The following is a 123,635-nucleotide window of genomic DNA, read 5'->3' as shown; positions in this document are numbered from 1 at the left end:
AGTTAAACATACTGAATTGAGGAGAATTCTTCTGACCCAGCTTGAAAGAAAACTTTATTCCACAAAATTGTGGAATGGGTTTGAAAGAAAAATTTATTTAAAAACAAAAAAGAAAGGCTTGCCTGTTTAATAGTGTAACCCAAGAAAGTTCGAATCGGTTTGACAAATACTCAAAGCTTTTGACATTGTATAAAAAACATAGATCAGAAGTATATATGGAGTGAGATTATGAAACTTGGATTAATGTATAGCAAGGGTGTTAAGAGTTTTAAGTGTTGTCTAGTGGTTTATCTTATAAGGAAGTCTATCAGTGAAATCATATTATAACATGTTGAGACACTACTTAATCCAAAGCTTAAATTTATGGGTTTGAGTCTAACTATACTATATTAACCACTCACACTAAATATTTTTACATTCACACATGTATATTCAACATATCTTAAAAGCAACAGATCTTTAAAATGCACATTAATTCTTCTTGTTGGACACTTAAAAAGAATAATGCTACACGCATTCTCACTCCCACACTCATTGACGTAACTTTTAAAATTATCATTAGATTTATGATAGAGCATTATTGAATTTTGATCAAATAGTAATTTTAAAAGTCACGTCAAAGAGTGTGAGAGTGAGAGTGTGCATATCATTTCTCTCAATGGAATAACCTTTTGAATGTCGTAGCGTTTCTCTATTTTGACTAAAAAAGAACATAAGAAAAGGAATAGGTAAAAAAAAAAAGAGAGAGGCTAATTAAGAACCATGAAAGGCCTCCTATATGACATTAAAAAGAAATGAATACCAACTGTTCTAACGTAATATTAAAATGTTTACGCATTTCTATAATTCTACTTAATTATATTTCTCTATAATTTATTATTATTATTATTATTATTATTATTGTTCAAAACATCAAGATTGGGAATGCGACCCATCAGTGACTTTTTCATCATTTTGATGAAAAGGAAAAGTTTGAATTAATGAGGGGTGAAATTATGCATTGATCACAAGTAACACGAGTGATCCATCCTTACATCCATGAATGCTTGCACACCATTCCAATTTTCCAAAGCGCCATGCTTTAAAAATAAATAAATATATATGAATATAAAAAATAATAATAATAATAATAATAATAATAATAATAAAATAGTAGGATTTGGGACTAGCTATCTGAACTCGCTAACGGTCAAAATGGGCTAGAAAAAAGTTTCCCCAAACGTGAACACATTTAAACCAAGCTGCTCACTTCCTACATATCCCGCGCCTTTCAACACACTTTCCGCAGTCCCCCCAACTCTCTCTCTCACTCACTCACACTCCCTCACTTAGCTTCCTAAAACAAGCCATGGAAAATGGCAGAAGATCTCCATTGAAGCCATGGAAGAAGGGCCCAACCAGAGGCAAAGGTGGCCCTCAGAACGCCTCGTGCGAGTACCGAGGCGTTCGACAAAGAACGTGGGGCAAATGGGTTGCTGAAATAAGAGAGCCTAAGAAGAGAACTAGGCTCTGGTTAGGCTCTTTTGCCACAGCTGAGGAGGCTGCCATGGCTTATGATGAGGCTGCAAGGAGATTGTATGGCCCAGATGCTTATCTCAATCTTCCCCATCTTCAACCCAACTCCAGTTCTCTAATCAAATCACAGAAGTTCAAATGGTTTCCCTCCAAGAATTTTATTTCCATGTTTCCTTCTTGTGGGTTGCTCAACATCAATGCCCAACCTAGTGTTCATGTCATTCATCAGAGGCTTCAAGAACTTAAGCAAAATGGGGTTCTAGGCCAAACCTCTTCTTCCAGTACATCTTCCTGTGAGTCAAAAGCTGAAGTCCAGACCATGAGTGACAAAACCCAAGTAGAAAATCCAGCAGTGAAGGAGAAAGATGCAGAAATTTCATCAGACAAGATGCTGGGAGCTTGTGAGGAGAAACCACAGATTGATCTCAATGAGTTTCTTCAGCAGCTGGGTATACTGAAGGAAGAGAGACAGCCAGACTCAGAAGCAACTGACGCCGCAGGAAGCTTTGCAGTGCCAGATGCTTCGTTGAACAACAATGGTGACGACCTTGGATCCTTTACTGACAAGACTTTCAATTGGGATTCACTGATCGAGATGCATGGGATTGCAGATCAAGGAGCAGAAGCCAGTAACCTCCAAGTTTATGATTTTAATGAAGAGATGAGTTTCCCTACTTCGATTTGGAATTTCTGAAGAGGATCAGCTGATTTTGGAAGGAATAGGATTTAGCTTCAGTTGAGATGAGAGTTAGTCAGATATAGGTAAATCCATCACCACTCAAGCTATGCTATAGTTCAGTTTGGCTTGAAATCTACTGCTAGTTCATCATTCTTATGTTAGTAGCATTTCCATCAGTTCACTTTGACTATGAGAAAAAGAGAGAGAGAGAGAGAGAAAGAGAGACAATTATAGTAGTTATAGCGGCAGAGGCTGAGAGAATTTGTTGTTGTAGTGGTAGTGAAAGTAAATTGGCCTCGGTCCTTAGGCAATGGTTTATTTGAACTGATCAAAAGATTGAGCCATTTTCACAATCAATATAAGGGGCTTTCTTTGTATCTATGCATGTTTAGCTTAGTTTCTGACTTGAATGAGGAACTTACAGCGAACATGTATGAAAAGGGGGATAAAAAGAAACATCGTATTTGTCTTCAATTAGAAAATAATAATAATAATAATAATAATTAAAAAAAAAAATTGTATTTGTTTCCTACAAATAGATCATTTCAAGGATTAAACAATATAATAAGGGTTGCAGAGCGCGCTACTCGTGAGCATACTCGGACTCGGCTCGACAAAACTCGGCTCAGAGTCGGTTCATTTATTAAACGAATAGAGCTTGAACATTTTTTTAAACTCATTTAATAAATGAGCTGAACATGTCAATACTCGGCTCAGCTCGGGATATGATCGTGAACAAAGCTCGTAGAAACTCGACTCGGCTCGATAGGCTCGTTCATATATATATATATGTGTGTGTGTGTGTGTGTAATAATAATAATAATAAGTAATTAATATATATATATATATAAGTTAAATATTAAAATACAATAATTTTTTTTTTTTTTTTTAAAACCTAACTACTAGTTAGGTTTGATTCCATTTGAATTTTGAATTGCCAAGTAGGCAAGCAGCCTCTTTCTTTTTATTTATTTATTTATTTATCAGTTTCGTTGCCTTTGTTTTGGTTGATGAAGATCCAACGGCCAAAAAGAGATGGAGGGAGAGCTATGTTGTTTTAGGTTTAGAGTTTCTTTCTTTTCTCTCATTTCTGTCGCTCCCTTTCTTAGTTTCTTCTCGACTCTTCGTTTCTCACCTCGACGGACTCAAGGAGAGTAAATGCTCTCAACCACCCACCTGTTGCATTCAATGAGATTTGATCTCATCTCTCTCACAAATGTCTCTAACCCTCACTGCCAGCAGCTTTTCCTCTAGAATCTCCCAACCCCTCTCTGTACCAGTAGATCTCGAGGCTTTACATCTACGATTTTCAGTCAAATCTTGAGCATGAGGACGACAACCCACACCACAATTCGCACGCTTCAGCTACATCGGCTTATTGGTTGTATATATATATATATATATATATATATATATATATATATATATATTTGTTATTTACTCTTTGTTCTTTGTTTAGTCAATTCGGTTTCTCTTTTGTAGAAAGAACTCTGAGATTTGAGTGCTTTCTCCAAAAATCTCAAAGGCCTTCTGATTTTTTTGGTGAATCTCTCTTTCTCCTTTATCCTCTTAGCCTATCTTTTGATTTTGTTCATCTTCTCTCACTCTTTCTCGCCAAATCTCTTGCCCTAAGTCTTGGGTCTAAGATAACCAAGAAAGGCACAAAAATAAATAAATAAATAAATCATTTTTTCTCATTTATCAATTTTTCAGAAAACAGAGAGCTTTTTCCTTGTTTCATTTGTTTGGTGTTCGATGATAAATTGATTTTAGGGTTTTATGACAATTTAAGTTTGATTTATTATTCATTTTGTTTTATTTAATGCTTTGTATAATAATGTACTATGATTTTTTTCAGCTCTGTCTCTGTTTGGGTTCTGAGAAATTCTGGAAAAATGATACATTCTGATGTTTCATGTTTATCATTTAAGTTTTAATTTGTAGTATGAACATGATGCTATTTAAATTTTTAGGTTTGATTTATTATTCATTTTATTTTATTTAATGCTTTGTATAATATACTATGATTTTTTTTAGCTCTCTGTCTCTGTTTGGGCTTTGAGAAATTCGGGAAAAATGATACATTTTGATGTTTCATTATTATCATTTAGGTTTTAATTTGTAGTATGAACATGATGCTATTTAAATTTTTAGGTTTGATTTATTATTCATTCTGTTTTATTTAATATTCTGTATATGTTTGTGTAACTGTAGCCTGTGTTTATTATTGTAATGTAGTCAGCTACCACTTTGTGTCCATGGACAAGTTGATAGCTAATGTAGACGAAGGTTCACTTGATGTGAACCTAAATATGATGAATATTGCATCAGATGATGATGATGGACTTGTAAGTCTTGAATCACCTGATGGAGATGCTATCCAGCCTATCTCCAGTGGGGAAAGTGCTTGTGCGGTTGAGGAGGTTCAGGTGGGTAATGATACTCAAAAGCATGCTTATGGAAGGAAGTCGAGGAAGAAGATGTCTCCAATTTGGAAGGATTTTAAGGAAATACTGCAATTTGGTGTGAAGAAAGCTCAGTGCATTCACTGTAAATCCATTACTGGCATTCCTGCTTCGGGTGCCACAATTTTGTTTCACAGGCACTTGAATAGCTGAATTCCACACATAGCAGCTAGCAAGAAGCAGAAGGTGATTACATTTAACTCTGATTGTGGCAGTGTGGGCTCTGGATCATGTTTTACTTATGATCATAAGAAGGTACGAGAGCTTGCTTCTTATATGATACTTTACCATGAGTATCCTTTTATGGTAGTGAAACATGTTTTATTTAACAAGTTTATGAGGGCTAACACTCCTTATTGGCAAAAGATATCTCGTGCAACTGCTAAAAGTGATTGTATGTCTACCTATGAAATAGATAAAAAGAAGCTGAAAAATTTGTTGAGAAATGTTAACATAGTAAACATAACTACTGACATGTGAATCTCAGGTCAGAGAGCGTCTTTTATGGTAGTTACATGTCATTTTGTTGATTCTTGGTGGCATTTACAAAAACGTGTCTTTAACTTTTTTAATGTCCCACCCTCTTATAGTGGTGTTATAATTGCTGATGCACTTCAAAAGAGTTTTATTGAGTGGGGAATTGAGAATAAAGTGTGTACAATAACAATAGACACTGCAAGAAACAATGATGTAACCATTCGAATTTTAAAAGATGATTTTGCTTTGAAAAAGACATTATCTGTTAAGGGACAACTTTTTCATGTACGTTGATGTGCTCATATCACTAATCTGTTCGTACAAGATGGTATTAGTTAAATTGGGGATATTGTGGATTGTGTTAGGGATAGTATAAAGTATATAGTTGCATCGGAGGGTAGGTTGAAGCAATTTGCTGAAATTGGAAAGCAGTTACAATTGTCCTCTAAGAAACTAATTTTAGATGTTCCTACTAAGTGGAATAACACTTATATGATGTTGTCTGCTGTAATAGAGTTCAGGGAGGTGTTCCCTAGGTGTGAAGATATGGATCAAAGTTTTCGTTGGGTGCCAAGTGTTGATGATTGGGTTAAAGTTGAAAATGTTTGTCATGTTTTAGAGGTTTTTAATGAGGTGACAAAGATAGTATCAGAGAGTAATTATCCAATTTCTAATTTATTTCTTCCTGAGGTTTGAAGAATAAGAGATGTGTTGGGTAAAAAATCTAAGGATGCCAATGTTTATGTAAGAACAATGGCAGAAAAAATGTATTTGAAATTTGAGAAATATTGGGAGGAATGCAATCTACTCATGGCTGTTGGAGCTGTTTTGGATCCAAGGTTTAAGTTGAAACTTGTACAAATTTGTTTTCCTGAAATTTATCAAGAGCCTGAAGCCACTAGAAATGTCGAAAAGGAACGTAGTGTTTTAAATGAGTTGTATGGTGAGTATGTTGATACCCACAACTTAACTGCTGCCCCAAACCGTGGGCATCAAAGAAATTCTGATTCTGCTTCATCTTCAAGTGATGGTTCATCTGGTGGTGTTCAAAGGAGCACTAAAAGTGGAATGACTATATTTAACTCTTTTGTAAGAAGTGTTGATACCTTTCAACCTGTGAAGTCGGGTTTGGAAATATTTTTGGAAGAAGATGTTTATATTTGTGATGAGGGTGCTGATTTGAAGTTTAATGCTTTGGAGTGGTGGAAATCCAATCAATTTAAGTACCGCATTTTATCTAAGATGGCACGGGACATCCTTACAATTCCTATCACTACAGTGAGTTCGGAATCAACATTTAGTGTTGGTGGAAGGGTCATTGATCTCTATCGTGCATCTTTAGCTACTAAAACTGTTGAGATTCTACTGTGTGGAGCTAACTGGGTTCGAGCACTACATGGACTTAGGAAAGCTTATAATGTGAGTATTATAATTTATAGGTGTGTTGTTAAATGAGTTTTACCTTTTCCCTTAAATTAATAGTAATTAATGTTCTTTGTTTTTTTTGTAGTTGGATGAACCTTCTTTGATGGAGATTGAGTTGCCTTGGTGCTGGATTGTGGAGTTTTTTTTTTTTTTTTTTTTTTGGTTATAGTTAATGAGATCAAATTCTAATATATTTTATTTATTTATTTTGCTATTCTGTACTTTGCCTTGAAAAAAATAACTCATCTACTTTTTTGTTTGGTTATTTTTAAGCAGATACTTGGTATGGAAGTGGACTTGAACTATTCTGGAAGTGTTGTATTTGGGGGGAAGTTTTTGTTAGTATTTTGTAGGCTCATGGTAAGTTGATCCTGTTTTATTTAATGGTCATTTTAGATTCATTTATACACTGGTTATACATTGATTATGTTCTGTTTGCATGCTTACTTTTTTCTGATTATGATTATTAATTTCTTACTAATTTTTTTTATTTTCTCTTGTAAATGTGTAATAAATAGGTGAAGAAGTTAATCCTTGCCGCCTGTGGGATTTGTTGCACTGCCATAGTGCCATGTATTTAAATTTGTTTATTTTGTAAGCTTGACAATTGGACTTAATTTTTTTGAATGCTTGTGTTGTGTAGTGTAGACTGTGTAGTTTACTAATTTATGTTATTTTGTGTATGTTAAAATATTATATTGTTAACTTGAAGCTTTGTAAGCTGACAGCCTTGGCAGGTTAACTATTGACTAGTTTTTGTTAGAATTCTTGAGATGGGGACTATCCATCCACATGGATATGCTACTGGACTTATTTTTGTGAATGCTAGACTTGCTAGTGTATTGTTAGAACTTAGATAACTTAGATTTGTAGTTCATGTTGTTTTCTATGTTTGTATATTTAGATGTTTTGGAAATTTGGAATTCTTGAGAATTCTTGTATATTGCTTCTTTTTTCTTTCTTTTTTTGTTGTTGTATATTTGTTGTTGAATGTTGGCTTTATGAAGTGAGTTGTATCTTGTAACTTGTAAGTTTTAATTTGTTGTTTGTAAGTTGTAATATGTAAATTAATGTAATTTGTTATTTGGAAGTTGTTGTAATTTGTAATTTGTAAGTTTTAAGTTGTAAATTGTAAGTTTTAAGTTTTAAGTTTAAATATTAAGTTGTAAGTTTGATAGCTTGTTAACATTATGAATGCTGAGAATCAATGTTTTAACTTTCAATATTTCTGTTTAAATTTACATCTTTTAAGTTGCTTTAAAATTGAATGTTAAAAACTTGAAATGCTTGTTATAATGGCTTGAAAGTGCCTCCCCAAAAAAAAACCGAGCTCGAGTTCGAGCTCGTTCATTTAAGAAATATGTAACGAGTTCGAACCGAGTTCAAACCTCAAAAACCCTTAATGAGCTGAGCCTCAAACAGATTCCAGAATTTTCCGAGCTCACGAGCCGAGTTCGAACAGGCTAAAAAAAATTCGAGCAAGTCCAAAAAAGCTCGAACTCAGCTCGACTCAGTTCATTTATGGCCCTAAATATAATTGTATGAAAAGGAAACAAAATGGGGAAAAAAAAAAAAAAAAATTAGGTTGCCGCACAGAAGACAAGATTCCTCTGGTAGTTGCCAATTAAATAATCAGGATTTCAATATAATCTGATTAAGTATGAAGAAGTTTGGCATAAAAAAGTGAGCAATGAAGATGATTCTTAGGGCAAAAGCTCAAAAAACAAAAGAAAAAAAAGAAAAAGAATATACTAGATGTAGACATTCTAACATGAAACATTCCAAGCCATTATGGAAAGGTCAAATTTCATTATAGTCACAACGTGAAACTTTATAGTGAAACATTCCTGTGAGCTTTTCAGAATTCCCTGGAAATGATAAATGTGGTTGTTCAACATCCTTTTCTTCCACCCATTCCTTCATGAGGAGATTCAAGCATTACTATAAAAATATTTTAAGCAGTCCAAGCAACTTGATGGCATCTAGTATGATTTTACATTTTTCTTTTCCATGTTAAAGAAGGTTTGTTCTGTAAAGTCAAGATAACTGGTCTTTATTTATGAGGCAAAATAAAATCTGAAAAAGTCCATTGATGATAGAGACGAACAAGGTGTGCAATCAGCCTGTTTTCCAGACAACTTTAAAGGTCAACAACAACAAATTGAAACAACACTTTCATCTAGGGGTTCTTAGAATTATCTTTTCAATAAAGTAAATTTTATTTCACTTCAAATATGATCAGTGAGAGGTCTTACATAACTGTATCCAGATCAACTGTTCTTTACCACCAAACACAACCAACAGATTGATATGCCCCAACAGCTTGATATCTTTGCTTATTCATTTTGATACTCTGAGGCACTCAGATATTCGCCATGCTCCTCAAAATACTCGATTAGTCGTTTTAAGAATCCATCACTACTCACTGTCTCAGTGTCACAGACAAGACAACATTGCCTTCTAGCTCGTGTCACAGCGACATTCATTCGTCTTCTGTCACTCAGAAACCCCACCTGAAATGTTTTGAAAGAAATCAAATTCTTTTCTTTCTATTCTAATATTGATAGTCAAAGAAAGAGGTACCTAAAACACCTCCGTTACTATTGATAGTATAGTAATTGATATTCCTACCATCTTAAATATCTTAAAGAAATGATTAACAAATAGTAATGGAGGTGTTTTAGGTACCTCTTTCTTTGAGTTTGAGCGAACCATGGAAATTATAATAGCTTCCTTCTCGCGTCCCTGGAAGCCATCAACTGTTGAGATTTCCACGTCCTTTAACTTGTCTTCATTGCCTCTCAACATCCTTAGTAACACAACCTGCATTACTAGATACAATATAAATAAAGAAAAAATATCTATTGTATTGAAGTATGTGCACGAAAGAAAAACACCTCTTATTTTATCTGGTAGTTATTTTAATCCCCAATTCTAATTACTGAATTGTGACGCTTATGGTGAGTAGATATTTACTTAAAGCTCACAAAAGAAACTCTTATACCTGTGCAGCATAAGGGGTAATAATTCCAATATCAGAAGCCTGGACTCCACTTTGAACAAGTCTCTTTGCATGGGCCATAGCAATCTCAGTTTCACCCTCATTCAATGTGCTATCTTCTTCATCCTTCTTTTCTTCCATATCACACCTGGAACAGATCATTATCAGCTGACTGTGACAGATACAAAAAAGCATTTGCTGATAATGTCCTCTTCTGATTTTTGTAGACTTGTTTAGGATTGATGTGACTTCAAATTTTAAGGAGAAAAAGAAAGGGAAACCATTCAAGGCAGTTCCAAGCTCCCTCCTGGAGAAATCCTAAGCAATTACTGTGAGTACCATGTATTATTCAGCATATGACAACAATACACTGCATACCCAGCTATGTCTATGAGAAGAAGGTTGGGTTCTGTTGAAGAGGTCCTCTTCACACCCTCAAGATCAAAAAGCATATGTGCAGCAACACTTGGATGGGCTTTAACCTGTAATAAGTTAAAAGTACACAATGTCACACAGAATTTCCTTCTTCTTCTTCTTCTTCTTCTTCTTTTTTTAAAAAATAAATAAATTCTTTACAAATATTACAAACTTTTTACAATCCATGATTAACAAAATACTCCTTAACCGAACATCCAGACATGACCTGAGCACCTTACTGCTGTAAAGCTCTTTAGATGACCAATTCATAATAAGCTCATGCATGCGGTACTGGACGGTGAGCATAGACATGACTTCATCTCCATACATGTCAGCAAGACGCTCAAAGAGGGTTCTTCCTAAACCTTTCCTCTCAGCTTCAACACTTTGGATGGTTGGAGGAAGCTGAAGATGGTCACCGGCAAGTATACATCTTGAACCCTAAACAATTAACTCAGATTGTTAACTGGTGCTCTGTGCTAGTATGCACTCTACATGTAGATTGAACTGGATTATAATCATTATCTTTTCCTTATTGTGCATTCGGTTTCCTTTGATCTCAGGACATAACACAATTAAACCAACTTTGAAAAAATTAGCAATAAACACAAGTCATCCCTTATTAAAGCTAATTCTCAATACTCAAAATATACCCTCGTTGAAATTTTATAGCCTTCAACCAACCTATATTGTGGAAGATAAAATATTTTATATTTACATATGTTTGAAGACAAAAAAAATTCTTCTAATATAGGCAAGTGTATCCAAAGACCAAGGTAATAAGCACTAAACACGTGATAATAAAGTATATGGTTAATTACACTTAACCCCTCTCAGCTACTACTCATTTCCACGTTACCCCCACGAACTACCACTTGTTACACTTAATGTTCTTCAACTACTAATTGTTGGCAAAAAAAAAAAAATGCACGCGTGAAACGCATATGCTTATTTTTAAGATGAAAATACCCTTAGTTTAGAAACCAAATTTACTTAAATACCCTTAAAAGTTAAATAATTCAAAATAAAATAAATAAATAATAGAAATCTTAAAATTCAAAATTTCAGAAATTTTTGTAATTTCAAAGGAAAAAGACACATGCATCTTATATGTGTGTGTGTGTTTTTTTTGTCAGATTGAACAAGTTGGGCTAACAGAAGGGCTTTTTGGCCAAAGGTTGGTAGTTGAAAGGGGTCGAGTGTGACAAGTGGTAGTTCTTGAGGGTGACGTGTAAATAAGTGGTTGTTGATGGGGGCAAGTGTAACTAACCCTAAATTATAACATCTCTGGGTGTACTACAGTGTGCCCCATGACTATGAATTGCTTGTTTTGGTGTTCATATGTGAGTAACATTACCTTTAGTAAAGCTATCCAGCATGCTATCTCAAGTGCCTGAGCAGCTTCATCAATAATCACTAAGTCAAATGAAGTGTTATCCAACTTGTGGGAAAACGCCCCAGTCAAGGTTGTCAATACCACATCTGCTTTTGCAATTACATCTTTAACAGCCAGCTGCTGTCTTTTACGCTCTTCTTTAGAAAGAGTCCTAAGCTCCTTCTGGATGTCTCTCCTTGTGTTTTTGTCTTTGGTTTTCAACAGTTTCCCGTTTAAGGCCTGAAGAAATGCAGCAATGGCAAGTTGAAACATCAAATAACAAAAGAAAATTATCTGATTTCACAAGGCTGAAATGAACTCCGGTGTCAAATAAAAATCCCAGGAAGAAACCTGCTGATGAGATGAACCACCATAAAAGTAATAGCTTCCTATATTCTCAGAGCATATATCAAGGTCAAGTCTCTCACAGTGAATGCATACCATAGTTTTGGTTATAGAAAGTTTATTTTAGAATCATAAGACAACAACAAAGCTTATCGTAAAGAATCATTTTTGAATAATTGAAACTGCATATTGATAACTTATGGGTATTAAAATTGCCTTCAAATCTACTGTGAAACTGTACCTTCATTTCCTTCCGAATGTCACTGGCCAGAGCACTATTATCCCCCCGTAAAACCTAAAAAAGCAAAGATTGGAAGGTATGGAAACAGCACTACATAGAAAAATAATAAAATTATTTCATCATCATTGTAATATTTCAAGGAATGAAGGAATGTCCGGCCCACAGTACCACAATCAGTGACTACCAAAAATCAAAGGAAACGATTAATGAATTTAAGAATGTTAACATATGTAAGGCACAGAAAGTGATATAACTTGATCTTGACAACTTAGCAGGAAAAGGAGCGGACTTTCAGTTTCTTTAACAATATACAATGAGAAAGCGGACCTTCATATGCTCATACAAGTAAGTACCTGTGACTAGCTCTCATATACAACAAGTGAGAAAAGTCAAGGTGCATAATTGAAAGATATACACAAACATGTAAAATCATGTGAATGAGATGACATTATAAAATTTAGCAAAACACCATTATCATGATGATAAGAATTCCAGGTATCAATTTTTACTTTTATTTTTCAAAACTGAACTTCACATTTTACATACCTGTGCATCAAGGGCACTTTCCAATACTTGAGGTAGTAAACGAGCAGGATGACCTAATCTCACCAACTTTACTCTAACAAAAGAAATGGAAATAGAGATCAGTGATTTTATTTAATGCTTGTCCATATATATATATATATATATATATATATATAGGACATGCAATTGATGGATCCTACAACCCAGACAACCCAGACACATTGGTTTAACATATGGGATCAAAGTTGTTCATCAGTCAAAAGGCACATAATCTAAGTAAACATATATGACAGATTTTCCAACACTACAAGCAGATTCAATTACATAACAGGTTGGCCCAAATTTGGCATGCTTATCTGTCCAAGGATGCTTAGTTTTGAAAATCCACTCTATACATGGATTCCATGTAAATGATGTTAGCAAAGCTGTGACATTTCAAACCCTATTAACCTACCCTACTACTCTACTGACTGAACTCAAGAAAGCCCTGGACAACCAGTGCAACAGGACTATAAACGAATGGTCGGAGATCGATGACTAAAAGATTTTCTTATCTAATTTAAAAACACATTTCACTAGGATCCACAATTGTCAAGGGTGATCATATAGCTTGACTGAAAATAAAATAAGACCACCTAAGGGTTTACAGAAAATACATACTTATTATCACTCCTCTGCTAGACTTTAAGCTAAAATTTCAGTTTAAAAATGATTTCCCCATAAATCAAGGCATCACTTTACCTGTGAGGAACAAGTCGCTCAACAATGTTGTCCACAGCAATATTTGAAGCAGCACATGCAAGAATCTTTGATCCACGTTTCACTTCTTGTAAGATGATCTCCACCACTGTAGTTGTTTTTCCAGTTCCAGGAGGCCCATGCAGCAAAAATACATTCTTTGATGACAGGGCTTTTGAAATGGCATCTTTCTTTGGAGAAAAGAAAAGGGGTGAGACAAGGTGCCTTAGTTTGTGAGAAATGGAGCATGCAAAAAAAGTCACAAACACACATACACACATACAAAAGGCAAGCATGGATGAAAAATGTTCATACACACTAAGACACCCTTTTTTTTTTTTTTAAAAAAAAAAAAAGTACTAATAGTATTAAAAAGAGCGTAAAAAGGGGTACAACCCTAGAACACAAGTGATATACAAGAGTACATGTGCAAAGAGGACCACAGAGACACATTCTTCCTGCACACAAACGTGTGCAAACATAAGAAACACAATAGTAGTTATAGTTATTCTGAAAGTCTCTTTTTTATGGTTATGGTTATGGTTATTCTGAAAGTCTCTTTTTTTTTTATAAGTTATTCTGAAAGTCTCTTTCTATTATCTTATCTTTCAATTCCAATTATTGTCTAACCTTAAATTTTGGAGCAACTGCCAATGTTGATTTTAAAGATAGTTGAGCATCTATACTCCAAAACTTGAACATTGAATGTATGAATCATAAACAATCCAATGTAGACTGAAGTTGAGAAATTTTTCAGAGTCAAAGGAAGTAATCTCAAAGTTCGATAGAAACCGACCACTTCCTGTTAGAATTCGTTTATTGGGGTTGAAGGTCTCTTATTTCATGATTACATTCATTACAAAGGAATAATTATTTTGAAAGCAGAAAATAGTCAATAATAAAAATATCTTAGTAATAAGAAACTATCTGAATAACAAAAACATCATGATTGTGTACAAGGAAACACAAGATAAAATATACACACCTGAGAGTGATCAAGGTTGGAGTTGAAGGGTGTGAATTTGACATCCTTCTTGGTCACTGTTGGTGGCCTCTCTCCAAATAAAACAGGAATGAGATCAGCTGCAGGTCCCTTCTGTACACCTTTACTCAATTGTATCAAAGCATCCTTCATTCTGCGGTATGTAACCTGCATAGATAATTAGTATTTGCAGCACTTATTTTTTCCAGTGAATATCCATAAGCACATAGTAAATTTGATGTTTATACAATCCCGGCATAGACCATGAGACGCAAGAATTTTATATCATATCCCCTTTTGTGGACTTCGTAACTTTTAGAAACTAGAAACCAAATTGTAAGTTTACTTACGAATAAATGACAGATATGATTTGGTGTAAGCAAGCTTAATAACTATATTGTTCCCAATATCCAACAGTTTGAACTGCTCACAAACTTGAGTGTTGTCTAGATTCCATCATAGATATTTAATCCTAGTAAAATAAACGATCTAGAAGTAGCTTATTGTCTGGCTTACATAACAATTCAAGCCGATTTGAAATAACATGAAGTAAAAAAATTTGAACATCATACCTCATTTGCCACTTTCTCTAGACGAAGAGGACTATTCAAACCATCTTCTGGGATGTCATCAAAAGCAACAGTGATTGATGAGTCCTGTTCAATACCACCAAACAGCCAGCACAAGAAAGCAATTACAAAGATGATGATCTACAACTGAAAAGCACAAGACCAAAAAGTAATCACCCAAAATTCTGTTTCTTGGAATTACCTTTAACCGGTAAACTACACCTTGTCCAAGTGCAGGAGACCCTAAATCAGCCTTGTTCGGTTTTAAAACAACCACATCATGGGTGCCAAACTACAACCACAAAAAAAGGGACAAAAATTGAGATAGGAAGCCAGAGGCTGAAGCTAGGATATCTTTTTAGCACGCCTACTTAAAAGCACCCCACTTTGCTTCAGTATGAGTCATACTGCACTGATTAGTACGACAAAGAACAAGAATCACATTGAAAATTGGATTAACACGTAATCAATGGGAATAATGGAATCTTCACCTTGTGAGCAGGAAGAACATCCCCTTTAGTAGATTGAAACTCAAGAAGAGTTTTCCCCATTAGTCCTGTCTATTGTTAGAACCAAAGTTAAAGCAAATTATAAGAAAATCCAGGTAATACAATGCTCCATTCGGTTTCCAATAAAATGCAGGAAAAAGAGATGAAATCAAAAGTTCATCTTCGTATTTTTTTTTCTTTGACAAAGTAATAAGAGAAGAAACTTATGTGCATGTAGAGTGTAGAAGAGAGCCCCCTAAACAATTACAATCCAAGGCACAAGAGATCCACAAAACCATAAGAAACCCCACAAATAACAGTACTGAATCATACAAAGAACGCAAGAAAACATCTTTGATCGCAACGGAAGACTTTCAAGAATGTTAAAAGAACGATTATTCTTCTTTCTCCAAATCATCCACATAAGGCAAAGAGGATCTGTACTCCACATGAAACTATTCTTATGTTAACCAAACAACCCTTTCCAACTGAAGTATACATCTATCGCCTTCTTTAACGTCACCAAATGAATTCCACAATTAGAAAATAAGAAAAGATCTCAAATCTCTTGCAAAAGTGCAATGCAGTGAAGATGATCAACCGGTTTGCTACTACACTTGTACCCAAAAAAAAAAAAAGGAAAAGAAGAAGAAGAAACTTTTTAGGACTTTGCAACACCAAGTACTCTTTCCATCACGGTTCACCCATGGCATAAAATAAAGACCACGAGCAACTGGCGCACTAGGGTAGGACAAATTCACGAAAGAATCAACCACTTCCAACTCTCAAATGCTTATTTACTATCTGAATTTCGAAAAAATACTCAAACATAATCTAGTATGCCATTTCGCAAACATAATCTAGTAGGACAAATTTACTATTTGCTTTACTTCCATTTCACAAATGCCGATTAAAACATAGCAGAAATCACACGAAATCAATGAGAGAGAGAACCTGAGCATCTACACACTTCAAATTGAGAATAGTGGAGCCCCGCTTCTGAGCAGCCTCTAAATTTCTGGACGCGCCTGTGTTGATTGATGATGATATCTCAGCTTCCTGCAAGATGTCATTAGAAACCAAGATTTTTCAAAAACGCACATCACATGTTTGTTTGTGTCCAAAACACATATCACAGCAGCATAAAGCATTATACTTCAACAAGGAAAAATGAAACAATTCAATCTCACACATAGACACACACAGGACCTTTTCCAAATCAAGGAGAGGGGCAGTTATGGAGACGAATTGATCGAGCGACAGAGGAGATGAATTCTTCTTGCGCTTCCCTCCCTCCATCGCTATTGCTGCTCTCCGCGACTCCGCTTCTTCAATGCTCTTTGTATTTCAAGGTAGTATAATAAGCGAGAATTCTGTTCAGCTAAGTATTTAAATTTGAGAAATGTTTGGTTTCTTTTAACAAAAATTGTTTAAAAGTTGTTTTATTAAATAAAATATATTAATAAATCAAAAATAAATATCAATATATATTTCTTTAGTTGCATGATTTATTTTTGTTTCAAGGGTTAATTCAGTCGGCTTGGTCCAATTACTTATAAAAATATATATATATTGTAACATAACTTTAACTTTACCTATTTAATTTAACAAGGTAAAATATAAATTTACTTCATGAATATTTTGAGTAAAGTGGCTTCCCATTTTTTTAAGATTTTAATTATATAATAAAATAATTTTTTAATTGACGTGGCAAATAGCTTATGTTGCCACAAAAGCATTTTTAGACTATTTTGGATAGAAGGATTGAAATTAAAAATGTAAAAAAATTTAAAGGTTTATTGAATTTAGATATTTATAGAATAATACAAAATCGCGCAATTACTTAAAAATTAAATTGATATTTTCCCATTTAACAATATTAATCCGTGCTTATTCATTTCAAATGATCTTTTAAGTAATCTATTTCAAATGATAATCAACCATGTTATCATTAAGTTTGACCATTTCCAATATTTATAATTGCATAATAGGCTTAGTAGCACTATCAACGATAATAATAAGTTAATAACTCATCCGAAAAACGCTTTCTATCAATTATTACCCAGTTTAAACAACAAATATGAGTAATGTAAATACCAAATATAAAACGTCGTAGATTCAATATCTAATAAAATAATTATAAATTTAAAATAAATGCTTGAAGGAAAAGGAAGGGAGAAAAAACTCTTATTAAAACATGTTTTCGACACATAAGATATTCAATCCCTCATAATAAAAGAAAAATCTTTGATAGTTGAAGGACAAAAATAAATGTCAAGCTGAATTTTATGCCTAGGGCTATACAGGCATTAACAGTTAGCGATTGTTGGCAATAATTGCACCGCCTTAAGTGGTTAGTAGTTTTGAGTAACTGCACCAACTTCTAACCGTCCTCAATACCTGTTAATGATTATTCATGCACAAACTGCACGGTGATAACTGTTTGTCAAGTAAAGGCATTTTGAACCTAATTTTTTGATAAATATTTGACATCCCAATACTTTTTTCTAAAATTTAGTTCCAACCTAATGTGTCACAATCCTAATGAGATTGTGGCACATTTTCTCAAAATGATAAATCTTATGGGATTGTGACAAACTGCACGGTGATAACTGTTTGTCAAGTAAGAGCATTTTAAACTTAATTTTTTGAGAAATGTTTGACATCCCAATACTTTTTTCCAAATTTTGGTTCCAACCTGATGTATCACAATCCTGATGAGATTGCAGCACATTTTTCAAAATGATAAATCTTATGGGATTGTGACACATCAAGTTGGAACTAAATTTTGAAAAAAAAAAAAAAGAAAAAAGAAAAAAAGTATTTAGATGTCTAGCATACATCTATTTTTTTATGGCCTATTTTAGACAGTTTTAGAACTATTTTTGACAAGTTTTAGTGCTTTTGTATAAAAAAAAAATAAATTACAAAAAATAAGAAAGACAAAAAAATCAGAAAAAAATAGCAAAAGATTCATAAAAATAAAAAGACAAAAATTAGGAAAACCCAATTTTTGTTTTTTCATTTTTTTGCTTCTTTTTTTTTTCATTTTTTTTTTTATCATAGTTATTTTTGTCACTATGGCACGGAAGAGGGAATTGCAACCCCTATAGTAAATTGGAGGGGACAATGTAAAAATTAAAAGATTGGGGGACATGAATTTTTTTTGTATTGATGTCCCAAAATCCCATTTCACATGATTAATTTCTCATTAAAATGATTAAATTTGTATACTTTATGTATTAAACAGGACTTGCTATTAAGTTTTCACATACATTCTTCTACCTTGATGTGACAGAACTATAAGCAAGGAAAATAGAAGATGGAAGGCAGACAATTGCCTTTTTTTCTTTTTTTTCTTTTTTTTTTTTCTCAAAATAAGAATATTAAAAAACCCAAAACTCAAAACTGCTTTTAGGAACACTTTTCTCAAAGAAAAAAAAAAAAGTACTCCCCAAAACATGCAATGCAAGGACGGATGCCAATGTAATATGCAAAAACTTCCTGAGTATCTCGAGCATATTCATCATCACCACCTAATTCCTCAAAGCAATATTTTGAACACTTTCTCTGGTCACACAATGCAAGTGGCGGATGGCAAACAGGTACCGATTGACTAAGCCAATAATAACAGCAACAACAACAACAAAATCAGCATCTTGATGCCAATGTGATAATCAAAAAACTCCCTTTTCTAGCACTACATCAGTTGGGAACACAGGCTAAAATACTTCACCAAAATTCACCAAGTTGCCAAACCCAAGACATAAAGATTCAAAATGGCCTTCCACAGACCAAGAACATATAATTGTTACATCAAATGCATATAACCTACCTTACATTCTAATTCTTCTGCAAGGCAATCTCACACCATCAAAGGGGAAATTCGTCTAGCATTACCTTTACCTCTTAAGTGCCTGAGAACCCTCTTGGACATCTTAGAGGGAACAATCATCAGATTATTTTATTATGAGGGCATCACGTCCAGGCCCAACACCAATGTAATGAATGGGTACACCAACAAGTTCTTCTATCCTTTCCACATATGTACGTGCAGCCAATGGAAGGTCAGCATAGTTTCTGACTGAAGAAATATCGCTCTTCCATCCGGGCAATACTTCATATTCCACCTACACACATGAGAACACATAAATCAAGAAGCCCCCCAAAATTGTAAAGCAATAAAGAGGGGCGTGAATCATTTTACAGAAGTCAGGCAATCAAAAATCAGTTTTAACAATTTGAGAAGTCACATATGAAGCTCCACCCTTTTTCTTTGTCCTAAACAATATTTTTAGATTCTTGAGGAGGAGAGGGTAGGGTGGTCTGATATTGTATGGTTAAAAAAGAACTGCTTTCACAAGGCTGTATCCCTGAATACCCAATCCGGAACAGCTTCCACGTTAAGTTCATGGCAAGCACAATCAAAGCAGTACCAAAAAAGTCTCCAAAGGGTAGCTCAATCGGCTGGGGACCACGCCTCGTGAAGCAGAAGTCACTAGTTCAAATACCCCCTTCCCCTCTTGTGTGGACATGTCAAAAAAAAAGCAGTACCAAAAAAGGCAGCTAATGGATTGTCAATAACTAAACATATCCCCAAATATAAAATTCAATAAGGGGGGTTGGGGGTGGGGAACTTGCCTTCAATTGCTCAAGAAGACGAAGATCTGCAGGGACTGATTTAATTAGTGTACCATCAACATGTCTATAAGAAACCCCCAACTGAATTTCAGGGAGATCCGACAACACATCAAGTTTGGTGAGATTCAATGATGAAAAGCCATTGATCTGGCAACAGTATTTCAACGCTACTATATCAAGCCAACCACAACGTCGAGGACGACCTGTAGTAGTGCCAAACTCCTGACCGGCAAACCTCAAGAGGTCACCCCCTTGACCCAATATTTCCGTAGGGAAAGGACCAGAACCAACTCTTGTATTATAGGCTTTCACCTGCACAGGATATGTTCAAGTTAGGAACCTCAACTGGCTATGTCAAACGTTCTTAATTTATTTCAAGTGCAATATTAAATTTAATAAAGACTATGGATACTATCTTTATAGAAGATGTTTTGCACCAGATTCGTATCAAACCTTAAAAAAATAAAAGGTGAGAACTTTTTTTCTGGGCTAAAGAAAAATAAATAAAAATTCCTATTATCCAACTACGGAGAAAAAGAAAACGATAGAAAATTATCCACTCACCACTCCAATTAGATCGCCTACTACTCTTGGAGCAATTCCAAGACCAGTGCAGATCCCACCAGCTGATGGGCTAGAAGAAGTTACAAAAGGATAAGTTCCAAAGTCAATATCTAGCATGGTCGCCTGACCGCCTTCAACCAAAATCTTCTTCTTTTCTGAGATTGCGTCATGCATGACATGTACGGTATCAGCAATGAAGGGCTCCAACCTCTCAGCATATCTCTTGTATCTTTCAACTTCTTCCCTAAGCATTTCAGGACCATAGTTGAAACCTTGGAATCTTGAAGCTGCATCTGACAATAAAACATCAAGCTTTTGAGGAAAAGTATCCATGTGCCTCAAGTCACTTACTCTAATGCCATTCCGGATAACCTTGTTGGAGTAACATGGTCCAATTCCTCTCTTGGTAGTGCCAATGAAAGATTTAGCAAGCTCAGCCTCTCTAAGCCCATCCACTACTTGATGGAAGTCAAACAACAAGTGAGCACGATCAGACACCAGTATCCTTCCCTTGCAGGGAACCCCATTGGTTTCCAGGCCATCAATTTCTTCAAACAGCCCTGGAAGATGCACCACAACTCCATTACCGATAACACAAAGCGTATCCTCATTAAGGATACCTGAGGGAACCAGGTGAAGGGCAAACTTCTTTCCCTCTGCATTGTAGATAGTATGTCCAGCATTAGCCCCACCCTGACAAAAAAAAAAAAAATCAAAGCTTTCAGAGAAAAAAAAAATGCAATTAAAAGACATACTGGCTGATCAGGAACCACCAACTCTGGTCAACCAATTACACGCCAATTACAAATATGTAAATTGTGTCAAGCAGGGTGTTTCAAGTAGATTCTCAAAATCCCATATTTTCACTAGGAGAAGGCAGGGACCAACATAGCACGTAAGAGTGGTTTCCCAGAGATGGACTGCTTGTAAATGATTTAGAACCAATCAAAATGGTTAGTAGGGCTGCTCAAAAAGCCCCCAAGCACATGCGCCTCCTATTAGCATACCATGATACTACTAAACGAGACAGCATTATGGACCCATTCTTTTGTGCTCCACAAAAATATATTACCAAATGCAAGCATGCAGGTGTTAAGCTTATCAATGCTGCCGCACGTATAGATAAAGAAGGGTTACTATTAGTTTACAATATGCTCCACTGAACAACAATAACAAGAAGAAAAAACAAACAACATAAAACACCCATCAAATATTTCATTGTTCCGGTGAGCATCATCATTTGTCGACGAATGCAAGCTTTGGATTAGGAAAATCTGGTTATCTATGTAAGATACACCCAAATATGAAACATGGGTCTGAACTTAAAAGAATAAATAGCATGAAGCTACTGCTAAAGCACTAAGCACAGTCCCTAATCTGAGAAATCCAGTTAAAAAAGTGAATGCCCTTCCTTTGAGATATTCTAAAAGACTGATAATACATTTGGGCTTATTTGACTACTTAGCCAACTCCATAGGATATTCCCAGAGAAAGGCCAATGCTCTCTATGCCCAAAAGACTCTGCTAAACTTTTACCCAATTACTGTAATGCTGAAAAATCACAGAATTGCAAATGTTTAACAAATGGGTTTATTAAAGTCATTAAATTTGAATCAAACCACCACCAAAATCAATAAGTACACGCATGTATATGTTAGTATGTGTGAGTGAGACCTGACAACGAGCAACGATGTCGAAGTGCTCGGCCAAGATGTCGACAAGTTTGCCTTTGCCTTCGTCGCCCCACTGCGAGCCCAACACGCCCGAGACCTGACTCAGCGACGCGATCCGGCTCGGCGGTCCATGGGTGCTGGTGGTCGACTCGGCCACGCTCAGCGACGCCGAGGCCGCCACGGAGGAGCAAGCGACAAAGTTTGGGCGGCGAGGGGGAATGGGTCTGCGCTGGGCCCCCAAGAAGGCCCTCCGTGGGCCCGTGACGGGCTTGGGGTTGACTGCGAGGGAAGAGAGGTTCATGGCGACAGCGCAGACGCGGACAGAGTCACAGAGAGATCGAAAGGGAAGTGACAGAAAAAGAGAACCAGGAAGAGAGCGTGAAGAAAAAGGGAGGGCTTTTGAGAGAGTGGGAAGGAGGTGAGAGGTGATTAGGTCACCCGCAGGTGACGTTATTTGGAATGCGTTGGGTGCACGCTGATTCAGTACAGTGAACTGGGTCAGTCAGCAAGTGGGAAAAACTCAAGGTTTGAAACTCTATAAATATTGAAGATATTTTTTGCCGCTCGTTACACAATTATTGACATAATTATTAATTGTTTTTATTAAATAAAAATTCACAAACTCATATAAAATTAAAATGGGTTAGAATTTGATTTTTTTAAAAAAAAAAAACAAAAAAGAAATAAAAAAAGGTCAATAGTTATATATATCACTATATGTGAATGGAGTTATGTAATTATTGTGTATGATTATTGTGACAAAAGCATTTTCCTGCACCATTTCTCAATATTGAATTCCAATGCACTATTATCACACGATTGAACATAATTTTTTTCCCTTTTAGAGTAACTCTTCCAATTTAACAAATTTTATTAAATACATTCACGTGTCATTAATGTTTCTAATGTCTTTAAGGGTTTAAGGGATGAAATATGATTCATAAAGTAGAGATTAAATTATTTTATGATCAATATTTTATTTTGTGATAACTAATATTTTAAATGATGTCACGTTATTTACAATTTTTAAATAATGTGACGATATATACATCACATAACATCATGTTAGATCTATTAAATAAAATCTTAACTATAAGACACACAATAATTTTATATATTAGATTTGAAGAACTTTTTTCAACTCAATTTGAAATAAATTTATGTTTCAACGATTTATTTTAATCACCTTTTAAACGGGTTTTTTTTTTTTTGGGAGAATGAATGAGTAGTGTTATTATAGCTCTAAATTGTTGTTAATTGTTATTAGACCAATTGTATGAAGTATCATAATATCATTTGAACCTTCTTATGCTCCGTTTGTTTCGACGTAAAATGGTTTCCTTCGTAAAATGGTTTCAGGGAAGTCATTTTTCTAGAAAATATTTTTTGCCGAAAGCATTTTTCGGTGTTTGGCACGTACAATCACAAATATTTGTCATATTTTCATTCAATCATATTAATCTATAAAAATTAATTTTTATTCAAAACATATAAATATTAATATAAAATAATATAAAAATCATCGATGATGAGATTCGGTCACTGACCGACAAGATTTTGACTATTTTTACCTGATTCCGACTAATATAGCCAGAATTCGAGATAAAGGCCGGAATCCGAACAGTTTCGTCCGAATCTAGGATAGCCGGATTCCGGACAGTTTCGTCGGAATCTGGGATAGCCGGATTCCGACAGTTTCTCCGGATTCCGGCCATCTGGCCGAATCCCGGTAGGCTGGCCGGATCTGGCCAGATCCATTCGGCCAGCCGGCCGTTCTGGCCAGATCCAGCCGGGATCCGGCCTCTCTGGCCAGAGCCGGCCGGGAACCGGCCTCTCTAGCCAAGGCTGGTCGGGATCCAGCCTCTCTGGCCAAGGCCGGCAGGGATCCGGCCTGAAACCGGCTCTCTGGCCAGATCCGGCCGGAAACCGGCTCTCTGGCCAGATCCGGCCAAATTGGTCGTCGGGATCTGGGCTGACCGGATTCCGGCTAAGGTGGCCGGATTTCGTCGCCAGATTCCAGCGACATTAACCGGATGTTGTCGGATTCCGATACCGGCAATATTTCGATGGTGGTCGACTGCTTGAACGTGAAGGTCGACTGTGTCATTTAAACTAGATCGACGGCGTCTGGCGTCTTCGGAAAACGATTTACGCTTTTAAAAAGTGTAAATCATTTTCCGAAATTTACTAAGCATTTTTTGTTAAACAGAAATCATTTTCCGGTTGACTATTATTTTCGCCCCTACCAAACACCGAAAAATGCTAAAATCATTTTTCAAAAATCATTTTACGCCAAAACAAACGGAACATTAGTTTGACAAGGACGTTTGCCTTATTTGGTAGGAGTTTATGGGATTTAAGGAGAATTAAGGCTGGTTGAATAAAAATGTGGTGGTAATTTTATTTTTTCCTCCGTTTTGAAAACCTTATGGACCAAACAATAGTCTAGTCTAAATCTGTGGGCAGTTGTCCTTTTTTCTTTAAAAAAAAAAAAAAAAAACTATTCTCCTGTTTTGGTCAAGGTTATCTCTCACGTCATTCTCACACATCATATTATTCTTTGAATTTGTTGAAAACGTGGAAGGCCACGGCAAGCTTGGGTGAGAAGGGCTTGTTTGGTCTAAAATTTAATTTTAAAAGACATTATACTTTCGTTTTTTTTTTTTTTTTTTAAAAGCAGTCACAATTGGTCAACAGTTCCACTGAAAGATACGTTATGGGATATTGTAGGACAGGGGCGGAGGGAGGGGAGTCGAGAGGGGTCAATTGACCTCCCTCACCTCCCAAAACTTCCCCTTCTCCCTGTAAAATTTTCCCGAATTTCATATTTGCCCACACTCAACCATTCATTCATAAAGGGCAAATATTTTCTAAGAGAATAAGGATGCATGACTCACGCGGATGGATTTGTCACTGTTTCAAATCTTCAGGAGAATCAGGCGTTTTAAAATTAGGTTATATGGAGGTTGAAGATGATGTTTTTACTCTTTTTAAAGACGCACCGTTTTAAGTTTTTTGTTTAACCCCAAAATGCTCCGTTTAAATAAGCAAGAGGTATATCTGAGGGAACGGTAATAATGGCAGTACGGTATAGACCAAAATTGCGGGAAAGGAAAATTTAGTCTAACAGTCATTTGTGTGGCTCAGCTTTTTGCTTCTCTCTGATTTGACCCTTTCAACACACAACATCATGAGTCTTAGGCCCTGTTTGAAAACCACTTTCCCCTCCCCTCCCATTCCCCTCACTTCTCCCAAAAAAACATCAACTTCAAAACATTCTTAACTTTTTTCACTTTTTATATCACATCAACACTTTCTTATTACTTTTTAAATAAAAAACTCATTACAATACTAATTTTTTCTACTTTTCCATATAAATTATATCAACTTTATATCACATCAATTTAATTTTCAATCATTCAAAAAAAAACCCAAGGAGAGGGAAGGGCAAGGGGGTTTTCAAACGGGGCCTTAGAGATCGTAATATTGACGATAGATATAGCCCTACATTAACTATTATTTTGGATTACCCAAATGTCAAAATGTCCAAGTCTAATGGCATGTATGGTTGATCTAAAATTTTTAAATATTTTCTAAATATCAAATTCTACTAAGATTTTATCCAACTTTTTTTAATTTTATTTCAGGTTTTTTAAACCATTCAAATATGATTTCAAAAAATAATTTTTTTTCAATATTCACAATTTTTCAAAAAATCGTACACCTAAACTGGCTATAAAGTTCAAGCTCACCAAGCAATATACACACATAATTAATAGGCTAGAATCCTCCCCTTGCGTTAGCATATGCTTCAAACAGTAACAATTTTTTTTAATTTTGACCCCCTGACCCAAAATCTTGGCTCTGCCACTGCTTTCAAGTACAGGCTATTGGTAGAAAGATCAGCCAATCATAAATGGATACATTTCATCATCATCTCTCTCGGATGGCTAAGTAGGAAGCGCACAGTTAAAGTTAATTAACAAGAAAGCTAACAATCGGGCTCATCTAGTGGCTAAATCGACTGCCCTCATACATCTTAATTGAAAATAATAAAGACTCTAAACCAACCATAACTAAATAATTCACCAAATGTGTAAAGTAGCAAACTTCATTTCATCATCATCTCTATCGAATGGCTAAGTGGAAAGATTTAAAGTTAATTAACAAGAAAGCTAGCAATCGGGCTCATCTAGTGGCTAAATCAGCTGCCCTCATACATCTTAATTGAAAATAATAAATAGACTCTAAACCAACTATAACTAAATAATTCACCAAATGTGTAAAAGTAGCAAACTGCAATTCATCATCATCTCCATCAGATGGCTAAGTGGAAAGCATTTAAAGTCAATTAACAAGAAAGCTAGCAATCGGGCTCATCTAGTGGCTAAATCGACTGCCCCTGTACATCTTAATTGAAAATAATAAATAGACTCTAAACCAACCATAACTAAACAATTCACCAAATATATAAAATAGTTAATATAGATATTTGGTTACGAAGTGGAAACTTTTTGAACTTAAAGAGAAAAATCACTTCGGGATAGCTAAACCCAAAAAATCAATTAATTATGAAGAAACAGCGAATAACAAGATGTTCATACTTACAAAACATTTGCAGTTGTCACACTTTTAAATTATAACAAGTGACCCACTTATCTGCTTCTCTCCAAAAACCTTTCGAGAGTTCTTCTTCTTGATCTTCCTTAACCGGAACTTCGGTTGACTTCAATTGTTCAAGGTTGATGGTTGAACTAAAAAATCTAAGAGATATACAATATAAATCAATCCAGGTCTAATACATTCTCTTAGCACACAGAATTTCCGACTAGAATTCTTAATAAACTTTTGCCTAAAAACCTCTTTAAATATGCTTTAAAAACCCTAATACAAGTCAGGAATGGATTCCTACGCGGCGGCTTCAGAACAACTTATTACCGTGTCCGGACACGAAGAAGAAAGTAAACTTTCTGTAAGATCAGTCTGGACAAGAGAACCATCTGTCCGAACACAGGAAGAAAATCAATCTTTCTATGAATCATGTTCGGACATGGCTTTTAGCTATCCGGACACATGAAGAGAATTGATCTTTCTGTAAGTCCTGTCCGGACACGGCTTCTAGCTGTCTAGACAAATATATGAAGAATTATGATCTTTCTGAAAGTCCTGTCTAGATACGGCTTCTGACTGTCCGAATAGACTAGACTTCTTGAGACTTTTCTTCTCAAAAAAATAAACAAACTTTTGTCACTTGAATGAAGCTAAGAAATAAAACTAAAATTAATTATGGGTATTATTCTTGTGATTCCCCCTTATTTTCTTTTGTCTCTGCCTTTTTGTAGCCCTTCTTAATTAATTCCCTGCATTACTCCAAAAAAAAAAAAAAAAAAAAAACAGGCTATATATAGGCCGTATGTAGTAATCAGAAGAATTCTAACTTGATTTTTGTTTTTTGTTTTTTTTTTTTGTTTTTTTTTTGTTTTTTTTTTTTTTTTTCCTCATATTTTCTCTTTGCTCCACAGAAGAATTAATGAATATCAACAATTTGTTACCCGCAAGACATGACTCTCATACTTTTCCTCCGTAACCCTTTGGACTCTCATGACCCCCGCACCTATATATATATGCACTCACTTCAGTACCATTCCCAATTAAGCCAAAGAAGAACCAAAACATGGCAACCCATAAACAAGCATCCTTCCTACTATTCTCCCTTCTATTCATCACTTTGTGCAAGTCCTCACAAGCGGCTGGGATTGCAATTTATTGGGGCCAAAGCGGCGATGAAGGCTCTTTGGCCAACACTTGTGCAACGGGAAATTATCAATATGTGATCATAGCTTTCCTATCCTCATTTGGTAATGGCCAAACCCCCGTACTAAACCTAGCTGGGCACTGTAATCCCAGTGCCAATGGTTGTACCACTCAAAGCACCGATATCAAAGCTTGCCAAGCTCGAGGCATCAAAGTCCTCCTTTCTATTGGCGGCGGTGTCGGAAGCTACTCTCTTTCTTCAGCCGACGATGCAAAGCAAGTAGCCAACTACCTTTGGAATAACTTCTTAGGCGGCAAGTCCAATTCACGTCCCCTAGGTGATGCGGTTTTGGATGGCATTGATTTTGACATTGAGGCCAGTTCAGGCCACTGGGATGAACTCGCTAGGTCACTTAACGGGTTTAGCCAACAAAAAAAGGTGTACTTAGCAGCATCTCCACAGTGTCCATTCCCAGATGCTCACCTAGATGCCGCTATCAAAACAGGCTTGTTTGATTATGTTTGGGTTCAATTCTACAATAACCCACCATGTCAATACGCAGGCAATGCTAACAATCTTTTGAGTGCGTGGAAGACATGGACCACGGTTCAAGCTAAGCAAGTGTTCTTGGGGCTGCCAGCGGCTCCTGCCGCTGCTCCAAGTGGTGGATTTATTCCGGCTAACGTGCTCACGTCTCAAGTTCTTCCATCCATTAAGAGTTCACCAAAGTATGGAGGGGTTATGCTTTGGAACAAAAAGTATGATAACGGGTATAGTTCAGCCATAAAGGGCAGCGTCTAGATCATCACATGCCCTAATTAATAAGTTACACATGCCCTAACGAATAAGTTAACTTGCAGCAATTGGGTTGTTTTCCTATCTATGGGTTTTCCTATCTAATGGAGTGTAACCTAGCTAGCCACCGAATAAGTTATGGATCAATATATATACATATTTTACGACAACTAGCCTTTTCGTACTCTTTATTACCCTTGACTGTTCAATGAAGTTAGTATGCCATATATATCCTGGTTTTGCTTTTTCATTGGATGACACTGGATTTAGAGTACTTCCAATATAAAAGACATTGTTGTTTTTGTATTATTTATTCGGAACAAAACTCGAATACACTCTCTTAGCTTTGCATTACCTACTTACCGTACGTAGTACTTTTGTTAAAGTAAATAAACTATCCATAAGTACTTTATAAAGATCTTTAAAAGCCATAAAATCAGCTGGATGATCATAAAACATAGAGTTATGGAGCCAATAACTATACTAATTAAATACCTTTTTTTTTTATTTTTTTTTTTTATTTTTATCAATTTAAACTTTTGGAATTATAATTTAACATGGTTTCAAAAAAAAAAAAAAAAAACCCTGAACTAGTGGCCGATATTAGAATAGCCCTATGAATTTTCAACTGCATTAATGTGACCCATCAAATTATCAACCACTTTATCGAAATATAAATGGCATTGGTACGCTCGAAATATATATGATATTAGCATTGATAGTTTGATGAATCATATTAGTACGCTTGAAAATTCAGTGAACTATTCTAAAATCATTTGTTAGTTCATGGGGCTTTTTTATATTTTCCCCAAATAAAAATTTGGTGTAAAGTCTACATATCCCCTCAAACTATCACCCAATTCAATGTCCCCTCCAAACTTTCAATTTGGACAATGTCCCCCAAACTACCAAAAATAGTCAATGTTCTCCAAATGATGAAAATACCCTTAATAGAATAAAATAAAAATACTAAAAATTCAAAAGAAACTAAAACTAAAACTAAAAAATAAAATGAACAAATAAATAAATAAAAACCAAGGGTGGCCAAATTTAAAAATTTTAAAACTAAAAAAAAAAAAAAAAAAAATCATTTAAAAAAATTACATTTTTTGTTTTTTCAGAGAAATTAAAATTTTTCGCTTTTTTTTTTTTAAAAAATAAAATTTTCGTTTTTTTTAAATAATAATTTTCTTTTCTTTTTTCAAATAAATTATAAAAAAATAAAATAAAATTATAAGGCTATTTTTGTTTTATTAAAAAGAATTCTAAAGTCATTTTTGTCTTTAACACATCCTCCACTTCTTCTTTTCTTTTTTCTTTTTTTAAGAAATCCTCCTCTTCTTCTTGTACATCCTGCTGTTGACAAGTGACAACACTCGAAGTGGAAGAGATAACTTCTTGTTAGAAAATATAAACCAAAGCAGAAAAACGAAATGCTCCTAAGACGCGTTACAACGTCGCTTTCCTTAAGAAATTATTTGCCCCCACCAGAAAGGTATGCAAAAAGGTTACAGCAAATATTTCTCCAGGATACAATGGAGCCCAGAAACCTCTGTTTGTTTTAATCTCGTTTTGCACTTACGAAAAAATTAAAACCGAACACTTTCAGATTTTTCTATTATATCAAGAGACAGACAGAGACTTTTTAATTTTAAATACAAAAGGTATCAGAAAAAAGCATTGAAGATAAAAGAAATTTTATTATTTCTTTTATTAAACATTGTACAACAGTTATTTCTGTATATTTCTGATAACTGGACAGCAGTTACTTCTGTATAATATTGAAATAACTGCTATGTAACCGTCCATAACTGCTTAAGTAACAGTCATAAACTGCTGTTTTAACAGACACTTAAATCTGACCATCATATCAAATAACTGTCTATGATTGATTAATAAATCGTTATTTATTTATTAAAATCAACCATTAGATCAAATGTGAATTGACCTTACAGTTTATTTATTTGATTGTCCAGTAAATCCAACCACTGGATTTACCTAAGAAGCATCCTATGGTTTAGATTAAACCACTAAATCGATTGATCAGGACCATTCAAAATCGAAAGTGCCAAGTGCGCCATCAAAGCGCCCTACAGCCCACTGCCACATGCGCGCGCGCGCGTGCATCCAGTGCTTCGCACCGTACTAGAGTATACACCCAAGCATTACTTTAAATGCTTAAAGTGTGTTGGTCCTTATAAATGCCAACTTCATTTTCTCTTTTTCCCATGTGGGACTATATTCATTTAATGCTCTTTAACACCTTCCTTTTAAATCATTCCCAAGTCACAAAATAAATATATATACATATTAATTTTAAAAATACTTTAACACTTCTCTGGGTGCTTATTCCATGCTTATTCATGGCATAAACGATGTCCATTAATTTGATCCAACGGTACCCTTCAACTTTGCCAATTGTGCAGCAATGTAAGATTTTTTTTATTTTTTTTTTCTTTGTAAATTGAACTTTTATTTAAAGATATGTTATCTGTACATTTCTCATTAATATTATCAATTATATATTTTTTATGAGCATATATTATCAGTTATATATATCACATATATATAGTTACCATATTTGTTAACTTCAGCTAAAAATTAATAAGACATATAATAATAATACTTAATTTGTTCAAATTAATAACGTTTTACTGACCATATATCTTTCTTTGTGCAATCTGGTTTGTGTTTTCCTCTAATATGCTTTTATTTTTTGACTTTTTTTTTCACCAATATGGTCAATTTTGAGTATATACCGAACCTTTGGAAAAGGCAACACTAGTCCTGTAGAATGTGGACAGCTATCCAGCTACCTCTAGAGAAGTCCACAACCACAACCATTTCTTCCAAAACAACGTGATCTTCGGAGAATCTAAGATAAATCAAGAAGTCATGCTGCTTCCAAACACAAACCGGAGGGTAACGTGGCATGATCAATATGTTCAGGAAAATCTGTCCTCTTTTTAGTTTGATTGATGGGTATGCTCGACTTGTCAGTTGTCAGCTGCTGAATTGGGGAAAGAATGTGGAAAATTGTTAGCGTTGAACAGACTTTTTCCTGCCAGACAAGAATTGGTGGCTACAGATTTGGATAGGATGTAATTTACCGTTTATAGAGCATGAACAAGACAAATAAAATAATTTCATATTTGAAATGAAAATGATGCTATTCGGGGCAAGTTCAATCGGCCCACGGAAAAGACCCAACAACCAATTGGTCTAGATTGACCCAATTTGACATTAGCCCGGCCATCACTGTAGATTCCACCATCAAGTCGAAGTTGACATTCAGATTCTTAACGAACGTCCGCTTCCAAAACAATATGATCATCTTCGTGATCATAAGAATCTGAAGGTTCTGAGTTTTTTGACTGTGTAAAAGAAATACTAGCTATTAAATACACGCGAGTTTGTGCCCATGACTTTTTTTTTTTTTTTTTTTTGAGAATAAGAAATATCATTATTGATAAAAAAAGAAGAGCCTTGCTCAGCAAAAACAATCGACTGGACATGAGAAGGTATTTCCTCGATCCGACATTGATCTAACAAGAACCTTAATGAAGACTTAGCTAAAATATATGCTACTTGGTTAGCACATCGCCTGACATGCTGTACCTCAGTTGAGCCAATCTCCTTCATCCGGACGCGGGCATCTTCAATAACGTGGCCATAACGACTCCAACAGGGATTCTCTGTGCTCAAAGCCGAGACTACCGACATCGAATCACCTTCAAAAATCACGTGAGAGAAGCCCAACTCCCTGCAAAGAATAATCACTCGCCAAGCTGCCATCACCTCCGTAGTAGTGGGGTCAAGGATAAAGGAGATAACCGTTGCTAGAGCAGCCACCAGTAGGGCTCATTTGGTTTGAAATTTAATTTTAGAAGACATTATACTTTTGCTTTATTTTTTTATTTTATTTTTTATTTTTTTAAAGCGACCACAACTGGTTGGCAATTCCACTATAAGATACATTGTGGGATATTGTAGGGTTCGTTTGGTCTAAAATTTAATTTTAGAAGACATTATACTTTCGCTTTATTTTTAATTTTTTAAAGCGATCACAAGTGGTCGACAGTTCCACTGCAAGATACATTGTGGGATATTGTAAGATTCACCTGTTTCGGGCAGCTTAAGATGCAAGATTCATTTGTCCGATGCAAGTACATTCGCGACCCTTCTCCTAGACTGCACAAGTTTTTGTGAAATTCGAAAAAGTCTCAATTCCTTAAGCTCGAATCAATTGGTACATGAAACTTTTAGTTTGGAATCCCTTATAATCTCTCTATCCGAATTGTAGGGAGATTCCTTGTAATTATGAGAGGACCCGCTGAGGGGAGCCTCTTATAATTGTCTACCCAATTGCAAGAAGCAAACAATTGCAGATGATCTTTAATTGTAGGGGATTTCAATCCAAATTTTTTAGACCCATTTATGTGAGAGCCCTTTAATCTTGGACTCCATAAAATGATTTGGCCTTGTTGGCAACAAACTATTGAGAAAAGTTGCAATTGTAACCTATGAAAAGTTTTCCATGATATTCTTGGTTCTGATGAGTTCAACAGTTATCTTTGAAATTGAGAAAGGCCAACGAGAGGGCATGAAATCAAACCGTGTTTGGAAGGAAGGAAAATTTGAGGCACAAGAAGAAAGATAATATGCTCGTGTCGTCACCAAAGACATCACAATTCACACATCAACTTATAGTATTCGTTACACCACTTCATATTTTTGCTTCCATAAATGTTAATGTAAACAACAATTAAATGAATAGAATTAATCTTATGACTTAGCTTATTCAATTGTTTACTGAATAAAATGAGCTGGAAGAAGACGTAAATACGTATTCACATGTATGCATTAATCTGAAAATAATAATAATAAGAAGAAGAAGAACAAAGGGAAATTCTTTGTCTCTTTGAATTACCAAATTGGCTTTTGCTTGGAATGTCAATCAGAGAACTTGAATTTCAGGCCAACTGTTGGAGCATTGAGGTGCTTCTTTGAATCTGGACTCAGGAGAAAGATAAAGAGAGTGGTCATGTCTTCTTGTCTTCTTGTGTTATATAACTCATGAGCCCTTCAGCTGCAGAAATCTCTTAAAATTGACCAGAGTTCTTCAGTTGGTTCTCATCAAACATTCTCTAGGTAACCCAAACTCTTTCTCTGGATGAACAAGTCGCCTCCAAGGGTCATTATGCAACTTGTAATGCAAAACCTTGTTGTAACAAGAATAAGGTCAGCAGGTTCAGATAATAGACAAGAAAAATGGAAGTCTTAAGATTATGTTCTCAACAAGGAAGTTATCTGATTATGTTTTTAAATTCAGAATTCATGTTTCTCAAAGTCCAAAATTACATAAAAATCATCTTTCTATCCGGCAAAGGAAGAAGTATACCTGTACAAATGTTGCAAAGACATCATCTTCAATTAATTTCATGAACTCGGCTGCCCAATCCTCAACGCGGCCAAAAGCAGATTTTTGCCTTTCAGCTTCAAGCATAATAGAATCACGATACAAGAACCTCTGCCAGGTTTTCCGCACATTGGCCAGCTTGTATTCTATTTCTGTCTCATCGAATCCCTAGAGGAAGCAAAAGGACACCAACCTGTCAACTTAACTGCCAACTTTCAATTGAACATTTCTTGATCCCAATTCAAATTGAAATATTAAAGAAATACCCGGAGAATCTTTATCATATTTGGAATTTCTTCTTCATGGATCCGAACGGCAAAGCTATCGTAGTTGAGCACATTCTCATATGGCAGGAAAATCCCATCCTACACATGTAAAAGCAAAAAAGATTATTTCACTAAGGCTAACTACCCTCATATTCAAAATTCTGTTTGAGCTTTGATGAATGTCAGACTATAAAGTTCTCATATCAGTGTGTGTGGGCACATTCAACTAACAGGGAGACAAGGTTGGCCTGAAAGAGGCTTTTGTTTCCCTTGCGAAACCTTCCCTTCTCCTGGTAAGAACCCCGGGGAGGAGTCCTCCTCCTTCCCCGGCTTCCCTTCTTCTCGCCCCTTCTTCCCCTTTTTCCTCTCACTCCAGATTGTCTCTCATTTATTTTTCTTTGTTTGAAAGCCATATCTACTCCTCTCCACCCACTGTTGCCATCCCCACTGACCACCATTATCAACCAGCTATTTACAGCAGCCCTTTTTGGCCCTTGGGCCAGTCCCCTTGATGCATTAGGCCTTAGGCCTACTAGATTGGTTGGGTTTGTACTGTTAGCTAGGGACATTTCCCTTTGTTCTGTATCTTCTCCTTTTTTCTTCAATAGTATTATTTTGACTTGCCTTAAAAAGAACTAAAAGGGAGACATCAAAGTAGTAATTTTGGGCAACAAAAGACACTCTAGTAGCTGCCATTGCTCAAGACTTGGATTGGGATGGTAACTAACGCCGAAGTAATATATTGGGGAAGATAAGTGACCAACAGGAAGACTAGCACACCATGCCTAAACTTTTGACATTCACCTTATTAGGACAGGAATGCAGTAGACAAGATTGGCTTACTGAGAATTTAAAATGATTAAACTAAGTCTATTTATGTCCAAGGGTGTTGATCAGTCCTGTTTAAAGAGCTTCATCCAAGAGGGGAGTGAGTAGTCAAAAGCATCACTATACTATTGGTCCTCATCCAGACTGTACCTCAAGGTTTCAGTATAGAAGTGGCTGACTTGGGGACCTCATATTAAGCTGCTTATGAGCTTTTGAAAGTTTTGATGTACAAAGCTCTTTACAGTAACAAGTGTGCACGGTGCAAAATGAACTCAGAAACCAAAATCAGCTCCACGGTGTTCACGCCTTTTGACATGAAGGATTTTTTTTTTTTGAAAATTGACATGTAGGATGTTGACAGAACTCAATAGCCCCTCAAAATTTAGAAACTAATAATTAGGATGACCTTATGCAATTTCATAAAATGACAAAGAAGGCGATAGTCACTGTTTAAACAGATTTCATTAGCAATAATCTAAAAGATGGTTTCCTAGAGCTACAACCTGGCAAGAAGCTTGCCATCAATGAACAGATAAACCAAATTCATTATTAAATGCTTAGATGTTCTATGGCTGTCAAGTTGGCAGAGAAACGAGATACAAAACCACACTACCTGAATGACCACAGGAATGCACCCTTGCAGAATACTATCTTCCATACGACCACTCCAACCATCTCCAGGAAATACCCCACAGAAAACAGAACTGGCTAAATCCACGTGATAATTGTCAGAACGTAGTTGTGTGACAATTACATCTTCTGCATGCTGTTTCCCAAGCTTGCCTTCCTTGTTAGGGCTTGATCCAAACTCTTCTGCTATTTTCTGTCTGATACCCATACTATATCTGCATATATACCACCAGACTATTTATTATTTCTTCTGAAAATATTTATTTTAGTAACTGTCCAGAGAACTGGAAATTCAACTGACCAAAGACAACTAACTAGACCACTCAAAGCACGCTTGTCAGAAACTGTTGATTTATAAATTTATCAAAATGCATTACTTTATGGGGGAAAGAAAAAAGAAATGGCAACAATAACATTGCCAATTTCGACACTCTTAACCGTATGTCCACATGCCATTTGAAACCAAGTGATTATTTGACAATATTCAAAACAGCTCTTCAGTTAACTTACGTAGCTTCTGGCCTTCCCCTTTGGTATGCTGGTCCTAGATTTCCATTGAAATAGAACAGTGTCTTTCGCTTCTCTCGGGGCCTGAAAATGAATCATTGAAAGTTCCGTTGTTCACTCACACGTATGGAAAATTTGAAATAGGTTTGAATTGTTAAACCAAGCCAAACTAATAAAGCCAAAAAGATGAGACAATGCTTTCAATGAAATGCTTACCTAGCCCAAAGTTTTGAGCTTAATGAAATAACATCAGGACGTTTCCAAGCAGGGAGCACAAGGTCTTTATCAGGTTCGAAGCATGGGTGGTTGCCCCTTCTACTTGAAGGAACTCTATCCCAATTGTCAGCCCAATAGGCTGTTGTGGAATGTTTGTGCTTCGAGTTTGTGTTACCCCAGTGTACCAACATCATGCTACTCCATATCTCCTTAGGGGCATAGCAAGCACCTTCATCCCAGGAAAACGACTGTCTTCAGATATAGGTGACTTCATTAGGTTAAGCTCAGTATAACACTATCACAAGCAAAAGACAAAAAGCATTCACTTTCTCAGCTTTTTCCATGCTTACCCAAATATGGTCTCTTCCTGATGAGCGATTCCAGTAAGGAAATTGCTCAACAATGTGATCATAAGCCTTCTTATATAATTCCAGGGTGAGATAGCTCCTCAAGCCCATATGGTCCTGAAAAGTGAAAATTCCTATTCACTTGAAGATGGAATCACACATACAAGTGAACAAAACCCAAACACACAAGCGAAATGTGGAATGTCATTCACAAGCACCCACACACACCTAAAGTTTCTTGTTAAGGCACTAAATGAAGTTCTAAAAGTTAAAATGAAGGTTGAATAGAATTCCTAAGAAGAGACAAACTCTTATGCTATTTACAAGTGTCAAGTGGCAGGGATTTGGCAATGTGTATCATCCATCATTCATAATTGTTTGTCTCAAAAGGTCTACTAAAAAACAACCATACATATGCAAAAAGACAAGTATGCACATGCAAAGACGCATGCACACGTGCATGCACAAAGAGAATCTAAGTCACATGTACCTATGCAGAGGGAAAAAAAAATCACGCATACATACAAATAGAGAAAAAAAAAATTACACATAAGTGTATGCAAGGTATGCAACAGACAAAAAATGTACCTGCATGCTAAAGTGAGGAGCATCATCTGCGCGAGTTATTATACATGCATCAAGGACAGGAACGAAGAAAAAATCTGCTTCTTCACCATTCAATGTTCGATGAGCACTAGCTAAGATACTTTCATAAATTGCCATCTGCGTACAAGTAGCATTACATGACAAAAAAGTTCTAGGAAATGCTTAATCTCAGTTCAAGTATACCTGAGCGCCATACAGCTGATCTGTCCACAATGTTGCGTTCTTGTCGTCATATATTCTGTTTACACACTGTAACTTAAAATGGCGCCCCTACCACACTCAAAAGATTAAGAAACATGAGAACTTGATATTGGCATCTATCAAGAAATCACAAATTACAGCTTATCCTGACCTCAAGGAGAAGGCTGTTGAAATCTGGGGGCAAGTCATAAACATAAATTAGGGGCCTTTTCTTTTTCACCATAGCATTTAGATTGACAACTTTCCCTGTGAGATCTATATCGTCAGGAACATTAACCTGTGCTGGTCGAAGCCATTGAGGCCACTCTCTTACAGATGATATAACAGATGGAATGCTGCAATCCATTCCATACCATCCATTGTCACACTGAGACATACACCAGATTTAGTTTGGGCAGTAATAGCAACAAATCAAAGAAAAGAAAAGTACACTGCGTCAAATTAAATATGATTTAACTCAAATTATTAGAACTTACACGGTCATAAACAGCGAACTTTAATTCAATTTGAAGGAAAATCGACTTATACAACATTGCATTTGGTATTATTTATTCTTCCTTCATATAATTTATTAATTTGGGGACATGTCTCAAAATTTCCAAAAATCATGAGTATCATGAATAACTTTTGATTAACTTACACCATTCCAACTCGCTTATTTTGCCAATATAAATAGAAAAAAGATAGTAGACAGAGTCTTTTCTCTCAAAAGCATATCAGACACCAAAGATTGATAAAGTACAAAAAATAAAAACCATTACCTGACAAAATCCACCCCGGCAATGCCCATGTCCAGAACATTGATTAATACAAGTGCATAGCACGGGCACTTCGCATAACCGCCCCCAGAGGCAATCGTAAATACAGTCACATTCCGCTTTGAATTTCACCTTTTGAGCATATGCTTCAGCTGGATCAACATTACACCATCCTGGTTTGCTACCATTGGTCGTAAAAATATCCAGGTCAGCTTTCGCCCAATCAGTCAGTCTGGGAGCACCACGTTTAGTAGGTAAGCTGCCAAGATGTTAGGTAATTGTAACCCATTTAGTATTTTGCAACAAAGGAAATATGCTAACAAAAGCCTTTGTTAGGAATTTGACTACACTTACTTCACCATAAACCCACATGCCTCTGGCACTGGACGATTTGGGTACTTTGTACCTTCCCCACAGAAGCACATTGCTCTTGTTGTGTCACAAGAAGCAGGGCACATTGAGACAACCCATCGCCCATATGGTAGTTCTGGTGATTTTGGGTAGTTGCATTGCAACTGCAGTCTTTCGGCGCATCCTTCTCCTGTCACAGCAGCAGCATAAAGCCAATAACAATATGATTGATCAGATGGGAACATTAACTTTGATTTTGGGTGGACAATGTGAACTTTTAGAATATTAAGAAAGAGGAAGTGTTGTTCAAATATAAATTAAACACGAGTTAAATTTAAATTTTAAAGATGGAAACATGGAGACTAGACAGAAAGGAGGAAAAAGAAAAGAGAGAATACATCCATTGTTGCTGATAGTTTCTTCTCGGTGATTCAGTGAAAATACATCTATTGGTGCTAAACAACAAAGATGATGACAGAATGATGATTGACTAGAACCAAAATCTACATTTCTTAATTGATAATTTAAATCTATAACAAGTCAGAAAACACCTTGATAGCTTTCAAGTGAAGAACAGAAAAGAATAAAAAAATAAAAATAAAATCCTAAAGCATACTATATTTAAGAAATTAATTCCACCAACTATGCAAAATTACTAATAGGGGTAATTACCTTTTTCCCCCATGAACTACCAAAAAATGCGCAATGCCCCCATGAACTACCAACTCGACCAAAATAGAGCATTCAACTACCAAAGACAACCATTTTTCCCCCTTCCGTCAGTCAAAGGGGTTAAAACAAACGGTCAACGGGTCATGTGCCGTTTTATATGGGGGCATGTTGAAAAATGATGGTAGTTCATGGGGGGAAAAGAGGAAGATGGTGGTAGTTCATAGGAGGAAAAGAGGAAGAAAATGAGGGTAAAACGGCGTGTGACTGACGAAAGGGGGGAAAGTGGTTATCTTTGGTAGTTGAATGCTCTATTTTGGTCGAGTTGGTAGTTCATAGGGGCATCGCGCATTTTTTGGTAGTTCATGGGGGGAAAAGGTAATTACCCCTTACTAATACTAATAAGTTAAAAATAACTGAAATACTCCCAAAGTCAGGGTCTAGAAAAATATTTGAATGCGTGATCTTTCATTTGACTTTTACCATTTCCTTGAACAAGTAATTGGCTAAAAGGCTGGTTACTACCATTTAATATTTGTATAGTACCAAAACATCTTTAATCTTTCGTCACTAACATGAACCAAAGAGAGAATACCTAGTATTTATGCATTGTAAAGGTTCTCATGTTTGATTACTGAGAAGCTACGAACATCACAGGGACAAAAGATATAGTTAGTCCATTCACATAAGTGTAAATCATTGAATTGTTAAGTTTTTGTAATCAACTTGAAAATGAATCTATCCATAGATTCTGTTGCTTGAACTGGCAAACTTCATATCATCATTTTATTTTGTAAGTATATCATAAAAGTCCAAAAAATAATATCACTACAAATATAATAAATTGGAACGGCGTTGTTTTTTCTTTTCTTTCTTCTTAATCAATTTGTAATCAAATAAATTAAATGAAAAAGGAAAGACTAAATGATACTAACCACTATATCCATGAAAGCACCGGCATTGTCCTAATTCACGATTACAAATTCCTTGACCACTACAATCATTCTTGCAGTTACTTCCACCTATTATCTGCAAACAGAATAATGAGTTATAAAGAGACATATACTTCCAACGTGCAACTCAAATTGGTGTCAGCATTAATCCTATAAATCCTAAAGTGGCTGCAGAAACACTCACACAAAAACCCTACAGACGTGTATTATATGAATTAAGCATTGAATATGAAGTTGACACTTCAAAATAATAAACAGTAAGCTAAGTAAACCCTTAACAGCAAAATCATTTCTCATCACCTCAACAGTGCTGACTTCCTTAGTAATGGAATCACAACCAGAAAGCCACCTCCCAATCTCAGCCTTCCATGGTGCCCCACGATAGATAACCTCCTTGTGTAAGCCAGCTGGAAACCTATGGTCTAAGTCAGCTGCTGGCTGTAGATCTTCAGATGATCCATTAACTGGGATACAAAAGTTCTGGGATTGCCTTAAGAAATCAAAAGAGGGCGCGAAAGGAAACAGAAATAGATGAACTACTGAAACCAATGCGACAATAGAAGCAATTGCTGCTGCCAAAGACCATGAGCATTTCCACTTCTGAATGGATAACATATCTCAAAAGTCTCGTCCGCGATACCCCAGAACTAGTTGCACGAAATTATCACAAAACAATCCTTCTTCTTCACTCTCAAGCTCTGTATAAGCACCTAATAAACAGAAACTAATCAGCCCTTTGACAAACTCAAAGATAGTATATATGAGCATAAACATAATCAGACAAACAAATCCACTTTCTATCATCACTATTTGGGCAAATAATGGTATGTTAGACAGCCATCAAAATGTTGATGATGCTTCGTATCAAACCCAATCCCCACGCAATGCGCTAAAAAACTGGTATACATTAATAAAATAACCACACTGAACAGGAAATTCCAAATAAAACAACGATAAACCAGACCCAAACTCCAAGAAGTAAACAGAATCCGATTAAAATCATAAAGTAGCAAAAACCCACCACCCCAGATCATAGAATAGATTGATAACACTTGAGCTGAGCTAAATCCACAACTTGTTAATCTTTAATTGGCAACACCATATACGAAGAGATTTCACTCTCAGGCATGAACATTTCCAAAGAGGGAACAGCATAGAATCAATTAGCAGCAACAAATGCATAAAGAAATCCAAAAATCATGATAAGCAAACCAAAAAAACTAATGCAAATAGCCGACTAAGAGTATGTTTTTGGTAATTAGAGAGCATTGGCTAACCTTTTTATATATGGAATGGCTTATTCCGAAAGTGAAGGGCTGAACCGCGAACCAGAAGATTCCAGGCAACAGAAAACCATGTAAATGGAAAAGAATACAATGAAAGATTGAAACTTTAGAGAGAGACAGAGAGGAAGATAGTACCAATTGAATAATATGTACTCTGGGTTTGCACCAAAACCCAGAATTTAAAATATTGACGCAAAAGATTTAAAATTTAGGAAAATTGTGTCAGCATATGAGGAGGGTGAAGAGAGATAAGGGTCAAAGCAAAAGCCGCCAAAGCTTTCGCTGCAAAAGGTTAAACCAACAGAACATAGCGCTATCAGCCTATCGCTTTTCTGTTAAAAACTTAAAATGACTGTTTTTACCGTTTACATCGTACGGTTTGCCATACTCGGTTAGGGGGAGAGATCAGAGACCGTTGAGTTATCAACCGCTGAACTGGGCAATTGTGTCAATTCGACGCCATCATGTTCATAGAGATGAAACTTTATTTTTTTTTACTTTTTTCTTTTTTAAAATGTTTGATAGAAAATTATTTGTCAATAAAATAATTTATCTTATTTTTTCATGTTTAGTGTATTTGGGATTGTTATGAATATTTATTTGAACATGTCAAAACAAAGAAAAAGAAGCCTATTTAATAGTAGAAAATTTAAATAAAGATTCTCTCTACATGAATAATTATCAAAATAATAATAATAATAATAATTATAATAAATGTAGATGACTTATTTCATCATTCAGATTAAATTTTATATATTTATTTTAAAAATACAGTTACAATTCATTTAAAAATGGTTGGCCTGGTCAATGTCATTAGAGTAAATTACTTTACCCTTTCAAAATTTAGGTCCCGTTCGATAATCCCCTTCTCTCAAGTATGAGGAGAATATTTTTTTTAGTGGTTGTAAAAAGTGATTGATATGATATAAAGTATAAATAATTTATATGAAAAAGTAGAAAAAAAAATGTATTGTGGTGAGTTTTTTTTATTTAAATAGTAATAAAAAATTGTTGATGTGATATAAAAAGTGAAAAAAAGTTAAAAATGTTTTGAAGTTGATATTTTTTGGGAGAAGTGAAAAGAAAGGAAAGGGAAAGGGGGAAGGGGGATCAGGATCCCATACAATTTCAAATAAATTTGAGATTCTCAAATTTCTTTGAAATCAAGCCATTTTTTTATATCGAAATAACGTGAAAAATGCTACATATTAAAGAAATGACTTGTTAACAATGAAAAAAAAAAAATTCATTCCAAAAGGCTTTTTCTTCACTTTTGAAAAGACATTTCTTTTTTACTAAATCGAAAGACAGTTTTTTGCTCAATACTTTTATACAACATAAAGTGTAAGAAAAATCTTTTTGAAATGATTTTTTTGTTTGGTTTTATTGTTAAAATGTCATGTTTTTAATATGTATGATTCTTTACGTCATTTTCGATGTAAAAAATAGTTTGATTTTTTTTAAAAAAAAAGAAAATGAGAATTTTTTTTTTTTTTTGAAATTGTAAAGAATCCTAATCCAAAAAAGAGAGGAAATTGTCAAACGGGGCCTTCCTGTCTTATCATATCTCACCCATTTACAAGGTACATTCTATAAAGGGTTTTTTTAAAATATATATTACTGTTTATATCTATCTATCACTTATAACTTTAATTGAAATAGATATAATAATATAATAGATTAAAAGAGACCCAAATATGATATATGGTCACGTCAAATCTCATAGTAAAATAACCAAAAAGAGAAAGCAAGATAGAGCGAGAGTTGGCAAAGAAACCTGTTTGGTAACTCATCCAAACAATTTTTATTTTCATTTTACTCCTCCCAAAAATATCAAATCAAAAATATTCTTACTTTTTTACACTTTTTACATCACATCAATAATTTTTTATTATTATTCAACCAAAAAAACCCACTACAAAACAAAACTTTTTTACTTTTCTATAAAACATTCTCAAATTTTATATCACATCAATCATTTCTTACTACTATTCAAATAAATATTCCAATTCACAATCACTTACCAAACACACTATGGTCTTTCTGAATGGGATCTGTAAACCAGGAAAGAAAAGAACTGAAACAAAGAAAATAATTTTTTTAATTTTCTTTAGAAAAAAAAAGGTGTAACAGTCAGATTATAGATTTCATTAGACGTCATTTTAATATAAGAAACATAATATAATAAAAGTTGGATATTACATATCATATTTTGGATGTATTAGAATGTATCCTTTCACCATTGGTTTATTTCGGCTTTTTTATATATATAAATTTTATTACACGTTTTTTTCTTTTTTTTTTAACAAATGATTCTTTCTTTTATTATAATTTATTAATTTAAAAATTAAATATTTTGAACTAAAATACTATTTTCTCCAACTCAAAATTAACTACTATCTTTTAAAAGTGAAATAGTATTTACTTTATTCTGTTTGAAACTTTGTCAGGAAAAAATAAAAATAATAACACAAATTGATATTAAGAAATAAAAGTATTATCTAAATCATTTGCCCACGAAAATATCTTATTGATACAAGATATGACTTTATCTTTTGTGTTTAATTTTCTATGTATTTTAATAATAATAATAATAATAATAATCCACTCATGGATACTGTTAAGATTCATTGACATGCAAGATGAAAGCTGGCTAAGGCAATTGCCAATCCACAATCCACATTGTTTATGAAAGTCAAAGCTTCTCTCATCTTTGCTTTGTTTTAATAAATATTTCTTGTGCTGCTACCTTACCTAGTAGAGGATGTAATTATTAGTTTCAAATTACAACCCCAACTTCTTAAACCTAGTTTTAAGCTTAGTCGTAACCCCAATATAAAATTCGGACAAGTAATTATGAGAGACCACTTATGAGACCTAGTTGACCGGATAAGTAGTTGAACGGCCCAATTTTTATTTAGTCAAGTAAGTCTTATAAATGATTTATTACAATCACCTGCTCAAATTTGAGAAAATTCAGACAAATAATTTAATTGGATCATAATCCAACCCCAACCATCTTATCTCCTCTCTCCATAGATTTTGGAACTCTACTCTCATAAACAATCTTTTTGACTTTGTTTCCGCTCAACAAATTCTCAACATTCATCTTTCCCAAGACAGACCCCTACTCTGATCGTTGGATTTGGACCCCCTCCTCCTCCGGTCAATTTTCTGTAAAATCTGCCCATGAGGTGGAAAACCTCAGCCAATTCTCAAGCCATTCTCTTCTTAACCCTACCGATTGGATTTGTTTGTGGAGTTTATGATTGTGTATCTTTTTTGTTTAATTACTAATACAAGTTATGATTATGTATCTTTTGTTTTTAATTTTTTTTTTTGAACGTTAAAAGCTGTTATAAAGGACAGCAATTCCATCTTCATTAGAAAACCCCAAAGGGCCAAAGCTTTATTTCAAATTTGGGGTTGAAAGAATTTTTCCTAAACCTAGTTTATTAAATTGATACTTGTTTAAAATGAATGTAATAATTGCATGCATTTTAGACGCATCAATTTAATAGATTCGATAAAAAAAAAAAAAAAAATGTTTAACCTAATTTGAAATGAAACTTTATCCTTAATACATACATGGCATGAATATTGCCAATGTTTATTAATATTCTTTAGATGTAGTAATTCGTATTCGAGTCTCGAGTTTAGGTTGTGTCGATATATAAATATAAGATTATATATGTCAATTCTAACTCGACCCATTTAATTAAACAGGTCAGACCCCCTCAACTCTAACTCTCTAATTTTATATTGGGTTTGTGTCGAGTTCGTAAATCTTGTCAAAAATTGCTTGTCATTATATCGTATGTCGGGTTTCGAGTCGTGTCGAAACATAAATATGAAACTATATAGGCATTTTACCTATTTAATTAAATGAGTCAAATTTTTTAACTCTAATTCTTTAATTTTAAGTTGAATTCGTACCAAATTTACAAGTCCCAATCTTTTTTTTTTTGAACAAAAATTGATATCTTCTTCAATTGATAAAAAACGATCCAAAATTAGGATCTAGGAACACCTTGGTCCCTAAGTACAACACTTAGAATACAACTGGGAGTTTCCTCTAACCAAACAGCAGTCAACCTACGGGAAACAGCCTCTTTAGCAAGAGTATGAGCAGCTACATTACATTCCCTAGGAACAAAAACAACAGAAGATGACCTGAAACAACCCAATTCTTGATTAATGCTTTCAATGAAATGTCCAATTCGACTGCTATAAGGGGGAGCTGAATTGATATCACGAACCACTTGAAGGGCATCACCTTCAAAAACAACGTCAAAAAACCCCACCTCTCTGCTAAAAAGAATAGCATGAAGTGCTGCCATTACTTCCGCCACTTTAGGATCAACTAACAGATTAAGGTGAACACATTTTGCTCCCAGAAGAAAACCTTCACAATCACGAGCTACTATTCCAAAAGCAATGCAACCTGATTGTTTATGAATCGCCGCATCCCAGTTCACTTTAACAGTTCCTCTGGGTGGAGGCAACCACACTTTCAATTGAGGAGGCATTAGACTAGCTGGCTGAGATTGAGGAGCAAGCACTTGCTGATGACACTTTCTAAAGTCAGAAAGAGCTTCTGATGCTGAGGAAAAAACAGAGAAAGGAGAGGTGAAGACCCCCTCAAAGACCACTGAATTCCTTCTTAACCAGATCCTGCGTGCCACGATCGCCATAAGGTCCAACTCCTCAGATCCGAACCTGCCCAAGAAACCTTCAAAAAGACTTAGGAAAGAGGACTCCATTGAGGACGATTTTTGGAAGATTTTTGGGCCACAGCCCCAAACATCCCGTGATGCTGGACAGAACCAAAGAGCATGTGAAGTTGTCTCTACCTCCAGTTCACAGCACGGGCAAAGGGGGTCCTTCACAACGCCTCTTCTACATAAATTTTCTTTAGTAGGCAGAAGACTATTACAAGCCCTCCACATAAAAATCTTCACGGTATTTTGGACTTTTAAATTCCATAACGCCTTCCATACGACCCTGCCCTTGTAAGAGTAAGAACAGGTTGCCCTATATCTTTGAAGCATCTCCATCCCCAAGTGATAAGCACTACGAACAGAGAAGAGCCCATTAGAAGTTCCCTGCCATATCAAACGATCTTTTGGGGAAGTGGGACTTAGAGGAATGTTAGATATCACCCTAGCTTCCTCCTCATTGAACAATTCAGATAGCATTCGCAAGTCCCAATTTTTAGTATCTTGATCAATGAGGCAAGACACTTTGGAGTCCAAAGGAAGCAACCTAGGTGGTGATTGGACTAAAAAGGTAGATGGAGAGGGAAACCACCTGTCCCCCCAAATCTGAATGCTTCTGCCATCACCCACCCTCCAAACCAATCCCTGCTTCAGGAGATCCAAGGCTGCATGCAAACTTCTCCAAGCAAAAGAGGGCCTAGTGCCAAGAGAAGCTTCCAGAATCGAGGAATTAGGAAAGTACTTTGCCTTGAGGATTCGACCAGCAAGGGAATCAGGCCTCTGATGCAACCGCCACAATTGTTTAGCAAGGAGGGCTTTGTTGAACATAGTTAGGTCTCTGAAACCTAACCCACCTAATGACTTTGCATACCCCATCCTTTGCCAGCTCATCCAGTGAATTTTAGAGTTATTCGCCATATGGCCCCACCAAAACTCCTGCATCATATGATTCAGCTCTTTGCACAGGCCCACTGGGAGTAAGAAAATACTCATACTGTAGGTTGGGATGGCTTGGACTACCGCCTTTAGAAGAATTTCCTTCCCTGCTTGTGACAGGAACTTGACTTTCCAGTTATTCAATTTTTTTCCAACTCTTTCTTTAATGGAAGCAAAAGCCTGCATTTTAGATCTGCCCACCAAGGACGGCAACCCCAGGTAAGAGTCAAAACGATTGGCCTCAAGAAGACCAGATAACTGTAGAATCTCATTCCTCTTCTCTAGGCTAACGTTCTGACTGAAAATGATGGCAGTCTTTTGAAAATTGAGTTTCTGGCCTGACCCCCCCTCATAGACTTCAAGGATTTTAAGAATCCTCCTCCACTCCACTGAGTTTGCTTTACAAAAGATTAGGCTGTCATCAGCAAAAAACAAATGACTTAAGCAGGGGCCCCGGGGGGAAGTAGGAACTCCAGTAATAGTCCCTGATTGTACAGCATGATGAAGAAGTGAACTCAATGCTTCAGCGCATATAAGAAACAAATATGGTGATATAGGATCCCCTTGTCGAATCCCCCTAGATGGTCTGAAATTCCCCACTGGATTCCCATTGACTATGACAGAATAACTCACTGTTCTAACACAAGTCATGACTAGCTGGGTCCATCTAGGAGAAAAGCCCAGTTTACACATCATCCCCTCCAGAAACTCCCACTCTATTCAGTCATAAGCCTTGGACATATCAAGTTTCAGCCCCATGTACAAGTCCCAATCTTAATATCCTTTTACATTGCCGCATGAACGCTGGCAGAGGCAATTGCAAATTCATATTGTTTGTCGAAAGTTTAACAATCTCGGCTCTATTTTAATAAATATTTCAATACGGCGACGTAGTGGATGGACCATCATGTGGAGTCTGCAATAATTAATTCCAAATTAGAACCCAAAATTGGTGGTGCTAATGGAATTAAAATGTGTGGCCTCAACCGTCTTCTACACATTATCTTTAAATTTATTATAATATTCATTTATGTGCACATGTACATTGGTTAAAGATGGACACTCTTTTTACTTTCCAACTGCAGTCAATTTATTATTAAAACAAGCCATCAATTTTAGATAATTTTTAGTTGGTTTTTCATTTGTCATATAAATTATTAGTGCAATTATATTTTTTTATCAGGTTTTTTTTTTTTTTTTTTTCCTCTATGGACTTGAACAATAGTTACAATACCATTGCAGCAGAGCAAATGAAAGACTACATAGGCCCAAAACAAGATGGGCCTTAGTGAGCTGTATGTCTTGGCCCAATGGTCTTTAGTACGTGTACTTGAATTCATACTTGGGCCAGCCTCAATAGGCTTGGCCCCAAGATATCCGTGTCTATAAAACTTAGCACTCCATTTTAGATATCAAAAAATCTTAAAACACAACCCAAACTCAGCAAAAAACAAATGATTTGGGATGAAAAGTCTATGAAACACAACGAACTCAAATTTCTACCACAAAAAAGCAACAGCAAAAGAACAAAAAAAAAAAAGAAAAAAAAAAGGTCCAAGTCAAAGGTTGAACCGAAGGAAAAATGGTCTCATATTCCAATAATTTGATTATTCTAGAATTGTTTTTCCAAGATGGTTCCTTAGAAAATTCTTTTAAGTAATGCTATTCTTCTTATCAATTTCACACCGATTAATGTGACATGTTTTAAGTGGCTTAAACGTCAACGGAAGTGTTTTTTCAAGATGGTTCCTTAGAAAATTCTTTTAAGTAATGCTATTCTTCTTATCAATTTCACATTGATTGATGAGACATGTTTTAAGTGGCTTAAACGTCAACGGGTATGAAGTAGGTGTGATTAATGCATGCAAAGAGTAACATTACTCAATTCTTTTTGTTCATTTGGCCTAACCATATTTCACCCAACATAGAACAAAGATATAGTTTCTTGAAAGAAATTGCTGAATCGCCATATTCATAATTATGTACATTTTTTTTTTCTAGTTTCTTCAGTCTGCAGCTACTTAGAGGCTTGACCTGCCACAATTGCATGGGAAAGACCTGAAGCTCAAGCTAGTTGGCCTTTGAGTAATCATAAACTTTGTTGATTCTCCCAAGCTTATTAAACAATCGTATCATTTTTTATGGTTTCTACAGCCGGGCTCATACTTGTATGATATTGTATATGGTCCCTGCTTGGCCCAAAAATTTCTTTGTGCGAGGCATATTATATATTCATGCTAACTTAATTACACTTTCTACCCCGCCCATAGGAGATCCTCTCCATTTTCAAGTGAGATTGAGATAAATAATTTCACAATCAAGATTTAATTTTATTGCATCTAATAGTATATATGATACCTCGTTTGTGTTAATATATTCTATTGCTAAATGAGGTCATTCCTCGGGAAGACTCGGGCAATTTCCGCAAACTCTTTTCCTACTCAAGAGAAGTAAAAGTAGTTTTGTTGCCGTTCTAAAGTGGTTTAGCTTAACAATCACAGCAGGAAGGCAGATCAATTCTGGGGCTTTTACATTGCACCCACTAGTTGAAAATTGATGGAAGGTCTCAAATTTAAGTGGATGTAGCTCCCATTGATATTCGCAGGTGATAATCTCTCTAAATTCTGATAGAAGTGCCTAGGAATGTAATAGGGTCAGCTCAGAGTTTTGGGGGGCACTAAACCTAAATCCAGATTTCACTCCCAATGCCTACCAAACAAAATTCTTTCCTTTATTGTTCGAAGATACGAAGCATTGTTCCAAGTGGCACATAAGTTTTTGGCTGGACTAAGGGTGTCTTGTATATCTATAACATTATATTGGCATTCAATCTTTTACAATTTTCCTAGCCAAATCCAAATTTGACCATCTAGTACGACCATGAATAGTCAAAAGACCACATGGGAGAGAGGAAGAAGGGTGCCTTGCACAACATGCAAGCCAAAAGGGTTGCCAAACCACATTTTTTTACTGCAAGGGTGGTTCATCCACCCCCATATCTGGGTTGGAGTGACCGAACCACTATCATGGCCAAATGAGTGGTTTAGCCAACCCTAATGACCATGTTGGGAGTGGCTAGCCACACCAGTTGTTTGGAAACTCACCAAACCTTTCAAAGCAATTTCACAAGTGAAAAGATATAATTAAAAAAAAGTAATATCAATGAAAATGTCGGTGAACAATTGCAGACAATAATTGTACTACATTATTTTTTATTTTTTATTTTTCTGAATAATTGCACCATATTACTATTCTGCTGAATAATTGTTCCAGATCAATAAAATAAGCAATGAAACCATTAAAATTGAAATGGTTACTTCAACGTGGACCAGATCCCTGCTATTACCTTTCCAGATTACAGTTCAATCGCCGCAATTGAGAGAAGTTCATGATAGGACTCATGTACCCGAGTAGATATCAGGCTGCCTAATACTTGTTCGGGCAGGTAGGCCCTATAGAGAGCTGATCTCATGTAGGGGTCGGGAAGACGATAGCCAATTCCGACCCTGACTGCAATCTGGCCGGAGAATAGCAGCCAATTTTGATCCCTTCGTTTTAAGCATCTTTCTTTCCCCCAAAAGATAGACGCAGCCACAACCAAAAAAGACAAAAAGGGTAAGGGCACGATGCCTAGCACCCATTAGAGAGTCAAATGCAAAACTTCTCCAGCTCTCAGAGGTGGCAAAGCATCATGTACCATTAGGCTAAAATTATGATAATCTTCAAAGACCCCCAATTCGCAACAAAGTTATTATCTCAGCATTCGAATTATCCTCATGCCATGGAAGTTACTCAAGAATAAAACCCTAACTGAGATTGAACAATCAAATACTACCCAAAGAATTAGACGTTAGTCCAGCAACTCAATCTCAAAAAACCTAAATACAACAAGAATCATCTATAATTTGTCATGTTCATCAAAACCCAATAGTCAAAATCAACGAATTAGTCCCAAAAAAAGAGGAAGTCAAAAACTTTGGGCTCTAATAAAGAGCTCAATTGATATAACAATTATGGGTCATACGCAGGAAACACATCCATGTACAGCAAAGCAAATTATGAATCATCTCGAAGATTAAATCCTAAAATAAACGATTTAATCCACAATCACAAACCCGCACGGGCACCACCACAAACCCACAAATATATATATATATACATATATATATAAAAAACAGAAATCAGAACAAGACTATTTTGTCTTCTTGGGTGTTTTTCTTCTTTAGGGTTTTGGCTGGTTGAACGAACAAAAAAAGGGTATCTACCTCCCGGTTGTGCGGAGGATGGAGTTGATGATGCGAGAGAAGGCGAGGCGTACGCGAGGATAGGCTCTGAGGGTGTAGGTGGTGGTCTGGCGGACAAAGTCTTCAATGGTCTCCACGAACAGATTGAGGCTCCGGATCGGCGGCACGTACAGGGTCAAAGGCACCGCCGAGAAGGCCACCGCGAAGAATAGTTGCAGCATTGAGAAACAGCCCCAAAAGGTAACAATACGATGTTAGTGGTTTGTTTTTCGCCTTTTTTGTTTGTATTTTCTTTGTATGAAATATGAAAGGTTGTGATAGGGTGGTTTACCACTTTACCTCTATCTTTATAGTGGTTTCTTCAAAACTGGTGGTTTTGACTTTGACCTATTGGGGTGGGCTTGCCTTTTCTGGATGGATCAGGGAAAAAACAAACAATGTTGAGAAATTTTTCATATTATTATTTTTTTTTTTCAAAAATGAAAATTTTCATATTTGGAGCATTCTCATCCGGATATTATTTTGGCTTTGCCAATATATTAAAATGGGACTAAAATAACATTTGGTGAGCCCCGTTTATTCACTAAATATTCAAAAAGAAAGAAAAAAAAAATTAAAAATTCTCTTATATTCACTCTCCTCTAAAAAAATTCATAAAAATAAAAATTTAAATAGAATTGTAAAAGTTAATAATTTAGAAAGCTGAATATAAGTGCTTTAAAATAATAGGTCTCTAAAATGAATGAATGAATATATATATATAATATTTTAGTTAAAATTAAGAGTAAATTTGTTGGGCCAAATATGGATGGTAAAGAAGATAAAAAGAAAGAAAGAAGAAAATGATGTGGGCACCTGGTTTTGGACAAGTGGCAACCAAGTTTTGGGCTTTGGGAAGGCAGTATTTGCCCACCGGAAAAGTTGTTCAAGGTGGAAATACTCAAGTTTAGGAGACTTGGACCAATCACCGACTTTCGCTTTTTGGGTGAAACAGAAACATTAGGGTTATTAGATCAAACTTAGTTAAAGGATTGGGTCACCCAACAACCCTAATAAAATTGACCCAATAAAATTTAATTTCAATCGCCTATTAATGTTACTGTTATGTGAATGATATGTTCCGAGGAATCTAGACCTGAGTAATGTTTTTTATACAACTCTCACATAATTTTTGCACAACTTTAACTATTTTTTGTTATGATCAGCCATTAGATTTGTTTTCCTACATGTACGCTCTAAATATTCAATGGTTGATCTAAAAAAAAAAAAAAAATTATTAGAGTTGTGTAAGAGTTGTGCAAGAAACATTACTCATCTAGACCTTAAATTTTGATAGAAAAAGTTTGGGATTAATTATACTTAACTCTTTATTAATTGATCAGGGACTACATGACGTAAACTAAAAGACTTAGAGATAATCTCCTACAAGGACTTGGAGATCAACTCCTACAATGACTTAATTAAAGATTACACGACAGTGCTACAAATAATTAGATAGATAAGTTGATAACTATAACTATCATAATTTAATTAAAATACCCATACTCTAGTATAAACTACTGTAAAGATAACTTTAAGGACTTTAAGAGATACGTGCTTATGAATGGTCTTCTGTCCGACCAATGTCCTTTACCTGCGGTAGAATTCTACTTTCATAACAATCACGAATGATCGAAATGAAAAATTCAAAAACGTTTTAAAAGTCGGATTTGAAAATCTATGGAGTGAATTGAAATGAGACGATGATTCAGGAAATAAAATTATATTTACCCTTTTTTATAATTGTACTTTTTCGTATTTTCTGACAAATTAAAAATTTGGATGACAAATAAATACAAAAGACAAAAAATGAAAGAAAGTTGTAACCGATCATTAACTTCCATTCAGAATTTTGAAGCAACGTGCAGAGGCTAATAAATTTCTTTCAAGAAGCATGTCAACAATTTGTCATTTCTTTGTGACCCAAATAATTGGGCAAAAACTTGACAGCTGAAAAGCGGGCTTGGTCGGTAATCTTTTTGGGATAATTTATAAAAAAAGACATTGAATTATCGGCCATTATAAAAAACGGTACTAAACTATCAAACCTTTTAAATTAATGTATTCAAGTTTTGAAACATCTCAATTAAAGGTACTTCGTTAAGATTTACTATTAAATCTTACCAAAATTCTTAAAATACACGTATTTATTTATTTTTTTAAAAAAATAAAGATTTAGATATGAGTATTTTTTCAAATTCCGTTAAATTCTGACCAACATCTAAATCCTAGTATTTTTTTTTTCTTAAAAAAATTAGTGGTAATTTGAAAATTTTGGCAGGATTTAATAGCAAATCCTAACAGAGTACTCTTAAGTGAGACGTTTGGAAACTTGAATATACTACTTTAAGACGTTTGATAGTTCAGTACAATTTTCTCAAAATAGCCTATAATTCGATACTCTTTTGTAAAGTTATTTCTATTTGTTTTTGTTTGTTAAAAAATGTTTTAATGTGATATAAAGATTAAAAAAAAAAATGTTAGGGGCCTGCTTGGTAAGTAATTGTGTTGTGAAATATTTGTGTGTTGAATGGTAAGAAGTGATTGATGTGATATAAAATTTGAAAATATTTTTTAGAAAAGTGAAAAAGTTTTGTTTTGTAGTGAATTTTTTTATTTAAATAGTAATAAAATATGATTGATGTAATATAAAAAGTGTAGAAAAATTAAATGCTTTTTATTTGATTCTTTTGAAAAAAGTAAAAAGAAAAAGAAAAAGTTGGAAATGGTTTGTCAAAGAAGCCCCATTTTGTATTTAAAATTATTTGTTAATATATATATATATAAAGTAAAAAGCAAAGTGCAAAAAAACGTTGTCAGCCAAGATTTGGACATGGCACCACCAACGAGGTGAAAGGGTAAATAGAATCCGATAGTATCGTAGATCCACTTAACAGTTAACACGTATCCCAATTGTCTTTTCTCTGAAATGAGACAAGACTGGACTGATTGACGCACATCAATTATGCTGGATTGTAGACATACGAGGCTTGTTTGGCAAAGTCCTCACTTATTTTAAAAATAATTAATATTAAAACATTTTAACTTTATATCACATTAATAATTTTTTATTATTATTTAAATAAAAAAATTTACTATAATACAAATTTTTTTCACTTTTCTATACAAATTTTTTTTACTTTATATCACATCTATTAATTCTAACTTCCACTACCAATTCCCCTTCCTCTTCCCCTTCCCTTTCTCTTCCTTTACCAAACAAGCCCACGAAGAATGACTCATGTGGTGGGACAAACAATATACCATTACATGAGCACACTATTTACATCACTTTTTTTTTTTTTCTTTTTTTTTTTTTTTTTTCGCACTTTTTCAATAACAATCCATATCAAAACATTTTTATTACTTTTTATATCACATTAATAATTTTTTTTTATTACTATTCAAATAAAAAATTTACTAAAATATAAAACTTTTTTCTTTATATTTTTTTTATTTTTTTACATAATTTTTTACTTTATATTACATCTACCACTTCTTACTAACTCCAAAACATAATAACCCATTATTCTGACAAAGCAAGTCACTTACCAAACATACCTCAAAGGCTTGTTTGGCAAATACATGTATAGAATAAAGTAGTGATTTATTAATTTTGAAATTAATAAAAAGTGATGATGTGATATAAAGTAAAAAGAATTTGTATAGAAAAGTGAAAAAGTTTTGTATTGTAATGAATTTTTTATTTGAATAATAATAAAAAATTATTGATATGATATAAAAAGTAAAAAAAGTGGGAATGTTTTAATATTGATTGGTATTATAAAATATGAAGAAAAAAAAAAAAGTACATGAACAGTAGTCAGCACTACTGTGTTCCATTCCGGTGCTTGGCAAACAAGGCAATTCAGGAGATTGGAGGATTTTATAGCTCGCCTTTGGGTGGAGAGAGAGAGAGAGAGAGAGAGAGAGAGAAATTTTCTGACTCCATGAAAGTCGGTGCCCACCCCTAGTCTCTAGCTGCGTAGGGGTTGTACTTTTATAGTTAGTTAGGACCTACATGTTGACATGCCAATATTTCTCAAAAGGGGAATGATTGATGCACTACTAGTGCATAACTTGTACACTATCGCAAGACATATTAGGGTGGGACCCAAACATTAGGTCCTACCCTAATGTGTCTTAGAGTAGTGCATGTTTGGGTCCCACCTTAATGTGTATTAGAGTAGTGCATTAGTTGTATTCCTAGCATTTCCCTTCCTGAAATAGAACTAATTTTGCAAGTTGGAATGCTACTCATTGTTTGACCAAGATTTTTTTTTTAGAAGAGAATGAATAAAGGAATTTACTGATGTGATATAAAATTAAATTAAAAAATAATTATATTTTTTAAATGAAAAGTGAAAAAAAATTATTATTTTAATAAGTACATGATAAAAAGAGTACAAACATTAAGGAACTAGAAAAGAAGATGAAACAGCTTTTCCTAAACATGAGGAAAATGATCCAGAAACATAAAAAATGGGAATGCAGTCAGAATGAAGTCTAGTTGCGGCCTAGTTTGCCACATGATGGGCACAGAAGTTTGCACTTCGGTTGATAGAACTAGCATACTAGCTAGTTGTGGTGGGAATGAGAGAGTGAATGTGAGAAATAATAGAAGTAATACGCCAGTCTTGTGTAATCAAAGGATTCTGTAGAGCCAGAATGACAGTAGTAGAGTCCCCTTTTAAAATGAAAAAAGGCGCATGAAAAGAAAGAGCCATGTTTGTAGCTAGAAGGGCAGCAAGCGCTTCTCCATAAACTGCTGTGCAGGGAGGGCTGATAAGCGAGAAACAATGTGTAATAGTACTAGTAGAGTCCAGAATAACTGCTGCTTGAGTTGAAAAAGAATCTCAAATAGTAGTTTCATAGTTAATTTTGATGAAAAGAGAGCTAGGCCTGTGCCAAAAAGAGGTTGGCTTTTTTAGGAGAAAAAGAGAAAATCTTTGCCAAACACTTTCTAAATAATTTCAATACTTTAATAACTAGAAATTTGAGTAAAAGAAAAATTATTGAGAATCTCTATCTTATGGGGATATATCTGTCTTTGGCAGTCCACTATTTTGTCCACCATTTTTAGGATAGATAAATCCTACATAAACTCTTTCACATTTGATAGAAATTCGAATCTTATTTCGAATGTCCTCCAAACATTTGGAAGTTATGTCAATTGGTACAAAAAGAGTACACCCTCAATAAAAAAAGAAAAATAGCTACAACTACATAGCTCTCCATTCACAATGCATCTGGCAATAGCAAATCTTTCACAATGCATCTGGAAATAGCAAATCTTTCAACTACAAGTTGCTATTGTCTTATTGATTGGACTATTGCATGTGGTTAACTGTAAGAACTAAATACAATGTTAGAGCATTCCTAGTGGTTTGCCTAAAATTTTATCTAGAATAGCTAACAAAAACCCACTTTTGCTAGTTTAGCTAACCATTTTTCAACACCTTCTTCCATCAATTTATCTAAAGTTCTTTTCTATTTTATTAAAATAATCAATTTTAATTTGTATTCATTTTAATTTTAATCACATCGTCACAAAATTCTACAACACACCGTCGAACCAGAACTACACCAATCGGAACAATATTTGAGCCACCACCAATCTGTTGAACATCGAACCAGAATTGCACCTACCGGAACAAAAACCACCCCACAGAGCCGTCGAATCAAACCCATCGAACAGGAACCTAACACCGTTGAAGAACATTTGAGCCGCCAAATCGTCGCTCAACTGGTATTGGGCTGACAAAATTACCGCCGAACCACCAAACAGACAGTACTAGGCCGAGATCCACCGTTCAAGTCGCCACAAGTCGCCTACCGACGGTGACCCACCCTCCACTTCGCCCATATAGGTCCCTGGGTGAAAGCAAGGCCAAATTGATAGAAAGGAAAAGGAAAAAAAAGAAGAAGAGTATAGGAGAGAGAGAGAGAGAGAGAGAGAGAGAGAGAGAGAGAGAGAGAGGCATAAAAAAAAATGAAGAAAGGTGAAAGAAATAACAATAAAATATAAGTAGATAGGCGTTGCACTGTTCACAAAATGGTTAGCAATTCTATTTTACGTTTGTTATCTATTCTAGCCAAAAGTAGGTTTTACATAAACCACTGTGAATGCTCTAAGAGGAAGGGGGAGGAGCAAGACAACTTTTTTCCAAATGCTGAACGCTATTACCAAGGATTGAGATTCCCTACAAAGTGACATAAACCAACAAAGTTCATCATTCTTCACAATAATGGATTTGACTTCTGAGGATAACAAATCTTTTACGAAATCAGCTCAAAGTTAAGATACCATGATGATGAAAATGAATGGTAGTTGAAGGAAAAGGATATGTCATCTTCACACCTTTATGAGCAATGGCGCTTACAACAACGGAGAAAGCTTCCAAAGCAATCTCATCGTCATAAATATCCCATAAATTATAATCTACGGTATCAACAATAGGCAACATATCCTCTACAGGATGCTATGGTAAAATTGGTTTGGGGAAAAAGTAGAACATATCCTCTACAGACCTCATTGAGAAGGATTGAATTCTGCAGGATTTACAGAAGTGGAACTCGAGTGGCAAGTGGAATTGGATCTAAAAGCAGCATCATCAAATCAGAGCAGCCACTGGTTCATCTTCCTGCTGTTGGTGCTTTGAAAGCAAAACCACTGCATCAGTACAATTCCTTTAATGATATTCCGTGAACCAGAATTCACGACCGATACACAGCCTTCGTGAGACGTTAATTACACTCATCTAATTCTTTGTATAAATTTTGATTGCCTGCATGATAACCGGCAACTTCTTCTCCTAGTCAACCTCCAATAAAAAATTAGAACCGTCACTACAAAGTAACTTGCTTTCTTGAGATTTCCTAACATATTATGTACAACTACGACTACAAAGTACAACTACATTAAAGCAAGTAATTACGAAGCAAATAGCTCATTTGATCTTCTATCCAAGATAGTACTTCAAACCAACTCAGGGAGAAGTCATGCACATTAGCAACTTTTTGCATACTTTTCGCAGCTCAAGGGAGGGATCCGCCGTAGATATACTTGAAAGTACAGATCTTGCTTCCAGTAGTTCTCCTGATATACTCTCCAAAATCACATCATCGCTGGCCAAGAGAGATGCCACTAGCTTTGCACCTGCCATCCTTTCCTGATGCACAATAGAAGGCAAACCAAGATAAGCAATAAATACAAGAATATTTCACGTAACTAGGTTTGCCCCAGTTTTTATTCAGTGCGCACCCACTTCCTTACCAGGCTACCAGCACAATAATCAACTTAATTTCTAGTGAAAATCACAAAATCCCAGCTAGATTGTTGCTTGTACTCACCAAGGACGTGTCCAAATCATGCTGAAAACTTATCATGCCACCCCCCACCCCCACCTCAACCCCAACCCCAACCCCCAATTCCCCCTAAAAGATAAATATGCATGTGCACGCATGCATAGGTGTGTTTGCGCGCCCACACACACAGTCATTTAGGTAAGAAAAGGGTACCATTTGAGAATTCGAGATAACAGATACTTGTTAAGCTTGTACAAGACAGGATTTTATTACCTTTTCTGATTCTTTTCCGAGAGCTTTTAGTGAGAGTTTAAGAAGATCAGATGAGTAAGGAAGAACTGCAGATTTCAGATGGTAGACGGCTGAAAAGAGAACCTGGATGCATGCAGCTCTAATCTCTGGCTGCACTATCACCTACAATATTTGATAGCACTTTTAAGAAGCAAGCAGGAGAAGAAAAGTGATATAGAAACACACCCTTTACAAAAAGTCAAAGCAATCAGGATCTCTACATTATGAACTCAATAACTGAAATACCTCAACAGAATGGATAAGATATGGAAAAGCCTTCCGAGCAAAGAGTTTCTTGCCAGAGTCTGAGATTTTCTGGCAAGCACTGATGAGAACATTAGCCATGCACAAACGAAATGCGAGTTGGAATGGTGCCTCAAGAGCACAGTTTTCATTAGCCAACTCGGAGGTCGAAACATCTTTGTTCTCAATGTATACAAATTGATGGATCACATAACTGAGTGTCGAGTTCCTTGAGACAGCATCCCCTGCAATTTGAGAAAAATATATCAAATATGCCCTAATGAGCAATGTTCAGGTATACTAAGGACAAACCAACCAGTACCACCTTTCTTCCCAATATTGCTAATCTTCTCTGAGGTGGAGGGGAATGATTCTGGATTTCTGAGTTCAGCACATATCATCAGTGCTAGACAATCAATGCATCCATGTTGTGCTTTCGAAACTGTGGAAACAATATACTTACAGTCACTACTCAGCGTAATGACAAGAGGAATCAGTAGAGAAATAAAGTAATCAGTTACAAACCTTCATCCCCATTCAGTGAAGGCCATAACAGCACTGTTTCTAGTGTCTTCCTAATCTTGAGCATAAGAGGATGGGTAACTGAATCCTTGCCTCTGATCTACAAACCAGAAGAAACTTTACATTGCTGTGGCATAAATGGAATTGATGATGCTTAGAGTTTAAGCAGAGAAGAAAAGCAGTTCTCAAATGCAAGAGTATAATTACCATAAGAGAAGTGCAAACTGAAAACAAACAAGCTTTTATCTTCAGCAGATCCTGAGAAGCTGCTGCATCCTCCAATTCAGAGCAAAGAATTGGAAATAGCACCTACAGACTCAAAAGGCAGAGAGTTTAGTCAAACATAAAAATTGCAAAGACCAATAATTAAACGCATAACAAGAAATGAGAAAGCAATATCTATGTGTCAAAGTTTATATTATTTATATAATATGTTATATGGCAGGTTATTCTTTATACACAATGCATAGAGCGAGGCGTGTGTGTGTGTCTTTGTACAAACGTTTGTGTTTATACAACAGAGAAGAAGCAAGAAGGGAATTGTTCTTCTAACTCCTTTGTTTCCTCAATCAACATGTAAAGCTGTACCCCCACAGAAATCTCGCACCCTAAACAATTAGGCTTTGAATATATTAGTCTTCAAAGCTTAAAGTTGCATATCTCAGGGAACTTTTTTTGAGTCGGAGTTCCACTTTTAGAACTTTTAGTGATTATATTGGAGGGACATAAACAATTGATTCCGGCAAGTAAAACCAACACAAAGACCTCATTTGAGAAATCTTTAAAATAAATAAATAAATAAAGGAAACACCAAACACTCTCGCTAGCATAAACCAAGTAATATGCACTAATAACAAAGTTTGGCAAAGTTGTTGCATACTTGGGGGTGAATGCGACCACAGAGCTCAGCAGCCAGTTTCCGTACATCTTCAAATTCAAACTTATGAAATGCCCTAAAGAAAAAAGAAAATGAAAAATCAGACTCTCTCCTTCAGATTACTAAAGCTTGATTAAGGTTATGCTAGTGAATCAACCTGTTTAAAAGGAAAGCAGCAATACTGTCATGATTTTTGGTATCTCCATACCCTGGGATCACCCCAAAAAACAAGCAAAAGTAAGTATATTAATCGATTATGACAAAATATATGCAACCAGTAACCGAAGGCTGTGAATCATGATTTTCACGGATGGAACTAATAGATCAACTTTGATTTCTACATCATTCAAATTTCAGAATATAATTAGCATTACATAGATCTCTCTTTTGAATATGCAGAGTTCGTAGATAAGATCTATTCACCAAAGCTCATTTGTTGAATTCAGTTTCAGACTAATGCTTCCAAACTAGGCATGGGCAAGACTGATGCTCAGCTTCAGGAAAATTGTGTGATTAGCTCTTTTGGTATATCCTGGTATTTAATTATTGTTAAAAGAAGCAAGCTCCAAGATTTTTTTTACTTTCTCCAATTTATATGTGCCAAAGAATAGTTGGAACTTTCTCTTAATATTTTGAAAAAGAAAAGCTGTGATATTAAATTTTAGGATTTATAGTAGACAGTTTATTTTGAGAAATAGGAAGCTTCAGTTGGGGTGAAGAGAAAACTCAGACATGCATCCAGCCAAGATTTGGCCAAGAATTACAATTTGCAATTAAGGTAATATTAAGCATAGTCTAAAATCATGCTTAAATATAAGGAAGCCAAAACTTATGGACAAATTTCTTCTACTACTACAAATGACCCACATACAGAAATCTCAGTAAAGCGTTAAAGCTGTCGTTATATCATGTAAAATCTAAAGGATTGAACATTAATGTACATTAAAAAAAGGAAAAAAAAAAACAGAAGAAGAAGAAGAAGTTAATGCTTGCTGATAGATGGTAAAATATGCAAGTTAAAACTTATCAACTACTATATTCTACAGTAAGAAAAATATTAAAAACAAACATCATCCACATGATTTTGAAGTCACAAAATGAAGTTGACAACTATGAGAAAACTATGCAATCAATTGAAGGAACTCTAAATTGTAAAAAGATGAGGAAAAAGGGGCTTATAGAAGCCAGAAAAGCATACCATGCAGAATGCCTTGAATAAGAACTTGATCATACATGATGGATGAGTTAAGGTCATTAAAAATTCTCAGCGGAAGCATCCTAATTATGAGTAATGGGCAAAGGCGCTCAAACAGAGATTGCTGCATTTCCACAGAATCGTGATTGATATATGTTCTGCTCTCCCATCTGGATAAAAAGCTTTCATCAATCGTGCGAAATGAAATGAGTAGAATAGGTCAGACACAAGAAGACAGCCACTTTGATAGGAGATCAAATTCTTTAAGGTTATATGCCAAACACATTTAACACAACAACAGATTCAGCATTTTGTGCATAACAGATGCAGCTCCCTTTTAGAAGTGTTTGTGCTACTTAGATCACAATTGTACTTAAGTAAACCAGTAGTTTACCGAAAAACTTAATAGATTTGACAAACAAACAAGTAATATCTGAAAACAAGAAGTACACACATAAAAAGGAATAAAAGGCAGGATGTTGCAATTAAAGTAATTTACTCACTCTTTCTGTCCTTTCATATGCAATAGAACACGATACATGACTACATCACCAGCTTCTCCTAGGTGTTCACTTATATAACTCAGAAACCTAACAATAGTTGCATTTGATGGCTCTGCAAACATCTTGTCTATTAATGGTCCAATCAAACAGTTCCAGTCTTGAACCTGTGATATTTAAAAAAAAAAATCAGAAGCTGAGAATTTTTTTGAGAAGCAAATGCAAACATTTTCAAAATTTGAGCAACACCCAATTAATCCAGTTTGTTTCACTGAGATAGATACAAGGAACAGTTGCAAAAGCTAGACACGAATAGACAGAGGAACTAGCATAAAATATCCGCCAATTGTTTGCGTCACCACATATACAGAAGCAATAATGTATGAAACTGTTAACCCACTAAATTCAGTGGGGTTTGCTAACCATCCCCCACCCCAACCGGAAAGACCTTAATGAGCATCAAACTCAAGTCATCGAAACTGAATAATATTTATATAAACAGAATAATGAAAACTCATCCATGTCCATGTACACGTCCCTCTGCATGCAACCATATCTGACGAGTAAATCCTCAAATTCAAACACTCCATACTAGTTTTGTACCCATACATTCTCATTGGTTTATTCTTAACATTGAAAGAAGCAACTAAGGCACATCTTAGAATGCTACGTATTTCAGCGATTGCTAGATATGCTGCAGTTTTAGATGTCATCAGGTCTTCTATCACTTGTTCAGAGACAACAATTTGAAAAAACAGACAAATATGCATTAATTCAGTGAATCACTAAAGGGCAATAAAGGGAAGAAAAACAATTAAAATATAATCAATTTATAGTAGCATCAATCTTACACTTTTTGACCACTCTGGGATCAGCCTAAGCACTTGATCACTATCAAACTTTGATCCTGCCACAGTTACAAATGAATGATTATAAATTGGATCTACTTTTTCTTGGCCAAAGAGAACAATAGAACTCTCTAACAATCAGAGCAATTAAGAATAGAGCCTAATCCTGAGTTTAATTATTGCCAGGACGATAGAGCATATGAGAAGAAGATTCAGAACTTTATAATGACTTGGAATAGAAAAGATTCTCACAAGATTCCAAACATTTCTATATAGAAAAGATTCTTACAAGATTCCAAGCATTACTATTCTTTTAGAATCCAAAATAACCAAAGAAAAACGAAAAGCAGACAGAAAATGACGAAGGACAAAGAGCTTTACATAAAATTTGATTGATGGAAGGATGTGGTTTTTAGATTTTGATTTTCAGGGAAAGATAGGAACCACAATTCCAAGTATGTGTTTGCTGGAACTGGATAGGAGTTGCTAGAAAAAGGAAAATAAGAATCTAGGCATTACACCTAGTTTTTTGGGCATCATGCTTAGGACTTCCTTGGCATCACAACTCAAAAAAGGATTGCATCACACAAACCTCAAGAGCATAATTGCTGCAATATTTTCATGAAACTTTTTCTCCATTGATTTGAATGCATTACATTAATACTTACAAAAAACTAAACTTAACCCTTGTATAACTTGGACTTAATGGACTTTGACTACTAAGCTCATGCAAAATAACTATTATAGCCCACAAATTGAGATCCAATAACAAAATAAAACCCAAAATAAGACCTAATGGACCATACACACAACCAATGTCCAGAAATATTTAAAATAAAATAAAATAAATACCCTTTACAAGTAATAGATCCATCATCTTGGGACCAGCATTGAGACATTCAATTCCAAAATTATGTTTTGACAATTAAAGATGGTAAAGGACACTACATAAATCACATCAAGAAAGTGGTCATACAATCCAAGGGAAAAAATTATAGGTAGACTTAAGTACAGAAGAGAATCACGCATCTGGCAAATTGTGTCATTAAGACGAGAGAGGCAAACCTTCCCCTGTATCTCCTGTCATTTGCGGAAGATCTAGGCTTTGGTTGAGGTTGCTGCGAGAAAAACGAGGGAAAAATAGGTGAAAATGCTGTCTGATGTGCTACTATTAGAAGCTTCAACTGACCATATACTTCCATAAACAAAACAACTTTCATTTTGATCTGGATTAATCGAACCTTAAGCATTCGAAGTTGAAAAAAAGGAAAAAGAAAACAAAAGAAAAGGCAAGATACCTCAGACAGTCTAGCAGCATACAGATAACTTCAACTTTCTCATTATGATATTTGAGCACCTTAATGAAGGCATCACCAGCAGATGACTGGACTCTTTCATCTGAAGAGTAAACAAGACGAACTAATCCTGGAAAAACGAATGAAGGGTCTGCCAAAAAAAAAAAAAACAATTAAAAAATGCAGAGTACTGCAGTCAAAACGTCAATCTTTACTAACAAATGTAACAGAATAATTTCCAGGCAGATTATATTACAAAAGCAGATGGCTATTTACAGTTCTTTACAAGAATAATTTACAAAACAATAACTTCCAACAGAAGTAAGATTGAAACTAGCAGGTAATGCAGATCATATGTATTACCTATACAGTGGAAACCATATGCATAACTGATACAGAATTAAAAAAATAAAAATAAAAATAAAAATATGGAAACCAAACTATGAAAATACATTGATACAGATAATTTAAGTCATATATACATACATAACACACATATATGTTTGTATGCATATCTTTTTCAAACAGAAGCTCCAACTCCGTTTTGGCAGATATCATACGTAAATGGAAATATGATGTGACTGCAGCATGTTAAACAGAGATTTCAATCAGCAGAAGGGGTTTAGGAATCGAATGTCGAGGCTCTACCCAAATACTTGAAACTGAATCATGAATTTGTCCTCCCTCTCCTACCTAACCTTTTGTTTTATTTTATGTTATTTTGATTTTTATCTTCTTTATTGATTTCTTTCTGTTCAGTACTTCTGATCTCCTGTTTGTGCACGGGGAATCAATTTTTCAGTTGAAACTTCCCATTAGTATCTCTAGATGTATAGCTCAAAAGAGGAAATGTCATATTTTTCAGTTGCCTGATCCATTTAATAGTAATATGCTTTCACAACATAAGGTGACTAACTTCCTGAAATGAGAACCATATGCAAATCTGAGCAACAGTTGTTAGTATTTATAGCTTAAGCTCACAAGGGTTTAAACAAGTATAAACATTCATGTATTCTATCCCTTAAATTAAATAGTTGAATGCCAGAATACAAAACAAATTTCATGATCATGGTGAACAAGACTTATCATAAAACATTTTAGATAGTCAAAGCCAACCTATCCTTGGAAGCAAACTAGATGCCTGCTCACGAATTACACTTTCTTCATCTCCAAGGCACTCCAGCAATCGGTTTGCAATATCTTGCCTGCCATAGTCATAGAGAGGAGACTTAGAAAAACACCAAAAAGGTGAAATCATTCGATATTACAGGTTAACTATAGCTACTAGCGTAGTCTTATACCATTCCAAATGAGAAGGTTCATTTATTGAATCAGATGATATGCGAATAAGTTCAGATATAACGTCAACAGCATTCCTCCGCTGCAGAAGATTTCCAGATGCAATCTTCTTTAGAACTTCTTGAATGCACTGACCGTCTCTGCTCCTGGTGAATCATTAATGTAAGTGAGGTTTTAACCCCAAAGAGAGACTATTTGTTGCTGCACAAAGTATTAGAAGGTGAAAAGAATGGAAAGAATACACTGAGCAGTATTCTGCTATGAGCATAACAACAGCTCTAGCAGTGCCATCCCGCTCGTCTAGAAGGTTAATCAGCAATGGGAGAACAGAATCTGTCAATCTAGTGTCAGCAAGACTGCTTCCAGCTGAATAGGACTTAAAAATGACCGCCTTTAATATGCAAACAACCCCGTCTAGCACATCTTCATCAGGACAATGAAGCTTCAAAACAGGAGAAAAAAAGAAGTAGGCATGACCATTAGAACACAATGGGTCAAACTAAAGTTATTACAAGTTCCTAATTGCCATTGTATGAATATGAAGAGGCCCAAGATTGAATGCAATCAATCTATGTATCAAATTAATCAAGAAGCACCTAATCTATCACAACAAAAGGAGAGGGCCATCTTGCCTGTTCAAACCCCAATAGCTAGAGGTCTAAAAACAGACCTAGGAGAACTTCTATTACCTGTTGTATAACCTAGAGCTAACCCATTCTGATATCACCATGACCAAGTTTTTACAGAGTTAACGCATGTATTTTTTGTATTATCACGCCCAAACATTACAAAAGGTCTAAATTTTCAAAATAATGTCAAATCCACGTCAGCGACATTCCAAGACATGTCAGAATTAGTCACAACTCCCCTGCAGCTTGCACTGTGGACAAAGCTAACAGATTAATAGGGTACAGGACAAGCAACACTAACTGTCCAGTAGATATCAGAAAAGGTCATCACTCAGTACTAGACCCACCGAAGTGGAATCCTGGGTGTGTGTCTTTGATACGGTCCTAACTTTTAGTAATTTTTGTATGTAGTGACTGCTCTCAAGACTCAAACCCACACACTCACACTTGGTAGCCAGGGACTTCACTATTGCTTAAGACAATGGCCCCTCAAGCAATCAATAAAATAATATGTATATAAATTTAAAAGGGAATATAGGCTTAATTTGCATGAACCATAGACTTGTATACGACTCTTGTTCAAAATAACTGTGATTTTCATGATCTCAAGCATAACTACCTGTGGCAAAAGAACATCTGATATCTGCATCCCATATTCCATGGTTGTGCTTTCAAATTTTTTGCTGTCTAAACGTCCCAATAGAAGGCATAAACAATTGAGGAAAAAATTTCTGGTCTCTACAGCACCATCCTTACTATCGATATGCCCTCCAGTATGGTTGTCTGTATAATACTGCATATGCTTCTTTGTATCAGCAACTTAATAACTTCATTTAAATGAAAGGAGAGATATATGAGTCATCACAAATACAATGTCAAAACAGCAAAAAAAAAGTACAGCCAGTAATTCTGGATGCAGTTACAACTTACAAGAATACATTATTCTATATTTAAATATTTGACACTGTCAGATCCAAGTTAAAGAATGACCAGGCTATACCAAAATTCCGCATCACCTTGATTAGATCATGTAAAAAGAAATTATTTCTTACAGATAAGATGTGAAAGATTGAGAGTTTATTTGACAAACAAAAAAGAAGTATCATGCTACTCAAAATGAACAGACAGATGATGCTAAAATATGGTCTACTTAACCTGGATGCCAGATAAATACTGGTCCAACAGTTCTTTGTAATTCTGAGAAAATTTCTGATCTTCCAAGTGCAATAGCATGCCATAATGTTTCCAACAAGAAGAGAGCAACGTTACTCCAGTCTTGAGAATCTTTGAGCCTGTCTTCCATGTTACAGACAAAAGAAATCACAATGTATAGAAAATTATACGTACTAAGAGATATGATATTGTCAAAAGCATGCATTGGGTATTGGACCTGCCTCATCTTGAAAGCAACTGTAATGCCCTTTTATCCCTTGCAACCACTTTAGCACTTTCTCTAACCCTTTAGCATGTAAAGGTCGACTTTTTCTGCTCCACTGCAGAGGATGGTAAAAGCATATATGCTGTTATATTTGATTGTCATAACAAACTTCAAGTATCAAGCAGTGCAATCAAATTAGTATTGGAAGTAAGTAACATGTAACTTTGAAAGAGTAGAATGCTGAATAAATATTTCAAGAACCATGTCACCAAATAAAGCAATGCTTTTGTTTACCAACATGTACAGTCTCTAACCTATTTTCATGGGGGCTTTTTTAAAACATAACTGTCTAAAATATTCACTTTGCATGAAATGACACACCGGTATGATATATATATATAGTCTGAAATTCCTTCCTCCAAACCATCTATCAGGATTCCCCGCAAAAGTTCCCAATTCTATTGTGAACCTCATGGAGGAAAAAATACTAGAAGGCTTGATGGCAAATTGTGAAGTAAAGGAAAAAAAAAAAAAAAAAAAAAACTGGAGAAAAACTGGAAACATATCACTGGAAAAAACTTTCTCCTTAAGCAAAATTCTTGATTCAATGAAGCATTAGAATTGCATCCAGACAGATGGTGTTAATATCAATTAGTTTTCTTTTTGCTCTTTTTACAATTATTTTCTTTGCTCAGAGTGCATATCATAATTAATGACATCCATCATAATCGCTCATACAGGAAAAGTGGATGTATCACTAACTCAGCATCCCCAACTATTACTAAATATAGGACATAAAACGAACAAGAAATAAATAAGTTCCATCTTGGAGCCAAATAAAGGAAACATAAGAATAGAACATACAGCAAGCAGTTTCTGCACTATATTAATGAGTTCCTCTAAATGATCCCAAAATAAATATTCCATCTCCATGTTTGAGACTTCCAAAGGCTTTGACGCTGGTTTTGCTTTCTTATCACTTGCCGGCACTAAAGTAACCACCCGATTCAAAGCACCTGAATTCGATGTTGGCCTGTTACTCAGAACCTTTTTTGTCAATGTTTCAGTGAGAGCCAAAAAACAATCAGCAGCAGACACTGCAAGTCGAGATGGCAACTCAAATCCATCCTGCAAAGTACTACAGAAACATGCGGTCAAACAAACAAAAATACATGGAACCGAATTGCCACTCATGGTTTCAAAGGGCACACAACAAAAATTGTCACATATGGTTTCAGAATGTGTCATGCATACCTTCCTTTACATACAATACTTAACAGACGCGACATACACGAACAAAGTATCTTCAACAGATCATTGTACCGCTCCCTAATTCCTGCCGTCAGCAAAAAAATAAATAGAAAATCCATCAATCCTCATCATCAAGGTCTAGTAATCTTAGATTATACAATGGACTTCCAATTCCACAGATAATTATATAATAATAAGGTTCTACTCTTTCTTTTGAATTCTTCTAAACACACCAATTTACAAAAACTAACACACACAGGTATGAGAGCATTAACAAGGACCTGGATTAATTGAGGCAAATAATACATTTAGAAAAAACAGAAAAAGAGAAATGGGTGTTTTACCACTCATCGAATACTGAGAAATGGAGCTCTCATACTCGAGAAGGTTGCGGATGAGAACGCACCAGCCAAGGGCTATATAACTGTCGTCTTTTCTCACGACGATGTTAGCAAGGTTCGTCGCCAAAGATTGGAAAAGAAGCTCGTCTTGAAAGAGCCAGTTCACAAGTATAAGAGCCTGCCCTCCATTCTTCGACTCCTTGAACCTCAATGTCTGTTTTAAACAGAATTTTTTAAAAAAAAGAAGAAGAAGAAGAAGATATACTCCATGTTTTAAATATGAAAATGAGCAACAAAATCTAATTACATGTTCAATCATGGGAACGAGAATTTGATCCAATGCCTCCAAGTCCTCGGCGGCGTCGTCTACATACTTGTGCAAAAACCAGAGAGAGTGCTCCAAAGAACCTGCGAAATTCGCCGTCAGAGTAAAAATACAAGCTTCAAAGACCAATACAGAAGATACTCAGGTGGAAGTCCGCGTGTCTGTGTGTGAGAGTGTGAGTGTGTACCGAGCGAGGCTATTTTAGGGTCAGGGGAAAGGCGAGAAACGGCGTCGTGGAGTTTTCTGGGGCGAGCGCCGAGCAGAGCGGTCACGGCCCGGCCAACCGTTAGGGAGACCATGGATTCCGGAGGCACTGATTCCCATATCAGTCGGTGATCTTCTTCCATTGCTTCAAGCAATTGAGTGTGAGCTATTTACATAAATCTCTTTCGTCTTCGTTCAAAGATGTGCTCGGATTGAGAGCCAATTGGGGCTTGCTTTGTTCTGTGTCTTCTGGAGCACTCCACGAACCGGCGACGAGTTCTGGGCAAAGCAGAATTATGACGTAACCGACGTCAGACAACTAAAAACCGACGTCGTAGCTGGTCTCGCTTTTGCAGTAAGCTGTAATCAAGCTTGAGCCTAGCCGAGAATGAGATGTTCAGGTTTTATTTATTTAATTTAATTTTTAACTAGTCTATTTTGAGTTTATTATTGAGCTAAATAATTTGTTTTTTCTTGAATCATTTTTTTTTTTTTTGCTAACTTAATCTTGTTAGCGAAGTGTTCAATTAACCTATTCCTCTCTTGTATAAAGTAAATATTATTATTGTTTATTTTTATTTTATAAATCCATATTACTTATTAGTTAATTAATAATTATTAAGATTTTATCATTTAATTTAATTCTTAAATAATCCGGTCTAAATTTATATGATTGATTTTATAGTATGTATGCAAATTTATTATGCATACACATACATATATTTAAATATATACATAAGAAATAATACGTTTAAAACTTCTGTATAACTCTAACAATTTTTTTTTAGGACTCACATGTAAAAAATAGATTCAATAGTTAATTTGAAGGAAAAAAAAAATGTTGTTAGAATTGTACAAGAATTTACAAAAGTTGTAAATGTATCACATCTCTTTATACATACACATTTATATCAAGACTTACAATAATAATAATTCAAACTATATATATTATATAAGACAGATAATTCCTTTTTATTTAAAATGTTTTGACTACGTAATGCTATAAAAATAAGAAAAATAAAATTATAGGAGCCAAAGTTAAATTTACATGAATATAGTTTATTAAATATTCGAGTTTAATTTTGTGTTTACAACCGACTCTTTTATTAAGCAAATCGAATTCAAGCGCGGCCCTGGGTCTAATGCTTCACCCACTCCCCCAAAAGACTCCTCCAGAGTCCAAATGACACCCAACATCACACTCCCAAAACCCCCACAAAACCCTCTGAACCAACACAGCTTTGAACAAAACTACAGGCACGTTTGCAACCTCCTCCTCTCCCTAACGCACTCCAGGTCCCTCCCAAAGGGCCTTCAACTCCACGCTTACATCATCAAATCAGGCCTCCAAGCCATCCCTCTCCTATACCACCACCTCATCAACTTCTATTCCAAGTCCCAACTCCCCCTCCTTGCCCGCCAAGTTTTCGACGACGCCCCACGTAAGTCGTCCACCACTTGGAGCTCCGTTATCTCATCCTTTGCGCAGAATGAGCTTCCGTTACTTGCCCTCGACTTCTTTCGGCGAATGCTGGGTACTGAGGTTCGACCCGACGACCATATTTTACCGAGCGCGACCAAGTCGTGCGCGATTTTGTCGAGATGCGATGTTGGGCAGTCTGTGCATTGCCTTGCTGTGAAGACTGGTTATGAATTTGATGTGTTTGTGGGGAGCTCAATGGTTGACATGTATGCCAAGTGCGGAGAAATTGGATATGCTCGGAAGATGTTTGATGAAATGCCTGAGAAGAATGTGGTTTCCTGGAGTGGGATGATATATGGGTATTCTCAGTTGGGTGTGGATGAGGAGGCTTTGAGATTGTTTAAGCAAGCTTTGTTTGAAAATTTGGATGTCAATGATTTTACATTTTCGAGTGTTATACGGGTTTGTGGCAATTTGACGCTACTGGAATTGGGGAGGCAAATTCATGGGTTGTGCTTTAAGACATGCTTTGATAAGTCGGCCTTTGTAGGTAGTTCATTGGTTTCGTTGTACTCTAAGTGTGGAGTCATCGAGGGAGCTTATTTGGTATATGGCGAGATCCCCGTTAGGAATCTTGGTTTCTGGAATGCAATGCTAATAGCTTGTGCTCAGCATGTGCACACAGATAGAGCTTTTGAGCTGTTTAAAGAGATGGAAGGTTTAGGGATGAAGCCAAATTTCATCACTTTTTTGTGTATGCTTTATGCTTGTAGCCATGCGGGGTTAGTTGAAAAGGGCCAATTTTACTTTGAGCGAATGAAGGAGTATGGAATCGAGCCAGGTGATCAGCATTATACTTCCATGGTGGACTTGCTTGGCCGTGCTGGAAAATTGCAGGATGCAGTTTCGATTATTAAGGAAATGTCCATGGAGCCAACAGAATCTGTATGGGGAGCTTTATTGACCGGGTGTAGAATCCATGGGGATACTGAATTGGCAGCCTTTGCCGCTGATAAAGTCTTTGAGTTGGGTCCTGTGAGCCCAGGCATACACGTGCTACTGTCTAATGCTTACGCTGCTGCTGGAAGATATGAGGACGCAGCCAAAGCCAGGAAGATGCTAAGGGACCGCGGGAAGAAGAAGGAAACAGGTTTGAGCTGGGTTGAGGAAGGAAACAGAGTTCACACATTTGCTTCTGGGGATAGATCTAATGTGAAAACTAAAGAGATTTATCAGAAGTTGGAAGAACTAGGGGAGGAAATGGAGAGAGCTGGTTATGTTCCAGACACAAGTTTTGTGCTTCGAGAAGTGGATGGTGAAGAGAAAAAACGGGCAATTTGGGATCACAGTGAAAGACTAGCCATTGCATTTGGGCTCATTACCTTTCCGCCTCAAAGGCCAATCAGGGTTATGAAGAACTTGCGTGTTTGTGGTGATTGTCATACCGCAATCAAGTTTATGTCAAAGTGCACTGGACGAGTGATCATTGTGAGGGATAATAACCGGTTCCATAGATTTGAGGATGGTAAATGCACTTGTGGAGATTATTGGTGACAGGCAAACAATTACAGGATTTTTTTTTTTTTAAAAAAAAAAAAAATGACTTGGTACCCTTTTAGAGCAAGGCCGCTTCGTGACCCATTTTTGCGGAGTAAACTCCGGATACATGACTCCGCCCGTAAGAATCATGTATCGGTTGAGTGAAGACTAGAACAACGAATCTCGTAGTATTAACCAAATAAGTCAACCATTTGAGCTAACTCTGGTAAATGTTGTTTCTTTTTCGGTTGGAATACTTTTCCATTCTTTATTTGTCATCTTGTTGTCTATATCATTCTTTGGCCATTGAATCTTTTCAGATGGTCTCGCATCTCCATTTCTTCCATACACTATGAAATGGTTTCTCATGGGGTATCTTGACTCTTATCTTTTTGAATGGTCGAGCACAAGTTCCACCGACTGTATATCAAGAGTGTGTGGTCCAGCCATTTGTAGGTAAACATACAAGACCAAGATGCCATCTCTAATGAAAAAAAATAATAATAAAAGAAGAGAAGAAGAAGATGCCATTGCTTGTGAGGCCTCCTAGCCTAGATTGCCTGTACTATCATCTTAAAATGATTATTCAAGTTACAACTGAAGTTTCCTAAAATCACATACGAGAAAGTATTAGCTACATTTATGCTATTAATCTAGAACAACTAATCAAATTACAATTAGAACTTTCTGAAATTTCTTAAATTTTACCCTTCCCACTTAAATCTCTAATTCTGCCCACAATGGTGAGTATCAGAAGAGGTTTATAGACGTCTAGAGGATTTATTATTATTATTATTTTATTTTTTTAATATCATTTTTTTGGTCAGAGAAGTAGAGAGGATTCAAAGCTTGAAGCTTCTGGTACCAATAGAAAAGTAACTTGATCCAGTATCAATAGAGAAAAAAAGAGAAGCATGGTTGAATCAGAGAATCGCGAGGACTTGCTTGTATTATATAAAGACACCAAACCCCCTTTTTGACTGACAAAATAGGGCTTGTGAAATTGGTTTAATAAATTCTTCGTCTTGTTTCCCCATCCAAGGAAGGTTGTTCTAGCCAAAGAACAAGACAGATGCATGTGTAAGGTTCTGAGCTATTTTTGTTATTTAAATATACATATACATATTTGTTGGTCTTTATTTAAAAGAAATATATATATTTCAAATAATTTTTCCAACTTGCTTTATTAATATTTTAAAACTATAATCATTCTTAATTATATGCTAGACAATTCTTAAAATCGAAGTTGATTACAAAAATCCCCACGTGGTTGTCACTACAATTGTTTATTTTTTTGGGGTTTATTAAAGGTATGTTAAACCAATTTATTAAGTGATTTTGTACGCAATTATATATATATTTTTTAAGTCTTTTAATCTTTTATATTAAAACGGCAGTATTTTGTTTCTTGTTTAATGGTTACTTTGTTTCGACTTTCGTGCTTGTATAGTTGTATGGGACCCCGTGGGTGGCAGGCTTAGGAATTTCTTTGAAGGACTACAAATTATTTTTTAATAACGAAATCTAAAATTTATTTGTTGATTTTTTTTTTTTTTTTTTTTTTTTTTTTTTTTTTTTTTTAAATGTTGTGGTCAAGAAAACTCTTTTCCAAATACAAACCCGGACTACCGTTAATTTTGTTCAATACTGTGAGCCATTCAATTTAAGTGGTGCTTGTTCCAATATTGTTTTATCTATGTAATATTTAAAAAGTAATTTAATTAATCTTTTTATTTTGTACAAAAAAAAAACTCATAACTAATAATTTTCTTGTAACTAATAAAGATTTTGATACAAGAGATTAGTTTGCTCGAAGTAGATGGGTTAGCGGAAGATAAAAGTCATAGATAATATTTTATTGTAAGAATTTTATTTGTATTTATGACTATGTAACCTCATAGTATGTGTTTATGATTTTGCATAGCTTTATGTTTTGTGATGTAAGAGTTTTATGAGTTTTTTAGTCAATGAAATGTTCAAATATTTCGTTTAAAAAAAAATCAATTTCAATTTTCTGTATTAAATTATTGAATATAACTAAAAGAATAAATCATGTGAGAAAAATCCTAAACTCCTATAGTATTCAAACAAGTCAATATATAGAAAATGAATAAAATTTTCTTTTTCTTTTTCTTTTCTTTTAAAAATAGGATTTAAAAAATTATTATTAAAATAATAATAATAAATTATTTTTATAATTTTCAATTATTTTTTTGTTTTTTTTAAATATCATTTTTTTTTTCGTTATTTATTTAATTAATTTTTGAAAACATAATTTTTTAAATTTTAAATTTTTATTATTTTTTAAGGACATTTTTGTCTTATTAAAAAATTTTATGATATTTTTATCTTTTTGTTAGTTTTAAGAAATATATTGATATTTTTTTAATAGTTTGAGCAATTATATTAACATAATTGATAGTTTGAAAAATACTCTCACAATTAAATGATAGTTTGAATAGATTATTTGTTCTTTTCCAAAAAAAAAAATAATAATAATATCTTCAAACTTTCGTTAAATGGGTGCCATTGTAATCAAATTTTAATGTCTGATGTCTCTGTCAGTCTGTCTGTCCGAAGCCAGAATATTTATAATTATTGCTGGGTGTTCGGAACTGAGGGAGGTTGATTGCAGGATTCGACTATCTGGGGTAAGACGCTTAGCTCTCTCTGAAATGGAATATCCACCCACCATTACAATTTACTTCCCAATTAAGCATTCTTCATTTCATTCAAATGAGCTGAATTTCTGGGAAGCCACTTTACTTGGTTCTTGTGTGTTCTTGATATGAATCTCTCCTTCCTAAACGCTCAGAAAGAAAGAAACAAAAAATAGAATCTTTCTTTCTGAGGCAGACGATATTTGATTCCATATACTGGAGGTGTAAGGGCCATTCGGGTCGTGATGGCCTTGGAGGCCGTTTCATGTGGGTGGAAAAGCTTGGGAAAGATGCCCCTCTTTCTGTTCTTCAAAGACACAAGGTGGGATATTCATTGGTTATATCTTGATTCTTATGTTCCTAGTGTAGTAAGCTTTTTTGGGTTATTGTCTGGGCACTGCCACTGGCCACTGGTGTTGTTATAGCAGTTGTCGTTTTTATATAAAACATTGTTGGTTTATATTTTTTCTTTATTTAAACTGATAGTTAATCTCATTGAGAAATTCCCAATCATAGGTGTTTGATTCAATCAAATATGAAGTATGGTCTTCTTACCTACCGATATGACTGAAGTGTAAAACTACTTTCTTTTTTTTGCCTGTCCATCAGGCACTTTGTTTTCTTTTATTTGAGTTCTTAACTGATTTAATTTTCTTTTGGCTGAGAAATTGATTTAAATGTTCAACTTGCAACTTTCAATGGCATTTTCAGGAATGTATTCAGAAACGATGAGCTGGGCAAGGAAATAATGCAGATTGCCCTCCCATCAGCGCTGGCTTTAACAGCAGACCCTATTGCTTCTCTAATAGACACAGCATTCATTGGCCATATAGGTTTATGCTTATTTCAGAAAGCATTTGCATTGTGTTTTGTCATAGTTTCTACTTCTGTTCAAGTTGTTGAATCTTATGTTAAGGATGATGCTATGCATCTTAGGTGAAGATTTTGGAAGTCTCTTACTTACGTATTAGACCAGTTCTTAGTATTATATTTTTGTAGGATGTATTGCCTTACCGTCTGGAGAAGGTTAGCTGATTTATGTGCATATGTATCAATTTTAGGGAAATGCTCTACTTCCCAAATTTTTATCCCTAAAAGTGATTCCCAAATGATGTGTCATCATCCTATGTGGTGATGACACATTTCCTCAAATGATAGATCACATGAGATTATGACACATCATTTGGGAACCAAATTTTGGGGAAAAAAAAATTGGGATGTGTAGCACTTCTCTCAATTTTATTGTGATTGGGTACTGTCCATTGACTCATTTTCTCCTTATATGTGCATGGTGTCATTAGTTCTTTTTTCGATGAATGAATTTCTATTAACACCAAACAAAGAAGTACAATACACTAGCAGAAACCTGCTAAATCCCCAAGGCCATTAGGCCTCACAACAATCAGCAAACCCATCCCCAACGAACTACCAACAACAAAGCCTATCTCAGTGCAACAAAGAGCAGTACCACTATACAAAGATACTGCTCCAAACAATCAGCCTATACAAACAAAGAACGACCCAGAACCCTATACAAACAAAGGAACAACTTATCTGTACTAAGCTTCCTCCTTCTGCTATCCAGCAGCTATACACATGCAGCATACGCCCAGATTGAACAGCAGCAGAGCCAACATAAAGCAGTGAAGCTTCCAGCAAAATAATCATCAAGCAGTGAAGCTTACAGCCAACAGTCAACCAGACTTGGATCAGAACAGAAGTTGGGATATCCCAATTAGCACAAAGAGCCATATTCTCCCCATTACCATTAAATTGGCCCATCCATAGAATTCTAGTTCTAACCTCCCAACAAATCTTTTGAATCATTTCCCCATAGATTAAAGAGTTCCCAAATCTGACATCATTTCTCTGCCTCCATATATGGTATATCACTGAGCCCCAAGCCAAATCTACAAATAATTGCTTTTAGGCTCTTTCCCCTCCGTTCTTTCACTCCCTTACTTAGAATATCTTCCCATAGGAATATTATCCTGATTATGTTTCTTCATGATAGCTTGCCAAATTCTCTTGCGATATCCACAGCCAAAAAACAAATGATCCCGGCATTCAATACAACCTCTACAAAACATAACTTCTCCTTTTGCTCCCCAATTCAGAATTCTATCTCCAGTAGAAAGGCTGTACTTGATAGCCAACCAAAGAATAAAAGAGTGTTTTGGAATGGCTAATGAAAACCAAACCAAACTCCACCAAGCAACTATTGGTAGCTTTTCTCTTAGTGCCTCCCAAGTTCCTCTACTTGAATAGATATTGGAATTTCAAGCCATCCATATAGGAGTGTCTCGGCCCCCAATTGAATCAAATGAAGGCTTCTCTGAATCTTAACCAAAGCCTCAGATCTGGCAGGTAACCAATTCCAATTGCTACCTCTAATAACACTTGAAAGCTTAGCATCAAGTTTACTTCTAGCATCATAAACAACTCTGTACCTATGGTCCTATATAGGTCATAGAGAGTTCCATCCGGATGCCATAAATCCAACCAAAGGAAAATGTTGCTACCATCACCAACCCTAACCTTCAAGAAGGTTTTAGCGACTTCTCTAAGTTTAAGGATTTTCCTCCAACTCCAAGTAGCTTCTTGAGGCATTTTGATCAACCAAAAACATTTTCCTTTTAATTCTTGTCCAACAGTTACAGATATGCTTAATACGTGCTGTGACAAGTTCCTCAACTATAATTTTTATCACTAGATCAATCATCAGGCTGTTGAAAGTTGTGGCATTATATTACTGTTTGGTTCTGGTCTTGATCATCAGGCTATTATTCATATAGGTCCTGTGGAGCTTGCTGCTGTCGGAGTTTCTATTGCTGTTTTCAATCAAGTATCAAAGGTAGCAATATTCCCACTTGTCAGTGTCACAACCTCTTTTGTAGCTGAGGAAGATGCTACTGAAAGATTAAATACTGAAGCAGATGACAATGAAATTGGAGCAGATCACAATGGAGTAATCAACAAGGGTTATGCTCTACTCAATCAGGAGATTGAAATGGCAGAGCAGTTACCACTAGTTGGTGTGCTTTTTCTCTTCTTCCTCTTCTTATGTTTGTTTGAATACATGTTAAAAATAATTGCTATCTTAGGAGTTCCAATATACTTGAAGTTTTTCTTTTTCCTCCCCTGTGAAGTTTCTGGATTATTCTGTTGCCTATTAACGTGTTATGGCTTTTGTCTTATTTTACAACCAGAGTCTATGCACAAGTCGTACAGGAAAACAAATGACAGAAGGCATAATCCATCAGCTTCAACAGCATTGGTTATTGCTAGCCTGCTTGGGCTCATACAAGCTTTGTTCCTCATATTTTCCGCTAAACCACTACTGAACTACATGGGTATAGATTCTGTAAGTTTTCTCTTGTTAGTGCTAGAACCACTTGACTTTTATGCTAGTCGTTTCTCAAAGCCTGTGTGTTTCTAATTCTATAAATGGAATACCTTGACCCTTTTATGCCAATGGAATTTATATGTTTTTTTTTCCGTATAGATTAATGCTAATAAGTAAATGGGACATATGATAACTCATTGTTTTTTCTTACTTTTGACCACTCTGACGACTAACTTGGGTTTGGACTAACTATCTTGCAAATATCATTTGAGCACTGAGCACATATCCAAAGATCCTTATAGAAGAGCTTCCTTAAAACTTGTAGGATATCTCGCCTGATCATTTTCTTTGTTCTTGCTGTGCTAGCAGTTTTAGTTTCAGGACAATGTTAAATAAAAGTATATGCAGCAGGCCTTTACTATGGGGCATTGCTATTGAATACGAAAAGCTTTCAGTTTTTTCTTGAAATCAACCAATAAAAAGCTGTACTATGTTCATCATATTTTGATACCATTGACAAATGATCGGTAATTTTTACACAAGTTATTTATAGGACTGCGCTAGAATGGCTGTTAATTAAAAGGATAACTATTGTAGCCCTTAATTACACCATAAACTAGGAGATAAAGTAATATCGATTCTCAAGCAGGTCCCACGCATGACATAATCCATCCCCCAAAATTCATGGTAAACAAGAGCCTTTCACATCATTTTATTTTGACTTTCATGTGAGAGTTTGCCTTATTAATATTGTTGTGGAAGGTATTCCGATTCTTTATTGGAGTGTTGATGCGAAGACATACACTAATTGCTAGCTAAAAATGATTGGATATATTTGTAAGTCATAACGTAATTGTTGTAGCATTGCAATGACATGATATTGCTCCTTGAAGTTCACCTGTTGAATTCTTTTCCCCCAGAAGTTGAAAATTTTGACGCCTCTATGTTTTAAAAAGGCTCCCAATCCCTCTAGCCTCCATTTTTTTTTTTTTCCAATGTTCATATTGCTACAATCTACATATAATGACTGTGGTACAATTCTGTTCCTGTAGAATTCTCCCATGCTAAAACCAGCCCAACAATACCTGACATTGAGGTCTCTTGGTGCTCCAGCGGTTCTTCTCTCTCTGGCTATGCAAGGGGTTTTTAGAGGATTTAAGGACACAAAAACTCCTTTGTATGCTACCAGTAAGTTCCCATTTGATTGGGTTTTTTCGCATTTCCATCAACTTTGATGTGGAGTTAGCAAATCAACAGAACTTGTTAGTCTGTATTTGGATGTCCAATGGAAATAATCAAATAAAGACACTTTGTTGTTGTTGTTTATGATTTGAAACACGCATCCTTTAATTAAAAATGAGGCAGCCTTTGTTCCCACTATTGCGGTTTAGGATTTGAAACATGTATCCCTTTAATTAAAAATGAGTCACCTTTGTTCCCGTGGGATATCATTTTGAGGATCTGTGTCAGGATCCCCTTTACAGAATATCAATATCTTTGGTGCCTTTAAGTCCAAGACAGGGGGTTGGATTTGTGCTATCGATAATTGTGCAAAATTGAACTAGCAGAAGGAAGTTTAAGTAGTTGCAAAGCTAGTATTTAGCTATTTTATGCTTACAAATAAATAAACTTAATTGTATTTAATTACTCATTGAAGTGCTTTTTTAAATAAAATCTTGATATAATCGGATACTAGTTGTCTTCTCTTTGCTAAAAAGAAAAAAAAAAAAATATATATATATATATATATATATATATATATATATATATTCCATGTTTGGCATTTTGAATTGCAGCTAAGTCTTATCCATTAGTTTGTTTATGACTGTAGTGGTGGGAGATGTAGCAAACATCATTCTAGACCCGATATTTATTTTCATGCTCCGAATGGGGGTTAGTGGAGCGGCCATTGCCCATGTTATTTCTCAGTAAGTGTTACCTTTGCACTAATTAATTTTCCATATTTCCTGCCTGACTCGGGCCAGGTTGTCTTGATATCCTAGGTCTTTCCACTGCTATTTTTCACTTGGGATCTGACCGTTATAGGTACTTAATCGCCCTGATTCTCTTGTGGAGATTAATGAAAGAAGTCGATCTCTTACCTCCAACTATCAACGATCTACAATTTGGCCGGTTTCTTAGAAATGGTGAGGGGCTCCATATTTTCTTCAGTAACTTTTCTGCCACAAAACCATTATCAGAGCTCAAAATAAGAATCCACGTCTTTGGTACTTTTTACCCCAAATTGGTGGTTTTTTACAACATATCTGACCAGCCATTCTGCATGTACTTTTTAGTACATGACCTTTAGAGACTATAGGGAATAATGTTTTTATGTTAAATGGAGAGAGTTAATGAAATGGTGTAAGCCAGAACTTGATTACATGGACTTATTAATAGATGATGAAAGGAACCAAGAACTAGTCTGTTTGCATAAACTCTGGACTGTAAAATATATGTATTTACCATCTGAAACTCCAGTTGTAATTTATCCTCAAGAAATAGGTGGTTAAATGTTATTTCATCCAATGTTGCCTTTTATTGGCGCTTGGTCTTTCTGTTTTCTTGTATCCATCTCTGTTACCAACTTATCATGGCATTCCAAATCCTTTAGTGTCAACTTTGAACAATGTGTGCAAATGCATGTGTGCTTGGAACACACATACATCAATGAGAAAGTTCAAAGAAAGTTTTATGGTGGATTTGTGAATGTCTCTGATATCTTTTTGAGGGTTGGCCCTCTTCTTAGTTGGTGTGATGACATCACAAAACATTAGAACTTTCTTCAATAACTTGCCATTGAAACTATTCATGTAAGGATACAAATTGTATCAGACAAATTACAAAACCTGCAACATCTCTCAATAGTTGACCCTTAAAATTCACACGTCTGTGCAAGTTATGTCACAGGATTCATGTAAGAATACAAGTTATATAGGACTACCAACTATTTAGGTGAAAAGTAAAAGACCTATATATGCTTCTCTATATTGGGTCTCAGTGCATGTTTCATTTAATTTGCTAGGTATTTTTCATCACATATCAGTTTCTTTTATCTGTGGACTCGTATGCTCTTAATTTATGATTCTTAATGTACTTTTTTAAGTTTTTTTTTTTTTTTTTTAAATGTTGATCTGAACTTCTCAAGTTAGGTGTTCTTTCCTTCCCCATGTATCATCTTCGATATCCTTCTCAATCAATTTCTAATCGTTACTGGTCTATAATGGTCATACACTATCCTTGTTGATCGGTGTGTAACATATTTTATTTTCCTGTGTTTGGATACAGGATTTATGTTATTGGTGAGGGTCATAGCTGTAACATTCTGTGTGACCCTAGCAGCATCATTGGCTGCAAGGCAGGGAACAACATCAATGGCTGCATTTCAGGTTTGCCTACAGATTTGGCTGGCAACCTCTTTGCTTGCTGATGGGTTGGCTGTTGCTGGACAAGTAAGATGCACATTTTTTCAGTCAAATTCAAGTACATCTACCACCATCACGTTTCCACATTTGTATACAATAGACCCGTGGTCAACTTGTCAAGGGACAGAAAATTGTATGAAATAAATCAATAGACAATACCTTAAACAACATCCAAGTAGACCTGTGGTCGACTTGTCAACGTTTCCTCATATCCTCTTCAAGATCATATTCTGAGCGCTATTCACAGAATGGTCCATCAAGACAAAGTACAAAGTTGGTCAATACAACAACAAAATTAAGAAGAAAACTAATGCAAATATAAAAGAAAGATATATAAGAAGAATGATACATAAATCTTATAATGTTACATTCTTTCCAGGGAGGTTAGTGGAAGCCTCAAAGGAGGTTGTTCAACAACTAGAAGGGTTCCTTATTTGTATTCTGTGTTGATGTACATTGGTTCCTTTCATAGCTTTGGGGTTTTGTGGGGTGCCTTAACTTTGTCTGCCTTTATATTTCCTAGAAGTCATCATTTAACCAAAAAAAAAAAAAGAAGAAAAAAGAACAACTTCTGTTTCTTCTTAGCTATGACCTCTGAACCTGTCAGAAGCATCTTATAATCATACGGCTCAGAGTATTTTCTTAGAAGTTGAACTGTCTCTTAAGCATGTACTGAGATGTGTCTTTACTGGCTCTGCGCAACTTCATTTCTTATCATCTTTAACTCTATCCAGAAGCATTGACTGTAGCAACAACTTTTTTTCAGGCAATCCTTGCAAGTTCATTTGCAAAGAAGGATTACGACAAGGTCAAGGCCACTGCTTCTCGTGTACTGCAGGTCTGCTGATTTTTAAGATTTAAGTATTTTTTATGTGGCTTTTCGTATTCTGTGTTGCTTATGGTTCTGTAATGCAGTTGGGCTTGGTTCTGGGGCTAGTGCTCTCAGTCATCCTTGTAGTTGTATTACAATTTGCGTCCAGATTATTTACAAAGGACATCAATGTTCTGCAACTCATAGGTCTAAGCATCCCGGTATTCCCTCCCTTCCTCCCTTCTTGAACCACAATAATGTTCTTTTCCAGTTTAACATGATTCCCAATAATTTTAGTTGTTCTTGTTATCTAGTTTGTTGCAGTGACTCAACCTATCAATGCTTTGGCATTTGTTTTTGATGGAATCAACTATGGAGCTTCAGATTTTGCATATTCTGCGTACTCAATGGCAAGTCTGCCAAACACTTCGATGCATCCACTGATTTTTTTTTTCTTTTTCCTAAAAGCTTAGTTTGGTTTCTTACAATGAAAAAAGAAGAACATTTTTAAATCTTTCAACCACTATCGAATATCCAACCGGTTGAAAGATTCTACCACTGATACTTTCCTTTTATCAACAGATTTATCCATGCAAGTCTCTCATATAATTTCCATTCCCCCTTGTCCCCAGGTTTTGGTGGCATTGGTGAGTATAGCCTGCTTATTTATGCTATCCTCAAGTCAAGGCTTTATTGGTCTCTGGATTGCTTTGTCTATCTATATGACTTTGCGCGCATTTGCTGGCTTTTGGAGGTAACTTCTTTTGTAGGAAGAGTGTTACATCCCTCATTTTATATATCTCATTTTTTTTCCCTGAAAATGAGTGGCTTTTACCTTTTTGTTAAGTTTGAAAATCACTGTTTGTTAATGTTTTTAGAGGGTACTTTCTTTTTTGAAAAAAATGTTCTGATGTGATATAAATGTGAAAGTAGTTTTGACCGTTTTGTATTTTGAGTTGTTTGTTAATGTTTTTGTTTTGAAAAGAGAAAACAAAAGAAAGAAGGAAAAGATGTTATCAAACAACAACTCTTTGAGCTTTGTTCAATTCCTTTCTTCTTGCAATGGTTCTAACCAGGACCATCTGAAAATATAATGGAGATCAGATTACCTCAATATTCAGGCTTCTACTTTTGCAGGATAGGGACTGGAACGGGGCCTTGGAGATTTTTAAGGGGCTAATTGCTGCCTAAAAATGTTTGTACAGTATTTATTTGTTTTCCCTCTTCCAAATATTGGTGCCCTGTCTTTCTTCTAAGGTCAACAGGAAAAGATGAACAATTGTTAAGGGATGGCACATGTATCAGCATTTCTGTGACCCTGTGTTATTTCCTACCTTGACGGGGACAAATGCAATTCTCTCTCTCATTCATGGAAAATTGTGCAAGCAAGGCTTATACAAGTAGGGTAAAACTTGGGATAAATATGGAAAGTTGCCTCAAACTTGCTTGAGTGAATGTCGACCGAATTTTCGGTTTGAGCATGACACTAGTTCGCTCAAGCGAGAGTCACATGGAGGGTCAAGCAAACTCTCGATTTGAGCACCACATGTGTTCAATCTAGTGGGAGTCGAGCTTATATCGAGCGAGTCTATAGTACTTCATTCAAAATGTTCACTCGAGCATAGATCGAGCTAGGGTTGCATGAGTTTTCATAAACTTGAATTCTTGAACCATAACTCAAGCACTAGAAATTACAATCCAAATACCTCATGTTTTGACACAGGAGCTTACATAGGTATGAAAGGGGAAACTACACTTAGTCCCTTCAATCTATCCCCCCATTTGTAATGTCTCCCCTAATCTTTCAATTGATTTTTTTTTTTTTTTTTTTGGAAATAATAGATCTGATTTCATTCCTAAAACCAATAGAGCAAAAACGCTCTACAGAAAACAAAGTCCTAGACTCTAAGGATAGAGTCTCCCAGAAACACATCGGAAAACAAACTAGCCATACATCTAAAATTTCTTCATAGCATTCTCCATGTTGGAATTTTACAAAAACTGTTGTCCTCAAAACTCGAGAAGAAATTGCTCATGTATGATCACGTCTTCTGCAATTACGCTCGATCTTCCTGAGGAAGTTAGAACAGTTTCCTTTGCCACATAACCGTTGTTGCCTCCTCTGCCTGTCATCATAGGCTTGACCAGCTGGCTGTCGTTACTTCATGCCGCCTAGTAGGAATACCCTCTGGACAAACCTTGGGATTATACCACACTGGAACAAAACCGATTTCACTCAAGTAGGCTTTATGGCAATCTTACCCACAATACAAACTACAAACGTAAAAATGATCTCAAAATGAGAAAAATCACAACAAAGATAGAAATCTATTTCTCAATCTTAGAACAGGACAAGAAAAAGTGAAAAACTACTGATTCTAAAAGCAAGTACCCAAAACACTATGGGAGTGCTTCCCTCCTCCCTAAAAAACGAGGCTTTTGTCTATCTCTTTGGTAGTTTTTGCTTTCCTTACTCGTTAATCAATTACCAACAACTAAATCTTTTAATTGATTTAGTGTACCATACAAATCTATCATTGGATTTGCAATGTTCTCGTTTTACCTTCAACACACTCATGGTGCGGCCGTGGGTAAATTGCCTTTTTAATTATTATTATTATTTTTAAGAATATTTTTGTCTTTTTGAAAGGTAAAAAGGGGACATTGCAACCCATTTGATAAATCGATAGGTTACATTAACCAAATTAAAACATTGGATGAGAGATATTGTAAATTAGGCAGTAGTAGTAACATGATAGATCGACGGAATAAGTGTAATTTCTCAAAGGGATTTACTATTAATGGTGAGGCTAGTTAACCTAATGAGTGAGAAGGAGAGAATATGAGTATTATTCTGTAACCTAAATTAGAGAGGTGAAGGTAAGTAAAGCCATTTCACTATCATAGATGACGTGGTATGTCACATAACTATATCATAATTATATCGGTTAGATTTAGCAGTAGAAAGGTGAGTCATAAATACACTGTGCAGGGATATTAAATTATTCAAATTAAAAGTAGAGGTACCAAATTGACACGAACATTAAATTTCAATTGTGATATTTCTATTTTTTTTTTTTTTTAAAAAAAAAAAATCTAAATTAATTTATTAAAATTACATGCAGAGTGGTAATTTAGTCATTGTAAATTTAGCAAAGCATACTTTGCTTGGAATACATTTTTTTTTTTTTTTTTTTTTTTTATCTCACCAAGAATGGGTTTTGTTTTTGAGGGCCAATAATTTTGAACAGAGTTATTTATTTTGGTTTCTGACCTTATAATGGGTCTGTCCTTGTTTGGTGTCTTAGTTTTAACCTCCACACCAACTTCCTACCCCATCCTTTATGGTTTTTGTGAAAGTTCTGATGTCATAATTATGTGAGTTCCATTTTTGAAGGAAGAGAATGCAAACCCGGGATGGATTATTTCACGGGTAAAGTTTTCTTTCAAACTGGATTGAAAAAAAAAATTCAATACATTCTATTGAACTGACATTTGCACAGTTGCACTAAGAATATATGAAAATCACAAACTCTAAAGACAGATGTCAGTTTAATAGACTAGGTCGAAAGAATTTACTCTTAACACAATTTAAAGCTTGTAATATTAAAGGACAGAAATTTCTTATAAACCGGTTTGTAAGAAATTTCATACAACTCACACATAAGAATGACATGTGTCATCTAAGCATGTGAGAATCATATGTTCTTTTTATTTATGCTATTAAAAAAAATGTGAGAAGCACATGCTATTAAAACAATGACAGAAATTTCTTACAACTCACATATAAGATTGACATATATCCCTTGGCATGTGAAAATCACATGTTATTTAAATAGCATGTGCTTCTTATATGCTTTTTTAATAGTATTAATAAAAAAACATGTGATTTTCACATGTTTGAACTTTGAAGGACACATGTCATTTTTATATGTGGGTTGTAGGAAATTTTTTACAAACTAGTTTGTATGAAATTTTTGTTCTTAAAACAATTTGTGCTTCTCATATGTCAATGGACACATGTCAATTTTAGATATGGTTTGCATGAAATTTTTTACAAACCAATTTGTAGGAAATTTCTGTCCAATAAGTTACTACTTTTCAATGCAAATAATTCCATTTAGACAGCTCGACAACTATCGAAAGAAATTTGAATTTCTTTGATTATGGTTTGAAAAAAATAAATAAATAAATAAAGCATAAAAGCTTCCACACAAAATGGTCATGAAGATGGCAACATCCAGAAAGGGAAAGCTCAAAAATGACAAAGACAAACTAATTTGGCATGAGTTTGAGCACCATAATTTAACACTAAATTGCATGAAGAACACTAAAACCTACCATCTAACACCATACAAGCCAATAGATTTCGACTCCTCCAAGGCATTTTCCACGCAAAGATTACCATGCCTTTCCAAGGGCAAGGTGTGAGGCAGATGGTTTGAAGGACATTCAAAATTGCCTAATTTTGAAAATCTACTAACCCCATATGGCCATGCATAAGCAATTACAATCAAAACTTTCCTAATTTTATAAACCGCTATCTTTTAATTATAAGCTCCAGTACGTTAAAAACTCTTATATATACTCGTTATCACGACTTTAATTTGTATCCCGTGTCTGTGCGCACAGGACACAAGTTAAGAGTACCACACGTCTATAATTATTTACGATGCACTTTCAGCTTATATTATATGTACAGAGGACATGACATAAGCTATTTGTTACTCTCTTGTATGAGCAATATTATCATATAGATAAACAAATTTTTACAAAAAAGTTGTAAAATAATGTATGGCATGGTTGGCGCACCAAGTATGCAAGTTGAATCCCTTGGTGATAAAGCTTCCATGTTGTACAATAGTTTAATTTGTATGATTGAATTATATAAATGAACATTTTGTTTTTCGGATATAGAGGGCCTATTTGAAATTTAAAAAGAGTTCCAAAGAAAGAAAACAAAAAAGTAAAAGAGGGAGATTCTATTTTGTCAATATTAAAATGAACCGCTATCCTAAAAACTTAAGCCAATAAGAAACGGTAAATTTAATCATTTAATTAATATTCTAATATTTGTCTTCAATTGTAGACGTAAACTCCCGCTCAGCAAGTAAAGTCCAACACACACATAGAATATTTAACATAAACGTAGGGTTTATTCGAAATCAGGACCCTCTCGACTATATCCTCTTAAAATCACAACCATCCAAAAAGCTTAAACAATTATTATTATTTTTTATTTTTTGGGAGTGAGTGGGGAAAAGATGAAGAACAACTAGTATGTGTCGACCAATTTCTTTATGATAAAAGAATAATACCCAAAGAGAATTTTTTGCCCAACTTTTCTCTCTTGCTGTTTATTTTTCTACATAGAAGTCCAAATCAATCATCTTCAACAACCAAGTGAAGTGTAGGATGACACCAATTTACTAGTCAGCATTCAGTAGGACTTGTTTTTGCCACTTTAGCAGTAAGCCATGCATCTGTCAAAGGACCATTAAATATTGTCATGTTATATTTACATTTATTTTTATTTTTTTTTCCTGGATTTCTTATGTATTTCTCCTCCTCTCCAAATTATTTTCTAGGATTTGATAGTGGAACCTTGAAAAGACTAGAAAATTGGCCTCTCAACCGAAGGCACCGAAAGGTGAGTAGGAGTGAGCTTCACTGCTTAAAGCTTTTTATTGTAAAGATCCAAGAGGAAAATATTGGCAAATAAAGAAGTGATAAAAACTTTTCATCCCAGCTGAGCAGCTCCCTCTTTAATTACTTTCCCTGTCTATATATATATATATATATTCACAGACGCATGCAACAAGAAGAAAAGGCAAAATATATGCCATCATTTTCGTATCATCTTTCAACAGAATATAGAATGAATGAAAGCACCCATCAAAATCGTTGCATCAAAGAACCCGCCATTTCGTGTTGTTCTGTCTTACCCACTTTTCCCATTTACTCTATCTTTTTCCCCTGCCTTTTTCTTTTCTTTAATTCCTCTATTCTCGTGCAAAATAAAAATAAAAAACCTGAAATCTTATAAATTAACGTGACAATTTATATGGATCTTAACCGATTATGTTTTTTTACAATTTTTTTTAAAAAAAATTAGATGCTTAAATTACGCAATTTAAGCTGTTTTTATGCATTAAAACGCTTGAAAAATTCTACATTTTAAAAATGTGGCATGTTATCGAGACTGTCTGAAAGAATTTCTCTCCCATAAGACTTCATTTTCACTTTTGCAGAGACATTTTCGCTTCATAAGATCAAAATATAATTTTTGCCTCAAAACTTTTTTACAAAATAGAAAGCAAGAACTTGATGAGAATATAGTCAATTCACAACTGTAATATGCTACTTTTTTAATATTTCACATTTTTCAAATATTTCGATGCCTAAAAATAATTAAAATTACATGATTTCAGAATCTAAAATTTCTTTAAAATTAGAGAGAATTCTAATCCGACACTTGACACATTAACCACTTAAAAGAGGCACTTACAAACTCTAATACTCCTATAGCATACCACACAACATTTGCCACATCAGCTACTTATACTTTTTACAATAAATTCCTAATAAATTGATGCGTCAATTCATGTAGCACTTACTACGTCGGCCTTGGCAATCCACATAATACATACTACGTTCCCAAATATTTTCCGCCCAAAATACACTGTATCAAGATAAAAGAACCTTTGGTTGCTCTCGCTTTCTAAGAAAGTCTCCTAAACAAAATACGAAGCAAAGGGTATTTTTCTTTTTCTTTTTTGTTCAAGAAGCAAAGGATTTTATTTTATGTCTAAAACGATATGCATAAATAAAGAAAGAGATATGTTAGACTTAAAACCTCTATTCATCTCCATACAATTAAGTTTTAAATCTATCATTAAATTTATAAGATCTAATGTGAATTCCATAAATCTAATAGTAAATTTGAAAAGAATATGAATAGAGAATAAATTTGTATCATTTTTCATAAAAATATATATATATATATATATATAGCGGCGGGGTGGATTCTCGACGACCATTACATCACGATTGAGCTGTTAGTATCATCTTTCGTCATTCAGATTTAAAGTTCTCTTTCTTAACCCTTCAACAACCAGGTCAGCATCCTCTTCATTTTGAAGAACACGCAACAAAAACAGAATCTAACCCCCCCCCCCCCCCAACTTCTCCTTTTCTTCAATTCCTTTGTGTAATAGAGACAACGATTTTCGATAGATCACGCCCAATGATACCCACGTGAGGATAGAATGTGATAGGCATCAAATCGAAGAATAAGACTCCATTGTTATCTCTTCGAAGTAAGATCTCCCAGCCATTTGAAGAGTCAACCTCAGAATCCGATTTATTCTATACAGAGAACCCATATTAATAGCATTTTCCCCATCCACCTTCATTCCACACAACCCCACTGATAGGATTTGGAATCCACCACTCTACACCGGGGGGGTCCCAGGCCATCCGGATTAGCCACTGAGAGATAGCGTGATTAACAAAATGAAACCCACAAACGAAAAAGAAAATAAAAAGGCAACTACATAGAAAGAAGTAAAAAGGTAATAATTAATGGAGTAACAAAGCAGTAAGCTTTAGCTGAATGTTGCATCATTATAATAGAATCATCACATCTCCATAAGCCTATCGGTTCCCATTTACTGGAACCCTAGTTATTGCTTCCAAGACACATCAGAAAACAACATCCTCTGCTCTAACCCCAAAAAATTGGACCGGACCATACAGTGTACAGAAGTGAACTTAAGATCTGAGTTTCATTCTAACTGAACATGGTGCTCTTGATGGGAAAAAAATAACAGTTATATAAACCTAAAATTTGAAAATATTGGACGCCAAAAACCAAAAACACCTAGACTGGGTTCACTTTTCTGAATGTTGTAACCCAGAGGGATTCTCACCCTATCTAACTTCTATTGTAATGAATGGTGAAAATGAATCTTCTTTTCTCTTTTTTTCGAACTTTCTCCCTGGATTTCTTCCTTTGTTACTGTTACTTCTCACACTCACCGCCAACAAAATCTGGAAAAGGCATATGTTATTTACCAAAACCTTTCTGTTGTTAACTACCTCAGGACTCAGCGAAAATGATTTCAATTCTGCTGAGCCACAAGATTATCAAGCTGCATTTTTTCAAGCCAAGCTCCCAACACAGCGTGATCCACCGATTCAATTTGGGGATTCGTATTCGAACCCTCGTTGGAGGATGCGGTAGCTGAAACACCTGAGACATGTGTTCCTAGCTTTTCTTTGACATCAGTTGGAGATTCTTTGACAAGTGACTGAACCCATGATAGATCTGGCTCCTCTCCATTGTTCCCAAGCTCAAATGATGACGACCTGCGGAGCTTACCAAATTCATCTGTACTAACAGCCCAATCTGGCTTCCCACTGGAGGATCCCCATTTTGACCAAGAATTTACAGGGGACCCAACAATGGAAGCAGAGCTGGAGCCAAGTTCGCGCGAGCTGAGGCTGCGAAACTGTTGCTGCTTCTCAAGTTGAGCAAACATGGAAACCCGAGAACTCATTGGCGAGATAGGTTCCACATTTCGGGGAGACATCCTCCCTGAGGATGGAACTCCAAAAGAGGCCTGCAATAAAGGGTGATCAACATTTTTAGGGGAGAAGTTTGTATTGATAGGTGACAACATGCTCTGCTGCTGGTGCTGAAATTGATTGAGAACTGCTGATTTGTGTGTTGGGGAGAAAACGGCTGAAGCCAAGGCTTGATCAGAATACCGAGGAGATAAGCTCTCAGCAGAAAATAGATCATCAAGATTTGAAGGGGTTAAGGTTTTAAACCGACCAGAACGGTTCAAAGAATTAGAATTCATAGATGGTTGAGAGAGACAAGATTCATTGAAGAGCTGCTGTTGTGGCATATCAAAATCTGGCAACATATCAAAGTCCTCTGCAGGAATGTCTCTTGCATTAAGGGAAGATCTCAAGCGACTGGATTGAAAATTGCTTCCTGGTAGATGCAAGGCTGGGACATTTGGTTGGGGCCATGCTGAGTGTGACATGCCATTAGCTGATGGAGACATGGGTGGAGTGAATGGTGTAGGTGACATGACAGATACCGATGAAGGGGAGCCAGGTAGGAGGCTCATGGCTGCAGCAAAATCCATGGCAGTGGCACCAAAAGTACTTGAGCGAGGAGAGGGAACAGCAGAACCAGTAGAGACATATAATGGACGGAGTTCCTCAGAGGTGTGAGCAAAAAAGCAGACTCTCCTCGCACAATTGGTACCATCCTTGCAAAGCCGGGTTCGGTATTGAGCAGGGTGCAGCCAGCACTCAAAAACCCCATGAGCATATTCACACATATCTCCACGTCTACAAGCCCCCTTCCGAAAATCAGGACAAGGGACACAGCTGTAATGGTACTTCCTTGGATCCCTTCTTCGAGCATTTTCCCCTGGATGAACAAACGGGCACTCAGTCCAATCATGAGAGTAGGCACGCGAACAAGGGCGCACCTTGAATGAATACATTCGGAATTCATCAGTTGAATAGATGCTGTTCTTGATATCAGGGAGAGATGGGTCAACAGGGTATTCTTTCTTCTCTGATGCAGAAGAAACGGGGAGATGATCCCTAAACTTCATCTTTGTTGGTGAAGAAGTAAAATCTGAAGCAGATGGGGACCCGTCCTCTGGGGAAGATGAAAGAGGTGGAGAATTCGAACTCAAATTGCTTGTTAATACGGTCAGATTGTGTTCAATGTCAGAACCATTAGTTTTAAGGAGTTCTTCCAGATTCGATTTGATATCTTGGAGCTTTGGGGAAACAACGATAACATCAATAGGACAGTGACCATTGGCATCTACCAAGTTCGGATTGGCTCCTGACGCTAAAAGCAATTTTACAGCATCATCAGCATTTACAGCCCCACCTGAGGCAGCACAGTGAAGGGCAGTGCATTTATCAAGACTGCAGGGCCTATTGACATCAGCATCTGACAAAGAAAGGATCAGCTTCATGACATCAATGCTGCCATATGTAGCAGCAACCATCAGAGGAGTTCTATGCTCATTAACCATCTGCTTTGAGCCCTTCTTCCGACCATACCATAGACCAATCTCATCAATACAGGAAGGATCACGCTCAATCGATCTTTTGAAGCCCTCAATGTCATTGTTAGCGGCAAGTTCAAGCAAACTTGCAAAAGTATCTTCCGTTTGAACAGTCAAGTGGTTCATTTCTATGTTGGAGGGTCTACTTTTGTAATGGAAATAGGAACTGATCCCGGAGACAATCTGGGTTTTAAGGACTCTGATCCACAGCACATACTTTCATTTGCAAGACATCTGAAAACAAATATTAACAACCATAAGAATCAAAGTTACGATTAGCATTAATTCAATCCAATAAGCTCCAATATATAATAGATATATCTGTACGTGAAATCTAAAGAGTAAACCACTTGAAAATGCTATGTTAGGCTTTCACTAGGTATGAAAAAAATTGAATCAGAATCACAAGAAACCAACAGATCTACGATTAGACCTGTAAGAGTCTGTGGATGTGTGTATGAGGATAGGCGGAAAATAGCGTTTAAATATACAAACCAGTTGTAGATGAGGACTCTGTACCAGTTTTGGACAGTGAAACAATTTAATGAAAAAGAATAAATTTGAACATTTTTAAGACAAAAATAAGGTAATCAGATTTAAGTTAGATAATCTGGGATATGCAGATTATGATTTTAATTACATACCGAACTCATGCTATAAATGATTTTCAACCAAAAGGATAACAGGGCAAGAAAAACATTCAACCAGGGTACAATAGAGCGCAGAAAATTCAGTGGGTATACTTTTCATGGTGAGTTAGAGAACATCTGAATCCCGGTTCAGAATTTTCTTGATATATTTGATTTAGATTCTCCAAACGATGAGATATGATATACAAATTTACTTACAGTAGAGTTGACCTAAAAATTGCTTCTTTTTTTCCCCTAGTTTCTTACAACCGGTATATTCTCATGAATTGAAACGAAAGACTACTCCAAAAACAATAGTGAGAAAATGTTCTATATTTGGCTTCTGAGAAATGGTAAGACAAGTAAAGAAATTGAATTTTTGTAAGGGGGATGAACAAAGAGAATAAATTTCAATTCTTGTGCTTTTCATTGTTTAGGACCCAAGACCAAAAACAATGTTTAAAGTAAATAAAACAACCAAAAAGACTAATTAATATCCTCTATCAACTCCCCGTTTTCTAGGCAACCAGGCAGAGGTCAAACACCAAAAAAAAAAAATCAGAATAAAAGAAAAATAATCCATCGGACGGTGAGGATCAAAGCAACAATCGCAGCGATCTTCGTGCAGGTTATCCAACAGTCATTATCTCCGACAAATTTTTATTAAAAGAAAAAAAAAAAAAAAAAAAAAAAAAAAAAAAAAAAAAGAAAGAAAGAAAGAAAGAAAGAAAAGAAAAAAGACATTTAGAAATAGAAGAGGAAAAAGAAAAAAAAAATTTACGAGTAATGAAAAAGCATGTAAGAAACAACAATCACAATCATAGCAGCCAATAAAATCATATAGTTTTGAAGCGCCGTAGCACGGATCAGACGCACATGAACTCTGATTCGAAGCAAATCTTTAACTACTTAGCCAAAACTTTGAAAGTTCGCGAAACCCAAAACAAGGAAATCTCTCTTTAAAAGAATCCTCCTCCATGTGATCAGACACTTTTCCTTACCACACGGATTCAGACTCTGATAGAGAGAGCGATCGAGTACAGGAACAGCAAGCCAAGTCCAAAAGCAATCTAAGAGTGTAGAGGTTCCGGTCAGAGCGAATCTTACCAGTTTTTTCTTCCTTTCCAGTGACGGAAGTAAAGCAAACGCCATTGAGTTGAGTTGTGAAGCAGATCTAAGAGCTTGGATAGTGAGTGTTTGAAGTCCGAGAAAATCTGCGGGAAAATTTATCGGAGCAAGGAAGTTATGAGGAAAAGCAGAGAGAGACGCAGAGAGCTGCTAGTTCTTTCTTCTTTCATCTCCAATTCCAATGTTCGGCTTCTTTCTTGGGAAAAAAATTAATTAATTAATTAAACTAATTTTTAAAAGAGGTTAAGTTATATTGGATTTTTTTTTTATATTATATATATATTGGGTTTGATTATATCGCCCATCCTATCGGAACAAGAGAAAATCAAAATCAAAATAAAAAAAAAGCAAACGCACTGAGCACGGGTTTGGATATTCCTGTGCAGTACCTTCTACTTTTTAATTCGTCAATAGCATCACGCCACGTAATAAGATGAGGCTAAATAGGTCATTCTGACATAGGTGTCTGGATACACACGCAATTGCGGGCTGATGTGGCAAGGACTCGTTGCACCGTTGGTTGTTACGTAGAATACAAAGGGACTACACGAACCGGACACTCTTGTAATAATTTAACCCCGTCGCTGGGTCAAATTCTATGGAAATTCAACCTAAATTCACTCCAGATGAATGTTAAATTTTGAAAGGTAGCAATCCAGTGCATCCTCGTTACAGTTTTAACCTGCAACCCAGTGTCTTAGCCCATTTTCATTTCCAAAGAGACAGACTAGCCCATGACAGCGAATAGATTGCTGACACGTTAGCCTGAGCTCGTTGTCCTGACAAGCAGGTGGAATTAAATTAATTAATTAACGCAATCCACACACACTTTGGAAGTCCCTGGAAACCGGTGTGGAAGGTGAAAAGGTACGAGGAGCGGGGTAGGGTGACCGGAGGAGCAGGTCAGAGCGCGCTCGTGCGCGAGGGATCGAATAAACTGGATTAGAATAAGGTCCTGGCGTCCGCGAATCAGAGAGATCGGAACCGTTGGTTTTAAGTGTACGGGAGCGGACCTGAGCCGCAATTCAACTGTGGTTAATTGTGGCGTCAAATCACAAAGAGGGAGGGGGGGGGGAGAAAAAGCGTGGAGCACCAACGACACAGAAAACGGTGAAATGATTGTTTAATTAAAAAAAGAAAAAGAAAAATAATATTGACATATTCAGGGGAAAAAAAAAACCTTTGCAGCCGCCCCAGTTGACTAAAAAAAAAAGTGAAAGAAAATAAATTGTATTAAAACGTGGGGGTGTTGAGGTTGTGCATCATGCTCGGGACCAAAGACTGTGGGTCAGATGGGGGAATTATATGTTTGGATAAGATTAGCCATTTCCACAACCTGCCCGATATTTGTTCGATTTAGTGATTCGAACTCGATTTCCATGGTGCAGAAATTAGTTTATTATTGTAAAAATTTGTTTTATTAGTAAATACTACATATTTGACTCACTCACTCAACAAAGCTTCGTAGAGACTCGTAAGTTTAGTTCGTTTAAAACTCGATCAAATCACTTGCTTTATTTATTATAAAACATTTTTTGATAATAAACATATAATATACTAACTAAATAAATATAGTATTATATATTAATTATAATACTTTAATAATAAAGTTTAGTACGTTAAAATAACATAATAAGTTATTAATAGTTGGTATATAATAATTTAACAATCGCATAAATGAGTCGGTATTAAAATTTTAAAGTTCAGTTTGACTCGACTGGATTAGAAGCCTAGATAAGATGGACCACGGACGGTCGGATTATAGAGAGATTTGGGGCAATCTGAGACGCGTGTATGAACATTCAGGGTCAAGAAAGGAAAGGGAAAAGTTTACGTAGGATTGGATTCTGGCTTCTGTGGGTTTAAGACAGTGCGGTGCCTCGTTCATGTCTTGTTCGATCAAATGGAGTGTAAAGTTCAACTAGTTTGTTGCTTTCATGCTGGCCTCTATATGCTCTTTTTCTTGTCTTGTTCTTTCTTTCATAAATAATGCATAAATAGAAAATTGAAATTCTAGTTGTCTTTTTTTTTTTTCCCTTTTTTTTTTTCCACTACTTTCTTTCTTTCTTTCTTTTTTTCGTATAAAGTAGTATTATTTTAAGTGATTTCTCATAATATTCAATTAAATGTAACGTGAGATTCCTTCAAAAAAAAAAATGTAATGTGAGATATTAAGGCAGTTTTTGATATGATGGCACAAGATTTTGAAAAATCTTTTAGGGTATCTTCTAAAACAATAAATATCAACAAATGAGCTTGTTGGAATGCTAGCCGGTTCCACTTTGATGCTTTAGTCAATCTTTGGGAGAATTTGTACCAAGTTTTTATCATTAATAAATCATCTGAATAACACCTGGTGGTGTGCACCTATTTATAGGTGGGACTTCAACCGTCGATTCCTAATAGAGTGTGAACTGACTCCCTGATTCCCATGGATTATCTTGGGATACCCGGGATCCGTACAGTCCGGGTACCTATGGATTTGATGTTTCGAGATATTCTCGACTTCTTGAGGATTATTTTTGGCTGGGCTTTAGCTTTTGTTTCTTAATGGGCTCCAACTAAACTATTAAGGTAGCTGGCCTTTTTTTAGAATTAATATATATAAATTATAGAAATTTCCTACAAATCAGTTTGTAGGAAATTTCATACAACCCATATATAAGATTGACATGTGTTCCTACAAATCAGTTTTTATTTTTTAATAGCATTAATAAAAAAACATGCGATTCTCACATGCCAAGGGACACATGTCAATCTTATATGCGGGTTGTATGAAATTTCTGCCTATATATAAATGGGCTTCCATGAATTAAATAAGCTCATCTACTAACTATTGAAAATATTTTACAACATAAGATAAATATAATAAATAAATATGAAAGAGTAACATTATTCACCACAATTCCCATTATTTTATTTATTTAAGTGTGTTTCCTTCTAGTAATTTGGTGAAAAAATCGATTTTTTTTTTCTTTCTATTTTGTTTCGAACTTTCGAAAAGACTAGGAGTTGTTATACGTTTAGACTAATTAGATAAGAAGTTGATCTCATTCACTGTTTTGATTTTTCACTTGATTATGTGCTAGAAGTTGCCCATTCTATCTCTATCCTGCCCAACATTGTGCACAACCTTGATGTGAAGGGGCTTTTTCCTACATTCTCCCATGTTTCAACATTTCGAAAATCAAATAATTTCACTAACCAAAATATATATATATATGAGAGGTTTGATGGAGCTTCAATAAAAATTAGACTATTCATAAATAAATTTACTACATTTAAACTAATATTTACATTTGCATAGTTAAAGTGATGAAATTACTATTAGAAGAGGTTTTATTCTAATGTTTCGATAACGGGTACAATAATTATAAAGTTCGAATTTGAATTTTTAATATTCTTAAATTTAATACTTTGTGTTAATTATTGTGAAAGGAAAACATTAAAATAATAATAAATAAATAAAAAAAAAAAAAAAAAAAAAAACTAATGTAGATGGTCTATGCTGTTATATTGATAGATTTATCGATTCAAACATTTAGTTAGAGTATTTCCAATAGAATAGGCAAATGGTTCGTAATAGTCAAATTTGTTAATTTGATTATTATAAGCCATTTTTTGTCTCCAACAGAATAGACAAAATAAATTTTTTCCTTCTAGTGTAAATAGTAAATAAACTATTCTGTCTATTCACTATTCACACTACAAAAAGTATTTTATTATTTTATTTCTCTCTTCCCTTCTTTCTTTTCCTCTCTCTCTCTCCCTATTTCTTTCGCATTTTTGTACGCACAAAATAATATTTAAATGCAAGTAGAGAGTAGAATAGATAATTTATTTGAGAGAATATAGAAAAAGCAGTAGCTAAAATAGAGAGTTGTACTTTTCAATAGTTACTTTGGCTATTATTGTTGGAAATGCTCTTAGCAATCTAATAATAAAATTTGCCCAAAATCAAATGACAGGTTGAATTTTAGTTTTAGTGGTCTTACTGATTGATCCAATCCCATTTTTAGAATAATGCTATATATATTTTTTTTTTTTGAAAGGGAACAATGCTATATTTAGTTCCCCACTAAGAAATTCACGTTTTAATTTTTGACATTCATAATAAATTTATTTTTCTCTATAATTTTTTTTTTGAAAAAAAAGAGACTTCTGACTTTTGAGGTCATGTGACTCATGTTGTTGCAATTCAATTCTTTGCATCGATTACTTGAAAGTAATAGTAGAGTCTTATTGATAATTTGGAAGTTTTGCCTCATGAATGCACATTTTGTGTGATTAGGGATTTCAATTATATTATTTAGCCAAAAACAAACTTTGTCTTTTTTCCTTTTCCTATCAATTGCCTTGAAAGATTATATTTATATATATATAAGAAGTAATGCATCCCCTTTTTTAATCTCAATCTTTTTAAAGAGAAGATATCAAATATAGTTTTAACGGTCATTTCAACCAGTAAATTGGTATATTTCTCACATTGCTAATCGAAATTCGAATCTCTTGACTAACCTAATACTTGGATATGCGACAACTCAAATGCTTAAGGTTTACCCGTTCGTTAACGTAGTATATATAGTAATCTGAGTAATGTTAGAAACTATATTTTTATTTTGTAATTATTTTACAACACTAATATAACAGTCTCAATATTTTGAACTGTTCTTGACATGGCTATGTTTTTCTCTTCTTCTTTTTTTTTTTTTGTATTTTTTGAGGGGGGTATTAAGCAACATGGCAACATATTAAAAAATAGACAAAGGTTACTCCAAAATGACTTATTATGGCCTCTGGTCATATTGAATTTTTGAGCACCCTTTTCGGCCTTCAAAAGGTCAATGCACAGTCATGACCTTTTGGGACAACTCAACAACAACGTAGTTAGTTCAAGTTATTTTTTTTAGGATTAAGATTGAATGTCTCAAACATAATAAGCTATCATTATAAATAATTTTAAAAGTTATTTATTTTGGCTAATCTTTTATTTTCGCCATGCATTATAAGTTTTTATTTTTTTTAACGACATTGAGCTAAATGAGAAGGTATGGATGAATCAATTTTTATCAAACGTTTATGTTTTCGGTACGCTGAAGCTTATTGTCTTAGGGTCTTCTAACTATCTTATTATAAGGAGGCTTAAAATTCTTTGAATTATATATCCTACTATTTTCATTTTTTATCGGGGCATCCCACGTAACCTTTAGCTATGATAATATGATAGCAAAAAAGAGTTTTTTTTCCCCCTTACTATTGTTTGGCTTTAAACGATTGCTTTACTCATTTACAATTGTCTAGATCATATGATTAGACTAATTAGTTGTCTATATACACACCTCATTTTTATACTACTTTTATTTTATTTTATTGATGTGGTATTGTCAATCAGTTTAATATTTTTTTTAATAAGACGGGATTGATAGTGCCACATTAACAAAATAAAATAAAAGTATAATATATAACATTTTTCATAAAGGAATAAACACTATGAATTTAAGCTTAAAAAAAAAAAAAAAAAAAAAAACAACTAAAAAACTATGGATTTTAACTACCGTTTGGAATATGTAAAGAAAAACAGTATAAGTTGGGGTCTTCGCCTACATCACAAATCGTCCAAAGTTGACACAAACAAACCCTAGAGATGGGGGATCAAAGGGGCAAATGTAATTATTAGGTAATGTGATGACTTTGGCTGTAATATTTTGGTTTAGTCATAGCATGGAGCTGCTTAGCTAATTACTCTATATAATTGCTCAGAAAAAAAAAAAAAAGAAAAAAAAACCCCTCTTTAATTCTTTGATAATAAAGAAATTAATTATCTGTAATTTTCAGGTTGAAACCGACAGGTTTATTTGTGCTCAGAAAGTTGAAAAAGTAGGATAAATGGAAGCAAAGACTTTTGTACAGGCCTATCCATAGCCATGCAAACTAATCATCTTCGAAGAAGGCTATTTTCAGAGGAATAAATGGCAGATAGCTCTTCCAGATGGAAACCTAGAAAAGATACATTTCGAGATCAAGATTCAACTTCTCCATTTAAGCCTTGGACAAGCATGTCCCAAAAATTCAGATTTTGGACTCATCACAAAAGATACCAAGAATGTTTACTCCTTGATCCACATAAGAATAAAATCATAAGAAATGATTCTTTACCACCTAAATATACAACTTTTCACCACCTTGTCTATGTGGCAAGGTGGTCCTCCACTTTATTTTATTGGAAAATGTTAGATTTACAACACCAATACAACAACTCCTCACATGAGGGTGGGCCCCAGATACGATGTTGTACAAGAATCAAATCCCAATTTTATTTTTTAAAAATAAAAAAACTCTAAAGTTAGTAGGGGACCACCTTGCCACATAGACAAGGTGGTGAAAAGTTGTATATTTAGGTGGTAGTGAATCATTACTCTAAAATCGTATCTCAACCTCTAAAATTTCGGGATTAGGTCTCATCCCATGAAAATTGGATTTAGACCCTACTCCAAGTTGAATTGGAGGGTAAGAGTCACAGTCCATGTCCAATTAGGACTCCTTAAAGAATCTAGTCAATAGTCCTACTTCTAGTTGAATTGGGATAGGACTCCTAAGCCAAATCAAACTCCCAACACTCCTAAATTAATTTGAAGTAGAAGACCTAATACAGGTTTGACTACACCTCTAAACCTATAAATAAGCTCTTATACTGGGGTCAATTTGGTTATTTTGCAGCGATAGTAAAAGCGTAAAAAACATCGAACAACGTAACGCTCTTAGCGTATCCAAAAACAAAAAAATGTTGAAAAAATAAAAAAATAAAAATCTTTCGGTCATGGCAAAGTGCAAAACTGCCAAGGCAACGCCGGGCTAGATAAACGACAATAACTTTTAGATTAATTAATTAATTTTCTCAGGGTTTTCTTAGGAGAGGCTCATCTGTTTACATGCCTAAAGGAAAAGGTTTATTCTATTTAGTTGATGCAACTTTTTCAGCACATGATAATTTACGTACGTAACGTAACTTATTTTGGTTATAATATTAATTAAGCTTTTCCTAATTAGTTTTTTATATGTTAAATAATCACACACTAATAACATTTTGAAACGTTCAAATATTGGAAATCATGTAGCCTTTGTAAAAGTAAGGAACTAGCAACTCCCCAACTGGGCTGATTCATGTAGGTATAAAATATTTAATTCGTTTATTGTTATTATTTTAATTATTAGCATACGGTTTCAAATTTTCAATTGGCTTACTTTGTTCCTGAATATAATTAACCATCAATTCTATCTAATCTTCAACCCAAAGTATTTCGTACTGCCATGCAATAAATATTCATTTTACTGAACAATTCTAAAGTCACTAAATTTGAATACTATCATGGTTTTAGAGTAAATTCATGGGTCAAACACATGGTATTTGGATTGTAATGCTAAGCTTGAGTAAATTCAAGATGTTACACGATTTCAAGAAAATTCAAGACTCCAATCGATGTGTGATTGACTCCTAACGTTCGAATCAGTGTGACGAAATCTCCATACAAATTTATGAGAGTTTGGTCGATCTTTCGATTGATATTCAATCATTCAATCGATCGTAGATGAACATCAAGTGCCATATTGAAACTCAATAATTTGATCGACGTACTCTTCAGTCGTAGCATGATGAATTGAACATATGTGATCTTGAAACCCTAGAGGTCGATCGATCGGGTGTGACAAATTGTTTTTATTCAATTGACTTTATTTTTAAACATAAGTTTTACCATACATATTTAAGCATCTGTTTACACAATTTTCATATAGTGAGAGAAGCAGCCGTTCATAATTCTTGAAGAGAGAAACCAAATCACTTTGAGCATAAACATACATTAAACCTCTCATTGTTTTGTTACTACTAAACAACATATAGAAAACCTTAAGTTTTTCGGCTTGCAGGGACCGAGTTTGGTTTTTGAGGAGACGGGTTATTTGGTGGGGTTGCAAGCTTGTGTCTAGGTTACAAAGGGTCATTCGCTACCACCCTATTATTAAAAGCCACGTAATCTGTACATTTGTCTATACGAGACCAATAATAAAGGTTGTAGTATCTCTAAAAGAGTAAATCTACCTTTTACACTCGTTTCAAATCTGTTGACGTAACGTATTTTACGACTTTTAATGCTTAATTGGCCGTCAATTTTTTTATAAAAAAATTAAAATATGCCATGTCAACCGTCAATCACTACGAAATATGCTGCCGCTATAAAAAAATGTTCCATAAATTGGTGCTAAAAATATATTCCCTAAAAACACTCATTTTCAATGGATAGGCCAGAATGTGTGTCTCTCTAAGTCTCAAAGTTGAAAGAAGCACTCGTTCTCGTTGACAAACTCATTCAGCTGCAAGGAAGGATTATATATACTGCTTTAATATATGTGGTCCCAATAAACTTTTGCAGATTTAGGGTAGGTAGGGCTAAGATTGCACCCTTTTGGAGTCCCTTTATCTGGGCCGACGGATGGGAAATTGGGAGGAGATCAAATAAAATATAGCCATACACAGAAAAAGGACTTGGTGGAACTCTTATCTGAAAATTGACATGGAAATATGGCCGGCCAGATTGGGCCCCCCTATCATAGGGAACCAAAAGTGGGGCCAACCGTACGATTGGTGACACTTGTCATGGTCTTAGTGCATTGACGGTTTGAAATTGATGACAGGATGAGTTCTATCATCTATGTTTTGGTTTTGGACACATCGGAAAATCAAATTTAGAAGAATAGTAGTGGTCCATGGAGAGAAAGATGTACCCGCACCTGAGCAAATTGGAGCTTTCCCAGTATATTTATGGGCTCATGGGGTTTTTGTGGGGGTAAAAAAAAAGATGTGGAAATTGGGGTTATTGAGCAAGAAAACGACTCTTCAGAATTCCCATTGGGACACTTTAGCAATAAGTCAAACACTAGACCGACAATCGGAGACAAAGGCGGAGCTTGATGAATTAGTGCCCTCTTAAATTTTTTTTTTTTTTAAAATTTAAAAAAATTCAAGCAGATAATTGTGAGAGATCATTTATGAGACCTATCTGATCGAAAAAGTAATTGAACAGTCTAATTTTTATTTGGTCAGGTAAGTTTTATAAGTAGTATCTCACAATCACCCGTCCAAATTCTTTCAAATTCGGGAAGATAATTTAAAAGGATCTTGATCAGAGTTTAGCAACCATTTTCTCTCTCCCTCTTTTATTTTAATTTTTTTTTAACTTTTTATATTATATCAATAATTTTTTATTACTATTCAAATAAAAAAAAAACACACTACAAAACAAAACTTTTTCACTTTTCTATAAAATAATATCAACTTTTTTTTATACTTTATATCACATCAATCACTTCTTATTACTATTCAAACAAAAATTCTACAAAACATTCGTTTACCAAACGGTGCCTTTTAAATTTAGGTGTGCTATGCCTTTTGGTAACCAATCCATCATCCATGGAAGAAGCAATGTAAAGGTACAATCTATTTGGTAGTACAGTTTTTTTCATAAGTTTTTTCAACAAATATACGTCACATTTATTACGTTTATAAGTTAACTCGTGGTAATTATTAAAATGTAAACTGTCACATGACAATTTATTAAATATGTAATTTTATTTCAATTATCTATTCTGCGAACCAAATGAGACTTGAGAATTTAAACTTTGATATGTCAATTATAATTACTCAAAAAAAAAAAATAACAATTATCCAGCTCCAAGAAACAATAAATTATTAAAGACTTTTTTTTGACATTATTATTATTATTATCATATTTCTGTGTGATAATAATAATAATAATGTCAAACAAAAAAAAAAAAAAGATAATAATTTCTGTGTAGGTGAAAATAATAATAAAAAAAAAGTCTATTAGATGTGCATTTGGTCTATGAGAGGTAATAAATTAATAATCATAAAAATAGTAATCTATTTGTGAAGAGCTTCTCAGTGAATGCTGTCGGCCCCAATTTACCCCAACTTCGGATTATCTAAAAAGGCCCAAAATCAGACCACCCAATGAGGCCACTCTCAATGCGTTTTTTCTGAGTTTGGGGTTCCTGGGCCTTCCAATTCAGTCCAATCCAGAAATTATAACTTGGAGTTTCCCGTCTAAACTTCCACGGCGACACAATAATTTCATAAATTGAATTGAAGCAAATTCTTCGAAATACATGTTTTTTTTTAAGGGTAAAAATTTTCTCAAAATTGGGTTGAAGGTTATAAAAATGTCACGTGTCCATTTGCGTGTAAAAAACACTTTTTTTTAAAAAAAAAAAAATTGTAAGGAGAATTTTGAAAGAAATTTAATTAAAAATGCATTTGCTCTTTTAACTTTATCCTTACAAAACGACACACGTCATTTTAGGTTGGAGAACTTTCTCCGACCTAATTTGGAGGAAAGCTCTCTTCCATTTTTAATGAGCGCTTGACAATTTTATAGTGTTGAGAATTATGTTGTATATTGAATGACGCATAATACTGTACATGAGGGGCAAAGGCAAATTTTGGCAGTTTTCTAGACTTGGGGGTATACTTCCCTCAAATCTGTTCTTCTACGTAAAGAGTTTTGTTAATATAGTTAAGTTCCTTAAGGAATAAGGGATCTGCCCTGAAAATTTATTGTAATTCAAACATAATACCTGTAACTGATATAGGTTCTCAAGAGCATCCGGGAGAGGGCCACCCAAATAGTTAGCTTCTAATCACATAAGGGTCAAGTTAACAAGGTTCCTAACCCCAATGGAGATGCCTCCATATATCATATTTCCACCCATAGTAAGAATATTCAACTGAGAGGAAAGGGTTGGCTATGAAGTTGGGCAGCACTCCACCAAATTGACTATGAGCAACTCTATTGACAAATTGAAATTAATTGCAAAGTCTTATTGATAATTTGAAAGTTTTGGTTCATGAATGCACCTTTTGTGTGATTAGGGATTTCAATTATATTATTTAGACAAAAACAAACTTTGTCTTATTTTAGTTGTTCAAACAATTTGAAGAAGCTCTTGATTATGCATAGATTACTCACAAGTAGAGAACTATGCTTCAGAAAAAATGGAGATCATTGGTTCATTTTCAGTGATCTAGCTTTCTGATTTTATGGTAGATATAATACATTTTTTTTTTTTAGATAATAACCCAACATTCTGAATGGTGCTTGAAATGGCTGTCTTTTTCTTTTTTGTTTTCTTTTTTAAAAGAAACATGACAGCATATATAAAAAAGACAAAGACTTACTCCAGTTCAGTCTATAAAAATGTCATGTGTTTCTTTGCATGTGAAAAAACACATGCTTTTTTTAATTGCAATACAAAGTTATAAGAAATTTTATTAAAAAATGCATTTGCTCTTCCAATTTTACTTTTACAATTTAAAAAAGCACGTGCTTCTCACATACAAATGGACACATAATATTTGAGCAGCCCAAAATTTATTTGGAAAAGTGGGTCTCATATGGGTTTGGGTTCGGGGTTTCCTCACAATATTCTGTCCAAATTGCCGAACGTTTCAATCCTAGTAGTTCTTATCAATTTAAACTTATGAAATAATTAAGGATTTAAATGGTCTCTACTAGCCTAACATTGATTTATTGGGATCTCCTGGCCTACTTCATAAACATGATTGATGATTCTAGACAAACATTAATTTCAAGGTTTGGAGTTAGACCCAATATGATCGATCTCACACCTTAGAAGTAACAAAACATCCCAATAAGATTAATTATGGAAATGAAAACAAACCAAATTAATGTGCAACTTCTTTCCAACATTTCACAGTACATCATCATAAGGTTTGGGCCGAGAAATTTTTGGCCCATAAAATAATGCAATAAGTTCAACTTACTCCAATTTACCCCAACTTCAGATTCTCTCAAAAGGCCCAAAATCAGAGACCGCCCAATCGGGCCACGCTGAATAAATTTTTCTGAGTTTGGGATTCGGGCTGAAATAATATAGTGGGCTTCCTGGGCCTTTGTATTCGGTCGAATCCAGAAATTGTAACGTTATTCGGCCTATAAAATTATCATTTGTCTCCTGGCATTAAAAACATACATGTTTTGTTAATAGTACATAAGAATCACATACATATTATTATAAAAGTATTGACTTTTCGCAAGCTAAAGAGATACATGACAATATTATAAATTTGATTAAGAAAATTTTTGTCCGCCTAAATAATTATCATGTATTCTTTAAGCATATGAGATAAATTATTATTATTATTATTATTATTATTATATATATATATATATATATATATATATATATATATATATATATATATATATATATATATATATATATATATATATATATATATATATATATATATATATATATATATATATATATATAAAGAATGAGAAAATTTTATAAATTGATGGATTTGGCAAAGGCAGAGGGAATAGTGAAAAGAACTTTCCAAGCTACTAGCCATGTTTGAAAAGTCTTTTCTTTTTTTAAGCATCCAAAGTTTCAAACACACTTGAACGTCTAACTAGTTACTAAATGAAAACATATTTCAAAAAATAATACGGAAAATACTTTTCCAAAACATAAAATATAAATATTTTTTTAAAAAAAAAATTATACTTTTTATAAAAATATTTTGACAAAAAAAAATGTTAATTTTTTCACCTATAGAAGTTAATAGCTTATGATTTATTTAAAAAAAAAAAAAAAAAAAATAGAAAGGTGGCTTGCGTCAAACCCTGTAGAGGGGTGACCATATCTTTTTATAGGAATATTTTGAGAAAAAAGAAAATATACTTATTTTTTCATATAAAGAGCTTGACTTGTTACTTATATAAAAAATAGATACGTGGCTTTCAATCACATCCAATGGAAGAGAATGGCACAAGTCAACAATTCCATACAATGGCAAGATCTTTCTGCAAATCTCAAGAATTGTAAACCAATTTGCATTGCCAGCAAATAAAGGAGCAGAGGACCACTTCCAAGTTGAAAGATGCTTTCTTATTTATTTATTTATTTACGTTACTAAATGAAACACTTTTTAAAAAATAAAACGGGAAAATACTTTTTCCAAAAAATAAAATATAAATATTTTTTTTTAAAAAAATATATATAATTTTTATAGAAATATTTTGACAAAAAAAAAATTGCTTTTTTTTTTTTTTTCACATATAGAGGATAACTTTATGATTTATTAAAAAAAAATTAGAAAGGTGGCTTGCACCAACCCCTGTAGAGGGGGTGGCCACATATTTTAATAGGGATATTTTTAGAAAAAAATATACTTATTTTTTCATATACAGAGGTTGACTTGTTTTTTATATAAAAAATAGATATGTGGCTTTCAATCGCCTCCGATGTAAGAGAATGGGTTGCCGTGCAGCCAATACCATTGGAGGAGAGGGAGTGGTTGTGGGTTGCCATAGCTACACCCAATAGAGGAAAGGAAAAGGTCGTACAATAGCTTGTTAAGGATATCTCTCCCTGTTGGATTACCTATTTCAAATCTTTATGTTCCACAAGATAAGGCATCAGATCTAAAGCAGGTACAAGACCAAGTTCAAGATTGCAAAAGATAACAGTATTTTAAGATTCAAGTGTTTTAGTTTGTAATTCAAATATTTGTAACAATTTCATCTAAAGATGAGGCTCTCAGTTTTTGTAATTCAACTTGATGTACATTTCTTGTAAAGATTATAAATAGAAGAAAAGACAGAGTTCTCTGTCGTGGAATTACAAATCAAATTCTGTTTTATTATATGATATCAAAGTCTTAAAGACTAATGTCAATTTTTTTTTTTTTTTTCAAACTATGTCTGTTTCAACTCCACAAACCCAACCCCCTTCTCTTGGAGCTACCAATTTTACTCAAATTTTAATCCCAAAGCTACAACATGATAACTATCCAACATGGACCACGATCATTGTTCCATTTTTCGAGGGGAATAATTTCTATGGGTATGTCACTGGTGATCTACCATGTCCTCCAAAACTCATGTCGTCTACATCAACAGTTGCTGGAGTTGTCAATCTAGCTTACACATCCTGGTATCAACAAGATGAACTCATCATGAGTGTTGTGATTTCATCACTACGAGGAGATTGTGGCTAATGTCATTGGCCTTCGCACCTCATGTGAGGTAGGGCTGGCAATTTTGACACGACCCGACACAAACACGACACGAAATTAGCGGGTTTGAATTTACCTTAAACAGGTTTGGGTCATAAACGGGTTGATCCATTTATTTCGGTTTGGCAGGTTGTGTCACAAGTCACCCACAAGTGATCCGCCAGACATGATTATGGTTTTTTTTTTTAATATATATAAAGGAAGTGCGATTAGCCAATTAGCCTAAGACGTAGAGATTAGAGAAGCATTAATGAACACATTGCATTGGACTCAAGGAAATGAAAAAGGATTCAAACTCAATTATATGGAAAGTTAAAATGACATGCGTCTAAAACTGGTTGTTCTGGTTGTAAAAATGGGACAATACAAAAGGAAAGGAATTGTCATTCTTCAATCTTCACTCAATTCTGCTATAAGATCGCACGGCCAAGGAAATTTTTGATTTTTTCTTTGAACAGCATGCGACGTGCGTGCTGCGTGGAAACTGGAAACGACCCTAGGTAAAGGAGAAAACACAAAAAAAAAAACCCTAACTTCTTTTGCCTTTAGCGCCGCCCCCTCTTCTTCTTCCATTTTCTTCTTCTTCAGCGCCGCCCCTTCTTCCTCCCGCTCGACTCTCTCTCTCTCTACTCTCCGCTTGTTGCCAATGCCGCTTTGTTGTCGGACGAAGGAAAGCGCTCGAGACGAGCGGCATCCTTGGCCCACTGAATCAACTTCTCCACTTCATCTTCTTCATCCTCAGCAGCATCATCATCACCGGAGGATGATAACTTGGGATCCGCAGGAATTCCGTGAGAGCAACGAATTTGGTAGAGAGCTCATCTTCGTCCATACTAGACGTGGTTGATTTCTGAGAGTTTTGCGGTGGAGATAAATAATGAGAAGACGAATTAGGGAGGATAGAGGGTCGCGATTTGAGGGCTTGGAAACAACCCATTATGCTAAACGGGTTTCACGGGTCGTGTCGAGTGACCCGTGAAAATTGCCATGTCATGCTGTGTCTGGAGCTCCGACCCATTAACATAAACAGATCGTGTTTTGGTCTAGCTTAAACGAGTCACGAGTCCCTACAAGTCGACCCGCAAACCGGTTTTGCTAGCCCTAACGTGAGGTATGGGTAGCATTGGAGAAGATGTTTGCTTCTCAATCGAAGGCTCATGTAATGCAAACCCGCTATCAACTTGCAACATTGAAGAAGGGAGCTCTATCTATTTTTGATTATTTTCAGAAAGCTAAAACTTTGGCACAAAGCTTAGCTGCTATTGCTGAAACACTTAAGGACTCCAAGTTGGTGTCCTATATTCTTGCTGGTTTGGGTCTAGAGTATGACTCATTGGTCACTACGGTCATCACCCGTATTGAACCCATTTTTCTTGATGATTTGTATGGATACTTGTTAACCTATGAGCAAAGGCTGGAACATGTCCATTTAGCTAATGAAATCACTGTTTCTACAGCAAATGTTGCTCAACGCAACACACCTATCTCTGGAAGAAACCAGCCTCAGAAGCAATTTTCAAACACCTCCAATCCATCCTATGGTCGTGGATGTGGTTGGGGGCATGGGCGTTTTTCTGCATCCACTTCAAACCGTCCTATTTGCCAAATCTGTAATAGGATTGGCCATATTGCTTCAAAGTGCTACAACAGGTTTGACCACTCCCACCATAGTGACTCTACTAATCCAGCTGCCTATCTCACTTCTCAGCAGTCTCAGCCTGACCAAAATTGGTACCCTGACACTGGCTCCACAAATTATTTGACAAATGATTTATCAAACCTCAATCTCAGAACAGAAGAATACAAAGGCACAGATCAAATCAAAGTTGGTAATGGTCAAGGTTTGGATATCCTTCATACTGGTCTTGCACAAATTTCTTCCTCTACCAAAAATTTTACATTGCCAAATTTATTGCATGTACCTCAAATTGAAAAGAACCTCATTTATGTTAACCAATTTACTCATGATAATCAAGTCTTCATTGAGTTTCATCCTCGTTGTTTTCGTGTGAAGGACCTACGCTTGGGGAATTTGCTTCTTCATGGATCGAGTAAAGGAGGACTTTATCCTTGGCTGTCCCTTCATCGATCCTCCTCTATGTCTGTGTCTGCTGCTTTTGTTGGTGAAAGTGTCTCTATGGATCAATGGCATCGTCGCCTTGGTCATCCTGCTACTTCTTTAGTTCGTCGTGTTTTGTCCAAGCACAGTCTCCCCATGCTTTCAAATAAGTTTGCTTTGTTATGCCCTATATGTCAACAAGGCAAAATGCATAAACTTCATTTTGGTCCATCATTGTCTGTATCAAAAGATTCATTGGATCTACTTTATCTTGATTTATGGGGCCCTGCTCCTATTTTATCTTCGAATAATAATAGATATTTCCTATACATTGTGGATGATTTTAGCAAGTATTTTTGGATTTTTCCTATCACTTGCAAGTCTGAAGTTTCAACTTTGTTTCCACAATTTCAAGTCATGGTAGAAAAATATTTCAATCGTTCAATTAAATCAATCCAAACTGATGGTGGTGGGGAATTTGTTGCTTTACAAAAATCATTGGCCTTAAATGGTATCCCACATAGAAAAACTTGTCCCCACACTCATCATCAAAACGGTACTATTGAGTGTAAACATAGGCAAATTGTTGAGACTGGACTGTCTTTACTTGCTTAATCCCATGTACCATTTAAATACTAGGATTCAGCTTTTGAAACAAGTTATTTTCTTATTCATTGCCTACCCTTAACTGTCAATCGTTTACAGTCTCCTTTTGAAATTCTTTTTCAAAAACCACCTGACTACAAATTTCTTAAAGTATTTGGATGTGAGTATTGACCTTATCTTCAACCCTATAACTCGCACAAATTTTCATTCCATTTCAAATCTTGCGTTTTTATCAAGTATAGTCGTTCTCATTACGACTACAGTTGTTTAGATCTGTCCACGGGTCGCATCTATGTGGCTCGGCATGTTATCTTTAACAAGGAAGTGTTTCCTTTTAATCCACTAAAATCTTTTGTATCGTTTAATCTGCAATAAGCTATTCACAATTCAAATCCACCAAAAATGCCTCCTCTTGTTGCATGTCATTCTTCATGTCAATCTCCTCAACCATCTTCATGTGAAGCAGCTCCAAGTCCAAGCTTCGTGTCAGTTCCAGCACCTAATGTGCCGCCTCTTGTTACGTGTTCATCTACAGCTCCAATATCTCTAGCTCTGTGTCCATATACAAATTCAAACCCACCGACCTTCACGTCACCTGCTACATTTCAAACTCCAGTTGCATGTCAATCTCCTTCTCCGTGTCAATCTCCAACATCTCCTCAAAACATGTTAATTCTTGCACAAAATGTGCAACCTCATCTCCAATCACATGAAGCACCTTCCATGCAACACGTCTCTCCTTTTTCAACTGAATGTGAGTTTCCAAATCCCACAAATTCACTCACCCACCCATCAAATATCTCTTGAGCCTACTGAATTTCCCTCTTGGCTCTCACAATAGTAGTCATTTGGAACCAACTCCAATTTCAAACAATGAACACCCGACACCTCCAACATCTGTTACCCCCATCCTATCTTCTCCACCACGTGTTCATCAAATGATCACATGTTCGAAATTTTTTATCACCAAGCCAACGTTATTACCTGATGAAAAACCAAAATATTCTCTCCCTCATGCCTTGACCGCTTCAAGTAATCTACCAAATACAGAACCAACTTGCTACACTTCTGCAGTCAAGCATGCTGTATGGAGAGATGCAATGGATGAAGAATTCAATGCATTATTGAAAAATGGAACTTGGACCCTTGTCTCTCCAACAACCTCTATGAATATTGTCGGTTCTAAATTTGTTTTCTGTATTAAGAGAAAGGCAAATGGAAGTATAGATCGGTATAAAGCACAATTAGTTGCCAAAGGTTTTCATCAGCAATCTGGAATCGATTTTGAGGAAACTTATAGTCCTGTTATCAAGCCAATAACCATTCGGACTGTCTTGTTTATTGCAGTATCATTAGGGTGGGCTATCAAACAAGTAGATGTCAATAATGCATTTCTTCATGGGTTCTTGAAAGAAACAGTCTATATGTCTCAACTGCTTGGATTTAATCATCCACAACAACCAAATGTTGTCTGCCACTTGAAGAAAGCATTATATGGACTCAAACAAGCACCTCGTGCTTGGTTCTCTCCCTGAGCAATCGTCTAATTGAGCTGAGATTTATTGTATCACAAGCTAACACCTCACTTTTTGTGTACAATTCTACAGGGGTTAAATTGTTTGCTCTAGTGTATGTTGATGACATCATTTTGACAGGATTTTTAGAGTTAGCTGTAAATGATCTCATATGTCTCTTTCAAGTGAATTTCCTATCAAAGATTTGGGTTATTTGTCCTTCTTCTTGAGCGTTGAGGTTCATAATTCAGCTTCTGGCCTTCATTTATCTCAACAAAGGTACATTGTTGATATTCTCAAACGGACAAATATGTAGCATGCTAAACCCATCTCGTCTCTTATGTCAGCAACTGGACCGCTCAGTAAACTTGATGGCATTTCTATGGATGATCAAACTGTCTACCGAAGTACTATTGGAATGTTACAATATTTGTCGATAACACGGCTAGATATTGCTTTTGCTGTAAATAAGGTTTCTCAAATTTCTCATGATCCCCGTGATGTGCATTGGACAGTTGTAAAAAGAATCCTCCACTATTTGAAAAATACAATTTCCTATGAACTTCTCATTCGTCCCAGTTCTTCTACCCAACTTGTTGCCTTCTCTGATACTGACTGGGCAGGCTGTCCAGATGACAGAAAATCTACATCAAGATATCGAACTTTTCTTGGTTGCAATATATTATCATGGGCATCTAAGAAGCAACTTATTGTTTCAAGATCAAGCACAGAGTCTGAATACAAAGCTTTAGCAAATGCTAATGCAGAGTTAATGTGGATCCAGTCTTTGCTAAAGGAGCTAGGGGTATTTCTAAAATCACTCCCTACACTATATTGTGATAATATTGATGCAACATATTTAACGTCTAACCCCATTTATCATGGGCGGACAAAACACATTGAAATTGATTATCATTTTATGCGGCACCGAGTGACTCAGAAATCATTGACAATTAAGTTCCTTTCGAGCAAAGATCAGCTCGCCGATGTACTCACTAAACCCTTGGTTTCAACTAGATTTGAATTTCTTCGTACCAATCTTAACGTTTGTTCACAACCGTTACGATTGAAGGGGCGTATTGGATTACCTATTTCAAATCCTTGTGTTCCACAAGATAAGGCATCAGATCTAAAGCAGGTAGAAGAACAAGTTCAAGATTGCAGAAGATAACAGTATTTTAAGATTCAAATGTTTTAGTTTGTAATTCAAATATTTATAACAACCTCATCAAAAGATGAGGCTCTTTGTTTTTGTAATTTAACTTGATGTACGTTTCTTGTAAAGATTATAAATAGAAGAAAAGACAGAGTTCTCTGTCATGGAATTACAAATCAAATTCTGTTTTATTATATCATCCACTTATGGTAACTCACAAGAATTATGGCACGAGTCAAAAATTTCATATACTGGCAAGATCTTTCTGACAAATCTCAAGAATTGTGAAAAGTACCCAATTGGGAAACAATGTTCATAATGGAAAGTTGTAGGCTATGTTTGTTAACCCTCTTCCCTCATTTCTCTAGAAAGAACAAAAATAAAAAAGAGAGAAATCAAATTCTTCTCTTCGTATTATCAAACAACTTTTTTTTTTTTTTTTCTCTAATAAAAAAATTTAAACTCTTTTTATCTTTATATCACATCAATATTCCTTATTCTTTTCACCTCTCAAAACACTTTTCCAAATGCACCCTTAGTATTTGTTTGAATCTTTGCTTAGTTACGGGAGTGATGATTTGTATATATTCAACAATTATATATACCTCAAGCTATGATTGGGATGAGGAAATCAATTTCTCTCTCTCCCAAATTTGTTCAAACCTTCTTCCCACCCAAAAAAGGTCAGCCCTGCAACCACTCTCAACATTATAGAGGGGATGGCCACAATCGATTTTTTATTTTTTAATGCATTTGTTATGTTTTGAAAACTCAAAACACTAACAAATTTATCAAACAAATTTCTTATGTGGATCTCACTGATAACACTTTTTAAATTCCCATAAAAAAAAATGTATTGATTTTCACCTATTAATTTAAGAACTCTTTTCAAAATATAATACAAAATAGAAATGATATATACTACATTCTCACCGTACCCTCATCCCATCAGCTCATGATTTTTTATTTTATTTTTAACAAAAAATAATGTGATAATCCCAATAAGATAAGGGTGTAATATATAATAAAAACTTATATGAGAGTCTCGGTAAGATAGTGATTTAGTTTAGGGTTAAATATTCATATGGTTCCTGAGTTTTGAAAACTTTATTTTTTAGTCACTGAGTCTCAATTTGCATCACAGATGGTATCTCAATTTTAGAAAAAGACCGAATTAGTACCTTTATTAAATTTTCCGTCTAAAAACTAATGGCTCGCCATGTGACAACCTTTGAGATTGACACGTGGCACTACATAAAAAAAATTAAAAATTAAAAAAATTATATATATATATATATATATTAAAAAATTAAAAAAAATTTGAAAAAATAAAAAAACAAGGGGGTGGCTCCCTTGGCCACCATGGGGTGGCCGGCCACCCCCTTGGCTGGTTTGGAGTGGTTGGACCACCCCACGGGGGGTGGTTCGGCCACCCCTTGACAAAAAATAAAAAAAAATAAAGATCGGTTTTTGCCCTTGGTGGTGGCTGGTTCAGCCACCCCCAAGGGCAAAACTGATCTTGCCATTTTTTTTTTTTGGGGTCCACGGCCAAGGAGGTGGCTGAGCCACCCCCTTTTTTTTCAATTTTTTTTTAAAATTTTATTATTTTCGTAATTAATTTTTAAATATTTTTAATTTTTAATTTTTTATATAGTGCCATGTGTCAACCTCAGAGGTTGACACGTAGTGGACTGTTAGTTTTTGGACGGAAAATTTAACCGAGGTACTAATTCAGTATTTTTCCAAAATTGAGGTATTATCTGTGATGCAATTTGAAGCTCAGGGACTAAAAAATAAAGTTATGAAAACTCAAGGACTAAAAAAGTATTTAACCTTTCAGTTTATAGCATTATATATATATATATATATATATATATATATATATATATATATATATATATATATATATATATATATATAAACTTATTAAAAACTCTCTCTCTCCCTCTCTCTCTCTCTCTCTCTCTCTCTTCTGTTTTATAGCAAATAAACAAATGAGCAACCCTTCATATGCTATTTCGTTGTTTCTTTTGATAAAAACTCAATCTAACTTCATTTCCATGTTAACCTTATCTTTGTTAATTGCTATTTTTTTTTTTTTTTTTTTAAAAAAAAGAAGCCTGGGAAGAGAGATATGGATCAACGAGTTATTGGACTGTGTTTCTCTAATAATTTAATTTCCAATCAATAGGGTTGTTTTCTCAACTTATTTTTGAAGACACTATAAAAGATTTTGAATCAAAATGGATGGATGGGGTGTGCGATCCAGCTGATTTGCAGAATTGTAGAATTGGTCTAATCAAATTCCCACAAAATTTTATCACTTTTGTAGGTGACTCATCATCTTTTTGTTGTTTACATTATCATATTTCACTAATCCTTAATGATTAAAGTGTAGACAAAATTAAGGAATCCTAAACTTACCACGCAGGATATGTACGTGCACCAATAATTTCCAAGTACTAGTTTAGTTGCCCATGAGTTCCAAGGTGAGTCATCATCACATGCTAATTAAGGGAAACTTTATAAAAGCCTTCAACTTTTATCATTTTTATAATATTTTTCTAAACCCTCAATTTAGTGTATCAAAGTTTTAATTTGTTGCAATCCCACCCCTCCGTTAAGATATAACAGTAAATTCTCATCAATTCTCTGCCTGCGTTTCCTGTATTTACATGCTCCGATAGCAGTGCAGTCGGACAAACAATTGTAAGAAATTCTCGATAAAATTCACGTGTCCAAATAAATAAATAAGAATATCTCATAATTGAAGTAGAATAAATTATAACATAAATAGATCGAGAATTGCAGTCCTCCCGGCCATGTGGATCCCAATTCCTTCCCATTCACCGAATAGGAAGAAAGAAAAAGACAATAATTGCTGAAAATAAGCAATGATTCAAATAGCATTTTATCGTTTAACGCCTACAAAGCAATAGGGAGTTTAGTGATGACGAGGCTTTCATGGAACATGTTAATGCTTATTGCACCTAAGAAATTACAAAATGCATTATTCACTTTATGTCTCAAAAATCATGATCGTGTCTCCGAAAACTTCTCATCAAAATTACTTAATTTCTATTCATTTGGTGTCAATGCTGATGTCAAGTAGAAAATTATGAAGGAGGTGTTAATTTGATGATGGTTTGTTTGTTTTTTATTATTTTTTTATTTAAAAAGTTTTTGATGTGATAGAAATATAAAATTAGTTTTTAAGTATTTTATGAATATTTTTTATTTGAAGATGTTTGTAAATGGTTTTGTTTTGTTTTTGCTAAAAAGCAAAAGCAAATTCAAAGAGCATTAACAAAAGGAATCCAAAGTTTTTTTTTTTTTTTTTTTTTTTTTTTAAATAATAATTAGATGAGAGGATTTCTTTTAATTTAATTTATTAAATCGATATATATTTTTAAAATATTATCGGCCGATAAAAAGCTTAATAAGAATTAGATGAATAATTTTATTTTTAAACCTTTTTTTATTATTATTATTATAGATTACATCATATAAATGATAATAGTGTAAAGAAAGAAACAAAAACTCGCCTGGAAATATTATTTTCTTAATAGGAATCAATTCTTATAATTGATAATTGTGTCTCGTTGATTCTATTGGTTACTATTGTTTCTATTTGGCATCTCTCTTATTCTTTGGTGAAGTAATAAATAGATTGTTGTTGCTTGATCTAGCATTAATGCAAAATTTTGTACTCTAGCTGATACCACCTTAGAGCTTCTTTGGTTGCAATGGCTATTACATAATCAATATGGGTGTTCTTCTCTCCTATACTACTCTTGTATATTGCGACAACATGTGTGTTGTTCAGATTACACATAATGATTTTTTTTTTAATGAACTAACTAGGTATATCGAGATTGATTGTTACTTTGTCTGTCGTCATCCATCTTCTTTAAAGCTAGCTCACTGCACCTTCATTCCATTACGTCTCATGATCGGCTCGCAGATCTCTTCACAAAGTCACATTCTTCATGGCGGTTTAATATATATATATATATATATATATATATATATATTATACATTGTCCCACGTTGATTATTATTGTATGTATCTGTATTATTGACTTCTATATATGCCCATCATGTATAGTAATATGTTGATTCTTTTCATGTTGACTTGGACAATACAAATAGAGCCATTTTCATGTTGGATCCCCATATCACAGTTATGGTCAATAAGATTCAAACTTTGTTGTTTCAGCTTTTGTCTCTAATTTCTATCATCAACATCAACTAGTTTAGTTGGTGTAGGACAGTAGGTCCATTATTGCAATTGAGAATTCGAGGCCAGGAAAAGCTACTTTATTGCATTACAAGCATCGCACGGCCCTTTTACATAGTTTTAACTTTTGTTCCTTTTGAGAAAAAAAGTAGGGCAAAGAAAAGAGAATCTTGTCATCCTCCTTTTGTTAATGGCTTTGAGAATTATCTTCTTGTTTTGAACCAGCTAGATTACCTTCTTTTATATATATATATATATATATATTTTTTTTTCAAATCTCTATTTCAATGACAGCTAGCTTGAGTTTCTCTATGATCTTGTTTGAGTGCTTTTCTTTTTTTCTTTTTAATCAAATAAGGAAAAGCGGGATACAAGGGTTCAAATAACGTACTGTAAAGGAGTGGACACCCTAACAACAAAGTCCAAACAAAAAATGTAATACAAAAACAAAAACAAACAACACGCAATGATATCATTCATGATCACAAAGGAATTATAAACAAGCCGGACGTTTTCAATAGCCAGCACAACGCGGCCGTGACAAATGACAAAAAGGCTCGGTGAAGAGTACCCACAATGAAGACAACAATTACCATTAAATGATTGTTATAGAAAATGTACTGCAGAATATGGAATAGGAGCCGTTGAGGTTGCATGTGGTTGCGTAGGTTGGAAGACAATCTAACCTAAACCAATCTAAACTATTGTCATGTGATCCATCAGGTTGATATAAAATTCATCAAATTAACTGTTTAATTGTACACCAAAAAAAAAGAAGTTTATACTTTTCTTCTATATATTAATTCAAAGTGAGAAGATTATAATATGTTTGACTATTTATCATATATATATATATATATATATATATCCAACCATCATTGTTGCCCGTCCTTGTGATCCGAATGTAGGAGAAGCTGTAGCTGTCTTACCTGCTGTAAATAGATAGAGCCATTGAGCCCAAGGTCGATGATATTATTCTAAAAGGTGATTTCTCTTGCAATGGTTCTTCACTTCAACACAACCCACTACCAAACAGCTGGTCAGTTTCCAAGATTCACAAATGCTTACAATTTAGCAAAAAATGAGTCACTTTATCTTTTTTTTTTTTCTTTTTAAGTTTTTCCGTTTCCAGATCTTTCCCCTAGATAGTGGAGAGGATCCTCTATAATTTCTTTATAATTTCTTTTTGGTCTTTTTTTCATGTATATATATATATTTATAATTTTCCTCATTACCCTTATTGTTAGTTAAAGTATGATTAATACCCTATCGAAATTTTCATTAAACTAAATTTATTCCCATACTATGAATAGTTGTTTCCATAATTACCCTCTCACATAAATCCTATGGTGGGGAAGAGAAATCAATTATGATATGAAAATTTCATTTCTTTTCTAATATGACTTTTTTTTTTTTTTTTTTTGCATTGTTTTCTAGCCACAAGCATGGGCATACAAACCTCAACCAGAAATTTTTTTTATTTCCGATCACTTTCACTACTCTTTTTGCATCATTTAGTTACTGATTTACTGTAAAATTTACCCGTGTTTTACCCCTCTCTCCCTAACAACATAGAAAAATCTTCCTAAGTGTTCGTTATAGTGAAAATCACAATTGAATGCTACGTGTATTTTTATTTATTATTTCATTTCATGATAATTTCCACCATTGCATAATTTTTTTAAAAAAAAAGAAAAAAAGAAAAAGAAAAATGTATGTGTAGCAATCTCACCGATAAAAACGGTACAAAGCTTGGGGCATTGCTGGAGGAGTGCAGTCCATGGCTCCATGTTCCTCTGACATTCACGAAATCCGAGACAGGCTTTTGTCCAGACTCCAAAGGCTTATCACCCAGTAGGGGAAGATAAACAAAGTAAAAAGGTGAAAGGATCCTTCAAAACCCTTTCATTCATTCCGTGACTCAAAAGACTAGCTTTCACACAGTGCCCATTCATTCCACTGTAACTCCCACTTCTCCGGCGACTCCCTCTCTCTCTCTCTCTCTCTCTCTCAAAGCTGGTCTGCCTGCAGTATCACTGTCAAGGGGCTTACTCTTTTGAGCTCTGAAAGTGATTGCATTCTCCCAGATTGTGTATCCCATTGCCTAATTTTTGGGTCCCATGTATGCCTGAGTTTTCAATCCCAGACCCATTTTTCTCAATCGCACTCCCACTAAAAGACACACTCTTTTCCTTCATCCTCTTCCTTTACAGCCCATTTTTTATGTAACCCAATTCCTCGTCTGATTTGGTCATATGGCATTCTATTCACCATTCACAGGTCTCACATGTCAAACATGATGTCCTGGGCCCAAAAAAGTGAGAGCGCATGTGATATTTCTTGGATAGTCATGGCGGCTTCCTACGGCGGCCCTCTTGAATTTCTGGGATTTTGACCGCCTTTTTTCCAGGTACCAAACTCTCAATACTTTTAGTCCCCACTTGAAATTTGTGGTTTGCTTCATCCTGAATGTTTCTTTGTCAGAGATTGAAGCTTGAAAACCCCCACTTATTTGTACCTAATAAATGTTGAAATATTGTTCAATGTGTTTGATTTTGCATCCATTAGTCATGCTAGAAGTAGTCATTGTCTTGAATTTTTGTTTTCTCATAGTCTGCTTAATGTTTGGTCGCCTTGGAAACCTTGACACTGCCCACTTTCTTTTACTATTTTTGAAATTAGGTTCGATGGTTTTAACATTGTCTAAATGAATTGTGACTAGAAGTAGAAGTTAACCTGATAGTGTTGTTTCTTTTGTGCATGTCTAAACATATTCAGATATGCTAAAGCAGGACATGTATATGCTTGAGCCGCCTTTCCTGCTTTGTATCTCTATTGGGTTTTTGTTGCATTCCCTTGTGGTTGGGCAAATTCCCTTGGGTTCACAACTTGCTGTAGCTGAGAACAAATCTTGGGTCTCACCCAGTGGTGATTTTGCACTTGGATTCTTTGACCGTTCGGACCAACCTAACCTGCATAGCATAGGGATCCGTTTCAATTCGGATTCCATTGCTGTTGCTCAAAGGAAGGTTGTCTGGGTTGTTGGAGCTGATGTCACGGTCGGTAACGAGTCTTATTTTCAGCTCAACCAGGAAGGAGAACTGGTTTTGTTTGATTCCTTTAAGGGAGTCATTGTTTGGACTAGTGAAACAGGCAACTTATCAGTTTTTTCGGCTGATCTTCGTGATGATGGAAATCTTGTTCTGCTAAACAATAAGAAAGATGTTGTTTGGCAAAGTTTCAATACTCCATCTGACACGCTTCTTCCAGGACAGACCTTATCTGTTATTCAAATGCTTCGAGCTGCCAGCAGGAATTCTATGTCTAGTTACTTTACTCTTTATGTGAATGCTTCTTCAGGTCAGTTACAACTAAGGTGGGAAAGTCATGTTATCTACTGGACAAGTGGAAACCCCATTAGTTCAAACATCACTGCTTTCCTTACCTCTAATGGAGCACTGCAACTCCGCTACCAAAAATTGAAACCTGTTTGGTCGGTGTTTGCACAAGATCATAATGACTCTGTAAGGTACCGATTTCTTAGGTTGGACGTTGATGGTAATCTCCGGTTATACTCATGGGTAGAAGCATCACAGGCTTGGAGGTCGGTCTGGCAAGCTGTTGAGAATCAGTGCAAGGTCTTTGCAACCTGTGGACAATGTGGCATTTGTCTCTTCACTGCAACAAGGTCTGAGTGCAAATGTCCGTTTAAGGTAACAACAGACTCTAACTCAAGATGTTTGGTTCCGTATAGGCAGGAGTGCAAATCAAATTCCAATATGATGATGTATAAGCACACCTATCTATATGGGATATACCCACCAGAGGATTCAGTTATCCAAACTAGTTTACAACAATGCAAAAGCTTGTGCCTGAATGATCCAAACTGTACAGTTGCAACATTCACAAATGATGGAACTCCACAGTGCCGACTGAAGAAAACTCTGTATGTCACTGGGTATTCAGACCTAAGTTCAGTATCTTTTGTCAAGACATGTTCAGATCCATTAGCTGTTAATCCCAATCTCGATCTCAATGTAACCTCCCCTGCACGTTCTCAACCCATACAGTCTTATAAGTATTGCATCCCTTGTCTAACTGGAGTAGCCTCAGGCACATTTGCTTTGCTTATTGTAATTCAGTTGGGAATTGGTTTCTGCATCTACCGAAGAAGAACCAGTATTCGGACGAAAGCAACTTTAGCTTACACAGGCTATAACTCAAGGGGTTTAATTGTGTTATCCTTCTCTGAAGTCAAGGACATTACAGAGAATTTCAAGCACCAAATAGGACCGAAGATGTTCAAAGGTGCGCTACCCAACAACGAGCCAGTTGCAATCAAAGACCTGAAAGCAAACATAGAAGAAAGGAAGTTTCGTAGCGTAGTTTCAAAAATAGGAAGCATTCACCACAAAAATCTTGTGAGGTTGGAGGGCTACTGTTGTGAATCAAGTCACAGATTTTTGGTTTATGAATATGCAAAGAATGGTTCTGTGGAGAAATATGTTGAGGATTCTAAATTGAGCAAGAGGCTGGCCTGGAGAAAGAGAGCTGACATATGCTTAAGCGTGGCAAGGGCTGTTTGTTATTTGCACACAGGGTGTAGGGAGTTTGTAAGCCATGGGAATTTGAAATGTGAAAATGTTGTCTTGGATGAAAATTTAGAGGCCAAGGTGACTGAATTTGGGCTTTGGAGAGTAAACAGTGAGGCATCATCAGGCAAT

General features: G+C 35.1%; 9 protein-coding genes and 1 non-coding gene across 13 annotated transcripts in view; 5 read left to right on the top strand and 5 right to left on the bottom strand.

The window, feature by feature from the left end:
• Positions 1-1,280: 1,280 nt before the first annotated feature.
• On the top strand, positions 1,281-2,551 carry LOC133872200 (dehydration-responsive element-binding protein 2F). The gene has a single exon (XM_062309645.1). The coding sequence runs from the start codon at positions 1,349-1,351 to the stop codon at positions 2,207-2,209; it is 861 nt and encodes a 286-aa protein (XP_062165629.1). The 5' UTR covers positions 1,281-1,348; the 3' UTR covers positions 2,210-2,551.
• A 6,080-nt stretch (positions 2,552-8,631) lies between these two features.
• LOC133873781 (uncharacterized) lies at positions 8,632-16,611 on the bottom strand. Its single transcript, XM_062311535.1, has 15 exons — positions 16,452-16,611; positions 16,197-16,301; positions 15,246-15,314; positions 14,957-15,046; positions 14,758-14,841; positions 14,189-14,353; positions 13,207-13,394; positions 12,487-12,559; positions 11,941-11,994; positions 11,337-11,594; positions 10,214-10,420; positions 9,941-10,044; positions 9,566-9,710; positions 9,250-9,384; positions 8,632-9,074 (listed from the first exon to the last, which is right to left on the bottom strand). Exons 1-15 carry the CDS (start codon positions 16,539-16,541, stop codon positions 8,898-8,900), a joined length of 1,944 nt encoding a protein of 647 aa, XP_062167519.1. The 5' UTR covers positions 16,542-16,611; the 3' UTR covers positions 8,632-8,897.
• A 2,259-nt stretch (positions 16,612-18,870) lies between these two features.
• On the bottom strand, positions 18,871-22,557 carry LOC133873041 (adenylosuccinate synthetase 2, chloroplastic). The gene is made up of 4 exons (XM_062310754.1): positions 22,122-22,557; positions 20,448-21,140; positions 19,884-20,195; positions 18,871-19,372 (listed from the first exon to the last, which is right to left on the bottom strand). Exons 1-4 carry the CDS (start codon positions 22,419-22,421, stop codon positions 19,202-19,204), a joined length of 1,476 nt encoding a protein of 491 aa, XP_062166738.1. The 5' UTR covers positions 22,422-22,557; the 3' UTR covers positions 18,871-19,201.
• Positions 22,558-27,787: 5,230 nt separating this feature from the next.
• Positions 27,788-28,840, top strand: LOC133874086 (acidic endochitinase-like). The gene has a single exon (XM_062311915.1). The coding sequence runs from the start codon at positions 27,795-27,797 to the stop codon at positions 28,674-28,676; it is 882 nt and encodes a 293-aa protein (XP_062167899.1). The 5' UTR covers positions 27,788-27,794; the 3' UTR covers positions 28,677-28,840.
• Positions 28,841-33,361: 4,521 nt separating this feature from the next.
• LOC133874006 (uncharacterized) lies at positions 33,362-41,934 on the bottom strand. Of its 2 annotated transcripts, none has more exons than XM_062311828.1 (15): positions 41,699-41,934; positions 40,722-41,131; positions 40,404-40,497; positions 38,803-38,989; positions 38,452-38,707; positions 37,842-38,057; positions 37,673-37,759; positions 37,472-37,606; positions 36,887-37,000; positions 36,537-36,784; positions 36,324-36,404; positions 35,797-36,028; positions 34,356-34,454; positions 34,072-34,257; positions 33,362-33,891 (listed from the first exon to the last, which is right to left on the bottom strand). In XM_062311828.1, the coding sequence occupies exons 2-15, from the start codon at positions 41,034-41,036 to the stop codon at positions 33,793-33,795; spliced, it is 2,349 nt and encodes a 782-aa protein (XP_062167812.1). In that variant the 5' UTR covers positions 41,037-41,131; positions 41,699-41,934; the 3' UTR covers positions 33,362-33,792. The 2 variants fall into 2 exon arrangements, with proteins under 2 accessions (XP_062167812.1, XP_062167813.1); XM_062311829.1 differs by having other exon boundaries at positions 40,722-41,119.
• A 16,022-nt stretch (positions 41,935-57,956) lies between these two features.
• On the bottom strand, positions 57,957-70,520 carry LOC133873146 (uncharacterized). Its single transcript, XM_062310875.1, has 24 exons — positions 70,134-70,520; positions 69,929-70,029; positions 69,625-69,835; positions 69,284-69,365; positions 68,894-69,167; positions 68,042-68,144; positions 67,807-67,943; positions 67,271-67,444; positions 66,265-66,464; positions 66,025-66,168; positions 65,840-65,928; positions 64,727-64,874; positions 64,494-64,546; positions 63,432-63,487; positions 62,584-62,747; positions 62,084-62,250; positions 61,043-61,094; positions 60,889-60,961; positions 60,216-60,317; positions 60,012-60,108; positions 59,812-59,928; positions 59,490-59,731; positions 59,226-59,366; positions 57,957-58,816 (listed from the first exon to the last, which is right to left on the bottom strand). Exons 1-24 carry the CDS (start codon positions 70,291-70,293, stop codon positions 58,634-58,636), a joined length of 3,270 nt encoding a protein of 1,089 aa, XP_062166859.1. The 5' UTR covers positions 70,294-70,520; the 3' UTR covers positions 57,957-58,633.
• Positions 70,521-71,289: 769 nt separating this feature from the next.
• On the top strand, positions 71,290-84,731 carry LOC133873188 (putative pentatricopeptide repeat-containing protein At5g52630). The gene is made up of 15 exons (XM_062310919.1): positions 71,290-73,123; positions 75,737-75,763; positions 75,969-76,094; positions 76,484-76,605; positions 78,568-78,807; positions 78,982-79,136; positions 80,171-80,306; positions 80,950-81,046; positions 81,165-81,265; positions 82,407-82,570; positions 83,310-83,381; positions 83,459-83,575; positions 83,669-83,764; positions 83,987-84,108; positions 84,492-84,731. Exons 1-15 carry the CDS (start codon positions 71,334-71,336, stop codon positions 84,532-84,534), a joined length of 3,408 nt encoding a protein of 1,135 aa, XP_062166903.1. The 5' UTR covers positions 71,290-71,333; the 3' UTR covers positions 84,535-84,731.
• A 6,186-nt stretch (positions 84,732-90,917) lies between these two features.
• On the bottom strand, positions 90,918-95,416 carry LOC133872566 (zinc finger CCCH domain-containing protein 30). Its single transcript, XM_062310127.1, has 2 exons — positions 95,200-95,416; positions 90,918-93,697 (listed from the first exon to the last, which is right to left on the bottom strand). Exon 2 carries the CDS (start codon positions 93,587-93,589, stop codon positions 91,478-91,480), a length of 2,112 nt encoding a protein of 703 aa, XP_062166111.1. The 5' UTR covers positions 93,590-93,697; positions 95,200-95,416; the 3' UTR covers positions 90,918-91,477.
• Positions 95,417-110,606: 15,190 nt separating this feature from the next.
• LOC133874419 (small nucleolar RNA Z247) lies at positions 110,607-110,745 on the top strand. The gene has a single exon (XR_009901280.1). It is a non-coding gene; the product is annotated as a small nucleolar RNA Z247 (small nucleolar RNA).
• A 9,127-nt stretch (positions 110,746-119,872) lies between these two features.
• Positions 119,873-123,635, top strand: part of LOC133873613 (G-type lectin S-receptor-like serine/threonine-protein kinase SD3-1) — a 4,351-nt gene continuing 588 nt past the window's right edge. The window contains exons 1-3 of one of the 3 annotated variants that reach the window (XM_062311342.1): positions 119,873-119,950; positions 121,192-121,321; positions 121,690-123,635. The exon at positions 121,690-123,635 is cut by the window's right edge and continues 588 nt beyond it. In XM_062311342.1, coding sequence (XP_062167326.1) covers positions 121,692-123,635 — 1,944 coding nt within the window. In that variant the 5' untranslated portion in view covers positions 119,873-119,950; positions 121,192-121,321; positions 121,690-121,691. Of the gene's footprint in view, positions 119,951-120,683; positions 120,793-121,191; positions 121,322-121,689 lie in introns of those variants that run through there. The other 2 variants (XM_062311343.1, XM_062311341.1) reach the window with 2 other exon arrangements.

The sequence above is a fragment of the Alnus glutinosa genome, chromosome 7 (assembly GCF_958979055.1).
Source record: "Alnus glutinosa chromosome 7, dhAlnGlut1.1, whole genome shotgun sequence".
Classification (NCBI taxonomy): Eukaryota; Viridiplantae; Streptophyta; class Magnoliopsida; order Fagales; family Betulaceae; genus Alnus; species Alnus glutinosa.
This window is presented reverse-complemented; position numbering and strand designations above follow the sequence as displayed.

What these genes read in the sequence shown, in the direction of transcription:
- LOC133872200 (XM_062309645.1), top strand. Translation starts at nt 1,349, where the DNA reads ATGGAAAATGGCAGAAGATCTCCATTGAAGCCATGGAAGAAGGGCCCA.
- LOC133873781 (XM_062311535.1), bottom strand. Translation starts at nt 16,541, where the DNA reads ATGGAGGGAGGGAAGCGCAAGAAGAATTCATCTCCTCTGTCGCTCGAT. An exon ending in GCTGGATAGCTTTACTAAAG is followed by an intron (nt 10,421 to 11,336) that starts GTAATGTTACTC and finishes TTAATTGTTTAG; the next exon opens with GGTTCAAGATGTATACTTGC. An exon ending in AAGAGCTTTACAGCAGTAAG is followed by an intron (nt 10,045 to 10,213) that starts GTGCTCAGGTCA and finishes AACTTATTACAG; the next exon opens with GTTAAAGCCCATCCAAGTGT.
- LOC133873041 (XM_062310754.1), bottom strand. Translation starts at nt 22,421, where the DNA reads ATGAACCTCTCTTCCCTCGCAGTCAACCCCAAGCCCGTCACGGGCCCA. An exon ending in ACATCGTTGCTCGTTGTCAG is followed by an intron (nt 21,141 to 22,121) that starts GTCTCACTCACA and finishes TTTTTTTGTCAG; the next exon opens with GGTGGGGCTAATGCTGGACA. An exon ending in TAGGCGATCTAATTGGAGTG is followed by an intron (nt 20,196 to 20,447) that starts GTGAGTGGATAA and finishes TATCCTGTGCAG; the next exon opens with GTGAAAGCCTATAATACAAG.
- LOC133874086 (XM_062311915.1), top strand. Translation starts at nt 27,795, where the DNA reads ATGGCAACCCATAAACAAGCATCCTTCCTACTATTCTCCCTTCTATTC.
- LOC133874006 (XM_062311828.1), bottom strand. Translation starts at nt 41,036, where the DNA reads ATGTTATCCATTCAGAAGTGGAAATGCTCATGGTCTTTGGCAGCAGCA. An exon ending in GCCGGGGTGGATTTTGTCAG is followed by an intron (nt 38,058 to 38,451) that starts GTAATGGTTTTT and finishes TGTATGTCTCAG; the next exon opens with TGTGACAATGGATGGTATGG. An exon ending in ATCAGCTGTATGGCGCTCAG is followed by an intron (nt 37,607 to 37,672) that starts GTATACTTGAAC and finishes ACTTGTACGCAG; the next exon opens with ATGGCAATTTATGAAAGTAT.
- LOC133873146 (XM_062310875.1), bottom strand. Translation starts at nt 70,293, where the DNA reads ATGGAAGAAGATCACCGACTGATATGGGAATCAGTGCCTCCGGAATCC. An exon ending in AGTATTGTATGTAAAGGAAG is followed by an intron (nt 69,168 to 69,283) that starts GTATGCATGACA and finishes ATGTTTCTGTAG; the next exon opens with TACTTTGCAGGATGGATTTG. An exon ending in GACAGGAGATACAGGGGAAG is followed by an intron (nt 63,488 to 64,493) that starts GTTTGCCTCTCT and finishes TAACTGTGGCAG; the next exon opens with GATCAAAGTTTGATAGTGAT.
- LOC133873188 (XM_062310919.1), top strand. Translation starts at nt 71,334, where the DNA reads ATGACACCCAACATCACACTCCCAAAACCCCCACAAAACCCTCTGAAC. An exon ending in ACTACATGGGTATAGATTCT is followed by an intron (nt 79,137 to 80,170) that starts GTAAGTTTTCTC and finishes CTGTTCCTGTAG; the next exon opens with AATTCTCCCATGCTAAAACC. An exon ending in CATATTCTGCGTACTCAATG is followed by an intron (nt 83,765 to 83,986) that starts GCAAGTCTGCCA and finishes CCTTGTCCCCAG; the next exon opens with GTTTTGGTGGCATTGGTGAG.
- LOC133872566 (XM_062310127.1), bottom strand. Translation starts at nt 93,589, where the DNA reads ATGAACCACTTGACTGTTCAAACGGAAGATACTTTTGCAAGTTTGCTT.